Source organism: Aspergillus mulundensis (genome assembly GCF_003369625.1).
Source record: "Aspergillus mulundensis strain DSM 5745 chromosome Unknown scaffold_11, whole genome shotgun sequence".
NCBI lineage: Eukaryota > Fungi > Ascomycota > Eurotiomycetes > Eurotiales > Aspergillaceae > Aspergillus > Aspergillus mulundensis.
The window spans coordinates 1,337,728-1,472,911 of record NW_020797899.1 but is presented as its reverse complement, the minus strand read 5'-3'; the positions used below and the strand labels follow the sequence as shown (position 1 = coordinate 1,472,911).

The following is a 135,184-nucleotide window of genomic DNA, read 5'->3' as shown; positions in this document are numbered from 1 at the left end:
ATTCTAGGGGTAAGAATAAGGCCTAGTTTATATAAAAAATATTATTAACTAGTAATAATAAATTAGTATATAGTAATTTATTTAAAAATTTTAATTTTTAGTATAAGGTAAATTACCTAGTATAATAATATATTAAATTTATTAAAATATATATTTTAAATATTAATTTTTTTTAAAAAATTTAGTGCTAGTATAATACTATATATTTTAAATAGTATAGTATTAGCCTAATAGCTATAGTAAGTGTAATTAAGCCCTAAATATAAAGTTTTTAGGGTGTAGGCTAGCAGGATTATAATAGGGATTATAGTTTTAAATAATAATATTTTTTTTTTATTAAAAAATAAAATTATTATAATAACCTATATATATTAAAAGCTAATAGCACTATCTAGCTACTTAATTTAAAAAAGTTTTAGGGTTTTAAAAATTACTAGCTATATGGTGCAGCCGCGCTTTAAAGCCTAAAAAAATATTAAATAAAAATTTTAATTAAGGTAGTTAATAAGCTGGTCACGCTAGTAAGCCTATATTTTAATATTTAAAAATAAAATCTTTTATAAGTAAATATAAGAAGCGCTAGGGATTTTATTAAATTAAGCTAAAAATATATTAACTTTTAATATTATAGTTAGGGTATTATATAAAACTAAAATAAGGTTTTAAAATAAGGTAATATTATACTATCTTTACCACAGGGTTAATCCCTAAAGATAAAAATAAAGTAATAATAGGCTAAAAATAAAGGTAATTAAATATAGTTTTATAATACATAAGTTATTACAGGTCTAGTATAAAAAAGGCTAATTCTAGTATAAAAATTATTAAAAAACTTATTTATATAAGCTTAGAAAGAATTTTTAGTAAGGCTTTAAAGTATTTAAATGCCTTAGGCCTGTTATCACCACTATGGTGTTGCAACTGCGCAGTATTGCAATAACGTAATCCAGCAGCCTAAGGCCGCCTGATAAAGGAACTTTAATACTAATTTAACCACGCGCCAAGGCGGCGGTTAATTATGTAATATATAAAATATTAAGTTTAACTTAAAACTTTAACTTAAAAAATTAGTAATTAGTTCTTATTATAAATATATAATACTTTTTTATTATAATAATTTATATTTTTTTAAGCTTAGTATAGTATATAAAAGCGCCTTATAGTTTTAATTACTTTTTTTTTTAAAAAAAACTTATTTTATATAATAGCTAAGTAGTAAACTTAATCCTAGGGGCTAGTAAATAATATTTAAAAAAAATAATTATAAACCCTAACTTAATAACTAACTAACATACTTAAAAAAAAATTTATAAATTTTTAACTAAAAAAACCTAAGGGTATTACTACTAATAAAAACTAAATTATATAAAAAATATTAAAACATAAAGTACCTACTTAGGGGCATAAAAATAAAAATAATAAAAAAACTACTAAGAAACTATAGGTAATATTAAATATAATTTTAATAAAAAAAAAATTACAGGAATAAGAATATTANAAAAAAAATTAATAAATTTATGCTTAAATTAAAAAGGCACGCTAGTAAATTATAATAGCTAAAGCTAATTAATAAATATATAATACCCTTATTTAATTTATTAAGTAATTAATAATTTTTTATTAAATAAACTTTAACACCCTTGCAAACCCTAAAAAAATTATTATAAAATTAATTATAATAGTAACTACGCGCCCTAAAAAGGATTTTTTAAAAAAGTTATTATTTATAAAACTATACTAAGTAAATAATATTAAAAAATTTAATAATTAGAAATTAAATATAAAAACACATTTTAAAACCTTTTTAACCTACTATTTTAATAATAGTTATAAAATATCTTAGTTTATTAAATTTTTAGTAAAAGATTATTAACGTGAATAGTTTAATATTTGCAAGGTAAAACCTATATTTATTTAAAAGGAATTTTTTAATACCCTAGTTAAAATAATTAATAATAAAATAGTGCTTGTTAATAATTTATTTATTAAATAAGGTAATATAAAATAATAATTATAATAAATTATTAGGTAATTTGCGCAATTGCTAGATTAAATTAAAAAATACTTACTTTATAAATATAAAAATAACCAGCGCAAAAAGCACCTATATTAAAAAATCCTAAAAAATATATAAAAAAAATTTCTTATTTATAAATATTAAGAACTAAAACGCTATAAAAACTACATATTATATTTAATTAATATTAAAAATAACATACCTAGATAAAAAAAAACTATTATAAAAAAAAAAAACAGGAATTCCTAAATTAAACATATACTAGGCTATTAGTAATAAAAGTTAAAGTGCTATTTACCTTTAAAAAAGGTGTAAAAATAAATATTAGTATAAAATAACCTAGTGATTTAAGTAATAACTTATTTATAAAAAAGCTATACCTAGGTAAATACCTAAATTATAACTATACTAAATACTTTAAATAATATTACTAGTTACCGGGCGGGGATTAAAAAAAAAAAGTGCCTTTATAATAGTAACCCCTAAGTAAATTTAGTAATATAAAAAATATAAAACCTTAAAACTTTACGCGGTATAAGTTTTAAAAATTTATATAAAATAAAAAAGTGCGCCGCGGGCCTAAGTAATCTAGGTAAAAATAAAAAAAAAAAATAAAAAATAATAATATATAAGAGTTTTTATTAACTTTAAAATAAAAGTAAATTTTATAAACTAGCGCTGGGCAAAGTTTTATTTTATATAAAATAAAAAATTAGCCTATAAAATATATATAATTAATAGTTATATAGTAATATTTTATAAAAAGTATATACTTATAGTTTATGCTAGAGATTCTACGCGTAATATATAATATTATTAGTAAAATTTTAAAGCTATTAATATTAATAGTTATAACATAATTTTAGGGTTCCCGTGGCTTTTAGCTATAATACTTATTTTAAATTAATATATTAGTAATTAAATATATAGTTAAGAAGTAAAGTATAATTTTAAATATTTATAATATATAATAATAATATAAAAATGCACCATAAAAATTACTATAAAAATTAAAGTACTTTTAATATAAATTTTTAAATAAAAAAACCATATTATAATACACCTTAATAAGGTAAAAATTAAAAAAATCTTGCTACTTAAATAATACTGTAAATATATAAATATATTTTTTAAAGTAAAGGTAAATATTCTTGTGTTTTATTACTTATATAATTATATAATTAAATTATAACCTAGTGCTAAGCCTTTAARTAAGTATATTTATTTATTATTTTTAAAAAAGCTTAAGGTCCTACGCGAATATATTAAAAAGCCTTAAAAAAAAATTAAATATATTTATTAAAAAGCCCTGCGGGAGCTCTAGTATTATTTATACTAAAAAAAATAATAGCTTATATTTTTATATTAACTACTAAGGCCTAAATACTATTATAATTAAAAATACGTACCTTTTATTATTACTTAACATAATTTTTAACTATTTAAAAATAAAAAAGATTTTTATATAACTTAATTTACATGATATGTATTATAGGCTTTAAATTTATAAAAAAAATAAGTAAAAAATAGTATTTAAAACACGCTTTAGTTTTTATAAATATTAAGTTATACCTTTTAAACTAGTAAATATACTAGTAATATTTTAATCTTATATAAACCATGCCCTAGCTAGGCTAATTAATATAATTTATATTACTTACTTAAATAATATTATTATCTTTTTAAAAAATAAAAAAAAATATAAATAATATATATAAATAGTTCTTAAAAAACTGCGCAATTTTAAGCTATATATAAAAGTTAGTAAATACTTATTTTATATTAAAAAGATTAACTTCTTGGGCTTTATTATAACTATTAATAAAATTAAAATAAAATTAAAAAGGGTTTAAACTATTATAAAGTAGCTAATACTAAAAAATATAAAAAAAATAGTATTTTTCTTAAGATTTTGCGGCTTTTATTAAAAATTTATTAAAAATTATAGCTAAGTTGCGGCAGCGCTGTTTAACCTTATAAAAATTAATATAGTTATAAAATGCTTATTAAAAAAAAATATTAAAAGTATTTAATATACTATACCTAAGGTTTACTAAGTGGCCTTTATTAAAATATTTTAACTTAAAATTACGCATGTAGTTATAAACTAATGCCTTGGGGTATATTATTATTAAAGTATTATTTTAACTAGTAAAAAATATATAATAATATTTTATTACTTTTTAGTTTTATAAGTTAAAAAATATAAAAACTTATTATAAAACTTATAACTTTAAAATGCTTGTAATTATAAAATACTTTTAAGTTTAAAAATACTACCTTAAAAAAAATAAGTTCCCTATTAAAGTGCTTATAAATTATAATAATTTATAATAATTTATAATAATTAAGGACTTAATATAAAAATAAGTATAATAAGCTAAAAAACTTATAACTTTTAACTTTATTATTAAGTACTGCCTAGGGGTAAAAAACCTGGTAAATACTTTAAGTAAAAAAGTAAATTATATTCTTAAAAAAGGGGAGGAAAGAGCTGCAGGTAAAATAATTTTTTATAAATTATAAAAGTAATTAAATAATTAAATACTACTATACCCTAAATTTAAGTTATAAATTAATATGCAAGCAGCTATAGTTAATAAAAACTAATATATAAATAAATTATAATTAAATATTAAAAAATTACTATAAGTAGCCTAAGACTATAATAAAAAGTTTAAAAAAATAAAGGGTAATCTTATAAATTTAAAATATATAAAGAATTTTAAGTATTAAAAAGTGGTAAATAATAGTTTATTATATTTTAAAAATTAATTTTACATGCTAAAATTAGTAATACTATATAAAAAAATTATAAAAATAAATTATAATAAACCCCAAGGCGGATACTAAGGTATTAATATTATTATTATAAATATTTTATAAAGGTATTACTAACTAAATATAACTAAATATATTAAAAAGCATGTTAAAAAATATAATAAATACTAATAAATCACGGTTTATAAATATAAGCTATATAAATTTTTAAAATTACTAAATTTATTAAAAGCGCCTGCTAAATAAATTAATATAAATTTTATTACTAAATTACTACTTATAAAGTATAATAAGCTTGTGTATAATACTATTTTAGTAATAATTAAAATATATACTAAATTTATATAGTATATCCCTTGCTTAAAAAGTATTAATATAAAATAACTTATAAATACCCTTATAAATAATATTTTTTGCTTTATTAAAGTACTAAAAAATATAGTTAGTAATTATAAAAGTTTTTTTATTAATATATTTTAGGCCACGCTAAGCCACTACCTAGGCGTAAAATAAAAACTATTTACTATATATTACCCGTAAATAAATAGCTAGACTAAAAGGTAGAACTAAGTTTTTAAGTATTATTTTTATACTTATATTAATTAATATTAAAATAATTAGCCACGCTGGATTAAGATAGCGTAATTTATAAATAATAATATATATAAATAATTTATAAGTTATATACTTATTAAGGCCCTTATAAACTTAAAAGCTATTATATATATTAATATTAAGGGACTTAAGCACGCGTTAAATATTAAACTTTAAAAAGTTATAAAATTTAAAAAAATCCGCGCAAAGCTAAAAAAGTAATTATAAAAATTAAAAAAGGTAATAGCCGTGTAGTATAATAAAAAATATAAAAAAATAAGCTTTAAAGTTAATAATTATATAATACTTTATATAAAAAATATTAAGTCCACAAGGCTAAACCATAAATTAAGTAAGATATTTATTAGCTTATTTTTAATAATTATAAAATAAAAAAGGTAGTTATATAAGCTACTACTCTTATTAAATATACGCTAGTTATATAATATTTTTTATGTTATATTTTTAAAACCTTATTAAGGTAACCCTTTCTAAGCACTAAATATTGGTTTTATATTAGTAAATAATAAAAAAAAATATTTTATTAAAAAAATTCTTAATATTTATAAATATAAAAGTAAAGTATAATACCTTATAAAGTAATAAGGTTAAAATAATATAAAAAATAATATATAAGAGCTAAAGGCTTATGTTACTAAAATTATAGTATTTAATAAATTTAAGTAATTTTATAAGAATAAACTACAAAGGGTAAAAAAAGGTATATTTAAAAATTTACTTTTTATAAGCTATAAGTAATTATAAAAAAAAAAGTATATTTTATTTCTGCTAATTAGCGGCGCCCACAGGGCCTTTAATAAAAAAAAAAGAAAAATAAAATAAAAAAAAAATAAAATAAAAAAAAAAAAAACTTAAATAAGCGCCTAGGCAGCGCGGCGCGTAAAACCTTAAATACTTAATATAAAAATAATACCTAGCAGGGCACTAATACCAACCCTTAATATAAAAGCTAATTAAATAATAACCTTAAATAGCGCCATAGCGTAATAAACACTAAATTAAAAAAAGTATAAATTTATAATAGGGTTAGTAATATAATATAAGGTAAATTAAATATATAAATATATAGTTAGCAGCTAAAGCCGTGCTAGTATAAAGGGTAAAAATAGCTACTAAAGTAGTAATAGCAAAGGGCCTAAAGGTATAAATAAAAATTACACGTAATATTAATATAAATAATATTAGTAAAGTATAATTATAACTTATAAGTAATAATATTATTATAAACCGCACGGGCACTAGCTAAAGAAATTTTAAATTAAATATTAATATAACTAAATTAATAAAAAGGGTAACTATGCCTGTAGTTATAATAGCCTAAATAGTTATAAAAAAGGTATTATAGGCTTTTTTTAGCACTATAATATTTATATTTTTTTATAAATTATTATTATTAATATATATAATATTATATAGGCCTAGGACCTGGAGCAAGTTTAGTTAAATTATAATTATATTAAATATAATATACTTTACTAGGGTTTTATAATTATTCTTGTAGTAATTATATTTTTTACCCACGGGCTTAGTATATTTAAAATATTAAGTTATTACCTATGTATAAAAATAGTAATAAATTTTTTAGGTAGTAAATAATATATACTAAAAATAATAAGCCTGGAGTAAATTAAGGGGTAGCAAAGTAAAAAAAGCTAGAGTAATAATTAAAAAAGTAACTAAAAAAGTAGGGACCAGGGCCAGGAGTTATGCTAAAAGTATAAAAAAAATAATAATAATAAAATTAGTAATAGGGGCGGAGGCGCGAGTATAATAAAAATAAGTAATTTTAAAAAATATATTAATAATTAATATTATAAAGCATGGGCAGGGAAATATAATCCCTATATATTAAGGGTAAAATAAAAAGTAAAGGCTAAAACTAAGGCTTAACTACTATAATAAAAAAATGTAAAATAAAATACCATAATAAGCTAAATAATTATTAATAATAGTATTTAAAGCGTAATATAAAACTATATTAGGTATTAAAATAAAAAAAAATATAAAGTAAAAAGCAAGCATGGAAGACCTTAAAAAATAAAATAGGGTTAAAAACATATAATATAATAAAGGCTATAATAAAGGTAAATTATATTTAATTTAACCACTAAAAATAGTTTTAAAAATATAAAAATAAAAAGAATTAAATATAAAAAACTTATTAATTAAATTAAAAAGGTAAGTATATAGTAAGATATAAAAAAAAATAAATAAAAAATTAACATGGTAACACGTTAATAGCTAAAATAAAATAATTATATATTATAAATAATTATTAAAAGTATTAAAAAAAGCGTAAAAATAAGGAGATTTAGCTATTTAAAACTTAAAGCCTTATTATAAAAATTAAGTATAAAATAAAATAAAATATACAGGCCTAATAATATTAACACGCGGTTAATATTACTAAAATAAATAATACTATACTTAAAGAGTATAAAAAAAGGTAAATATAAGGTATTTTAACTTTAAAAATATAATTAAATAANACTTTAAAAATATAATTAAATAATTAAAAAATAATAAAAATATAATAAAAAAGATATATACTTACAGGAGCTATCTTACTTTAAATATTAAAAAGATTTAAAAAAAAAAAAAAAAATTACAAGGGTGCTTTAGTATTAAAACTAAAATACTACACCTAGCTATTATAGGTAGTAATACTATATTTAAATTTAGTAGTAAAGTAAAGTAATTAAATTAATTTTTTACCTTTAACTTTAAATATAAATTACACGCAAACTATAATACTTTATAAACCTAAAAATAACTTATTTTATAGCACTTAATAAAATTTATAATTTAAATTACTTTTTATAAAAAAAAAATATAAATTTATAAATCGCGAGAACATAATTACTTAAAAAAAAAAGTATTATTATTATTACTATAGTATTATAACTATATAATATTATAATAATATAATTTAATAGCCTAAGGCTACTTAATAAAAAAACTTTAGTACTAATTTAACCGCGCGCTAAGGTAGTGGTTAGTTATATAATATATAAAATATTAAGTTTAACTTAAAACTTTAACTTAAAAAATTAGTAATTAGTTTCTACTATAAATACACAACGCTTTCCTATTACAGTAATTCACGTTCTCCTAAGCTCAGCGCAGTATACAAAAGCGCCTCACAAGGCCCTAGTGGCTTGGTAAGGCTATTTATTATTTATTTTTTAGTAAGAATAAACTAAATATTAACCATGTTTTTAGCCTTTTTTTTTAAATAAAATAATACTAAATATTAATATATTTGCTTTAGGTATAAAACTAGAGATTACTAGCTAGTGCTATAATACCTTTATTATTCTTATAAATTATAATAATAATAAAATTTATTTTTTAGGTGTTTATAAGCTCCCCTAGTAAGTAGTAAAGCTAAATAACCTTTTTAATAACTTATATTTTCCTTATATACTTAGCTTTACAGGAAAATAAAGCCATGGTGGGCTAATGCTTAAAAAACTAGTTAATAATTATAAAACCCACGTGAAATATATATCCAAAGGTAAAATAATATATTTTTAAATTACTACTTTAATTAATATTAATATAGCTAGTTAGTGGTTAAAAATTCCTAAAAAATATTAATTTATAGTTTATAAATTTTTAAAAATAATAAAACACGCGCTTAATAGCTACCACATGTTTTTTTATAAGTTTAGTAAAAAAATAGCTTAAAATAAATATAAAATAGGTAATATTAGCTTAAGTACCTAGCATAAGGTATATTAAAAACTTAATAATATTTTAATATTACTTTAAAATATTTACTAAAGCTAAGTACTTTTTAAAAGCAGGCTTTAGCTTTAAGTAGGGATTTATTAATGTGCTGTAAATTTTAAAGTTATTTATATTAAATTAGTAAAAAATCTTATTTATATAGCTAAGCTAAAAAAGCTAAAGTATTTAATTAGCCTAATTTTAGTAAACCTTTATACTAAGATAATAGTAACACGGGCTAAAATTAAATATTTTAAAGTGCTTATTTAAGGTATTTTTAATTTTTTAAATCTAGATTTTATTTTTATTAACTAGTAAGAGATTATTTATATATATAATAATAAAAATCTTTTTATTAGTAAAAACTTTTAGGTTTAAATAAATAAAATAAAACCCTAGCGTGGCTAAAAAGTTTATAAATAATTAATACTAAATTCGCGGTACTTACTTTAAATTATAAAAAGCCTTTTAAAGCTGGCAAACGTGCTTAAAGCTATTAATAAAAAAAATAAGGCTATTTTATAAAAATTATAATATTAATATCCCTATATAAAAAAGCTATTTTTATATTTATTTATTTAATTTTAAGGTCCAGCGTGGTAATAATAATAAAAAAAAGCTTATAGCTTATTAGCTTTACCACCCTAGTAAAGGTTTTATAATAATTAAGCTTATAAACTTACTTAAAGCCCTAAATTACTTAGCAAGCTTTATAATAAAAAATCTAGCCTTTTAATTTTTTTTTTACTTTTAGGACTTATTTACTAGGAAGCAAGTGTTTTTTAAATAATAAGTTAATAAAATTTTAAGTTTTATTTTTTATTAAAAAATTATATTTTTCCTGCATACTTTTAAACTACTTATTTTATTTACCTTTAGCTTTAGCTTACTAAACTATTAGTTTATTTTTTTTAAAAATTTACTTATAAAGTATTATAGCTAGTACTAGAATGTTATTTAAGCCAGGCTTGCTAGCTAATATTTAAAGGTTATTTAAATAAGATTTATTAGCTAAGGTAATCTTATTCCGCGTGGTTTTAATAATATTTTAAAAATAAAATAAATAAGCTAGCTTATTTAAAATTTAAAAAGCCCTTTTAAAATTAATAGTGGCCTAGGCGCGTGTATAATATACTAGGCTAGTATTATAAAAGTTAAAATCTAGGTTTTTTAAAAATATATTAATTTTAATAATTAAATTAATAGCTTTTATTATTAGATTTTTAGGATTTATATACCTAAAGAAGTTTCTAGGAGCTAAGCTTTTTAAAAATTTATTTTTAAAATTTTTTTTAATATTTAGGTTAGTGTTAGCTAGTAAGTTTTTAAAAATAAAAATTCTTAAAAATACTAAAGCTTTAGGTACCTTAAAAATAAAAATTTTTAAAGGGTTTAAAGCTTTAGGCAGTGTCTTGGGAATAAAGGTCCCTAAAAAAGGTAAAGCCTTAAAAATAAAGATTTTTAAAGGGCTTAAAGTTTTAGTAACTTTTAGTAAGGCCTTAAAAATAAAAATCCCTAAAGGCGCTAAAGTAATTACTTTTAATAAAAAATCTAGCCTAATATAATAATTTTTAATAATATTAATATTATATACTAAAACTACGTGGCTATTATTTAAAAAAACTTAGTATAGCTTATTTATTTTTTTATTAAAGCTAACTAATTTTCTAGTTCTTGTTTTACTATTTTTATAAAGCTTTTTTTACTTTTTTAGTAGGTTTAAAATATAGACCTTAAACTAAAAAATATAAATATAAAAAATATTTAGTTAGTGGCTATACTAGGCCTTAAATAATATAATATTATTTAATATAAAGTATAAAGTATAGTTATATAAATAACTAGTATTTTTATAAAACTTAAACTACATGTTAACTAGGGCTTTGATATTATATAGTATAAATTATATAAGGCTAAGTAGCTTATTAATAAATACTTTAGTATAATTATTTTATTTATACTAGTTTATACTAAACATTTTTATAATAACTTTAAAGTTATAAATAAGGTATTATAAGTTATAAATATTTTCCCCCCCTTAATTATAGTGTACGCGGCGTAGTGGGAGTTTAGGCATGTTATACTAGTAAATAATAAAAAAAGCCTAAGTAATAAATTTATTCTTGCTAGCTAGTGCTATAACCTAGTAGTAATAAAATTTATTATTTATAATAAAGTTAATATATATCTTTTTATTAAATAAAAGCGGATACAGGCCAAAAATATTTATATAAAAAAATTTAAATAATTAATTAATAGGTGTTATAATACTTTTATAAGGCTTAGCTTACTAGTATATAGTAATATAAAATTTATAAATATAGCCTTTAGGCATGTGTATGCTATAAACCACCTTTTTTATTTTATTAAGTTAATTTTTAAAAGTATAGCCTATTTATTAGTGCTAAAGCTAAAAAAATTTATTTTAAAAAATAAAGGTTATTAATATTAAAATAGCTAGTATTACTAAATCCTAGTAAAGGTTAAAAAAAACACTTTATAAACTTTAATAATTATATACTAAGCTAATTTATAGTTATATAAGGTAATAATATTAGTATTTTATAACTTTTTAACTTTTATATTTTACTAGTTAAAGCTAACTAAGTAATACTTATCTAGTAGTTAAAAAATAAATATTAGTATAAAAAATATATTAAGGTAGTATAAAATATTATTTAAAGCCAGGACTTTAAGCTAGCTATTAATATAATAAAAAATCTTAATAATATTAATACCCTAGGTGCTAAAAACTTTAAGGCTAATACCCTTAATACTAAGGCTAATATAAGGTTTAAGGTCCTAAAATAAAAAATAATTATAAATAACATGTTACGCATAGCCACTATTTAAAATAATTTATTAAATAAGGCTATTTTAAATAATTTTTTATTTAAAATTAAAATTAATTTAAGTTATAAGCACTAGCTTAAGCGTAGGCTTTATATTTTTTTTAAATTTAGAGTTTTTTTAAAAATATTTAGCGCCCTTACCACCCCGGGAGTTTTTTTAAGTAATTTTAAGCTTAAAATAAAGTTAATAATAGGTTTTTTAGCTATAAAATAGCGTGTTATAATAAAAATAATAATATATAATAATATTCGCGGTATCCTTGTTTTTATATATTTAAATAATATTAAGGTAATTTTTATAATATTTAATATTAGGCTTAAATACCTTATTAAAAAAAAGTGCTAGGGTACTAGTGCCCTGGTTTTAGTTTAATTTAATAAATTTAATAATAATTATAAAGTTATTTAAGGAGGTAATTAGCGTGGTGGTATTTTTTAAAAAATATTTAATAATATAGTTATTAAAGTGCGTGGCCTTAAAATAATTAAATTAATTATTTAAGGCTTAGTAAAAAGTGGTAATAATAAGTTTAATTAAAAAAGTAATACTAACATGGGTAAATTTCTGCTAGATTTTCCTAAGTTTCTTGCTAAAATTAAAAATACTTTTATTATAAAATAGGAATATTAAATTAGCCTAGGTCTTAAAAATTATCATATTAATATTAGGTTTAAAATAGCTTTTAATCTTATTAAGTAGCTTATATATTATTTACTTATTAATAAAAAGATTTTATAAATTAAAGCCTAAATAACTAAAAATTAAAATTATAGTATAATCCTAGTTTTATTACTAGATTTTAGCCTTGTTATGGTTTACTAGTAACATGGGCTTGGTAATAGCCTTAGTAGCAGGCTAAGTAAAAGGCTATATAAAAAGTATAGTAATAATTAAAACTTTATTATTAATACTTATATTTTTAGCTTAGCTTATAATAAATTATTAGCTAGGGGTTTTAGTATCTTTACCTGCTAGTATTAATATAATAAAAAAGGGATTAATAAGGGTTTTTATAAAATGCTTTTAATTTAACTACTTTAAAAGGTAGCTATAGCTAGCCTTTTAAAGTTTTAGAAATATTTACTAGTTTTATTTAACTTACTAGTTTTTTAATATTAAAACCAGGATATTTTTTACTTTAATTAAGGTTATTTTTCTTATCTTAGCTTAGTGTAGGAAAACTAAATATAAAAAAACTAGGTATAGGAAAACTAGATAATAAAAAAATTAAAATAATTTAAAAGCTAGGGATTAAAGCACTTAAGGATTAAAAACTTAAGGTAATTAAAAATAATAAACCCTAAAAAATTATTATAATAAGGTTAAGATTAAATAGGCTAAAGCCTATACTAGAATAGTTATAAAAAAAAAAAAAACTAGTAACTAGGAACAGCTAGTTAAATATTTAAAGGTTAATTTAAATTTTTAAAAAATAATTAAAGTTAAAGTTTAAGTTAAAAAACCTAAAGGTATTATATTATCTTTAAAGGTTTTAAAATTTTTTAGCTACTAAAAAAAACTTATTTTTATTAAAAAATTAAATACATGTGGCCCTAGAAAGCGGATATTTATAAAATTAAAAGCTAATTAAAAAAGTAAAGGTAAAAAAAAAAAATAAAAAATTTAAGGTAAAATAAAATAAAGCTATAATATTTATATTTTTATAATAAAACCTTTGCCCTTAGCATAGGGCTTTTTAATTATTATAATAATTAATAAAATTATAAAAAAAATATAAAGCTAAATAGGTAAAATAAAAAAATACTATATATTTAGTTAATATAGGTTAACTTAAAAAAAAAAAACTTTTAATTAAATATATAAGTTAAGTAAACCCAGGCTTATAACTTATTAAAAAAATAAATAATTATTATATATAAAAGTTTTTTATATTACTGAATATTTTAAGCTAAATATTTTAAAAATAAATAAAGAGTTTTACAGGTAGTTATTTAGGCTAGAATAACCTTTCTCCACCGGAGCCCTAAGGCCGCCGGTGGCCTCAGGCACCCACTTCCAGCATATACATAGCTATATGTATGATGGCACGTGGTGTACACGAAACGTCATAATGTATGAATGAGTTTGAGTTAAGCGGACGATTATGTTAATACAGAAATGACTCATCATGATCCTATTATCAACCTTTGCTTTTCCGTAACACTATGGTATGGTACAATCCAAGTCTTCACCTCAACCCCGAATATTGTCATGGGACAACCACTTCGCGACCCATCATGAACCGTTCCGTTATGCATAGATCGTGAAGCAGTCTTGCCCTTATCCCCAGCCACGAGGCTCGGGTATCATAGTGTCCTCAGATGCCACAACGTTCCGAGGCCCCCAGGTAAGCCACCCATTCTGTGCCTCTGTTATGACCTACCAAGCTTACCAAGGCTCGCAGCCAATATAGGAGGAACTCTGCTTGTGCAGGATTGTCCTCATGTACGAGACATACGTGAATACCCGTTTAGACAACCTTGATAATATTTCCACTAGAATAACCACTGCTGTCTTCAACAGCGGGTGTCTTAATCCCGGACACTCACGGGACTACACCAACATCCGGCGGCAAAGATACCATATGTCTTACCTCTTTGATTCCCGCGCCATTATGGGGCGGGGCGGGGCGGGACAGGGCTAGGCGCTACTTAACCTATACATTTACCAAACTCAGCACATACGACGTCAAAACCCTCAGGCACCTGAACCTGGACCCTCACGGGCATTTGCCATTCAACTTTGTCTTTCGTGGACCTCCGGGTAGGTGAACTCCATGTCCCACTTCATTGGTTTGTTTCAAGTCTGCTGACATTCTGGTCCTACCCGACTGACGAGGGTTGGCTCACAATTTCCCGTCTTATACATCGCTCCTTCCTCACTTTTAAACTTGCCCTCGCCACGACGGGAAGGAGCGACTGAGCTGCCCGGTAGCCTAGGCTACGAACCGTGCAGGTAAATGGAAGGTACGACCCAGTCGTGCTTGCCATATGTGGAATACTTGAAGAGTTGGTCGAGAAGAAGAAATGATGTCTATATTATTAGGAACGAATATGAAACCAACGACTTTTGCGCAAACGACCATTGCCCCGGCCCTGAACTAGGTACGGCATTGGCCGCTCCGCCTACGTCGGCTGTCAGCATGTAATAATTAATGTTTTTTTATAACTTGCTACTTGCTATATATAAACGATCCAGAGGTTTACTATAAGCAACACTATTGGCTAGTCATCAGGAATCATCGTAATCAAAGTGCTTACGGCTGAAAAAATAGAACAAGGGGTTCCTGTTCATTTAATTCAGGTTGGGCCTCGTACAGAGTCAGGTGACTTGGAGCTTATAAGCATCAAGTGAGCATCAACAAGAATTATCGAGCAATTATTGAGCTATAAGAAACTCAAAATACTCCCGTAGAGCGTACGCCGAGCGCTTTGCATATCGAGTCTTTTGCGGGCTGGCGTAGTCGACCCAAGTCACCCCAAAGCGCGAAGTGTAGCCCAGCGCCCACTCCCAGTTGTCCACGAAGCTCCACGCAAAGTACGACTTGATGACCACGCCCTCCTGGCACGCCTTGGCCACCTCCGCCAGATACGCCCGGAAAAGCTCCGCTCGGAATGGGTCTTCGACAATCTCTCCTGGCGCGGCAGGAGCCGGTCCCTCGTGTTCCCCCTTTACCGTCGTCCCGTTCTCGGTGATGCAGATCGGGACCCCATACCGCGCCCAGATCCAGCGGAGCAGCTTGGCCCATCCCCACGGCGCCATCCGCAGCCAGTGTGTGTCTGTCTCGGGACCTCGAGGGTTTCCTTTGCTGTTCTCGTTCAGAAACTCGACATTCCCTCGATAATCAGAACGGTCCGAGACTCCGTCGAGGTGCCTGGCATAGAACGCAGTATACGAGTTCATCCCATATCCATCTGAACTCCCTCGCACAACCCTCTGCTCCTCCTCGGTAAAGCGAGGCAATCGATTGCCCAGCTGCGCTCTCATCGAGGCGGGATAGTCGCCCTTTCCATGCACCGGATCCGCAAACCAACCAATCTCAAACTCCTTCGCGCGCTCCGCAGCTTCAATGTCCCTCGGATCCTTCTCATCCCACGGCTCGTACCAGTTCCCGTCAAGTGTGATCATGATGCATCCTGTTTGCGTTGGTTGAAAGTCGCGCTTGTACATTTCGCAGACATATCCGTGCGAAACTAACTCTGTATGTCCGACAATCCACGGCTCCGTATCGCTCACATGGCCGGGTGCATTGCGTCCCTGTGCGTATTTAGCGCGCGTAGTAAGCCCGGGCTTATTGTATGTGATCCAGTATTTCACGCGGTCGCCGAACCGCTCGAAGCAGAGGCGTGCATAGCGCAGAAAATCAGCCGTATATCGCTGTTTGTTAAGCATGCCCCCGTACCGTTCGTACAGAGCCTGAGGTAAATCCCAGTGGTACAGTGTAACCCACGGCGTGATCCCATTGCGAATAAGCTCGTCGATGAGGGTACTGTAGAATTCGACCCCAGCTTCATTTATGGGGTCTGCTTCGCCACCGAGGGGAATGATCCGCGACCAGGAAAGCGAGAATCGATACGCGCGCGCACCGTACTCTTTCATCCGGGCGACGTCTTCTTTCCAGAGATGGTACGCGTTGCAGGCGTCGGATGGCGTGCTCCCGTCTTTGATCTTTCCGGGGAGACGGGTGAATGTGTCCCAGATCGAGGGGCCTCGCCCGTCTTCATCCCAGGCGCCTTCGATTTGCGCGGCTGCAGTGGCATATCCCCATGTAAAGTCGGGAGGAAGGGAGCCCTGGAGTTTGGTGTAGAAGGGCGGCACTTGGGGTTCAGCAGTCATATTGCTGTTGGGTCGTGGAGTTGACAAAACATCTTCGATGTCGTGCAACACTATTTATCCTTTTGCCTTGGACAGACCTTCTCGGAGGTTCCAGGCGGAGGTAAGTTGATTCCCCTCTCCTCTGGGATCAGATTGTTATTACGCTGCGTTGGCGCAATTTCTCCGTGGAAGAATCGAACATCGGAGGACTGGAGCCTGAGAGGGCCCACCAGGTCACGGAGAATTTACGATGGAGATCACCCATCGGCAGAGGGCCTCGTGAGCGACTCTGACTCGAAAGGTATACTTGGACTCCTGTCAAGGCGTAGATAAACATGGCCGCACCCGTTGAAACACTTGCATTAGGAGTTCAATCTCACATCGCTTCCTTACGCACTTGCATTAGAAGCAAGCTCAGAGATTGCCCCGGCTGATAAATATGGACTCGCAAAGTGTAGCCAACATTCTATCTCAGCTAACTTTGGCTGAGAAGGTTGCCCTACTTTCTGGTATCGGTGCCTGCCACACCAACTCCAATGAACGGCTGAAGATTCCCAGCCTGCACGTACGTTGTTCTCCTCTGCCCACAGAGCCAGGCATCTAACAAGACCAGACATCCGATGGCCCACACGGACTCCGAGGAGGTGGTGGTCGGTTCTTCAACCCGGTAAGTAAGCCATATCCCACCGAGCTGTGCGTACTGACAACGTACAAGCCGCCGGGATATCAACTCCCCAGTGCAACCGCTATGGGAGCTACATTCGACACGGACCTCCTGTACCAAGTCGGAACGCTACTCGGCAACGAAGGCCGGCGAAAGAACATCCAGGTCGCTTTGGCGCCTACAGTCTGCATCCAGCGCTCGCCGCTCATCGGCCGCGGGTTCGAAGCGTTTGGCGAGGATCCAGTCTTGAGTGGCACATTGGCCACGCAGTACATTAAAGGTCTCCAAGAACGTGGAGTCGCATCATGTATCAAACATTATGCGGCCCATGATCAATCGACCCGGTCGAAGGAAGACGATGTGCACATGACGGAACGGACGCTGCGCGAGGTGCATCTGCTCCCATTCCAGATTGCGATGCGGGCCCGGCCTTGGGGGTTCATGTCCGCGTATCAGAAGATCAACGGTCTACACGTTAGCGAAGACCCCTTACTGCTCCAGCAGATCCTACGCAAGGAGTGGGGATTCGATGGGCTGGTTATCAGCGACTGGTGGGGGACGTACAGTACTTCCGAAGCAATCAACGCAGGGATGGACCTTGAGATGCCAGGACCATCAATTTGGCGCGGTAAGCAGCTTATTGAGGCGGTCGAGTGTCGCAAGGTATCCATGGCTGCTGTCGATACATCGGTGGGCAATCTGCTGAAGCTCATTGATCGCACGAATCCTTCTCGCTCTAGGGCTGTGGACGATGAGGGAGGGGATACTCCGGAGAGTCGTGCGCTTACTCGCAAAGTGGCAGCCAACTCGATCGTCCTGTTGAAGAACGCGCGGAATGTCCTCCCACTGGCGCCGGCCAACAGCTCGACTACAACCTATGGGCTGATCGGCGAGCATGTCAAGAATCCAGCTACAGGCGGCGGTGGAAGCTCTGAAACTACTCCGTTTTATGTCAGTCGGCCTTTTGACGCGTTTGCAGAGATTTTGGGTGCTGAGAACATTCACTACGAGCCCGGATGCTATAGTAAGTAAATGTCTGAAACGACTCACAGGGAAACATGGCTAACGTTATAGCTCGTCGCTGGTCCCCGTTGATCCAGGAGCGCCTGTATCAGCCTGACTCGGAGGAGCCAGGACTGCTCTTGGAATGGTTTGGCGTGGATCCATCCATCTTCACCGAAGCGCCCTGTGTGTACTCGACAACAACAACGAATACGTGCATGTACTTCAGCCAGATTACCTTCCCCAATGTGCCGGATCTGCACTATATCCGGGTCAGAACAACCTTTGTTGCACAGACCACTTGCAAGTACCGGTTTGGACTCGGGGTTTGTGGCAAGGGCAGGCTGTTTATTGATGGTAACGAGGCAGTCGACCTGTGGACGGATCATCCAGAGAAGACGGACGACACTCCGTGTTTCAACAAACTTTCGATGGAACGATTCGCTACGCTGGATATCGTCGAGGGTCAGCGCCATGAGTTGCTCATCCTCATGACGAATGAAAAGCCAGGCGACAATGTCGGACCACCAGCTGCAGGAGGTGTCAGGCTTGGAGGGCAGATCGTCCGCGACGAAAGCAAAGCCATCGAGGACGCTGTCCAGCTTGCAAAGACCGTTGATGTTCCGATCCTAATTACTGGCCTCAGCACCGACTACGAATACGAGGCGTCCGACAGGACCAGCCTTCTGCTGCCTGATCGGGAGAATGAGATGATCCAGAGGGTTTGTGACGCGAATCCAAACACAGTCGTGATTATCCAAGCAGGAATGCCCATTGAAATGCCCTGGATCGACAGTGTCAATACGCTCATCTATGCCTGGTACGGCGGCCAAGAGACTGGCCACGCCATGACCGATGTCCTCTGGGGAGATGTCAATCCGTCAGGTCGACTTTCGCTGTCTTTTCCCCGGCGTATCCAGGATAACCCGGCCTTCTTGAATTTCGGCAAAACCGACCGTGAAATTGTTTATGGTGAAGGTGTGTTTGTGGGTTACAAATATTACGAAAAATTGGAGACACCACCGCTGTTTTACTTCGGATACGGGCTGTCTTATTCAAAGTTTGAATACTCGAATCTTGAGGTGCCAAAGGAGTTTCCGAAGCATGGGCATATGGCCATCTCAGTCGGGGTGACGAACGCTGGTGAGTATGATGGGGCTGTGGTGGTGCAGGTTTATATTTCGGATCTGGAGTGCTCGGTGCAGCGACCGCGCAAGGAGCTAAAGGCATTCAAAAAGGTGTGGGTGAGCAAGGGTGAGAACATAAAGTGTGATATCACGCTGGACAAATATGCACTCTCATTCTGGTCGGAAGAGCATTCGCAGTGGAGAGCCGAGGCTGGCGAGTTCGCAGTCATCGTGGCCGCCAGTGCCGATCCGCAGGACGAGGTGTCGCGGGCGCAGTTCCGGCTGTTGGAGACATCCATGTGGTCGGGGGTGTAGATATTCCGAGTATTCCTATATATACGAGTTTTACTAGCCCAGTTGCAGTTAGAAATATGCGCAGTTCCACATTTTCTCCACGGTCATTCTTTCTCTCTCCACCGAGGCTTGTCCCCCGCATATCACACCATGTCTTCGCTGCGCTCCTCGGTCTCCAGCAAGGCATGCGACAGCTGCCGCAAGCGAAAGGTCAAGTGTGACTCGCAAGAGCCGTGTGCCAACTGTCGCATCTCCAGAATTGATTGCTTGTACACGAGAATCGCGAAAAAGCGTGGCCCTCGACGATCGAGGGTGGAAACGGTGGACACCCCTTTGCCACACGACGATGCAACTGTGACCCCGGTCCCTGCTACGCCGCCGCTGCATTCTGGAACACCTGCAGCGGTTGGCAATACCCCTCAGCAGTCGATTGCAGCATGGCAGACCCCGAGCCCGGCGGGCTGGTCGGTGGCGCCAACTGACAACGACTCGCTCAGGGCAGCCCGAGCAATCCTGGATACACTAATCAATGCGCTCACAACAGTGCTGCCAGGGATGCGGGTCATTGACATGGTTAACAACTGCATTGACATTTACATGCAATACACCTTCCCCACCGCGCCATTTGTCCATGGAGGTCGGCTACGGCACGACGCACTCTTCTTTTTTGCGACAGCCAACTCGGTTCCCGTATTCGAAAGCGCTAATGAAGGCGAGACAATAAGGCTCATGCGCGGTTTCACCCTGCTGGCTTCCCTATGCGCATCGATGTCGTCTGTGATGCCCGACTCCCTCCTTGCATACGGCAAGCTGGCTGATCGCCTATTCCTCAAGGCTTCGAGAGACATGCTTAAGCTCTACGAGGACTTTGATCTCGAGTACCCAGACTCGACCTCACTCGCCATTCGATTTCTGCAATCGTCTGCCTTGCAACATATTACGGGCCGAAAAGGGGCAGCCTTTCACGTTTTCGGCCAGGGCACCCTCCTCGCCCAGTCGATGCACCTCTACGATGAACAGGCCATTGCCAGGGATGACCCCGTCGAGTCCAAGCTTCTCCGCCTGAGTTTCTGGGCCGCATACTCATCCGACAAGGGTGGCCAGGTCCTAGGAACGCGCCCGACCGTCTTGCACGAGCTCCTGCTTCCAACGGAAATTTCCACCTCTCCGTATGGAGACTCCTTCGTTCCGCTTCTGGATCCAAATAATCCCAGATATGCCGAGCCATTCGAGGCAAATATCCTGGTGGGCTTCCACCTGATGCCGCGTCTCTGGTCATCAGCCGCCCGGCTACTCGTGAGTCTCAAAGCGTGCGAGCCAATGACCCGCAAAGCAGATGCCTATTTCGACTTTGTCCGAATCATCGACGGGCTTCCTAGTTGGTTACAGGTCTCGAATCTCTTACCAGCCCCGGGCGATACAGAAGCAAACTCGTTTCAGAAAACCTGCTTCTGGGTTCAGCGCTGCACTCTCATGATGTCCTTTCATTGCCTACGGCTTGTCATATTACAGAGCTGTATCGAGTACAGCGCCTGCGGGATCATGGGATTGACAGACCAACCGCTGGCTGCCTCGATGAAGAAGATGGAAATTATACAAGAGTTCCTACAGACAGCGGATGATATCCCGTTCGTCTACCATCAGATCAAAGGGGAACCTAGCGTGAGTACCCTGTTATTTGCCACTTTTCTGCTCAATGATACTCTGCTGATGTCTTACCAGGTGGAACGCATTCGCCATGTCGGGACGATTCTACTGGAGATGATCCAAAATGTAGACAATGAGGCTATCAGAGCTCGGGCGAATATGTTCTTTACACGACTTTTGGATTTGCTTGCAAAGCTAGACTCAAAGGCATCCGCAGAGCTCAGTCGATGAGCAGAACCAGTAGCCGCCCCTAACGTCAAATCAACGCAAGCTGCCCCGTATGTTTTCATTTTGCTACATGGCCCGCTGTAAGTTGCAGAAACCCTACCAGCGATAGGGCTGGTGATCGGGCAGGAAATAGTTGCGGAGGCGAACAGAATGCCGCTTCGGTCCCAGAACTCCTTCACGGAATAGTTTGGGCCATGAGAGAGGGCGATAGCGATCAGGAGACAGTGTCGATTGGTCTCGCTTTGCGTATGCACAATATGCCACGAATATAGACTATTTTTGCAACTCGGTTATGATTTTCGAAACACTCCATCGCCTACAAAGCAAAGCGCATCGCCTGCTTATGTACCCGTCCAACTACTTAATTGATGACAACACAAGGGACAGTTGGCTTCTTCGAAAAGCGCGCGATAAGTACAGTGTCGAACTCGTTCCGATTGAAGTACAGAGACGAGATAGTGGTGATTGTACCAGACCCCTCTACCCGGTGCGCTACGCAAGGCTAACCGGACACAGCGGCATGGGCTGAAAGCTATACAAATTTGCTTATATTCAACCAAACTCAATATGACCGCGTCTTGGGGTTGGATTCTGACGCAACAATCCTTCAAATAGGCCGCCTTTCTGGGCTGTATGATGAAAACTCACTGAAGATTTAGCATCTTGACGATCTGTTCCTGATGCCACCGTCCCCGGTTGCGATGCCAAGAGCATATTGGCTTGATCAAGATAAACTCTTTCTAACCTCACTAGTATTACTCGTTGAGCCATCAAATGCCGAATTCGATCGTGTTGCAGCAGCAATCTCAGAGGCAGGACCAGATGATTACAACATGGATATCCTAAATAAGCTTTACATGGACTGTGCTTTGGTCTTGCCGCACCAACCAAACACACTATTAACAGGCGAGTTTCGGTCCAAGTCACACTCCCGCTATCTGGGGAGTCCGGTGGAGGATTGGGATCCGACCAAGATCCTCGCAGAGGCCAGACTTGTTCACTTTTCAGACTGGCCTGTTCCAAAAGTAGGCCTTCCCTTCCGACCAGTGTGGTGCCATATATTAACCAACCGTAGCCCTGGATTGCAGCGGACTCTGCAATGATTAGAGAGCATCAGCCAATCTGTGATTTAGACCCCACGACAGGCCAGGATGACTGTAGATCCCGTGATATCTGGTTGGAGTTTTATCCACTGGTAAACCTTCAAGGAACTATATGGTTTCCAGGCATTGAGTGTCCAACAAACGGACCAATATAACACTTTGGACATAGACTTGCTCTCAAACTAGATATCGGGCATCTCTACGTCCCATTGGCTGGAGGCTTGTACACAACACCATCAATGGTCGTGACCATCGTCCCGTTCGCCTTGAAGATATTGACCAGCGAGTCGATCTCCAGATGGAACCCTCCACGGCCGGTCCGCTTGGAACTTCTGGTCTCGCCCGTCGACCACAGATCTGAGTACCATTCCGCGCGAGAAGTGCTCAAAGACAGGCGTGTTACAGTCACATTCTCCCACCCGCGCAGTATGTTGATGCCGTCGTCTGAGAACCGATCGTAACGGACAGCGACGGTGTCGATTGTTGTTCCGTCGCCGATGATCTCCACGCGTGCGGAACCGGAGCGTTTGCCCTTGAGGGTATAGACACCTGGAGCGGGCGCGGGACGGATAGGCAGGGGGTCTCCGGGTTTGACGGGGACTCCCCAAGGGATGAACTCCGGTACGTTTGCGATGGGCTGTGGAGCGAGCGGGGTGCGACTGGTTAGAGTGGCAAGCATCAATCGATTGATGCGCCCTCCTGGGGCGGTGGATGTCGGGCATGGGAGGGGGTTTTGACCACCACAGGCTGGTGGGACGACGAGATACTGGTAGTACGTGATCTGAGTGCCATCAGGGGACCAGCGAGGGTCCGCTCGGGCGTTCCAGTTCGGGTCGTTGATGGAGCCAGGTGTACCATCCCCGGCGGCGTTGATCTGTTGCCCAAAGTAGGAACCGCGGTCGCCGTGGTAGTCGATGAGCCAGGGGACAAAGAATCTGCGCTGTCCGTTGTTTCGCGTTGCGGAGGTCAGGCTGGTCGTAATCAGATCGGTGACTGGGGGGATTCCGCGCATGCCTGATAGCCACATCTGCCGGTCAGTTCCTCGAGTATCCAAGATGACTGCCCATTGATCATCGGGTGAAATGTCGAGCGGGTCAACATACTCTGGATGCTGGGTCAAGCGGCGCACCTTGCCTGTTGTGAGGTCTGCCGCAAAGGCATCAATATTGGAGGACTAGATCGGGGCTCCAACGTAGGTTATCTCCTTGCCTGTGCCCGAGAATCCACGAAGCTCGCCAACGGCAATAGCATTAGGGTTGAGAACTAATCGCTTCCCCTCGACCTCGACAGGTTGCGGGGCGTCGGGATTGAAGAGCCGGGTCACATTCACCACTTCGTATCGAGGACTCAGGTGCTCACCAACCTTTGGAGCTGGGTTGAAGACAATCCTCCCAAAATATGCATACTGTCCAAGAGCCCCGTTCTGCTGAGTGAAAGAGCTGAAGCCCAGATGAACGTTGTCAGGATGGATGCGAAGCTCGCGAATGCTGCCGCTTTCCCACCAGATCGGGTGGATGTGGACCTTGTCCGGCGTGCATTCGGGGCTTGTAAGTTCCGCATCGCCACAGTCAACAATGTTGCTTGCAGCCATGGCCCGACGGCCATCCTTGAAGGCCTGAGGATACTCGGTCAACTCCTCGCTTCCCTCCTTGTTCTCGTCGGGAACGCCGCACGTGATGCATTTCCAGGTGTCGCCGTTGGGGAAGGTCGTGCCATTAGTCCGGACGGCTATCATCTGCATGCCCATGTATACACTTGCAGGATCAGGCGGGGCGGGAGCACCCGTGAAGTTCACAGTTGCAATGACATGGTTTCCATCTGGAAGAAAAGTCCCACCCTGGAGGCTTGGGTCGACGGCGATGCAGCCGGTCCGACGGGGGTTGATATCCAGCGTGCAGGCGCCTTCTTCACGCGTAGGGGCAACTGGAGGTAGAGGGAGTTCAATGATTTTAATAGGTTCGGGATTAGGTGGTGGCGGCAGGATATCATGGCCCGTGGAAGAGGAAGGAGCTGCAAAGGTAGAACGACTCAGCAGGCCGAGAGTGGCAACTGCCAAACAGATTCGAGCGCTCATTGTCGCTGTTCTGTGAGGATGATACTCTCCGGTAGTGATTGTGCTCTGTCTTGATACAATATCAGAACGCGAGGAGATGCCTGGTTTATATACGTTGATCCAAGACTGTATCCTCCTCTCATCCGAGGCATCATGAAGCACTATGTCTGCGCGTAAATGCCATCGGCTATTGATCGATACAAACTGGCAACACTCCCCGCATGGGGAACAACCATGTTCCTCACGTCCTGATAGTTGTGGGGTTGACAAACGTGGAGGAACTCTCGTACTCGTACAACGCCCCGAATGCGGAATCCTGAGCCTATTTCTCCGTGGATACCGTAAATGCCGAGCCTGACCCCTGGTGATTCTCCGTGGAAAAAGCAGCGAGCACTCCACCTCCGACTGCGAAGATTCTGCGGGGGGGCCGAAACCTGGGGCACACGAGCAAACTGTCCTACCTCCTAGTCAGTGTTTGACACGTACCATATCACCCCATGCTGGGAGGTATACCATAGTAGGGGGAAAGGGTATCTTGACTGCTGAGCCTATATAACGAGACCAACTCTCCCAGCCAGACTCTCATACCGCACATCATTTGAGATTGTCTGTATCTAGTATCTTTGCGGAACCATGGCAACCCAAACCAAGACACTCCCAGACTCGCACCATGTCGAGGGGGCCTCGCACACTCCTCAACCAGTGGTCGAGGAAGTCCTCGACATTGCGGATGTTGTCCAGGAAGGCAAGTACAGCCCCTGGACACCTTCTATGTTCCGTCTGTACGGATGCTTGCTGGTGGCGTTCTTTTGCGCGACCATCAATGGCTATGACGGTTCTGTCATGGGGTGAGTTGGACAGACCTTTCTGAGTCTGGAGACGATGTTCTAACACGCACGCAGCGGCCTCAATGCAATGCAGTCCTATCTGGATTACTTTGATATGTAAGGTTGATCGCCGTGAAGATACGAGCACCTGCTGATGAAAACAGGAAATCTGCCTCATCTAGCACCGGATTTGTCTTTGCAATCTACGGCATTGGTACGGAATATCTACAAGGTTGAAGGTACATTGACTAAGGAGATACCAGGGTCTATCGCCGCCGTCCCCTTCTGCGGACCACTAAATGACTGGTTTGGCCGACGCGCAGCCCTGTTTGCGGGCTCTCTGATCGTTATCCTCGGCGCCTGCGTGACTGGAGCCGCAAAGACACACGGGATGTTCCTCGCTGGACGATTCGTACTCGGGTTTGGCGTCTGCTTCTGCAACGTCACAGCGCCGGTGTATGTCGGTGAGTTGGCACATCCTGTATGGCGGGGGACTCTGATGGGGTGCTACAATTGTTTCTGGTAAGTCAGTATCCAATAGCGAAATTAATACACTAACCTCTCGCCAGGCACATTGGTTCGATTCTGGCAGCGTGGGTTATCTATGCATCCAAGGATGGTGGAGCGAATGGATGGCGTATCCCCCTTTATTGCCAGCTTATTGCATCTGGGATTGTCGTCTGCTTCATTTGGATTGTTCCCGAGTCTCCACGCTGGTTGATGGCCAACGGAAAGAATTCCAAGGCCCGCGAGATACTGGCCCAGTTGCATGGCGAGGGCTCAGCCGACCACCCTCTTGTGGTATTCCAGATGCGCGAGATGGAACACCAGATCCTGAGCACGCCCGACAACAAGAGATGGTGGGATTACAGCTCTCTCTGGAAGACTCGTGCTGCACGGCGCCGAATGATCTGCGTTGTGTCGATGAGCTTCTTTGGGCAGTGGTCTGGCAACTCGGTGACAAACTACTATCTACCAGTAATGCTGGAGAGCGCGGGGATAACCAGCGAGAGCAAGAAGCTTCTGCTAAACGGCATCTACCCCGTGCTCTGTCTCTTTGGCTCGCTCACTGGAGCACGTCTCATGGATGTGGCCGGCAGACGCCCCTTGCTTTTGATTTCCCTCATGGTCATGATTGGCGCATTCTCCATCCTAACTCCAGTCTCGAAAATGGCGGCAGAGAACACCTCAAACAGCTCTGCAGCGAACGCCACGATTGCTTTTATTTATATTTTTGGAATCACCTACGCCGTTGGCTGGACACTGATTACTCCGGTGTACATTGTCGAGATTCTAGAAACGCACCAGCGCGCCAAGGGCAAGTCATTTGCTCTGTTGCTGATTTCAGCATCAAGCACCGTGATTCAGTATGCGTCAGGACCGGCGTTTGAGCATCTCAAGTACTACTTTTACATTGTCTTCATTGGGTGGGATGTGTTTGAAGCGGTTATTATTTACCTTTACTATCCGGAAACCAAGGGACGAACACTGGAAGAGCTGAACGAGGTGTTTGAAGCGAAGAATCCGGTGAAGAAGAGCCTGGAGAAGAAGAGCATTCAGACTGTGTTGAACACGATGCATGTCGAGAAGGAAACCGAACAAGAGTAGGGGTGTTGATTGGTGTTTGGATGGAAAGGGTCTGAGGGGACGCACAGCGGTTGAGAGGCCGGGTTGTACGTAGTGTGGGGAGATCATCAACGTACTCAGGCTGGAGTAGACCTGGACTTCCGTGGAGTAACTTTGGCTTCTCCCCTGTGCGCTGTAAACTTGGAAAGCTTCATTTGACAACGCAGCACGGGACAAAGCGCCCCGATCGGTGTATCAGTCTCCGTCGCGTCTATATCAATATCTAGTCACCAGTTCCAGCTGCATCGACACTACAATCACTGTACATTATCCTGTGCAACCAATTCAATCAGCATGTCTGCTGCGCCCATCCTATCAGCCCCAACGTTCGAGCATCACCCGACGGGCGTTGGACTTGGTCATTCACGTCCCCGCCTGTCATGGCGCTTTCTCCCTAGCAGTGACGGACAATATCCCAAGGATTGGCAACAGGCTTCGTATGAGCTCGAGATAACACCCCTGGGCGGTACACCTGAGGTCTTTCCCGTCAAATGCGCCGAGTCCGTCCTGGTACCCTGGCCCGGCAAGACGCTTCAATCTCGCGAGATGGCGAGCGTCTGTGTACGGGCCTGTTCAACGACCGGAACATACACAGATTGGTCCCCGTTTAGCCAAGTGGAAGTTGGCCTGCTACAGCCCACCGATTGGACGGCGCAGTTTATCGGCGCGGCAAAGAGATTCCAGGCTACTGGCGAGCCATTGCGCCCGATTCGGCTGCAGAGGGGGTTTGATCTGGCAAAGAAACTAGGGGTTTCAGTCAAGGCAAGGCTCTACATCACTGTGCTCGGTGTCTACGAGGCACGTCTGAACGGAGTGCGTGTTGGCCAGGACGTCCTTGCGCCCGGCTGGACGAGCTACCACCATCGCCTTGTCTACCAGGCCTACGATGTCACGCAGGTTTTGCTAGTCGGCAACAATGTCCTGAGCGTTGAAGTGGCCGAGGGCTGGTACGCCGGTCGATTGGGCTTTGGCGGAGGGAGGAGGTATATCTACGGGGATGAACTCGGGCTTCTGGCCCAGCTGGAGGTGACATTCGAAGGCAACGAGACCTGGAGGCTCTCTTCGGATACCTCGTGGCTCTGTCAGACGACATCGATCGTCCAAAGTGAATTGTACGACGGTGAGACGCACGATTTTAGGACTAATGACAGGGAGTGGGCTCCGGTCAAGACACTGAATCCCAATGTGCCCCTAAACGCACTCACGGCGACCGATGCCCCGCCCATCCGCATCACGGAAGAGATGATGCCGACCCAGGTTCTTCGAAGCGCATCTGGAAAGATCATCTTGGACTTTGGCCAGAACCTGGTCGGAGGCCTGCGCATCAACACCCGGCTCCATCTCCCTGTCGGCTCGCAGCTGACCTTGATGTACGCCGAGGTTCTCGAAAACGGCGAAATGGCCACTCGCCCAATGCGACGCGCCAAGTGCACGGATAAAATCTTCTTCGGAGACAAAGCGGTTACCTCGTGGCAGACCAAGTTTACCTTTCATGGCTTTCGCTACGTGCAGGTTGATGGATGGTCTGGCATTCCTACGGTCCACGATTTCACTGCTCTGGTCATGCACACCGATATGAGGCGACGAGGCTGGTTCAGCTGCTCTGACTTACTGGTCAACAAGCTCCACGAAAGCATCGTCTGGTCCATGAGGGGCAACTTTGTTGGCATTCCTACCGACTGTCCCCAGCGCGATGAACGGTTGGGTTGGACCGGTGACATCCAGGTGTTTGCCCCCGTGGCCATGTTCCTCTACGACTCTGTGGGCATGCTTTCAGGCTGGCTCGAAGATCTCTCTGCGGACCAGCTCTCAACCAAGCACGGAATCCCGGGGCTTGTCGTGCCAGAGATGCTCTGGGACCACTGGTGCAAGCCATCCCCGCAGGCCGTGTGGCACGACGCTGCTGTGCTTACGCCATGGGATGCGTATGTTGCCTCGAGCGACGTAGAGATTCTCCGTCGACAGTACCCAAGCATGAAAGCCTGGATGACCACAGGTATCCGCCGCGGCGAAGACGGGCTGTGGGATAGCAATGTCTGGCAGCTGGGGGACTGGCTAGACCCCAATGCACCACCAGAGGATGCAGGAAACGGCCGGACAAATAGTCTTCTTGTCGCTGACGCATACCTCGTCCATGTGACCAGAACAATGGCGCAGATCTCCTCTATCCTTGGCTACCAGGAGGACGCTGCCTTCTACCAGAACGATGCGCAGATGCTTAAACGCCGTTTTCGGGACGAATATCTTACTCCAGCTGGCCTCCTAGCCAGCGATACGCAGACTGCTTATTCTCTTGCAGTCTGCCTGGACCTCATTTCCGACGATGCAAAGGATGATTCCTCGAATACGGCAGTCCAGAAGGTCGCCTCTGCTCGACTCGGAGACCTTGTTCGCACATCGAAGTTCCGCATCAGCACTGGCTTTGTTGGTACCGCGTTGATATGCCACGCGTTGACAAAGAGCAACCAGACGCAACTCGCCTACCGCATGCTACTAGAGAAGCATTGCCCTTCCTGGCTATATCCAATCACAATGGGCGCGACGACAACCTGGGAGCGCTGGGATAGCATGTTGCCAGACGGGCGAGTAAACGAAGGCGCCATGACAAGTTTCAATCACTACGCTCTCGGCGCAGTGGCCAGCTGGCTCCACGGCAGTATCGCCGGAATTAGCACGCTGGATGGCTGGAAGACGGTGCAGGTGACTCCTAACCCCGGTGGCTCACTTACGTCTGCAGAAGCAGCCTTTGAGGGTCCATATGGTCTTGTCAAGTGTGCGTGGGTACTTCGGGAGAATGAGTTCGTCCTCGATCTTACGATTCCTCCCAACTCCAAGGCTAATTTGCGTCTCCCGGACGATACAAAAATCGATCTGGGTTCTGGCAGCCATAAACTTTCCTGTCAATTCACGCCAGAAACCTGGCCACCGGACCTTGTGCAGGAGAGTTGGATTCCTCAGCGTTTGTGTGATTGCTGTACATACCCTAGATATTCTAGTAACTGTCAAGCCCCTCAAGGATCTATCTGATTCCACTCTTTACTGTGTATTCAATGGCGTAGCCTGTAGCTATAAAGAGGATTGCATCAACACCTGACGTTGGAATGTAGTGGTGGATTGCAGGGTATACTATCTTCTATCTTCCGCCTTTAGTTGAAGGAATGAGTGATCCTTGGATCTCCCCTTGCTGGAACTGGGCATTCGGTCTAGAGCTCCTAAGGCGAGGCGCAATTTCAGTATCATTATCTCAAGGTCTTTTGGTAGCTAAAAGCAAACCACCCTACCATCGGGTCTCGGGATTGCTTGAACCGCGCAAAGGGACAGTACATAGCGAAGTAACCATAAACGGCTTCTGAACTTATATCAAAACGGCTATCGACGAGGCATAGTCCGGCATCTGAAGCTCTATTCCATAGTTCATGCCGATTTTTCCGCGGAGTAACTGCCCAATGTGGCACGGTCTGGACCACCGGCGAGGAAGAAGGATCAGAAGTTCGCATGACTCTCGCATGACTCGGCCCAGCTAAACCACGAATCTCGCGTATGATTGTGCCGATCCGATATTGAAACGCGGAGACCCCGCACAGGGTCGAGCTCGGGGTGGTCCTATTTAAGCCCAGGACCCGGCCCAGGATTGAGTGCTGCTTCCCGGACCGCTATGTACTCACTTAACAAAGAATTTGATATCAGTCATATGTCATCTAAGCATGTTATCTAACTCCAAGACATTCAACCTCTGGTTCTGCTGTCTCGTGGCAGGCGGGTGCATGATCCTCAATGGATACGACTCGTCCAGCTTCAACGCCGTCCAGGGGTCCAAGGAGTTTATGGACTATTTCCATAATCCGGTATGGTGAGCAACTGTCTGCAGGCATCTCTTCATATTGACCCCAGCATAGTCACCCTCGGTCATTGGTTCTGTGAATACTGCGTACACAGTTGGTGGCATCGTGACAGGTACGCCTCCAAATAGCTTTTTGTACTTTGCTAACTACCCTTTTAACAGGATTCTTCATCTCTGCCCCCATTTCCGACTACCTCGGGCGTCGGTGGACTATGCATCTCGGCTGCGCCTTTATCGTCATCTCCAGCATCATCTCAACATTTACCCCCCGCGTGATGGGCGGATTTATTGCCGGCCGGGCGCTGACTGGTATCGGACAGGGTCTCGCCATGCCCGCGGGCCCCGTTTACATCAACGAGATGGCACCGGCCGAGAAGCGCGGCATGATTATGAGTTTTTGGCAGCTTTTCTTTGGCGTCGGATCGTTCCTTGCCTACTGGATCAACTATGGTTGCACGAAGAATGCTGAGAGCTTGGGTGACTGGAACTGGAGGGTTGTCATTCTCCTTCAGTGTCTTGCCCCGGTTGTTATCATGACTGGGCTTTTATTCTGTCCAGAGTCGCCTCGATGGTGAGTCGCCTTTTCCACCTCTTGTGGTCTTGCCTGATTTTGTGTCCTCATTCCGTCCAGGTACATCATGAAAGATAGAACGGAAGATGCAGTCAAGGCACTGACCCTCGTGCGAGACAACCCCGACCAAGTGCAGATCGAAGTACAAGAGATTAGGCAAGCAATCATGTTCGAAAAGGAGACGAATCCCGGAAGGTACGCGCCGCTGTGGAAGGACAAGGCGATCCGATACAGATTTCGTTCGTATCCCCTGTACCCCGGTCTGAAGTGAGAATCACATAGCTAACTGATCCAAGTGCTCGCCTGCGGGATCAACATCGGCCAACAGTTTACCGGCCAGGGATCGCTGACCATGTACTCGACGCTGATTTACAAGAAAGTATTTAAGAGCAACAGTGAGATCCAGCTCATCAATGCTCTGAACGGCACATTCGGCATCCTCTTCACCCTTAACGCGACCTGGATGGTGGACCGCTTCGGACGTCGTGCCCTGCTCCTGATTGGAGCTGCCGGAATGAGCATGTGCATGTTTATCGTCGCTGCAGTGGTGACCGAAACACCCGACCTCGCTGACGGGGCAAAGTCGAGGCCAGTCGGTATTGCCACCGTATTTCTGATGTTCCTCTTTGCTCTCTTCTACAAGCCATCGTGGGGCGCCACCGTGTGGATCTGGACGTCCGAGATCTTCTCCATGAACATCCGCGCCCAGGCCATTGGTATGGCAACTCAGTCACAGTCAATCTCGAACACCATCCTCCGTAAGTCCTCGTCATGCCCAAATCTACATTCTGGCTCCAAACATTCTGACCTCATCAACAGAACAAATCTTCCCTATATTCCTGGACAAGAAAGGATTGTAAGTCGCAACGCCCAGGTTGCTCTTAACTGCCCCGGTTACCTGCTGACATCGTCTCTCACGCGGAATAGCTATGCGATGTACATGTTCGGTGCCATCAACGTCGTCTTGTTTGGCTTTGTCTGGTTCCTGATCCCCGAAACCAAGGGAGTCGCGCTGGAACATATGGACACCATCTTCGGCGGCGTGGACCATGCACACGAGGGGGCTGAAATGATGGAACGCAATCCCAAGGACCAGGAGGTCATTGCTGTGGAAGTTGAGAATGCCTCGCGATCTGCCAAGGCCGGTCCGGTGTGATGGTTGTAGTTAATGTGCCTTGTTAGTTGCTGTATGTTAAGAACCTAGCAAGGCGGAGTCACAGGGTAGAAATAGCGATAGCTGTCCTGGCTAGGATAGCTAGGAAGAGAAGAATAGTAGGTTAGTTAGGACTATAGTTATAAGAGGATAATAGTCTAGAAAGGATAAAAGTCTAGGAAGGATAATAATTTATGAAGGACTATTATTAAAAAAGGACTACTATTAAAGACTTTAAGGGGAGTATTATATTATAAAATATTAGCTCTAATAAATTTTATAAAATAACTAAGTTACGAGGTTAAATAAGATCTACCAGGATGAATCTATTACTAAGCTAGCTTAAAAAAAGAGTATAGTGAATTCCTAATTATTATTTAGGACTTTAACCCCCTTAATAAATAATTTAGTACTTAAGTAAAGGGCCCTGTTCCTAGGAGGGAGCAACTTATCAAGATGCCTAAAACCCTAATTAAAACCCTATATTAAAAGGGATAGAGGATCCTTTTAGACTACTAGGTAATAAAAGGCCTGCCTTTATCAAATAAAATTATTATATATGGAGAAGGCTTAAAGAGGAGCAAGAATAATAATAAGTCTAATAAAGAATGATATCTTAATATTACTATATCTAGTGAACATGCTGGGATAAGAGTAATAAGGATTAGGCAGTATATAAATAATTTTATAATCAATACCTAAGATTCTGTAAAGCATGTAAGCAAGATAAGTAGAACTATTATAATAACCTAAGGTAAACTAGTAGAAAATATAAAACCTATTTAATTATAAGCACTACTATTATTAATAGTGCAGGTGGCGGAGTGGATCGGCCTGGCCTCTCCCTCTAACCGTATACGTACTAGGGCCCCGCCATCGCACCCGCGCACTGCTTTGAGACTAGCGCAGACCCACTCCAGGGACCGGATATTATTGATTGACTCATTGAGAGAAGTATAAAAGGGTTACTTCTGGTACCTAAGGTACCTAGGCACAGAACAAGTCCCTAGAACCCTCTCCTATCCATCCACCATGCCCAGCATCGACCTCTCCCCCATCGCCATCCCACCCCCAACAACCCTCGCGCAAATCCGCACCTCCAAGCTCCTCCCCTTCGGCCCCGTCCTCTCCGGCATAAACAAGCAACCACGCCACGGCAAACTCCACGTCTCCCCCCTCGGCCTCTCCCACGACGAACACGACCTCACCTTCCACGGCGGCCCCGACAAAGCCCTGCACCAGTACTGCTCAGCCCACTACGCCTTCTGGGCGTCGCAGTATCCCACCCCCGAGATCGCCGCACGTTTCACCCCCGGCGGTTTCGGCGAGAACCTCGTCGCCGACACCCACGACGAGACCAACATCTGCATCGGGGACATCGTGCGGATTGGCCCCGCGGGCTCGGATCTAACAGGCGGGGAGCACGGCTGCGTGTTGGAGGTGAGTCTCCCGCGGCAGCCATGCTTCAAGCTGAACCAGCGGTTCGGGGTGAAGAATTTCGCGCCGCGGACGCACGAGGCCGCGAAGACGGGGTGGTATTACCGCGTGCGTGAGGAGGGGGTGATCGAGGCCGGGATGGAGATCCGGGTTGTGGAGCGGCGATATCAGCGCTGGTCGATTGCGCGGCTGCATCACTATGTGCATCGGGATAAGGAGGATGAGAGTGTGGTGCGGGAGCTTATGGGGATTGAGGAGATGGGGGATGAGTGCAGGGATGTGTTTCGGGAGCGGTGGCGGAAGATGCAGGCTGCTAAGAACAAGCCACCGGAGACGTGGAGGGATGTCACGGTTCAGAGGAAGGTCTTTGAGACGCCGCGGATTGTCCGGCTTGAGCTTGAAGCCGTCTCCAAGTCCGCGCAGTCCAGTAAGATACTCCCTGGGAGCAACGCGCTGGTCAGGCTCCCCAACGGCCTGAAACGGGCGTACTCTATTGTCAGCGGCAACACCGATTCCCTTGTGCTGGGTGTTGCGCTCGACGACAACAGCCGCGGCGGATCGAGCTATATCCATGACCGTCTCAATCGCGGCGATACGATTTCCCTCGGTGCCATCTCGAACACCCTGCCCATGGACAAGATGGCCTCGCACCACATCTTCATTGCCGGGGGCATAGGAATCACGGCATTCCTAGCCATGATGAACCGGATCAAGGATATAAATCAGACGTTCCACCTGCATTACGCTGTCCGGACGTCCGGCGATGTCCCGTTTATGCCATTGTTGTCTGATCTTGGCCTAGGCCAACATATCACCATCTACGACAGATCCAAGGGTGAGCGCCTGGACATTGCAACAATATTGAAAGGGCGGATCTGGAACAGCCACGTGTATGTCTGTGGGCCGCAGCGTATGATCGATGACGTGGTTCAAACGGCTGCGCATATCGGCATGGATTCCGACGAGGTGCACTACGAGGTCTTTCAGGCTGAATCATCGGGGGATCCGTTCACAGTTGAGGCGATCGGTCAAGAAAGGAAGGTTGATTTGCAGGTTGGAGCCGACCAGACGCTCTTGGAGGTCCTGAAAGATGCTGGCTTTGGTGTTAGTAGTTCGTGTGAGGTGGGCAACTGTGGGACCTGTAGGGTTCCTGTTAAGTGTGGAAGGGTCGAGCATCGGGGCTCTGCTCTCACTAAAGATGAACAGAGATTCGAGATGTTGGCCTGTGTTTCGAGGGGTGTTGGGCACATTGTGGTTGAGATCGACCACTAGGGCTAAATCGTAGTGCACGATGCTCCACCCGTAAATTCTCTGCATGATATAATAAATAGAATCGAAGACAAATTTGATACTGCTTCCGCTCAATGCACTGCTCAAGTCCCATATCTGTGTAGAGAACATCCTCGGTCTTTTGGAAGAAGTTGGTATACGTCTGGATCCATCTATGGAACATTTTGCATGGTGAAAGGGGTAAGGAGGAAGAGGCCTGCCGAGGTAACTAGAGCCAGCAACAGGATGGCTATCTCAATGTATATTTTGCTGCGGCTGATAAAAAAGGCAATTTTAGAACCTCCGCGACATGCACGAGATGTGAACGAATGAGACAGGCGCAACGAAGGAACGATTTGAATTCAATCCTCTAGAGCGGCGCATCTCCATCGTCTCGGGAAGATATCTGCCGGTTGATGAGCTGGATCGGAATTCGGAGGGAGACAGTTGACTTTCGCACGCTTCGATCCCGAGCGCGGTAGGATGCATCGATCTGGACAGCGTACACGCGAGATATCAGACATGAGTGGAAAGTGGGAATGAAGGGTGTTCTGTCCGGCAAAGTAAGAGGGACCACCACGGCGGCTGAGTAGTAAGTCTCTTGACGCAATGAGGCCGGCGACTCGGGAGATGAGTGCACTGTAGAAGTGTCAGGCAAGTTGTCATCGAGTCCGGTGGTATGCCGCGTCCATTGAACAGATGATATGCAGAGTTCCTGCAGAGCAACTGTTTTCCGATTAAGGCCGATATTCGACGCCTTCCGTTTGGATTCAGGTAACATGTCTGGATATTCATCGAAGTGAGAAACGGAATAGTATGTTGCGACGCGGAGTTTGGTGGAGACACAATGGAGTGCTGGGGGCGGATTGTCACCAAGGGGATCAAACCGGAGGTACACTGTGGTCTTCGACCCCAGGCTCCCACGGGCAGGTGTGCCTAGACATATGGGTGTTGGCTGTGATGCGGCGACGACTAGACGTCCAATATCCCGGCGAGCGGCGCCTGCCTTGACGGTCTTTTCCTGGCAAATGCGATACTGCGGGTGTGGGATATTGGGCTCCAGAAGCATCGGTGGATTCTCGTTGCTATCTGGTGTGATGGTGATCCGTTTCTTAGCACGCCCCAGGGATTCCAGCAGCCCGTCTTGTCGTCTTCGCAGGATATCAACGCAAATATGGTAAGTGATGCAACATGCTTCCGATGACCTCTTGCCTAACTCATTGTGGAGGGACGGCGGGAGAAGGGTGTGGGAGCGTTCAACAGAGGGGTTCTTCTTCTCCTGGACACAGACATCGGGAAGGAGGCACGGGGGTATGGCGAACTCGAAGCGGATGTTGTAAGGGTGATCAGGCATAACGTGAGTCGAATCAGCGGACGGCTCGAATGGGTGGTGAAGCTGAAGAAATTTCTGGGAAGCTCCTCGTAGGATGAGCAGCCCGTCGCGTGCAGCCAGAACCATGCTAACACCTATGGTAGACACTTAGGTTAGAGTTTTGCTCTTCCCATGACAGGTATCCATGGTAGTATACCTACATACCCTCCAGTTTGATGTCTAGTTTGTCAAAGCTGACTGCGCTACTTCCGGATATTTTTATGGCTCCACGAACCGTGTCTCCTGTTGTATAGCGCGGCATCTTGCCCAGAATCTCATAATCGAGTTCAATATCAATGCGCGGAAATCTGCGCTTGTGGTAGGCACACCATGATCTCGCATGGACACCTACAGCAGAAACCATTGTTCTTTATGATCATTAAAGGTCAAGTTGTAAAGGATGAATGCACGCCGAAGGAGACCTTCTTTTGATATATAGGTAGTATATTAGGTGCAACACAAATTAATAGAGGCAGCGGAATGGAATGAAAAGATATAGACTCTGATACATTCACCCTGGGCCATTAATATTCCATCAAAAAGGCAGCCCTGTGGCGAGCGGGAGAGACAGCACCTCCAGGCTAGCGCACTCGCACACCCTATGTGGCTAGGCTGGATGTAGCTGTCTGCGCACTACAATGCAGGTGGCCAATGTTTTTTTACCGGGGATTCCCCACCAGCCTGGATTACGGGGTACTTACCCAGTCCAGGGCGCAAGAGCGATGGTCAAACCGTGGGTCATCATCCTGCTAGTAGCGTCACCACTAGTGGTAGCGATTGAGTGGATTAATGGACTTAGCTGCCATGGGAGTTTCATTTATTATTGGTTTTAATAGCTCTGCGGCCCCGATTTTGTGAAGGATTCGGCCCAGACCATACCTTATGTGTTTGTCCGCCCACGCCACTGAATCCATAAGAAAATAGTGATAGTACTTCCAGTTTTTACATCATGGGTGGGCCGAAGATGGAAGCTGTTGTGGATTTGACTGGCAATGTCGGTCTGTGCGAGCTCTTAGAGCCGTACACCAATAACACCGCAGAGGCCGTGTGTATGTTTGCGTTTACCCCGGATCAAGATGAGAGGCAATGCTCTTTGGGAAGGCCTTTCGGATGCATCGTTTTGGACAACAATATCCCTGAGCATTTGGGAAAAAGAAGGGGGGAACTCCTGTCCCAACTCGAACGCATACTACGGATAATCCCGGCAAAAAGCATTCGTCTTTCGGTGCAGTATAGCTTCCGTCAGCGAGGGCAGTCATCGTCGGCTTATAGTAAAGGTTAAAGAGTGCAGGCACTTGATTCAGATACAGTTCCGCCATATTACAGCCTTATATACCAACAACAACTGAGGTGATGGTCAAATGTCGAGACAAACACACTCCGCAAACGGAACTCCGGTTCGTCGAGATCTACCATGAAGAACTAGCCGGTCGATGGGCTGGCTATTAAAGGCCGTAACCTTGGGTGTCCCTCCGCCATCGTCAACAGGCTGCGTAACCCCCAGGACATCAAGCCCCGCCTGCTTCTGACGATTAATCGCCTTGATGACGCCCAGAGTCTGGTAAATCGGAAACGAACCCTCTTCTGTCGGCTGGAGATTTGCTAAATTCTGAACCCAGCTCTGTATGGCGGCGCCAAGGGCCGGACTCTGACACCGCAGAAGCGCGGCTAGTAACAAGCCCTGGAACCCGATTGTGTAGTTGTTTCTTGCGAGGGAGGTCTGTATATCCGTGCCGTTCGTTATGCGGAGGAGGAGGCGGATCCAGCTTTCCTCTTCCTCGTAGTCGTACAAACGATAAAGACTGCGATGTTGTAAACTGCGCAGCAGCCCATCGCACTGCATGACTCGAGCCAGGGCATAATACGCAAAGTTGAGTGCCGCGTCATGAGAGTGAAAGTGAACTGGTGTGGCATGGTCCTCTGGTTCCTTAGGGTCGTTGCTCAGGCAATCACCGTGGTCGGATAGGGGCCACTCTGAAGGCGGGAGGCGGGCAAGCCATTCGTCCAGTCTGCGCTTCTGTTCGTGAAGCAAGTAGAGACATTCTTCGAGCTCTCCTTTCTGTTCAAAGTGCTCGATGTCCGCCTGTGGGTCTACACCCGCGCCGCGGCCTAGACACCCTAAAACGTGACCAGAGTGCAACCGATGTGATTCACAAAGGATGCTGAGGACAAGCACCCGGCGGCTCTGGGGCGATTCGGGCCTCCCCTCGAGGAATCGGGGCAGAGGCACCGAAGGTAACCGCCGGTGGACCTCCCACGAGCTAAAATACGCGCGCGACCACCAGTTCACGAAGCGTATCTGCATCCATGCCATAACGAGCGCTGTATTCATTGGATCATTCAGCTTGTCCGCATGGCTCTGGAGCAATTGCGACATCCCGTCCACATGGCATCGGAAACCCTGGAAATTGCCAACGGACGACTCGATGTATGTGAACAGCGTCAAGACGCCGATGATGATGGTGAAGTCACGTAACACAGTCTCTGGGTCTATTCGCGTTATTTCCTTGATAGCCGACGAATAGTACAGATGGCTCCTTGTTTGGTGGCTAAGGCTGGGGCTGAAGCTCCCCATGTGCATGTGCGAAGTGCCAGCCGCCTTACGCTCCACTTGCTGGCGGCTGAAGTGGCATGAGGACAAGGCCAGGATGGAGTTGCGGAGGATTGCCTTGCCGTCCGCAACCTGAGATAAAGCAAGGAAGATTGGATGTAGGGCTGGAAGGCAGCTGTCTTCCCAGTACGTGGTATAGTAGATGTCGCGCTCTGAGTGCTGCAGGGACTTGATCAGGTCCATACACCCAATAGAGGGAATGGTGCTCGTGTGCCTTTCCTCTTCATGGTGTCCATCTGGAGGAAGCCTGGCCACGGAGGGGGAAGTCGTCGAAGACTGCGGATGCACAGGTGGAGGTATAGTTACAGTGCGGAACTCAAACGCTGGCTGAATCCTTGTGCACGGCTTTCCCAGCCTGACACATGTTCCACAGGCTGGTTTCTTCTCATCGCACTGCGGACGTCAGTCCTGCGCTCGACAGCGGTATAGGGTACTTACTTTGATCTTCCGCTCACGACAGGTCCGGCACCCGTTGCGCGAGCGCACAATGTTGGTCTTCTTGGGTCTTGGCGGAGCAGGCTTGTACATTCTGGCATCTACCTGTTGGTTTGATCTGATCCCGAAGGGATGTGGATTTGTACGTGTGAGTCATCGGACGGAGAAGGGCACGTGATAATCAAGACCCTAGACACGTCATATTGAGGTAGAACATGAAGATCTGATTCAGTAAGGAAAGTCTAATTAGCTATAATGGTAATGCTATCCTTTCACGTACGTAGGAGCCTTTTTGCGATGCAAAGAAGAAGAATTTCCTCACTGCCTCCATCAAGGGAATATACTGGATGGCCGCCTTGAGTAACAAATACATAGATCAGTCAGGGATAACCAAGCCGAGAGATTCAGCGCAATGGTAGGTAACAACATACAATCGGACCGCCTGGAACAGGCCGAATCTCGCCCCCAAGCGCCCTGCAAAAAGCCCGATGTCCCCAGCAAATCCCCAAGATCTTGGTCCAGGGATACTCGCGCACAGTATTGCGCATAAAGTCCGGAACACCCAGCACCCACGGCTCTGAGGACAAGGCGTCCACTTTGCCGCCGCTTAGGGTGATCAGGTCGTACTTAGCTGGATTAGGGAATTCCCCTTCAAAGACTGGGTCGTAGCAATGGACGTCGGCGGTTGGCACGACTGCACCAAGGGCCTTGAAATAGGAGGTCCGTATGTCGGTCCAGAATTCTTTGTTCGTGGGAGGCGTGTTGATGAGCACGGCGACCTTGAGGGTCATGATGGCAAGCCAGCTAGCGTTGAGATACAGAGGATGACAGGTTGACAGGTATTATATAGCTCTGTGTGAGAAATAACTATATCTTCAGCGGCCAATCAGCGGCCAGCGCACCCGTCGACTGCTTTGAGTAAAGCGCAGGTTTAGTGTGAGTACGGAGGCCGAAATTAACATTCACACAGAAACTCTATCTCTGGTATAATAATAAGTATTTGCTTAGACTCATGTTTCACGCCTTTAAACCCCTCTTTTCTTCATCAACTAATCCTTCTTGTACATGGCCATATTTAGGTACTAGGTAGGAACTAGTTGGACGTCGCCCCTCACAGTTATAGGGTAGCCTTACATCGTGGCATTGTGCTTTAAACTTGTGATATTTAAGGTAAATATTGACTGAGTCGGTCCTTGGATACCTTTTCTTATCTTTTTAGAGGAAACTATACTCTCGCAGAGCTTGTCTACCCATTTCTGGGTCAGCACATTTGTTGGAACTTTGAGAATTAACAACTTAGTGATTCTTGTGCAACACCATTAAACAGCCGTTGATACTTATATAATCCATGGTCTAGGACCATCTTTTTGTATGACCTCGGATGGCGTTTTTGATAAGAATTTGACAAGCCAACCAACAATATCAGATGCACCTTCGAAAATGTTGGCAAGAATAATCTGCGGCTAACGGGCCTTGCATATTGGGGGATTCAGGGAGGATGACTTCTTATTACTGCCTCCACAGCCTAGGCCTGGTCTAAGTAGAAGTTAGAACTAGAAACACATGGCGACTCATATTGCTGCTCTCTTGGTCACACAACATGCGGTAGTTAGATTAATCAAAGATATCTAAAGCAGTGAACCTCGCTGGCTAAATTGTTGCCACCCTTAGTGAGAGAGCGTTTCCTGTCCAACCCCGCAATCATAGTTTTGGTGCCAAGACCAGCTGAGTAACTTAACCAGTTCACATGCTATAAAGCAGTCGCCTGCCTGCGCAATTGCCTACTTCCTTACCTTCCCTAACTCTCGAAATTCTGCCTTGGACCCTTCTGGCTTGCTGCTTACTCCGTTTGACCTTTCCCAACATGCCCGGTAAGGCTTCAAATTGATGAAGGTCTCAACGTCCATTAACCAGTATTTAGGGAACAGTGATTCTTTCGGAGGGTACCGCTGGAATTATTTCTCTTCTCTCCAGGATGGCCATACCTTGCGCTTAAGGGCACAAAACTTCCATGACTCGGTAGACTGGAATGCGCTTCTCAGCTGTGCGGCAGCCTCGCGTTCTGGAATCAGATGCAAGCTACTCCCGGATGTCGGGCTTGGTTATAACCACATGGTACGCATTATCAAATTTGACGATTTCGTACAATGGGTGGCAAGGCTTCGAATGCCTCATCTATCGGAAGATGAAAACAATTCAGCCTCAGCGAAAATTATCATGGCGTCCGAGCATAGCACGATTCAGCTTATTCAGAAAGAAAGCAAAATTCGCACACCCAGAGTTCACATGCTGGAACTTGACGCAAATTGTCCAGTCAAGGCGCCTTTCATGCTTATGGACTGTCTTCCAGGCAATGTGGGAATGGATTTGGACATGAAGATCCCCCCGGAACGCAAATCGGCTGTGTTTGAGCAAATGGCAGAGATCCATGTAGGTTGAAATGACCGGGATGTGACCTCGAATGATGCCATTCGCTAACAGAGGCTTCATGCTTGTAGATAGAAATGTTCCACTTACGGCTCCCAAAGATCGGCATTGTCGTCGGAGTCAACAAGGATGGGTCATATCGACAAGGGCCCATACCAGGCCTAGGCGGCCCCTTCGATACAGCTGCCGACTATTTCAGGGCATGGGCAAAGAAAACTAAATTCGGGCTGTCAAAGAATCAACTCCAGGAGGCCGCCGGCTCACACGCTGATGAGATCTTGGAATCCACATCCTCTTTCTTAACGTTGATTCACAAGGCAGCTGACAGGCTTTCGCTGAACAATAATGGCCCATTTCCGCTTTGCCACGGGGACTTTGGTCATAATAACATGGTCTTTGATGACAGCTACCGCTCCCTTGGTGTGATTGACTGGGAAGCCGCTTTTGCAGCACCGTATGAGATATCCGGAGAGTTTCCGTTAAGTCTTTCGGTAGTTCCTCCTGCTATCGATGTACCGTGGGACTACGATGAAGGAGGCCGACCAAAACGCCCCGAAGACATTGAGAGATTTGCGGACAGAGATACCTACATTGCTATTGTGAAGCAAAAGGAAGAAGAGCTTGGACTGTCTGGGGAGTGTTTGCTGTCAAAGATTTTGGAGGACTCTGACAGGCAGTATCTGGCCTCGGCGTTGAGATTGTACAAGAGGGGAAAGCCCGCGTGGTACTCAAGGTTGATGGAGGGCTTTCTCAAGCACGAATATGCTTAGAGCATCCCAGCATCTCCAATATGGCCCAGTCCGACATGAATCCCGTGTCTGTGTAGTTAGTAACATCGCTGAGCGGCAACTTCAGAGGGATGCGCTTTCTGGGATGCTACCATTAGCCAACTCAAACAGCGCGACTTCCGCAGTCGCTACCCTGTATGCCCGAGATTATGAAGTGGATTAGGAAGACCGGCTGGAGGAATCAAGGCCTCTTAAGGCTGACGATGGAGCCTGCCGAGAAGGGCAGCCATGAGTGAATAGCTGGACCTTTTATCTACAACAACATGTGCTCAATCTGACAAAAGGCGGCGCACTGTGTTAATGTCCTATTTGCCATACATGCCTCAACAGATAACCCCAAATGGAGCTCACAACAGAACGGCGAGCAATTAATGAGGACATTCAAACAGAACAACATGATTAGCCTTCCCTGCTTTCTAGTTCTGCCAACCACATTTGCAGACCTCTCCGCGCTTCACTTTGTTCTGCAGCCCAATCTGCCACACTCGGTATAAAGGCTCGACGAGTCTGAGAGAGCTTGCCCCGTTAAGACAGCCATTCCAAAGGAAGCTTAGCCCTGCGAAAGGTTCAGAAGGCGGCTTATTACATCCACTGGGAAACTCACAGGCCAAAGGTAACATTGAAACACAGAAGTTGAGGGATGCGAGCCGGCTTTCGTGTAGTTGGGTTTGTGATATTTAGTGTGAGAGTATTTGCAATTTTGAGAGTTGGGTATGGGAGGATGCTGAAAACTGGCTAGTAATATATACCCGGGTATAAAGGACGCCTTGCTGGAATAGACTTTTAGGACAAAATCAAAGGGAAACCCTTGGACCCAATCAAGTACCTGGTTTCATTGACCTCTTCTTCCGCCAGATCCCAACGCTGAAGCGCCTATCATTTAGCTAAATACAGTGACTACAGACCAGGGCGGAAGACAGTCTTTTGAGATCAAGGTTGCTGATGCCTTGGTCGGATTGTCAAAGTGGTTTGGAGAGCTTCAAGACGCCTATGATAGTAAGCTTGCTCCCACTTGCTCTGGTCATTATCCAACGACGTCAGAGGATATTCCTTCAATGCACCTTAATGAGGATAGTTCTTCGCCTCACAACCGCGCGCACCGGGATCATATTGACAGGAGATTTCCGAAATCTCCTAAGCCAACACCATTTCCTTTGACAAATGCCCTCAGGCAGCCGGCAATACGAAGGCGTCTCCGCAGAAAGGTTGGAGGAACTAAGCTCGCTGGAAATCAATCAGAAAGCTAGACAGAATGGCGAAACGACCGACAGCAAGCTAGCACACATCAAGACCGAGGCTCGCTTCCCATTGGCTGGACTAAGGACCAATATTGGGCGGCATTTCAGACTAGCGTTTTGGGTCTTTGACCACTTCATGTGCTGCGATGAGAGGATGCTCTGTATGGAATACCTAAACAACACCGCTGCTAGAATCGAATTCAATCACGCCACTACACGACCCGCACAACAACACATTTAATTACCTAGTAGGATAAAGTGTAACAAATCAAAGGTGGAAGTCAGAGCAAACGAGGCTACAAGAACCTGGGGAGTAACTTTCAAGAAGAAAGCGTAGAAATATAGTCAAGCCGCATCATGCACATCCATGGGAGAATAGGAATAACAGCTTGTGAGCCTTGCCATTAACAAACCTCGGCTCTTACTGTACTGTGCATATCACGGTGACTCTAGGTATGCACAAGAAAGGATTTATGTACAGTGTCTGTCAGGTATAGATCCGATATTGTTGTCTACTCCACACGAGAGCCATTTGGTACTGTCGTTCTTCGGGTCTCCCGTTCCGGAGTTGCAAGCTTCAATCTAGAATGCATCTCACTATAGGCTACCAGCGAGATGAAGCAGGATAAAGGCCCGGTTTCAGTTCGGCATTCCGTAAGATACTTTCTTCAACAATCGTGAAATCTCCTTTAAGCTAAATAGTCTCCACCTAGTCTAGCCCCCCGCAAAGCCAAGATCTGGCAAGTCCTCCGCTGTCGTGCTTGACCGCATCGCAACACTCACGCTGCTAGCCCCGGTTCTCACAGCGTGCCTTCCGTAGGTGGCCCTTGTCACATCACCTAGGTCTGTTGGCCACAAGTCCAAGAATAAATGTTTCTGGATTGTCTCTCCCGTTTTTGTAAGCCCCTCCTGCCCAGCCTGCCAGACGGAGACCAGCCCGGCGTTGTTCTCGCGGATTCCGTTGGCTCGAATAAATATCAAATCCGCATGCGAGGTGACCGCGTATCCAAGCGGGACTGTGATGCCCCATGTAGCGAGCGGGGCGCCGTTCATGCCCCCGGGCAAGGCGCAACCATCCCGTCGGATATTCTGAAAATCACAAACTAGTGTGGTACATGCATGTTGATATAAGTGTAGACAGCTCTCTTGATAATGCTTCTTCAACTGACCAACTCCTCTTCTAGTATCTCTGCCATAGTATTATTCACATAGAGTAACCACAAAGTTGGCCGTACATTCGCCTCTAGATAGAAACGTATGGCAAGTTTTCGTACGATTGTTAGATGCCTCATGCATCCAGCGTTGAGGCACTACACCACCTACCGGTGTGATTCAGAGGTCAAGCTTAGAATAATAGTGAAAGACCACAGGAGTTGGCCATGGTCAAGTCTTTCATCCGTAACGGAAAGCCGTGACAGCACTGTGGTGAATTCCTGAAAATCGACAGTGTAGAGACCAATCCCGTCCATGGCACCTCAGGGCACATAGAGATTTCTACATCCCCATCGGTTGGCAGTGCAATGGCTTCGCGAGTAGGTAGATGTTGACTTGTATGGCCTCGTCGTGACCAGATATATCCCGGCAAGCCATGGTCCACATATTACGCAGGCAGGCAGCAGCACACTACCGCTTGTTATTCACTATATCTGATCTCTTGATGCGTCTGGATATTATTGAATGTCTGGCAATGACCACCCGAAGCCCTTGGACTGAGCGTCAAACGACTCGCAGGGCAAGGCCGTTTATCTGTATAGCTGGAAGCTTTCCGAGCCATTTCCACCAGTGATATACATCTTCCTCCAGTTCCACCGCATCCCCCCCTGGATGCTAAGCATCACTTAAGAACCGTCCGCTTATATCTACACAAGCTGTGCGGAGATACATTGCCCAAACGGACGATGATACGGTAGCTTCTTGTTTGTGCAGTTGCATGTGTGCTTGTTGATATGCCAGGTCGTCCCTTGCTTTTGATCCGGCCTCCGACACCAGGTCATTCCGCTGCTTTGCCTCTCACATGAAAAATCGCTGTCTATTCGTTCCGCTGCTGGAGGACTCCGCGCCTGAAGCATGTGGTGCGCAAACGCCAGGTGGCGGGGGTCTCTGTCAATGGTATCTGGTGAAGACGTGGGCCGCCGGTTCGAACTCCTCGTACCCAGCATATGCCGGGCGCTGGTGTTGCCCGAGGCCAACCCCTTATGAAGCATTGCATGTTCTGGGATGATTTGTTAGATTTCTGGGCAATGGGCAGGTGTACATAGTGGATGCAGGCAACAAGGTCAGTAATGTAGACCGATATCATGCCTCAGGTTATATAATATTTGTCTGTTTACACTGCAGTGATGGGGTATCCACCTCGCACGTCGTCAGGTCGGGTATCTGTAAGTACGTCACTTTGCCAGCGGATATAATAACCCTATATGGGAAACACGACGATGGCACTTCATAGTCCCTCGTTTTTATTGGTTTCGTCGGGATTGTCGATGGGCAGTTGGTTGGTTGGCCTTTGTTGAGCAGCTCGTGTGGTGGAGGACGTACCGCGCCAATATATATATATCTGCTAGGGCTTCTCGCGGTGGCATCCATAATAAGGAATATGACAATTACTGCACCAAGTATCATAATTGCTACATGCTTGATGACACATTTTGATTAAGAGCATCTTTAGGTAGGGCTGGGCTCCCATAAGCATCTGCGTGTTGGATTGAGGTAGAATTGTTCGTTAATCGATGACCTGAGCTGTGTGCACTTTGTGGATATATACTGCAAGTAAGGTGCTCTTCCTCAACGAAGTCTCCGTGGCGCAACTGGTTAGCGCGTCTGACTGTTATTCCATAATAGTCATCAGGAGGTTGACAGTTCGAGCCTGTCCGGGGACGTTCCCTTTTTGCTTTTTATTTTTCCCCACTGTTCTTCCGGGCGGACTTCATCATCGCATCCCAGGTTTGGCATTTCTGCTTGTCTTGGTAATCTTGTCGTGTTCATTCTCAAATCATCAGACGGCTAAATATGACATTACAACCTCACTACCTCGAGACCCCGAACCGCGTCAGCAAGGGGTCCCTCAGCAGCGTCTGCAAGCAAGTGCCCTCGACGCCCATGACGACCTCCATCCCCCCGTCCGGCAGCACCGGCAGCACAACCTGAGTCCCATTCAGCACTCCCACATGCGGCGATCGAACTGCCTCAATGCCTTTCCCCAGCAAACTGCCCCAGTCCAGTCCATACATCTCAAAGCCAATCCACGAGGTCTGGATGCAATTAAAGCCCGGCACGTCCAAAAACGCGGTCGGAACCAGCCGATCGACGTCTTCAAGCTTGTCCACCAGAGCAACAACATCGTCTGTGAAGCTTTCGTCTGCCCGGATGATGGCCTTGCGGATCTGGATCGCCAGATCGGCGATGTTCAGCTCGCCCAGGATCTTGCGGATCGGCAGCTTGATCGCGACGTACTCGAGGAAGCAGCCCAGTGTGTCTGGGTGGACTTTAGGGCTTGTTCGTGCCCGCCCGTCGATGGCGATGTTGAATGTCGATACGGGATCGCCCTCTAGGGTTTCCAGTGGTGACTGCACTGCCATGACGGTGCGCCAGAGGAGCGCAGACAGAGCGTCGTTGGTCGACACCCAGGACTGATCGGTCGGCTGAGTCGCATTAGCAGGCGACGCCTCTGCTTTCAACGCCGCCAGCGACTCCTTCGAGAAGTAAAACACCTGGCCCCGGTGACTCTGGGAGAGCATCTTCGGCGGCGCCCCCTGCGGCGTGAACGGGAGGAGCGTATACTCGGGATGGTCCTCGATCTTGCCTGCATTGTTCCCGGACGGCTTCATGACCTGCTTGCGATCCTTCCACACAGCCCCAGGGAACTGAACCGGCTCTGCGATCTCGATCCCCTGCGCCCGCCGACACTCCTCAGCCCACACCTTCGTCCAGAGGTAAAACGACCTGCCGTCGCCGGCCATATGGAAGATACACCATGTGAGCAGCAAGCCACCACGGATGAAATTGGCCTGCACAAGCGACACAGGCAGTCGTTCCCCAGCCCGCGGCCACACCGACCGGCGACAGAGCGTCTCAGCGTCAAACGCAGCGACCGGGAAATTCCTCGCCTTTAACTCGGCGTACGTGGACGGATATGAACTGCGGAGGTCCTTGACAACCAGCCGCGCACCCTCTTTATCCCCCGTCCCTTGCAATTTCATCACCCCCGCCTGGTGCCAGGTTTGATCAGGGACGGCCTCGGATCCGACGACGGGAATCCGGCGCGTGAGGGCTTCGTACCCGGATTGGATTACGCGCGCCACCTGCTCCAAATCGTAGTTGTCTGCGAGCTGGAAGGGGAATACATAGCGGAGGTAGCCCTTTGGCCCGATACGCTCGAGAGCCGTGAGTTTGGGAATGCCTTGATTATCCATTTTCTCTGCTTGCAGTGGACGGTTGGAGACGGGATAGAGCACCTGGGCAGAGGGGAACCGACACCTTTTGACCACGACGCACCACCACTCTATCTCCAACCGCATGGCCTCTACCTCAAACCGTTACCCAAGTCGGAAGGTCAACCTGTTACCGAGTCAAAGCCGACCCGTGCCTTGTCAACGTGCAGGGCCGGTCCGCCAGGCCCCTGTCTGGGCCCCCGCTAACGGCGCATTCCCCACAGCTCATCTATCTCCAACCAACAAGATTAACCGCAATCCCGGCCAATATCTTCCATGGCGCGTTTCCTGAGGAAACACGGCTCGGCCCCATGTAACATGCCACTTCTTGTTGTTGTCGATGAGGTCAGGACTGACCAGGTGTTCATTTAACCGCGACCCATTGCTCAACCATCCCCCTGGGTTTTGAAGATCGACATAACATCGACTCGATGTGAGCCTTCCCACAGTTACGGTTCTTCTGTGACTCTTCTCATGGCCGTGGATCCAGCCATCGAAGCCCTCTTCGGGCCTGCCCCGGACAATGTCGACCTTACCGAGGGGAGCTGGGAAGAAAATAACGGCGCCGTGATTGCGATGCTGTGTCTGGCGGTAGTGGCGATTATTCTGCGGTTCATAGCTCGCTGTATTCTGCGGAATCCGTTTCTTGCGGATGACTGGGCGATTCTGTCGGCTTTGGTGGGTTGAGGTTATCGGTCGGTTCAAGTGTACACCCTGCTAATTGATGTCTTCAGGTTGGTATAGCTGCGACGACTGGAATCAGCGTTGCGGGTAAGTGGTCACCATCTCACCATGTGGAATCCCACTGACAAGCAAGGCGGCACCGTGGGCGCTGGCAAGCATGTGTGGGCAGTCTCCCTGAACGACCTAATGTCCCTGTACAGAGTGAGTCCACCACCCCTGCTACCTACACTCGTCTAACCCCCCAGCTCCTCTTCTCCTACACCTTCATCTACGCCCTCTCGTGCACCGGCACGCGCGTCTCAATCCTCTTCTTCTACAAGCGCGTCTTCTCGCCCCTCGAGCAATCCCTCAAAATCGCCATGGCCATCTCCGGCATCATCACAGCCTCCTACCCGATCATCGTCTGGGTCACAATGAGCACCTCCTGCCGCCCCGTCAGCCACTTCTGGACGCAGTTCAGCGGCACCGCAGGCACATGCATCGACATCAACCAGTTCTTCCTCGCGGCGGGGATAATCAACATGCTAAACGACTTCATCATCCTGGCCATTCCGTTCCCCCGCATCGCGAAGCTGCAGATGACGCTGAAGAAGAAGGCCGCCGTGTGCGGGATCATGGCGGTGGGGATCTTGTAAGTGACATACCTACCCGACTTCAGTCTGAATTGCCCCGGAACGCTGGGCTCAGCTAAATGGCACTGCAGCGTCTGCGTCGCAAGCATCGTCCGAATCCACTACCTCAGCGTCTTCATGTCCGCCACCGACCTCACCTGGCTCATGGGCCCCGTCTTCATCTGGAGCACCATCGAGCCCTCCGTCGCCATCGTCTGCGCGTGCCTGCCCCATTTCGCGCCCCTCGCGCGCGTCGCGCACCGCTCCATATCAAACTCCTACAGCAAGAGCAAAAGCTACGGCAACTCGAACTCGCGGGCGGGATTGTCGAGTACGAAATCGCGCGGTCGCGGGGGCCATGGCTCGGGCGTGCAGAGTCTCAGTGCGCGCGGCGGGAGTATGAGTATGCTGGGTCGAGGCGCGGGGAATAAGGGGGTGGATGTGGATGAGGATGAGATCGGCTTGACGAACTATGTTACCAGTATGCCGCGCGGAGGGGGCTCGGATGCGGAGCTGGAGTACGGCCACGGGTCTGTGTCGCAGATCAGGGTTGAGTCAACGTTTGTGACGGCTTCGGTTAAGGGGGATTCATGAGGCACTTAGGTATTGTTATGGCGTTTTAGGATTTGGTTAGATTTGGGTTATGAGTATTTACTATGTACATATTTATTGTCGAGCACACTGCAGTTGCTTGATTCCGGTATGCATAGGACGCGTTGCCCTGCTGTACCTAGAGTGGGCGACATGGCAAGCACTGAATATGATGGTACTGTAGACTACCCATCGCACTTCTGGCCTGCATATAAGACAAATGTAGCATGTCCAATGGATCTTACAGCATCAGAGATCATTACACCATTAGAACCTTCATGTCAAGGGCCCATACCATCTGTCCCGACCGGAATCCCTTAGAATGTGTTGGAGCGGAGGTCTGGCAGGCCGGAGAAGCTGCTAGAAGCCTCTAGCCTAAATTAGCTTTATTCCCCGCGCTTATTTTAAAGAGGCTAGTATTATTATATATTACTTTTTTTATTAAAAAATTTATATATAAATTATTTTTTAGCTAAATTTACTTATTATTTTATAATATTATTATTTATTTTATAATATTTTTATTTTATTTTTATAAATAATTTTTTTAACTTATTTAATAGGTTATAAGCCCCTAATTTTTTTAATTTTTTATTTATAAATATTACTTGTTTTTATTTATTTTATATTTAAAAATTTATATATAATTAATTAAAATAGTAACGCTAAAAGCCCTAAAATTTTAATTAATTAATTTTAATTAATATTTATAAATATTTTTACTTTTAATATGTTAAAAGGCTTTATAATACCTAATATAATTTTTATATTTATTATAAAAATAATATTTACTTTTATTATTATAATAAATTAAGTAATAAATTTATTAAAAAAAGCCTTTATACTTAACATAGTAAATAAAAAACTAAAAAATAAAAAAGACTATAATATATAAACCTAGTTAATAAGCCTAAAATTAAACTTATATAATTTTAAAATACTTATTAAAAAAATATCCCATGCCTAATATTAATATTAATATTATATTAAAAATAGGTAACTATATTAAAAAAGGTTTAAATATAGTTTATAAAAAGTTTAATAAATAATATTATATAAATAATATAAGTAGATTTAAAACAGGTACTATATATAAATAAGTTTTATATTAAAATTAACTAGGTTTTTAATAAAAATAAATATATAATAGCTTATATAGTCTAAAAAAATTATTATTATTATTTAGGCTAATTATAATATAATTTAAAAGTTTATTAAAATGCGTTATAAAAAGTATAAATTTAATAATAAATTTAATATAATTATTACTTTATATTAATAGTTTTTTTTACTTTTAAAAAAACTATAGGCAAAAATACCTTTATATTATAAAGTAAAGTATATTTTAACACCCACAAGCACTATTAAAAAAATAATTATAGTATAATTTTAAAAGGTTTATTATAAAGTTTTAAATAGGGTAAAGGTCTAGACTTTTATTTATATAATAATATTAAAAAATAATAATAATAATAGTAATAAAAATAAAAATAAAAATAATAATAATAATTTTAAAAATAAAAAATAAAATGTATCTTGTTAAGGCGCTCTAAAAAAAGGGGTGTTTAATAAGTAATAGGTAAAAAAAGGTTAGCTTTAAAAAGAAAATTAATAAAAAATATATATAATTATTATAGTAAAGAATTTTATAATCCTTTAAAATATTATTATTTAGTATTAAAAAAGTATTTATTAAGCTAGTAGTTATTAAGCAAGATCTAGTGCTATAAGTTTATTAGGCTAATAAATTTAAATAATAATAATACTAAAAATAGTAATGCTAGCAAGCCCAGTACTACCACTATTTTTTAATAAACTTAAAATAAATATAATACGGACTTTAATATATATAATACTATATTTTTAATATATTAATAGTATTAAAATTTTATAATTAATAACTAGTAAATACTAGTTCTAAAATTTTTATATATAATAATAAAAATTTTATAAAATTTTTTTATATTATTTAACTCCTGCAGCACGCATTTACTATATTAAATAATAAAAAAGTAATTTTTTAAAAAAAAGGTAAAGTTAACCTATATATTTAGTTAAATAATAGCAAGGTATTAATATTATAATTTAATTACCTATAGTTTCCTAAATTACTATATAATATTTTATTAATAAAAAAAATTAAAATAAACCTAGGCCTTTGGTATAATAGTAAATTATTAAGAATTTAATAAATTAAGAATAACAAGGTTATTTTGAAAATTTATATTAATAAGAACATGCCTTAGTTAAGTAAACTAAATATTAATAAAAAAGCAAGCTTTAATATAGCTTTAGTTTTAATAAGAGTTTAGCATAAATAATTAAGCCATATATTAATATTATAATTTAATAAAAACCACGCGTAGTTAAATAATATTAATAAGAAAAAAATAAATATTAAAATAATAAAATAATTATAAATTGCAAAATTTGCAAGCTAGCAAAGTTAAAAAAAAGTTTTTAAAACTTTTTAATAATAAGCTATAAAGCCTTTATAAATAATACATGTTAATATTTAAATAGTAAAGCCTTAAAATATATAGGAATATAATTATGCTTTATTAATACTTAATAATTTTAGGAATTATTTTTACTAGTTTTTATGCTAAAAAAATAAAATATTAAACATGCTTATTTATATATATTTATAGTGGCTTAATATAAGCGGAGTATATATTATAAAAATAAGATATAATAATACTAGAAATTTTAATAATTATAAGGCCTGGTGTTACTGAAATTAAACTAGTATTAAATTTAAAAAAACTTTAAGTTATACACCTAAAAAAATAGTAAAATTAAATAGTTTAGTAAATATATTATATAAATTACTTATAATATAATAATAAATACAAAGCTACTAGAAAAGCTATAGCTACTAGTGGTTAAATTTATATTATATATTTAAAATTATTTTATTTAAAAAGGTAAAATAAAGCCACTAGTAAAAAAATTTATAAAAGGCCTGGGGATACTAGTGCTAAATAATACTTTACTAAAGTATTTATAAATTTTTAAATATAACGCCTATATTTATATCCCTACAGAAACAAGAATAAAAGCTTTAAAAATAATACTTAAAGCAAAAAAAAACTTATAAAATATAAAAAATCTTATATTTATAAGGTATACTTCCTGGAGTCTAAAAAGATTATTAAATTAAAAAATATTATATTTAAAAAAAATAATAGTAAAGTGCCTTTACTTACTTTACTATATTTACTAATTAATTTTAATAATAAAGGCCCTGGTGGTTTAGTTAGTTTTAATAAGTAATTTAAAATATAAAATTTTAATAATAATAATTTATAAGTGGCTAATAAAAGTAAAAAAAATATTATAATTAAAAGGGTTTAAACCTTATTTTTAAATCTAACGCTTCCTGCCCTAAAATTTATAAAATTTATACTAATAAAAAAAATTGCTAAGCTATAAGGCTTAGCTAACGTACTAGTTAAGGCCATGTGCTTAGGTGTTTAATTAATAAATATTAAAAAAAAGCGCTTTTAGCGGCTAAAGCAGTATTAAAAAATATAGTTATATAAAAAAAACTTGCATAAGTATTAAAAAAAATACTTTTAGTATAAATCCTATATAACTATTTAAAAAGCTAACAGTTAAAAAAATAGTTAAAAAAGTTAAGAAAGTAAAAAAAAATGTAAAAAAAAATAAAGAAAATATAAGTAAGTAAATCACTAAGTTTATTTATTTTTAATAATATACTAATATTCTTGCCGCGTAAAAAATAGGAAATATAAGTATAAAAAGTATTATAGTTAATTAAATAAAAAAAATAAAGTAGTTTAGAGTAAGAAGTTATAAAAAACTTACTATTTTTAAAAATTAATAAAAAAATATATATGGCCGTGGCTTAACACTTTAAAGCTAAAATATAATATTATAAAAGTAAAAAAAAAAACTCCTAATTTATAATAAAAAATTTAGGGCTAATTTTACCTAGTAAAAAAGCTAATAAAAAATAATTTAAATTAGTATACTTTATAAATAAGCAAGCAAAGTAATTAAAACAAGAATAAAAATACTAAAATACTAAAAAAAAGTTAAAATTACCTAATTTATTAGCCTTACCTACACTGCTAATTCCGGATAATATTTATCCTTTTAAAACCTATAAAATATTAATTTTAAATAATTATAAAAAGGTAATAAGATCTCCCTAGAAGAAGTACTAGATTAAAGTAATAAATAAATAAAATACTAAGCTTAAAAATATTCTTGCGTGGAGATTAATGCCTTAATTAATAATTATTTAAAAAAAATTATACTAGAAAAATAGGTTTTTAATATTAAAAAAAATAAAAAAATAATATTAAAAAGTTTCGCGCCCGCTGGGTTGCATGTAATAACTTTTAGGTTAAAAATAAAGGCCTAAATATATATATTTTAGTTATTATTAACATGCTAGTAAAAATTTATTTTATAGCTATTTATAAAAGGGGTTATTATTATATTTAATTTAATATAGTAATTACCTATCTTAACTTTATAATAAAGTAAGAAGAGGTTTTTATAAAGTAATTAATAAGTTTAAAAAAAAATTTATTTACTTACTTTTCCGTGCCTTGTATAAATTAAAAAAAGTGGTATATTTTTAAAATAAAATATTTATAAATATATTAAAAAGTATAAGCCTTATTTTTTTTATTACGCTTATAAGGGTAGTATTATAATTATTTATATAAATAATATCTTAGTAGCAGTGCCTATAAAAAAAATTTATAAAAAGTTTTTAAAAAAGTTAGCTAAATATTTTAAACTTAAAATTTTTAAAAAATTAAAGCAGTTTTTAAAATACAATATTAATTTTATAAAAAAAGGGATACTTATTTCTTAAAAAACCTATATTTAAAAGATTTTAAATTAATTAAACTTTAATAAATTACATAGGTAGAAAATTTTAATAAATTTAGGATAAAAATACCTAATAAAGGCGGCTATTACTATATTTAAACTATTATAAAAATATTTTAAAGTATTAACGCTTAATAAGCAAGCTAAATTAAATATTTAAAAAAATAAGGCTAAATATTAAGTGCGTTACTATAAAATTATTAAGGTATATTTTAAATTTTTAAAATGCTAACTTTACCGCGGTTAAGTATATATTTTAATAGCTTAAAAAGTACTAAAATCTTAGTATTTTTTAAATATAAATAATAAAATATTAATTAAATATAGAAATAGTTTACATGTTAATTATAAAAAAAAAATTAATAAAGATATATATATTTTATTTTTATAACATGCTTATTTTTTAAAAATTTATAAGGTAATTAATTATAACTAAAAGTTTAACTTTAGTAAAGTTTATTATATTTAATATAATAGTAAAAAAAGTTATTTAACTTAAAAAGCTATATATAATATTAAGGTTGAATATAAAAAAATTTATAATAATTTATATAAATTTAGTAAATATAATTATTAAGTTAGGGAAACCAGGGTATACTTTAAAAGTTAAATAAATAAATATTTATTACTTTTTAATAAAAAATCTTGTTACTAAAAACCTTATAAAGTTTAAAAAAATTAATAAAATTAAAAACCTAGTAAATAGCCTAATAAAAATATTAAATAAAATAAAGTTTTAAAGCTTTATTAAAATATTAAAATTAATAATAATAAATTTAATATAAAAAATTAAAATTTTAGCTACCTAACTATTATATTTTTATAATTTTTATATTTTTATAAGTTTTATATAATTTTAATATATTAATACTAGGGGGCTATATTAAAGCAAAGGTTTAATAAGTTAAAAAAGTTATTAAAAACTTTTAACTTAAATTAGCTTTATTCCCCGCGCTTATTTTAAAAAGGCTAGTATTATTATATATTACTTTTTTTATTAAAAATTTTATATATAAATTATTTTTTAGCTAGATTTACTTATTATTTTATAACATTATTATTTATTTTGTAATATTTTTATTTCATCTTCATGAGTAGCTCCTCTGGCCTATCCAACAGAATGTGGTACCAAGAAGATAACCGTCTCTTCGTAGCTCCAAACGGTGCAGGTTCTAGCTATCCAGAGTATGCAGGCACAGCAGGCAGTGTAGGTCGGGTGCTCTATCTTACAGGGGCACTGCCATCGACCCCCGGGCTCGCCCCTCGCAAACCCAACCCCAACGCCTGGCTGCATTGACAAGGCTTGGCTGTTGCGCAAGGCCTAGGTAAGGCCTAGCCCGGTCCCACCGACTGGATGACAAGATGCAGCTAGCATCGAACGGGCTAGCGCAAACGAGAGCTGGGAATACTCCGTAGCAATAATGGGGGCCGTTATGATTCGGGGACCCACTGACGACAAATTCCTTGCTATGGTGATAGTGGCTTCGCTTGCTCGAGTACGTACAACCTTTAGCGGTTTACAAAATCTGGGAGTTTGGCATTAACAGCCCGTTGAACTGGCTCCTTCATGTTCCTACGGCGTGGGCTGATGATTTATTTCTTATACTTCTTACCTAGATACTAGAACTGCAGTGCTGAATACAAACCCAGGCTTTATGGCCAACCCCTCTAACGCTGTATATCAAGTATAACAGGGGTTTATCGCCTTGACAGCTCCATGCCCGTGCATTGGTGGAGTGAACTCCAGTCAGAAAGGTATCCTTCCGAACCTAATCGCCCCGGTTGAGTCCTGTTCCTGATCCTGAGAGTGCAGCCATGGAACCCGTGAAGCCACACCTTAACATGAAGTCAGAGAAAGACACAGAGGACAGTGCATTGTGATGATATGCTCTTCGATGCGGTGGAATTGACCGTACCCTGAATCAGCAACATGTTGCGCAGTCCATAGCGCCAAAGACCATGTAGTTAGAAATGTTCTAACATAGTCACTGTCCCATCGCTGTCACCAACTTCGGGCCAACGTAAAATAAGATAGCGCGAAAAGGCCCCTTTCCTTCGGCTCGCCCGAGCAAAGTAGCAGTAGCTGTCTCGAGGTGTCTGAGAATGTCTCATAGAACCGCCCCAAAGATACTGACTGGGTCGTAGCTAACTACGGAAGTCGCCCCTTGATGAGCCTAGCCTTGCGAGAGGAAATAGGCTTGTAGTATCTCTCTTAATTTTGGGCCGGGCGTATCGCAGGGAGATATCTCAGCGCTTGAACCTTGCGCTATCTGCACATATCACAATTCCAACTCACCTTGAACCCTTCAAGCCATCTCCCCGTGTGACAGGCGGATCCAACCGACTCGGTTGAAGTTGCAATAGCAGTGGACATACCAATCCTTTTCCTTGGTGCGTCCGGGCCGTGTGTGATCACTATCCCTTGCCTCCCGAGGGCCGTAGCGAGCAGCGATACTTATTCCATAGATCCACCTGGCTTTAGCCCCATTGACAAAAGTCGCTAGTTGGAGATTTGTTCAACTCTTGCAAAAGCAACCGAGGAGGCTTAGAAGGCGTGACGCTATGCTGTTCCATAGCGCTGCTAAGCCTCCGCCTCCGCCCCATACGCTGAGCTTGAGTGTGACAACCTGCATGGTGCAGCACACCAATTGGCTGTATTACCGCCGTTGGGTTATTCTGCAGGCTGCAGGATGCAGCAATAAGCAATAAGCAGCGATATCTCGATCGCGGGCTATATGCCGAGATGCCGCATGCAGGCTGATCAGGCCAACGCCTTGTGTCATTTTGGCCCCAATCACTCGAGTCAGGCCGGCTTCCTGCCGATGCCAGATCCACCAATCACAGTTCTGCCTGCACGCTATTTTCCTGCAGAACGCTGAAGAACTTGGCGGGCGATTCAGCTGGTGCTTGTGTGTGGGTTGGGGCCGTGGAACGTGACTACGCTGGGTCTGCAGCTGCTCCCACAACGGTGCTGCAGCTGTTCCTTTGGTAAGCTTATCTTGCATTCGGCTGGTACTGTATATGACTCAAAGCTTGCATAGGGCACAGCCTGGGTGCCTTGTCTCACGTCTGCGGCCTGTTCTACCATATGGTATCCATTGACTCAAGTTCTACACCGGTTATCTGATCGGCCAGCATAGAATCCACTGCATCGACTCGATTCTGATCTCCGTTCAAACGGCCCCCACCTCTGCTATCCTGCTAGCCCATATCGTGACAGCAACATGAGTCTCCAGCATGGACCCGTCGATGTCATAGCGTCGCCACAAAAAGGCCCCCGTTGGTGACTTTATTACTGTCACATTCAGCCGCGCCCATGGCTCCTGTCAAACCCCTGTCATTGACGTACGTGGCAGTGTCTAGGCCATTATCAATATACGCTGGACAACACCGTTGTTGGAGGCCGCGGCCGTTCTGTCCAGTGCTTCAGGTAGCTTAGCTTCGTCTCATTGCTATATAATCACGCGTCTCGCCGGTGCTTTGGCCATCCAGGAACCAGCAACAACTGCAACAAGAACAGCAACGCAATGGAGCATCTCGCAACCCTCTCAACATGGTGGTCCCAAACCACAAGCACCTACACCCCCTTCCAAATCGAGTTCTTCGGCAGCGCCGCCGTCCTCTTCATCGGCTTCTGGGTGCCCTCCCTCATCTTTACCGCAATGGACATCCTAGGCCCCACGCACATCCCCTGGCGCAAGATCCAAGCGCCGACAAAACAGCCTCCGTACGCCGCAGTGAAAAAGGGCCTGCTCAACTCCCTGCAGAACCAACTCCTCACCAGCGCCCTGCACCTCGCATACCTAGGCACGAGTCACTACTTTACATCCGGCCGCAAGAACACAATCTACACCGTCCCATCAACCCTCCCCTCAACCGCCACAATGGCAAAGCACATCCTCCTCAGCATCATCCTGCAAGACATAATCTTCTACCACGCCCACCGCGCCCTCCACCACCCGCGCATCTACAAGCACATCCACAAGAAACACCACGAGTTCACGACGCCCATCGCCCTGGCCGCGCTGTACGCACACCCAGTCGAGTACTTCCTCTCCAACATCCTCCCTGTTGCCCTCCCGCCTGCGCTCCTGGGCGCGCATATCGTGACTTTCTGGTTCATGCTTACATGGGCGCTTGTGCTTGCGATCATCGCGCACTGCGGGTACGAGCTCCCGCCGATTTATGGCTGGAACATGGAGGTGCATGATATGCACCACGAACTGTTTGTGGGCAATTTCGGCACGATTGGGATTTGCGATGTGCTTTATGGGACGAGGTTGACGGATCCGAAGGCTGCGAGGGGGGTTAGGAGGGGCAAGGGTGATGAGTTGGACTTGGAGTGATTAATTATTTGGGATTGAGAGGAGTCTAAGCGGGGTTATAGATACCATAACGGGTGCTTTGCACGTGTATTTTATGCGTATATTATAGGCCATTATAGTGTGCTACTGCCTATTTGCGTCTAGAAACTTGGTCTTGGTTTAATATAGCGTTGCAGCACTTTGGATCTCCGTGTGCGCGTTGACCGGCAGGACACGCCAGCTCATGAGGTCAGTTCATATACATCGTCGCGCATAGAATTGTCCCTGGCATAGCATCAAGCAAAGAAACTGTGAGTAGGCAAGCAAGTGCCACATTTGTTCCACAAACGTCTCGTTCTGTTGCTGATCCAAGGTATCCCTCACAATTTCATAGCCGTTGGTAGTAGTAGTAGTAGTAGTGATATTTAACGCCCCGGGGATTATTAGGCGTACGCCTTACGTTCTAGACCTCCCTTAGGGTATAAGGGCGTGCCGCTGCTAGGCAAGTAGCTTATTTAAATAAGTTTATATATAAAAAGGCTTTTTATTTTAAAGGGTAACTTTTGCTAAAGCTTATAGGCTAGGCACCTATTTTTTACTTATTATTTTAATATATAGCTATTAGCAGGTATTATTTATTATATACTTAAAAAAACTAACTATAGTAGTTTATAGGGTCTAGCCCTTATATAAAAAAATTATATTAAATAAACTAGTTATATTAAAAAAAGGTGTTTAAAATAAAAAAAAAAATATAGTATAAAAAAAATTAAAATTATTTAATATTAAACTAAATAATCCTAGTATAGGGACTACTAGGGCGTGGGAAGCCCTAGTATAAGTAAATAAACTTATAAAAATTTATAATCTTAAATAAAAATATAAAGCCCTTAGGCTTTAGTTTATAAAGGTACTTTAAGGCCTTAGCCTTAATTATTAGTAATATTATAAGGCACTAGGGCTATTATTAAAATTATTACTTAAAATAATAATAAAAAATTAAATATTTAGGGCTTTTATTTCTCCTGCAGGAATAAATAAGCCTAATATTTTTATATTAAAAATATTTATAATATTACCTAAAGTTCTTGTGCAAGAACCTAAGTACTAGTTAATAATATAATATTAAGTATTTTAGTATAAGCTTAGGCCGTGATTTAACTTAATAAAACTTTAATTTAATAAATTATTACTTATACTAGGTTAATAATTTTATAAAAACATTTTTTTATTATTTAGCTTAAGTAATTTAGTATATTTATTTATATAGGCTATATATCCCGCTTGTGGTAGGCTATATTTTAAAAAAGTTAGTATTTAAAGGCCGCGCCTTTATAAAGGCTACCTTATTAATTAGCTTATTAATTAGCTTATTACCCTTAATATTTATATATTTAAAGGATTATTATAAATAAATTATATATTAATTTATAAACTAGTATAATATTTAAAAGGCCTAGTTTAAAAATAATAAAAGCTACCCGCGCGTGTATTAAATTATTAAAATATTATTAATATAAAGCTAGTAGTAAGGTGCTCCCGGAAGCTTTTTAATTATAGTTTTTAATTTTTTAAATATTTTAATAGCTTTAATATTATACACGTGGGACTAGGTACTAATTATTAATAATTTTTATACTTAAAAATATTATTTATAATATATTATAAAATTATAGCCTATATAATACACCCCTTAGTATATTTACTTAAAATTATTATTAAAAATTATTACTTTTATTATTAGTAGCACTTGCTACTATTACTTAAACTTTTTTATAACTAGCTTTTTAGCCTTGCTACTAGTAGAATTTCTTAAGTATTTTTAAAAATAATAAAGGTATATTAAAACTAGCCTAAAAGTCTTTAAAAAAAGTACTTTTATTATTTATATTTTTATTTTAGGTTTTTAGTGCAAGCTAGTGCCTTAATTATATAAAATTTTTAGTAATATTACTTATACTACTAGCAGGTTTTAATTATTAACTAGTTTTAGCCTTAAGGTAAAGTATAATCATGCTTTTTTTAATATTATTATTATAAAAAAAAGCCCAGTATTTTTAAAAAAAGTTATTATAAATATTATTTAAAAAACTAAAAGTATACCGCGAGCGGCTAGTATTAAGGTTTTTTTAATAATTTTAATATATTAGCTTAGCTAGGCACTAACTTTTAAATTTTATATATACTTTTTAAACTTAATTTTATTATTATACCATGCCTCCGTGCTATATAATAAGCTAAAAATAATATAAATAATAATTATTTTATAAAAAAAGTTTACAGGCAGGCCATGCATTATATATACTAGGTTATAAATATATTAAGCTATTACTTAAGCTTTAGCTACCTACTTAGTAATATACTAGTATTAAAAAAGTTATTTATTAAAAAAAATACCTAGCTAGCGTAGCGCGGGCTATTTTTAACCTAGTACTATAATAATAAAAGTAATTATTAGCTAGTTATTAATTACTAGTAAGGGTAATTTATTATACCACTTTTAGGTAATATATAATATTTTTAATTTTTTAAATATAAAGGCTACTTTATTTTATTCCCCCTAGGCTAGTATACTATAAATATTTTTTATTAAAAGTTTATAATTCACGTGGAGGAAGTTACTTATATAATTAAGGTAAAAGTTATTTATATAGCTAAAGTATAAAATTAAGTCCGCTAGTAATAACTTAGTAATATATAATAAAAATAATATTAAAAAAAGGGGCAAGCCTTATAATATATTATAGTATACTAGGTATATTATTATTATAATAAATTTTAGGCGTACTTTTATACTTTACTTACTAAAAAAACTTATAATTAAAACTAAAAGCACGCAAGGCTAGCCTTGCTTTACTATTTACTAAAATAAGTATTATAATAAAATAATATTAAAAATGCCTAAAATATTTATAATAATTATAATAACTTCCTGGTTTTATAAAAGTATTATTTTTATATTATAGGTAAAAAAGGCTATTAAGTTCATGGCCAAGTACTTAAGTAAAATATTATATTATTATAGGCTTAGCACCCCTTGCACTAGTATAATAAAAGTAACATAATATATTATAATTTATTTAAATTTTTTTTTAGTATTAAAAGTAGCGCTATAGGGCGCTAAAATTAAGGTAAAAACTTATTTTTTTTATTATTTTTTAAAAGTATTACTACTTCCGCGAGCTTTTATAATAAAAAAAAGTATTTTAATTATAGGTATTAATTATATAGCCTATATATAGCCTGCTTAACATACTTTTAGCAAATTTTTAAAATATAAATTATTACTTAATTTATCCTAGGAAAGGTGCTGCTTATATTAATAATATTTTTTTAACCTTTTTTAATAAAATTTTTTTTAATTAATAAAAGTACTTATTACCTTGCTAGTGCTCTAGTACTAGGGAATTAAAATTTAGGTTATTATTTATATTAAAATACTTTAGTATTATCTTTTATAAAATATTAGCCTTTTCCCGTGTGTTTTTAATTATTTTACTATTTATTAATAATAAGGGAGCTTTAAACCTAGGCTTTAGCTTATACCATGCTATTATTTAGTATAATTTTTAATTATTTTTAATATTATTAATTATTTTAGTTTAATACGCGCGCTTGGTTTTATAAACTATAGCTAAAAATTACTTTTTTTATTTTAAAATAGGGTTTATTACTTAGGCTTAGTAATTTTTTATATATTTAGTTAATTACTAAGGGGTACTATGGCTCCCTAGGTTAAAATATTTATTAACTATTTATATAACTTTTATAATAATATTATTAAGGGATTTAATATATTAATTTAGTATTTTTATATTTTTAAGTTTCCTGGGCTAAAAAAAAAATATTATTTTATTTTTTATTAACTTAGCCAGGTGCTTAAGCTTGTGGTTTAGTATATTATAATAATATTATTTTAATATTTTCTCCCCGCGCCCTAGTACTATAATAACTAAAGTTTAATAATTAAAATTATTATATAACTTGGGTATTACTAGCATGCAAGTAAAAAAAATATTTAAAAAAGTTAAATTAAAAATATAGCTAGCTTTATATATAGCCATGCCTGGCTTATTAATATAATTAATATTATTATTACTAGCTTATTTAATAATTTTACTATTATAGTATAGGTTATTTACCCCGGGCTTAAAAATATTATAAGTAATATTAAAATTTTTATTAATTATATAATTTAAGGTAGGGATTAATATAACTAGGTAATTAATTATTTTATAAGTAGTTAATTTTTAATATATATTTAAAATCTTAATATTATTTATTATAAGCTATAGCATGTCCTAGCTTTATACTAGGTAATATTATTTAGTATATAATACTTCCCCTTTATAAATATAGGTAAGTACTTTAGGGCGCTTTTTTAACTAATTTTTATAGTTATTTTAGGTATTTACTAGCGTGTAGTACTTATATATTAAGTAATTTTAGGTTTTTATACCTATAGTAGTCTAGGGCTTTTAAATATAAGTAATATTATAACCTTATTTATAAGCTAATTATAAAATTATAATATAGCTAGGTATAAACTTACTTATATTAACCTAGTAAATAATAATATTTTATTATTACTAGGTATTATTTTAATAATAATTATTATAATTTTTTTTTAGTACTTTATTATTAAAGCTTAAAAAAGAATTTAATATTAACTTTTATTACCTAGGGTAAAAAAGGCGTGCCCGCGCTGGCTAGGGTAGGTAAGATTAATTTAATAAAAAATTACTTAAGGTTTTAATTATTAATAAAGGCATTAAACTATAGGGTGTAATAATTAATAATTATTATAAAGCCTTACTTATTTATTTTTAGCTTTTTTATAACGTGCTTTTAAGGGTTTTTTTAAGGTAAAAATTACTTAATTTTAGCTTAAAACTAGGTATTAATATTAGCCTAGGCATGTATATTTTAGTATTAATAAGTATTATAATAACACATGCTATTAAGCTTTTTTTTAAATAAGTAAACTAGTTTCTTATTTTTATACCTAGGGGTTACTAGGTAATTATTATATTTTATTAACTAGGGGCCTAGGTAGTTTATATAATATATAAAATTTTTATAATTTAAATTAATAAAACCTAAATAGTTTATAATTATTATACTATACTATATATAATATACTATATAATTATATTACACTAGGTAATAGTATTTTTAGTAGCTAGGGTTATACTAGGAAACTAGCTAGTATTTTTTAATAAGTTAATAATATTTACTTTAGTTAAATAAAATAAAGGCCCTGGGCTACTTTAAAAAAAATATTATTTAAATAATATACCTAGTATTAAAATTAAGCCTATATTTTAAAAAAGTAAGTTTAACTAGCTTTAGCCTGGTTTAGGCCATAACTTTATTTTAAATTAACTTTATAATATTTATTTTATTATTATTATATACTAGGATAGTGCTAGGCACCCCTTGCATTATATAATTATATTACTTTTAAAAAATATATATATTAATAGTACCTAGGATATAATAAATTATATTAATTATTTTATTAGCTATTAAAAAATTCTTAATAAAAAAATTATTAAAAATAATAGCCTAGCCCGTGTAAGTAATATTAATTTTAAAAATAGCTATAATTATAATTAAGCCTAGTATATATTTAATAAGGGCTTGCTAAATAATATATACCTTAAGATATATTATTAATTTATTATTAAAAAAAATAATTAATACCTTATAGTTATCTTGCGTGGTTAAGGCTATAATAAAATTATTATATATTAATTAGGTTATTAAGGTATTTAATAGGGGCATCTTGCCCGGGGTAGTATTAGTTAAGATAAAAAAACTTATTTTAAAAAAGGTGGGTTAAGCCCCTAAGTTTTTAAGGGTTAAACTTATTTTTTTTTAAGTAATAATTTTATTAAAAATTATTATAATAGCAGGCTAATTATATACACGCAGGGGAATATAATTAATATTATTAATATTAATATAGCCTTTTAAAAAAATAAAGTATATAAACTTATTATAAATATTATAAGTAAAAGCTTTTTAATTTTAGGTTTTTTACCTAGTTATAAAGCTATTAATAATAATTATAAAGCCTATAAAAACTTCACGCTTAATATATACCTAATATTTTTACTTATTAAATTAATTATAAAGGGCCTTTATAACTAGGCTAGGTTAAAAAATTAGCATGCTATTATTTTTAATAATAAAAAAAAAAAGCTTACTAGGGCCCTTTTTATTTTTATTTTTTTATAATATAAAGGTTAAAGGGGGATAGGAAATCTTATAATTAAGTAAAGTTAGTTAAATTAAGGCTTATAAGCTAATTAAAAATATATATTTTAATTTTAGCTATTATACCGCGGGGAGTAATAAAAGGGGGAAAAAAGGTTAAAAATAAAATTAGAATAATAAAAATATATATTTATAATAATTTTTAAGTATCTAAAGCCCTTATTTAAAGGTACCCCTAGATTGCTAAGAGTTGTAAAGGTGTTCATAGCTGTTGGGAATGACAGGCAGGCTAATCCAGTTATTGTAGCCGGCCCCAAAGTGCACAAAGTTGTTGCGTTTGAAGACACGTTCTGGCCTGTCGAATGCTTTCTTCAGTCACTGGTCAGGCGCATTTAGGCTTGCTAATAACATACCTGTCAGTTGGGTCATTGTGCTGGAACAATCCGCTACCAGCCAGCTCGCATCCGCTGACATCCAGAGATAGCCTCTCGCCCTTCTGTACCACGACATTTGTAGGCCATAGTTCCACGTCCACGCTGTACACTTCATTGGGAGTTACGGGAAGAGTGTCCGTGGAGAGGTAGTTGCGATGAGGCAACCACGGGCGATGCCACGGGTGCTCGGGATTCGTCTTTCGCAGACTCACTCTCAGGAAGCCTTTTGTGATAGGAGCTGGCTCGCCCGTAGTGCCTGTGTCGAAGACTTCGTCGCCAGCGGCCGAGATGTGACGCAGGGAAAGGAACAGGTCCATAGCGGAAGGTGTGATTGACTGCCAGCGACGACGGCTCATGGAAACGTTGAGCCGAACGACAGCGTTCATTTCGAGAGGGATAATGGGACGGTTGGCGGGCAAGCTCCAAATCAGCATGTTTCATGCATAATGACACTTATGTAGTGCCATTCCATTATCAATGTTCATCCCTTACAAAGTCCACCTTTGATTCCTCTTCCATACTCCCCCCGTGCAAGCTCTCCTTCTCACCTGCCCACTTAGAGACACTCAGAATCAAGCTCCTTCTCCCGGCCTACCGCTCGCATGGACAGTCAATTCAGTCACCTTTTCGAATGGCCCCCTCCTCCACCTCCCACGAAGTATGGCCCCGACACCCGCCCGCCAGAGGGGCACCAACTGGCCATACCTTTCCTGTATTCGCCGCTGCCTGATGAGCTGCCGACGGGCGTCCACAAGGACCTCTTGCTCCTATACGCCGCCTATGTGGGGAATATCAATCGCTACGTCCGACTCCGGGATCCCAACCGCTTCATCAAGTATGAGTTTGACTGCGTGATCCGGGGCATCTATCATGATACCATGTTCGCAAAGTGATGGTCCCTCCAACCTAACCACCCCGACGCAGGCGGTGACATGTCGTTCATCAGACGCGCCATCCACGCCAGACTCATCATGAACAACGGCCTGTCACATATCAACCAAGAGACCGACGAGCATTGCCTCCCGTATCTGATTTGGTACCCGCACTTTGCTTCCCGCGAGACGTACGAAGAACTCGCCCGTCGAAAGCCCGCAATGAAGCTCAAGCCGCACGTGCGTGCATTGTCGCCGACTACAAGGACGCCTATAAGCGTCTCAATCCCACTCCGGACTGGTTCCTGCTCGAACAGGCTTACTATCCAGAGGACCTGCAACGACGGGCCGAGCAAATGTGCATTGATATTTCTGAGGAGTCTCACATGGACGACCGGCGGAAAGTCATCGAAGACCGGTTTCTGACGCACTGGCGGGCCTTTATACTTCCAGCGCAGGCAGTGCCAGACCACACGGTGGATGAATCTGAGTTGTCGTATAACTACAACGGTTTCGGGGTCGATTTAAGCGCTTTGGAACTATATGTCAGTTCTTCGGATGACATCAAGAAGCAAAGCCATGAAATGCGAAAGAAGGAGATGCGCTGAATCTTCAACGCATGTACAGAGAAGCGTCTGGCCCCGGGGAATCAACTTGATTTTAGAATGAGCGAATCGCCCTCCTTTTGAAAGCATTGCATCCGTACTAGGCAGACCTCAATGCGTGCAGGTATAGCATTGAAACATAAAGAAGTATATTGTACTATAGTACTGTCCAGTTCTGCGCCAACAAGCCCTTCGATTTGACCATAGGGTGGGTAGTATATGGGAAAGTGTTGTCTATGTTATTAACAAAGTTGCCTGAAAGCTACACTTTCGCGGTTAACTGTTCAGATAAAGATCAAGCGACTGGAAACGGCCCCTCGCCACCTGTTGCTGCACGGTGCCCTGGACCTAGTTTCAACATACTGGCAGCTATCTCATGATTATCAGGAGTTATTGCTGCATTGCATTCCAGGGCTTTGTAACAGATGAGGGGATCCCTGCGATATGCTCTCCCTGCCCCTTTGCCTTCCCCCGCTGCATATCTTGCTTCGTAGCTTAGTTAGCTATATTCAGATAGCTATTAGTCCATAGCTAGATATAATTTACGTTTTCTCTATCAAGAGCCTAAGAGGTTATGATTTTGTCCCAAACAGCATTTGGGGATCATTGTGGACTCTGTGATACACAGCGGACAAGTAAGAAATACTGTCTTAACAAGTGTGAAAGATTGAATAGGGCGGAGATATCCAACCTTGAGCATCCAACTAGGAAGAGATCTAGAATCATGTTATAATGTCCACTTATCGTCCTTGAAGCCATCCAACGTTGGCCAATCTGCTCGGTGTGCACCTAGCTCATACTAAATAACAACATAGTACTGTGAACAATGCCAGTCATGGAATGCATTTCCCTTTCACCTTGCTCCATCGTACCCACCCCCTGGACACAAACTAATCAACCAGAATACAAATCTTCCCAACATGCCTCCCCTCCGCAAGGGCCCGATACGCCGCCACAACATCCTCCCGACCAAACCCAAATTCCCTATCAATCTGGAACCTCAGTTTCCTCCTCGATACAAACGTCACCAAGTCCTCGAGCATACACCTCGGCCCAACCTGGATGCCGCGGAGAATCGCCTCCTTGCCCAGCGCTAGCACAGGGATATCCGGTGCGTGACCCTGGGCAGGGTCAAGCTTCGCCAGATACCCAATGATCGTGATAGTGCCACCGCGCGCAATGGCCGCGAGACTCTGCTCGATGGTCCCGATGCCTCCAATCTCGATGATATGGTCCACGCCTTTTCCGCCTGTGAGCTTGGTCGCTTCGGCGGCCCAGTCGGGCGTCGTCTTGTAGTTTATGCAGTGGTCCGGGTTGAACTTGTCCTTTACCATGCGCAGCTTTTCGTCGCTGGATGAGGTCACGATCGTGGTGGCTCCGGCTGCTTTGGCTAGGACGAGGGCTGTCATGGATGTGCCTCCGGTGCCTGGGATGGGAATAGGTTAGCTTTGTACAAGTGGGAGGTTGAAGATAAGGTGCGGTTGGGCACCTTGAACAAGGACCGTCTGGCCTGGGACCAACTGGGTGTTTCCAAAGAGGGCATTCCATGCCGTGACGCCGGTGCAGACCAGGGTGGCCAGCTCGCTGAAAGACTGGGGAGCCTCGGCTGGGACCTTGACGACGGCCGATGCCGGGCGGACGATGAACTGGGCCATCACGCCGTCAAGCCCACCGCCCGCTTGAGTAGCGACGGGGTGCTTGGACGGACCGTACAGCCTGTTCAGGTCGAAGCAGGTGAGCACTCGATCTCCCTTGCTGAAGTCGACGACCCCATCGCCGACTTGGATGATCTCGCCGGCTGCGTCGGAGGCGGGGATGAGGTTTTCTTTAATGGGGAAGGGATACTGGGAGGTTGCGATCTGGCAGTCCCGCGAGTTGAGTGAGATGGCGCGGACTTTGATCAGCACCTCATGGGCGGATGGCGTTGGGATGTCTTCTTGGTAGGAAGTGAGATCCTCGAAGGCGGTTCGGGTAGGGAAGCGGAAGACGGTGTGTTGGGGCATGGTGAGATTGCTGAGGCGTGGATAGAAGATAAGATGTTGGTCGTTCTCAACCAGACAGAAGGTAAGGTTCCCCTTTTATAGTATCTCCATGCTTACCTGGATATCCCATCCCACCGGCCAAGTTCAGGGTTATAGTACCAAAGTAAGGGCGCTGTGATTTCTCAGCGACCCGGAGTTTCCAATTGGTCAGCTTCTTCTCATCCACTGGTCCCCGTCTTCCAATTGGCCAGCTCCTCTTGCATTGTTTGCTCCCTGTTTTCCGATTGGCCAATGTCATCCTGTGAAGAAATCTGTGACTCCTCCTTGTCCAATGCATCCAATTTGTTACAACATCCACAATGGCCGACCTTACCCCAGCTCCGTCACTGTCGCGAGGAACAACTCTTGCTGCGCGCCGTCGCAGGATCGCCAACGCCTGCGACTTTTGCCGCGAGCACCGCGTCCGCTGTGAGGCCGCCACCCCGTGCCCTCCTTGCCTGGCCAACAATGTCCCTTGCCGTCGATCTCGCCCGGTGCACACTCGAAAGTCTCCCCAGAAGACAGCACAGTTAGGAAGCAAAAATGAAGTTCCTCGCCAGCACTTGGGAGACCTTACTCCAGCGAGTAACCATTCAGCGGCGGACCCTTCGGCTTCGCCATCGCCATCGACAAATCTGGCATGGACCTCACATAAAACAGATTCCATCCTGGGCTTCATTGCCCGCCTCAACTCGTTTTGCTCTGGAGTGTCCCAGCTGTTTCCGGACGGTCCAGCGAGCAGTGCAGACAATCTTCCTCTAGACCAGATTTCGCCCTTTCCCTCTCGTGTCCCAGAGGGAACGCGCAACGCGCAATGTGACTTATCCCCATCTCAGATGCAGCATCTAATGAGAATCTTCTGGCATCGCCTTCGACCACTCATGCCGATAGTGGAATGGAAAGATCTGGACATCGCTAGTCAGCACACCCCTTTACAAGATGCCATTACAGCAGTCACTCTGCAATACATCCATTGCTCCGGTCTTCACTCCAAGCTCGTTGGTCTCAACTGGCCACAGTTCCAGATCAGGCAATCACCCGTGGACATGCCGTACTTCCAGCGCTCCCTGTCCGCCGTGACCCAGCTTGCGACATTCGCCGGGCCCTCCCTGTCCGCCATCCAATGCTACTGCTACTTGACTGTGTACCTCCTCGATTTGGGACACCACCAGGCGGCGTATAACATGGTAGGCCTAGCTCTGCGCATCGCCCAGTCCCTCAACTACATGGACGGACGGCATCGCGGACAACAGGTCTGCCAGCTGTTCCGGCGTCTCTGGTGGACGCTGATCCACCTTGACTATCGCTGCTCACGATACGTCGGCAAGCCGGTTACCACTAATATAGATGATCTGCTGTATCTGATGCCCAGCAGAGAGCCGCAGGATGTTCATCTGTCAAATGGCCTGCTGTATCATACCGAGTCGATCCGCCTGACGGCCGCAGCTCTCGTCGTGAACGAGGCCATAGGCCACCGTTCGTTTCTGGACGGGGCAGTCGACCCTACACAACTAGAAGAACGAGCAGAGACCTTGTCAAACCATCTCCACTATATCGAGGAGTGGCGCAAGGACTTACCTAGAGATCCATCCTTCGCAAATATTACAACTATCCACATCAACACACTGGTGAACTCTCCAGACCCCGAGTCCTCCAGCTTCAATAACGACCTCACAACCCAACCACCACCACTCACCATCCTAACCACCCTCCTCCACCTCCAATACCACAACACCCTCATGACCCTCCACCGCGTCTTCATCCAATTCCCCACTTCCCCATCCCCACTAGAACCACACCCCAAAGCCAACGCCCACGCCGCAACATCCCTACACCACGCAATGAGCATGATCAAAACCACGCACGACCGGATGACCATAACCGACTCCCTGCACGGCCTCTCCGAGCTCTACCAGTACCAATGGAACGCAGCCATCACGATCATCGGGTTCCTGCTCGCATACCCGTTCTGCCCCCGCTGCACAGCCGCACGAGAGCACCTGCTCCTCGCGCTGGAGATCTTCGATGCAGCCGGTGCCGAGAATTCGACTGCGCGCCGGGCTGCCGCGTTGACAAGGGCTCTGTGCGGGAAGGTCGATGCGCTGGTTCAGATACTCCGTGGCAGTGGCCGTCAGCCCATGGCTCCATCTGTCCCCGGCTCAACGGGTTTGATGGATACGGATAGCTCGCCGTCGCGATCGCAGGATCAGAGGGCCGACCTGAGTTCCCGCTCCAGGTGCCCTGCTATTGCTGCCCATACGGCTGGTGAAGGGACACCGGGACGAGATGCACTTCCAGACGCCGGCGAGGAACTCTGGCCTTGGGCGGACTTGATAAATCTGGATTCCTGGCCTGACTACTGCGATGGGGTTAGTGAGGTGTTTCTGGATCCCGCTGCCTTTATGGATGGTGCGGCGTTTGGAACCTTGTAATGTGAATATTTCTTCTAGTGGCTACCTGTTGTAGTCTGTATTGAGTTGGATATATTAAATATAGGAGGTGTTTGATAACACGCAAAACATCTTTTGCTAAAGAGGCTGTTTTTGGTTATACGATCCCGTTGTGAAGAGCATTTCCTATCCCTTTTGGTAACATAGCTTGTATATTAGTTTATAAAGTGATGTTCAAGTCTATTGGCATTCTTTATTTCCACCCATTTCACCTCCCTCCATTTAATATGGAACATAACAGAATCCTCGCGCCGTCCAACCTGGGGCCGAAAGTCAAGTCTTAAACCGGTCTTTGCCAGGCCTCGGATGATACGACAGCACCACACGCTGATTCTCCCACACGCATTGAGCCTTCTGGTCCCAGGACGCGATCAGCTCTTCGACCAGTCGTAGTTTAACGCCTCATTCCATGATGACATCCCACATGGCCATGTATGTCGTGCTACGATGCTGTTTGTGCTGGCTTTGTTCCCAGTATTTTCCGTGGCATTCAATCAGGCTAGCTATGGTAGCTCCAGTGGTTGCACTCAAGCACCCGTGCTGGACAGCCGCTCCACTTAGGTAGGAAGTACACTCAAACTGAGCTTTTCCAAACGGATAAAAGACGCAGTACAGATCGCAGTTCTCGCGTTTTCTTCTGCAACATCCCCACGGAATCATCCATTCTCTTAATCACAGCTCCAAACTCGAACGCCTGCAACCGCAAACTGGGCCATCCTAGACGCCCATCTGCACCATCTTGCCTGTTCAAGAATAGCTCTGGCCGGAGGGGATCGACCAGGCCACATTGGGGGCGGCGCTGGCAGGCCCCCACCCCCTAGCCCAGGACCTCCCCACCCGCCCCAGCTCATCTCGCTGCTGGATAAACGAACCCGCGATCTCTGGGCCAAGGCCGCGGCGTATGCACCGTGGCACTAGATCGGGGCCCTCTTACCCATTCTGACTTGGATCGCTGCGATGAATGGCATTGTTGGGCAGCCCCTGCCGGGATTCCGCGCGGCTCGGCTCAACTCCGGCAGGTATAAAGGCGAAAGAATGCACTGTCCTGAGCGATGAGCTGTGTGGCGTTCTCTTGCAATTCCCGAGCTTGCATCTTCAGTTGAGATGAGGTTCACACCAGCTGCGGCGGCGACGCTGCTCGCCCTCGCGCCCGAGTACACCCTCGCAGAGACCTCCGCTTCATCCTCTGCCGACCAATGCGTAAGTTCGACACAATTTACCCGCGTGGACCGAAAACCAATTAATTCCCTCTCTTTCGCAGTGTGCCGCCCTCTCCAGCAGCGCAATCGGCGACAAAGTCATCTACCCCGGCGACGCGGCCTACCACACCTCCGTCACCTCGTACTGGGCCGTGAACGTGCAGCTCGAGCCAAATTGCATCGTGCAGCCTCACTCTGCTGACGATGTCTCGGCCGCCGTCCAGACTCTTACGACTGCTGGTGGTGAGAACCCATGCAAGTTCGCTGTCCGCAGCGGAGGCCATATGACCTGGGCGGGTGCGAACAACATCGAGACGGGCGTGACAATCGACCTGTCGCTCATGAACAGCACGATCTACGACAAGGAGGCGAAGGTTGTGTCTATGTTGCCTGGCTCGCGATGGGAGGCTGTCTACAAGACGCTGGAGGAGTATGATGTTGTTGTTCCCGGTGGCAGGACTGGACCTGTTGGTGTGGGCGGTTTCTTGCTTGGAGGTATCCTCATTCTTTTCAATTGCCAACTTCTTTTCAATCCTAAACTAACATGGTAATCCAGGCGGAAACTCCTTCCACGCCGCCCGCGTCGGCCTGGCCTGCGACAACATCGTCAACTACGAAGTCGTGCTGGCCAGCGGGCGCATCGTCAACGCCAACAACGCCACAAACGTCGAGCTCTTCAAGGCCCTCAAGGGCGGCTCCAACAACTTCGGCATCGTAACCAAGTACGACCTCAAGGCGATCGACAACGCCCACCTCTGGGGCGGCATCAACGTCTTCGACAACTCCACCACCACCCAGCAGATCGACGCGCTGGTCAACTTCATCGACAACATCGAGAACGACCCGTACGCTTCGTGGATCGGCCTGTGGCAGTACAACTCGACCACGGGCAAAACCCTCATCAGCAGTCCGTGGGACTACACGAAGCCCGTCGCGCACCCAGCAGCGTTCGACGAGTTCGCGGAAATCCCACGCATTTCAACAACCAACCGCTTTGCGACGCTGTACAATCTTACCAGTGAACTGCAGCAGGCTGCTGGATACCGGTTCGTTCCCCAAGATGACACGCTGTACCTCCCTAGCTAATCCAATGCAGCGACGTCTTCCTAACAAGCACATACCTCAACAGCGCGCTAGTCCTCCACAAAACCATCGAAATCCTCAACCAGAAAATCTCCGCCGCGATCCCCCTCGCCCGCGGCAAAGACTGGTCCATCATGGTCATCATCCAGCCCTGGCCAAAGATCTACTGGCAGCGGAACCAGAACAACGGGGTTGGGAACGTGCTAGGCCTGGACCGGTTCGACGAGAACATGCTGCGTATGCACCTGCACCCCTCCCCAACCCATCATTGCCACAGTACTAACACTTGGGCGTAGAGGTCCTGTACGACTACTCCTGGGACAACGCCGCAGACGATGCCCTCTTCCAGCGCCTGTGCGAAGAAGCCATGGCCGAGCTGGACGCGTACGCGCAGTCCATCGGCAAGTACAACGAGTACATCTACCTGAACTATGCGGATGTGACGCAGAACCCGCTGCGTGGGTACGGGGACGAGAACGTCGAGTTTATCCGGCAGGTTGCGGCGCGGTATGATCCGGAGGCTGTGTTTCAGAGGCAGGTGCCGGGTGGGTTTAAGGTTAGCGAGGCGTGACTGCCTGCATTATGGAACGATATGGTATATGTATCATAGAGTCTGTTTGGTAGAGGGGAAGACCGTGTCATAGAGGGTTGAGTAATATCTATAAAATATCAAAGCTTTGACTGACCCCGTCCTTGCCACTCTCCTGGGCGGACTGGCACAACATTGAATTCCAGTGATGGGAACGGGATTCTCCTGCTCGCCTCTAGCTAGATCATCGACCGAGTCCGTGACTGAGTACGATATCCCGCCCTGTGGGGAGCGCATGCAGCTAGGGCCGGGGAAGGCGCGAGGGATCTAGTGGCCCACTTGGTCTTGCTCTGGCCCCGTATCAAGATGATCCAATAAATTAGATGCACAGAGTGTGTATACATGATAAAGGTAGCTACAATCACGCATGGAGTATTCTTTCCCCGAGTTCCATGATCAGAGAGACAATGACCATTTTCCTCCTTGAACTATCATAGATATGCCCTAGGGAAGCTAACGAAGGTACGGAGCGCCCCCGGTGGGCCTGCCAACACTGACACCAGTCCATGTCACCAGTGGATCTTTCCCTAGCTAGCCCTGTCTGCTAGTGAGGACCAGCGCACGATCTAATCCTTTTGCGAGATTGGGATGCCGATCGATTGGCGAGAGCCTCGATGAACTTGCCATCTCTGTTCTGGCTTGGGGGCCGACTCTCTCTTGCGAATGAAAGTCAAATACATTCCCCAGTGCATCCACCACGGGCCTCTCCCGTCCCGGTGTGTCGCCGAGGTAGAGCCCACCCCTGGGGGACATCCCCATCGCAGTTTGGGACACCAGGGTATGAAAGACGAGGATCCCTTGATGGCGAGTAGACGGGAGTGTCTCAAGACCATCTTTGTTTACTACACAAAGTCGAAGATGTCGAGCTCAGCGCATCCCATGATTCAGGACGAGTCCAAAGACCCAAGCTCCTGAATGCATGACAAACAGTTTCCACATCGGCGGGTCTGAAACAGAAGTGACAGGGGTCCAAATCCTGTCAAAGCTTCTAGATGCCCCGGTCGAACCTTGATTATTGGGGCGTCTCCACGCATGGCAGTCTTCCTAAAAATGAATGCTGTGCACTATGTCCGGCTCCGATGCTATTACTTCCTAGCAGTGTGGAAGGGCAAATATTAAACTAAGGATTCAGTTGTTCTGTGGACTCCATTCTGCGCTACTAAACAGATTCCCCGGTCATACTCCTTTGGGATGGCCGAGCAGCGATCTCAAATACTCGCAATTCCATTGATATTGCAATGTCTTTCCCAGAGCCCTGGGCCTCCCTGCCGAGAAACGAGTTCGTATAGTCGGCGGGTTGAGGGACTATTTATGCAAGGCCCCTGTCCAGCCATCTTGACCTTGCGTCTCCCTCTCGAGCCTGATTGTTTGTTTTATCTCCCACTATGGCCGGGACTCAGGGAGCAGATTTTCCAGGCGCAGTTCCTGTCCCCGAAGGAGAGACATATAATCCTGACTTCTCACACCCGTGGCTATACGAAGAAAGTCGGGCGATTGTTATTGCCGGATTGATATTCTCTACGCTTTCACTGGCGCTGCGGGTGTATACTAAGGCTACACTGCTTCATAAGTTTGGATGGGATGATGGTGAGGAATCTCTCAGACTCTGCCCACAAGCGGCATGCTGACAGGCGCAGTGTCGATGATTGGGGCTTGGGTACGTCGCCTACCATACTTGTCTCACGGCATAGTTAGGGCATAAACTCACAGACAGCAGCTCTTCGCCATTGCAACACAAGCCCTCTGTCTATGTAAGTACCCCATGGTACACAACCATAGCACCCGAGCTCCAGAGAACAGACGCCTTGAACTGATATCCTATTTCCAGACGGCTACGCCCACGGCGGAATCGGCCTGCACATCTGGAACATCACACCGCAAATGTTCCTCGACTTTCAAAAGGTATACCCACCTCGCCTCTCTCATATTGCCCTACCACCTGCCATATCTAATCCAGCATCTCGGCCCAGGGCATCTTCGCCGCAGGCATCGTCTACGTCCCCTCCCTCGCCCTCGCCAAAGCCTCCCTAATAATCCTCTACTACCGAATCGTCGGCCAACAGCGACTCTACCGGTACGCCCTGTACTTTATCGCAGCGGTCGTGATCGGTTACAGCATCGCCATAACATTCGCGCTGATCTTCGCGTGCCGGCCGATCGCGAAGGCATGGAACGGGGCACTGCACGGGACATGCGTCGATCAGAACGGGCTGTATGCCGCGACCGCGGTCACGAATACCGTTACGGATGTGGCGCTTATAGTTGTGGCGATTCCTGTCGTTTGGAGCCTGCATATGCCGACGATTCAGAAGATCGGGCTGTTTTTTATGTTTGTTGTTGGTTGCGCGTGAGTCTGACACCTACCATGTCATGCCAGTGTAAGCCCTGTGGTTGAGGGCAAAGCTGATGAGACGGTTATAGGACTGTGATTACGAGTATCATCCGCCTGGTAACACTCTTCCCATTCCTCAAGAGCAACGACAAGACATACCGCGTCGCCTGGACAGATCTGTGGATGTACGTCTTCCGTACCCGTGCTGAGCCCTACGTTACCATTGCCATAACTGACCTTGAACAGCAACGTCGAAGCAAACTTCATCATCATCTGCGCCTGCCTCCCGTTCCTCCGGCACTTCCTGCGCCGGTACGCACCGAAGCTAATTGGCGAGGGGTCCTCAGCGGGTCGGTACTTCAAGAGCTACAATGCCGGCGGCGTGAGCACGACGCGATCGTGGCGGCGGCGGCCCGAGCATACAGTGCTGCAGGATGAAATCGAACTTGCGGAGGGTGGCGGTTCTGCGACTGGGTCTGCGGTTAGGATTATGAAGGAGGTGCAGTGGGATGTTACGGAGGAGAGGCGCGAGGGGCCACAGAGGGAGTTGGGGGAGTTGGGGGAGGAGAGGAGGCAGGCGGTGCCGGGGATGCATGTGTGAGGCATTCCGTGTCTTTTCAATTAATCTAATGATATTGTGGAGGTGCATCGTTGGTTGTTGTCCACTTGGTTGTAGTTGAAGGTATTGTCGCTTCTACAGCGATGATGCTGCATTGCATCCATGGTATCATACCCTAGGTACCATCACGCCGTTGCGGGGAGGTATTGCGTGCAGCGGCAACCCGGCCGAGAAACATTGCAGACTTGGAGACAACGGACTCAAAGTGTGACTTCTTCGGCTGCCGATTCATCAGAAGACCATCGGCCATTGAGGAGTCCCTGTCAGAGCATATGGCGTGCTACCCGGGGCTGATGGCGCAGCAGACAACCACCACCATAAAAGAGCTACCCCTCCGTCCTCCATCCAGAACCCCTCACGCTCTCTCCCACCTGCATCTATCAAGAGAATCAGACACAAAATGGCAGTAAAGAAACAAATCATCCTCAACGCCTTCGTCATGAACACACCCGCCCACATGGCCCCCGGCCAATGGCGCCACCCACGCAACAAGACCGCAAACTACACGAAGCTCTCCTTCTGGACAGACCTCGCGCGCCTCCTCGACACCGCCGGCTTCCACGCCATGTTCATAGCCGACACCCTAGGCCCCTACGACGTCTACAAGGGCCCCGGCAACGTCGTGCCCTCCCTATCCTCAGGCGCCCAATACCCCGTCAACGACCCGCTGTACCTCGTCCCATCAATGGCGTCCGCAACAAAGAACCTCATCTTCGGGGTAACCGCAAGCCTAACCTACGAAGCGCCGTACTCGCTCGCGCGCCGGCTCAGCACCCTCGACCATCTGAGCAACGGGCGCGTGGCATGGAACATCGTGACCTCGTACCTCGACTCCGCAGCGCGGAACCACGGGCTGACCGAGCAGATCCCACACGATGAGCGGTACGCCCGCGCGCACGAGTACATGGAGGTGCTGTATAAGCTGTGGGAGGGGAGTTTCCGGGACGACGCGGTGGTGCAGGACGTCGAGAGCGGGGTGTACATTTCGCCCGACGGGGTGCGGGCGATCCAGCATGCGGGTAGGTACTTCCGCGTTCCAGGCCCGCACTTCTGCGAGCCGAGTCCGCAGCGCACGCCGTTCCTGTTCCAGGCTGGGGTGAGCGAGGCGGGGAATGGGTTTGGCGGGAAGCATGGGGAGGCGATTTTCGTTGCGGGGCAGACGCCTGAGGGGGTTAGGGGTACTGTCGAGAATATACGGCGGGTTGCGGCGGCTGAGGGGCGGGATCCAGCGCATATCAAGGTGATTGTGGGGATTACGCTGATTGTTGCTGCCACGGATGAGGAGGCGTATGCGAAGCGCGAGGAGTATCTCCGGTACGCGGATGCCGAGGGTGTGCTTGCGCTGTTTGGCGGGTGGACGGGGATTGATCTGAGCAAGTACGATGACGACGCGGACTTCCGGTTTGCGGACGAGACGAAGGTGGCGAGTATTGTGAAGCGGTGGGCGTCGAGTGTGCCAGGCACGGCGAACCTGCCGTGGACGAAGCGGCGGATCGTGGAGTTCCTGAGTGTGGGCGGGATCCAGACGAAGATTATCGGGAGTGGGAAGACGGTTGCGGATGAGCTGCAGCGGTGGGTGGAGGTTTCTGGTGTGGATGGGTTTAACATTGCGCATATTACCAACCCGGGAAGCTTTGAGGATGTGATTGAGTTTTTGCTGCCGGAGTTGAGGGCGCGAGGGCTGTTCAGGGACAAGGTTGAGAAGGAGGGCGTGACGGCAAGAGAGGCGTATCTGGGGGTTGGGCAGGTCAGGCTGCCCGAGGATCATCCAGGGAGTTATTACAAGTGGAGGGCTGGGGAGGCGGTTCCCAAGTATCAGGAGGAGGCTGGGTCTGCATAGTTGTTTTAAATGGGATGGGATATTGGTGGGTATTACGACCAGTATCTAGCATAGGCAATTGCAAGCCCACCTATTGTTGTTATGAATCCCCTCAAGGAAATCCCCTGGAGGCGCAACGCTAAGTGCAGAATATCCTTTGCCCAGGGTGGCATGTAAAGAGGAGCTCGGAAGACAGACAAGTTCTTGATGACTTGACTCATATTCCACAGATTGACGGCAACTGCACAGATTAAGTTATAGGCAAAGTATGGTATGTACAGTTTAGTGCGATTTCAGGACAATAACACCTAACTCTCAAAGCATAAAAAACAACCGTGTTTAAATAATCATAGACATGAAACATAAGATAGCTAAGTCCAGCCCTAGCCCAACCCTGAGAGAATCAGTTATTGGTGGTTAATCAAAACGATAAGCGCCTTTTTCTTGCAATTGCTATTATCACATGGGAGAGAACATTGAGAATCTCACAGAGATCTTTGCCGACTCAGCGCAGAGGCCATGGCCTGGATTCGGTGTAAGCGTCAAAGGCTCTTCAAAGCGCCTCCACAATGCACCTTTAACCAAGAGGAAAATGCCTCTGAGTGCAACGTAATGGGCCCTGTCTGAAAGGACTTCTCGGAATTTGATAGGTCAGGTCTGGCAGACAATGAACCTGGCAAAGGACTGATACCTTGTCACATGGGCTCATACTTTGTCAAGAGATGAGGTTGTGGTAAACAACAATACCCTATCTAATCCATGCTGGATATTGAAGCCAGAAAAATGTGTCCGCCTGAAAGACCTCGAGGACATCCGCATAAAAGGCCGGCTTGGAGTCCGCTTGGACGAATAAATAAAACAAAGCGTAGACAGGTAACAAGGCTTTATGGGGTCTTTCGCATGCCTTTGACCTTTCTCCTAGTAACCTTTCTGCGTAAGAACATCTTTATTCCCAAAAACAAAGAGGAGGGAGGCAAGAAGATATAAATAGGTAAGTACTATAAGTAAGGCCACCGTCCTGTGTGGACTAGGAGTTCCCATCCTAACCAGACGCCTTGAGTACCACCAAATACCCAGACACCTGGACTCACCACCCCAAACACCCAACCACCCTTCAACGCACCAAGAACCAAAGCAAGAAGAAAATGTCCCCCTCCGCAAACCCCCAGCAAAAGAACACAATGGCCACGTCACCACCCCAAGACCCCTCCCTCGAGCGGGCCCTCGAAGAATGGAACACCAAATCCATGGCCCGGTGGGCCTACAACGCCCCAAACGACTACGAGCTCTGGCTCGTCCCCGGGAAAGCGCAAATGGACACATACGCCGTGTTCGTGCACAAGTACGACCGCTCCGACGGCCACTGGTTCCACTGCGTCTTCACGCGGACGTACACCGTGAACCCCGAGACCGGGACGCGCAGCGGCGCCGACAGCTGGGTGTGTACGCGGGAGTCGATACCGTCTGGTCCAGACGCCGCAGACATCGAGCTGGACGGCGTCCAGGGGAAGTGGCCGATGTGCACGTTCCCTGAGGCGCGCTTTGCGGAGATGGTTCAGGTCTTTGAGAGCCATAAGGCGAGGGCTCCCGGGGGCTCGGACTTCGGGGCCTGGGATTGGCTTTATGAGTGTGTTGAGAGGGGTGTCTTTCCGATTGGCAGGGAGGAGTTTGAGTTCCATTATCCGGAGACGCGGCGCTTTCGACCTCCGCATTGATTTCGCCGATGTTAGTCTATCTGCGGGTTTAGGACGAGAGGTTTGGTATTTGGTATTTTGTGCTTGTTCAGTTAGCGTTTGTCGCTCGTTTTTATTAGTTGCCAACATATGAAATGTATATCCTCGATCGCAGATTCTGTCATAGGTTTCTTTATTTACAAACGTAGTATCGTATGAACTTCTGGGTGCCACATAGGCAGATAAGTAAAAGTATTTCATTATCTCAAAGCCGGCGGCACGGCAAATGTTATGTTGGTCCAAGGCTTCTGGACATTGCGAGACTAGATTCAAATAAGCCCCGAGTTTCAATTCCAGTAGTTCGAGGAAAGGATCATGTCAAAATGTTAGAGAAGCTAAGCATGAAAATGGGTAAATAATATGATGTGAAGCTGCCAAGAGGAATACATGGGCTGGCAAGCAGAGGTAGAGACAAGATCTATCCAAATCATGGGACAGTACTACCATACTTGGTGCGGCCACAATGGTATTGTATGCACTATCAAAACATCCCCATCACGTCCCATCACCTTATAACCAACAATATCGATCAAAGCCACCTAATGCTTCAAACCGCCTAGTACCTCCTCCTCGACCTCGCAATCACAATACCGAGTCCCATCCCACAAAGAATAGCAGAGATAATACCCAGCGTAACCATAGCACAGATGAACCGCTCATTGCGCATCCGCTGCTGGCGTGTCAAGAACCCATCGCAGACCTCGCAGTGCGTGTGCGGCTGGAACGTGCTAGGCGGAGGGAGCGTGTCGATGCGGCAGCCAGCTCGGCCTGGGGGACCGGGAGAGCGCGGATGGGAATGCAGATAGCCGTGCTGGAGTGGGTGTTGTTCGTCAGCGCGGACGGGATCAGGGTCTGTGGAGGAGATGGTCGAGTACTACGATAGAGTTATTAGCGATGGGTTCTGATGGAAGGTCTTAGACATACGCCATTAGGGTTGTTTGGCTCTCTGGGCTGGGCCTCGATGGCGTCGAGCGCCTCGTAGGGAGGGGCGCTCTCGGGGGTCTTGGATGGGAGTCCGAGCATTTTGCGATGGGGTTTTCGGATGTCTATTGCCTGGGAATTGTTTGCAGTCTGGGTCTCTTATGGCCTGATGTATGTGGTGTTTATTTATGGTGTCAGAATCATGGTTGCCTGTTGCGATGCAGGTGCGGCGGCTCAGCCACGAAGGATGAGGGTGAGGGGCACTCGCAAGTTCTAACAGCCAATCCTTCGATGGTCTTGTTTCCAGCTCTAGGTGGATGTCGCGACTGTTCGTCAAGAGTTTGGCTACTATGGTATCTGTTGGGTTCGTTGGGGCTGCAGGGCATGACCACCTGGATGCATTATCGGCGGTTATCCATCTTTACCTGCAAAAAGCCCAATGCGCTGTTAAAACAGCAGTATCCTATTCCGATAAATCGACAAAAATACCTAAGCGCCTACAACTTTGCACCCCCCTTAACCCGAATCAAAGCTCGCCCATTGCTAAGCACCACGGCGCCCGTCTGATTCTTGGTAACAAAGCGAATCTCCTCAAACCCATCAACCACCTCGCCAGTGCGCCACAACTCCGTAACAAGCCTATCGCCCGGTTTAACCGGCGACGCAAAGCGCGCCTGGAACTCGCGGAAATTGGCGGGGTCGCTGTTCCCGAAAGCTTCGAGGACGATGTGCGCGGCGGAGTTCCAGCTGAACAGGCCGTGGATGATGATGCCGCCGAAGCCCATCTTTCGGCCGGGCTCGGGGGTTGCGTGGAGGGGGTTGTAGTCGCCGTTTAGACTGGAATGGGTTAGTTGATGAGCTTGAAGAGGTGTGGTGTCTTACCGGTACAGCTGTGCCGTCTCGGTGGTTGTCTGGACCTCGCGGACGGCATCGGGCTTGCGGTCTTTAGGAGGGGGATAGTTGGGCGTTGCAGGTCCTACAGATACCACATTAGCCCACTGCATACAGCCCTCCAGTATGGTAGAAACACTCACCCTTCGGCCCACCCCACCCCCCCTGCCCAACATAAAACGCGCTGCCAACGACACTACAGTAGACCTCGCCGCTCTCCTTATCAACGACCGTCTGCTCCGTCTCCACAACCGACGCCTTGCCCTTGTCATACACACCAACGACCTTATTGCGCAGCTCGAATTTGCGACCGGCGCTGGTGGTGGGGAGCTGTTTGAAGACGGTGATCTTGCGCTGGCCGTCGACGACGCGCTTGGGGTCGAAGGCCGGCACGCCGGGGATGGGCGAGGCCTTGGAGCGGGCGTAGAAGTCTGTTACCTCTTGGTCGGTGAGTTTGAATGCTGTTGTCGGCATTAGTCGAGATGCTGCCTATGGGGGGGGTGAGTAAGGACTTACGGAGGATGATTGGGTAGGTTGGGAAGACGGCAAAGTTGGGATGTAGTTCCTTTCACATTCCGTCAGACTTGCGACCATATTTTGTATTGATTTTGAGCTTACGAAGAGAAAATGCAGCTCCTTGGAGGTGGCGCCGATGCTGTTTGCGAAGAGGAGGACGTCGCGCTTCAGCCAGGAGACCTCCTTGGCGGGGAACTCGTGGGCTGCGCCTGGACCGGACATGATGGGCTTTGATATGTGGAAGAGTGAGATAATGGAAGGTGAGTAACTGTAGGTAGATCAGTGGAATGACAGCTGGGGAAGTTGTTAAGTTGTTATATGCGGGGACCAACAGCCTCGGCTCAGCGGTGGAGTCGGCCGAGTGCCGAACATCAATCCCTGCCTGCGGAGCACGTCTTTGACAGCCACTGGGTGTCTCATATATCATGATGGTAACCGGCATGAATCTATATAGCCAACTGACCGGCGTCACAATGCCATGGGTTGTGCCAGAGTGCTTGCCAGGGCGGTTCTCCCAGTGTGCATAAACTGATGCTGACTAAGATGCATAAGTGTTGCTGCAGACTGCTATACTTTGTGTTTGGAAGGATAACATTCTCGGCTGGTGGCCATCTGGGCACCTAAGAACAATTGCAGCTTTCGTAAAGTTAATTAAGTCTGTGTCTTTGTTTCTGGTGTGTCCCCCAAGTCCTCCAATATCTGCTTCGTCGAAGATATATATTTTCACAGCCGCGTAAGGAATCGGGATATTTGTATCGCCTCGGGATTTAAAACAGCAAGTACCATATGAACACCTGCAAGTTATGAACAAAGCTATATATGTCTTAATATAACAACAGCATAATCTTATGCTGCTCTTCGACGCGCACTGCACCTGTACTTTGAGATAGGGTGTAGTACCATACTAAGTTGTCCTACGCACCCACCAGAGACAACATCTCGATAACTGGGAAACATGACTAACACTCTGGTACTAAATTCTCTTTGTGCACTGGCCCACTGTCATTGGTATAATAATAGAAAAGTCTAGCATAGTTGGTTGAGCTCTTGCAAACGCAGCCAAATTGGATGATCAGTTGCCCGGGCCCTGGCAGAGCAGTAGCAACTGCTCTAAGAAGCAAAGAGATAAGCAAGTTTTATATCTGGCATGAACTCACATACAAAAAGGAGGTTGTTTGCGCAAGTTACTAGATATGCTAGACGACACGAGGGAAAAATGAGCGTCTCTAGAGAACTAGTTGACTCAAGCCGAACAGACCTGAAGAAGAGGGTCATGCAAGTATACAGACAGGAAATCATAAACTAACAATAGAAGCCAATGTGACAGCGTTTAGGCACGCATCTCGCAGGGTCTCATCGCAATGCTCGACTACCCAGTACATACCTACTCGTATCCTACACAGTGGACCATTTGCCTTGCAGTAGCTGAGTGGACGTAGGTTATACGCCGAATCCGGGATAAGTGACGCCAACGGGCACTGGCCACTGAGCAGTCGTTGTATAATAATTTCGACCCGGGAATTGAAGTACTTCGAGACACAAGTGCAGATCGCCGGCTGGCTGGCGCCGCGCGTTCTCCTGGACCGCCACGGGTACGGGTTGATTCCGACGGGATCGACCGATTCTACGGAGTGAGGGGCCATGAATCTGATAGAGATGGGTCAAGCCGGTGGGTACGTCCTCTGGGATGAGCAAGTGCCAGGAGGCTACCTCTGAAGCTCGAGTCCGATAGCACGCCCGATTGATCGTAAGGAAAGGGCCGGCTGTTGTGGGTCGCACTGTTCGAAGCCCGGGGAGGGGTAGGGATTTGGTTGGAGGTTTCCTGTATCTACAAGCGTTGAAACAGAGTAAGACCCCGTGAATCGGGTGTGACAAAGGAAAGATCTTTCGAATCAAGGAGCGTGGAAGATAGACGTTGTGGAAGGTTTGCCTGTTTTCCGCCTAATGAACCGGATGACTTTCTTAGCGCGACCAAGTAAACAAGATAACTTTCTAATAGAGCCCTGTTTTAGCCCTGTTACATAACTTACCTAGTAATTTACTAGTAAAATTATTTTTTAAGGCTTAACCTTGGCTAAATAAAATAGTACCCTTATTTAATAAAATTAATTTTTTATAATCCTAACTAAACTAAGTATTTTAAAGCTATTTTAAATATTTAAAAGTTATATTTATATTAATAAAATGCAGGAATCTTATTAGTTAATTTAAAAAAAGGTAATTATTTAAAATAAATAACTTTACATGCGTGCCGCGTGTTTATAAAGGCTTTATATACTTATTAGTTTTTTTTTAACACGGCTAAATTAAAGCTATTTAAAGTATAAATTATAATAATTATAATAAAAGCTATAGTAAAGGCCTTATATATTTACTAGTTTTTTTTTAACATGGTTAAATTAAGGCTATTTAAAGCTAATATTATAATAAAGGTAACTAAAATAATAATAATTTATAAACTTCTTAATATTTATTTCTTAATCCCAGGGATTCTTATAAATATTAAGTAAGTAATAATATTAATATATAAACTTAATATTAAAGGCTGTTATAGCATTTTTATTATATAATATATTTTAATATAATTTTATAAAGCTTTAATACTTTAGCCTAAATATTTTTTTTATATAAAACTTTTATAAAATAAAAATAACTTTTTATACCTAGTAATATCTCTCCCAAGAATCTTTTAGTAATTTTTTAATATTTAGTTTTAATATTATTAGCTAAGTAGCCTTTAATTTCTTATATTATTTTTTTTTTATATTTTTTTTTATTATTTTTTTTAGTTTTTTATTAGTAAGTAGTGGGAGATTTAACTTTATAAATTTAAAAGGGACTTAAAAAGGTTTTAATTTATATAAAAAACTTAAAAAAAAACTTGGTGTTAACTCCGGAGGCGGAAAAGGCGTAGGTATAAAAATTTAAGGCGGAGAAGTAGGAATTTAAGGTAAAAAAGGCGTAAAAATAAAAATTTAAGGTAAAAAAGGTGTAAAAGTAGGAGTTTATGGTAAAGGGGTAATATATTAAGAATTATAAAAAGTTTTTATATACCCACTAGCCTTTAAAATAATAACATGTTAGTTAAATTTAAATAAAAAATAATTTTAATTACACCGCGTATAGCTAAGTTTATAATATTTATTATAATAAATACTTCTTATTATCCCGCGCTAGGCGGCGGTAAATTAATTTTTTTAATACTTTTAATAACTTTAATATTTTTAAATTTATTTTATTTTAGGCTGCCTGTAGTGTATTAAACATAAAGGTACTTTATACTTAAAATTTTTAGTTATATAGCTATTAAAAATAAGCTTTAAAATATTAGTATAGGTATTTTTATAGTTTTAAATATAATAATAATTAAAAATAAAGTTATTTTAATTTTTTTTATTTTATATATAGCGGCCAGCGCGTGGTTATAAAAAATTAAGTATTTTATTATTTTATATAGTTATAAATTCGCGTAGTAAAATTAATTAAATATTTATATTTATTATATTTAACCTTTATAAGGGTATTACTTAATATAATAATAAATAATCTTTTTACCTACTTATTTATTTTTTTAAAAAGGCCTATAATAAAATTAATAAGCATAGTTAATTTAAACTTAGCCCCGCGGCGCTAATAAAAAATTAATATAAATTTTTTTTATATAAGTTATATAGCCTTAAACACAGGTAGCTTGTAATAATAAATTTATAAAAAGTTTAAAAATTTTATAATATTTAAAGTTATATAATTATATTTTAATATAGGGATAGCGTAGTAAACCCAGCGCTTAATAAATAAATTATTATAAATATATTAATATGTTTTATTATTTTATATTTTAATAAAATTTTTTAAAATTTTAAACTTATTTTTAGAGCAAGCCTTTATATATTAAAAAAAAAATACCTTATTATTTTATTTAAGCGCTTGTTATAGTATTACCTTATATTTTTATAAAAATATTATATATATTAAAGGCATGTTATATTTATTAATTTACCTTTTAGCACTTTTTAAAGGCCTTTTATATAGTTAAAAATAACTATAGTTAAAGGTGTATTTAAGTTGTTTTTATATAGCCTTTTTAAATAATAAATAAAGTATTTTTAGTAGTCCTTTAACTTACTAAAAATAACTATAATTATTATAAAAAAAATATAATTTTTTTTATTAAGTAAGCTAGCTACAAGCAACCATATATTTTATAAAGCCTTTTAAAAAGTTATATTTAATACTATAAATTTTTAATAATATTTAAATTTTTATATAAAGGCGCTTAGTGTAATAAAGTAATAAGTAAATATATTAAAATATATTTTATAATATTATTATTTATTAAAATCCTTATTTATTAAGCGGGATAGCTAAATAGGGATTTATTTAAATAAAATAACTTTATTATTATTAATTATATTATTAATTTTATTTTAAACCTTATAACTATAGTATACTATAAGCTTATAATTATAAATTAATTTTTTTACTTTTTAAAGTGCCTCCGCGGAGGTTATTACGCTATTTATTACTTATTTAATTTATAAAGGAATTAATTATTTTATTAAAATAGTACTTTTTTAAGATTTTTTATAAGGGTTATATAAATAATTTAAATATTACTAAATAAAAAAAAGCTTTTTTTTAACGGCCCTTTTATTATAATTTATTAAATTTAAACCTAGTATTTATACTTTTTTACTTTATAATAATAATATTTAATATCCTAAATATTCTTACTTATCTTAAAAATATTAAAAAAATACTTGCGGTTTTAAGCATGTTATTATAAGGTAATTTAAATAATATTTATATTAAAAATAATTATTTCTAAATGCCAGGTATTAAAAAAGTATATTATAATAAAATTAAAATAATATATATAAAATTAATAAAAGAGTTTAAAAGCAAAGTTTTTTATTTTACTAACTTTATAAATATTAAAAGATTTTAGGGGTAAAGGCCTTGGTAATAAAAAAGGTAATATTAGCCATGGCGGTATTTTATTAGCTAATAAGCTTTTTTATAAGTTTATAATTACTAGCTAAAACACGGCGCTAAACTTCTTTAGGCCATTTTTATTAAAAAGTCATCTCGTTCACTTGGTCGCGCTAAGAAAGTCATCCGGTTCATTAGGCGGCCTGTTTTCTAAAGCCGAACTCAAAAGTATACAATGTACACTGTATGAGAGCATAAAGGATCCAAGCTTTGTCCATGCGGCATATATGACAAATGCAGCCTGCCAACTGTAGAAAGACAATTTGAAATCAGGGTCTGAAACAGCAATCTCAAATACCGTCAAGAAGAACATAGCGGTGTGAACGCTGGACCGTGCAAGCGGAAATACACCTGGAGGCAAATGAAAAGCATGCAACGAGTCCGTGACAAACCCACCAGATAAGATCACCACACGCAGGCAAGAACTAAGAAAAGCAAGATGGCCCAAGCACCTGGACCGGGCAATTTCACCATGTGGACCCTTGACAAATTCCCCTTGCGCAGGCTCTGGTCCCCTGTCGATCATATACACTGCCCCCAGCCAATCAGACGAATTCGACGGATATCAAATCCAATAGTTCCAACCTTAGCACTCCCGCGTTAGGCAAGTGCGTAATGTTGCCGTTGCGATTGGTGAACCGCTATGGGGCTGCTCTGTGATATTCAGGTTCACTGTTGTGTGTCTGATGGTGGAGAGAGCGATATAAGGGCCTGCTTCCCAGGTACCGCAGGTTGGATTCCCAAGCTTCATACTATCTAAGTGTACACTCTTTACCAACCTTCCTGCTTAGATCCACGCTCTTTACACACAACCAAAAACCACACAATGAAGCTCACCACATCCCTCGTCCTCGCGACCGCGAGCCTAACCTCCGCCCTAACCATCGACCTGAACCTCGCCGGCCTCGCGCGCCCCCTCCTCCACACCACCAGCGCCTCACACTCAACCTCCAAGACCCAAAACCCACACGCCTGGATCGCCGCCAGCCCAGCCGACGCCCGCAGCCCATGCCCCATGATGAACACGCTCGCGAACCACGGGTACATCCACCGCGACGGGCGGAACATCACGCGCGAGGGCCTAGCGGAGGGTCTAGTGCAGAGCATCAATTTCAGCCCGGAGCTGGCGGCCAGCATGTTCGATCTGATCTTGTCGATGGATCCGAGCGCGACGGACTTCGATCTGGATATGTTGAATGCGCATAATGTGGGCGAGCATGATGCGTCGCTTAGGTATGCCCCCTACAAACCCATGTTGCTGTAAAAGGGGATCTAGGTTGTTAATAAGTGCACGCACAGCCGGCTCGACGCCTACTTCGGCAACAACCACGCCTTCAACCCCACGATCTTCGCGCAGACAACATCCTACTGGACATCGGACCCCGTTACCGCGCAGATGCTCGCGAACAGCAAGGTCGCGCGCCAGATCCATTCCAAGGCGTTTAACCCGACGTACACGTACCCCGCGTCCACGGAGCAGACGTCGCACACGGAGACCGGGTTCCCGATCCTTGCGTTCGGGGATATCCAGAACGGCACGGTGGCCAGGGCGGCTGTTGAGTATTGGTTTGCGAATGAGAGGTTGCCGAGTGAGGTTGGCTGGAAGGTTAGGCAGGAGCCCGTTACGGCAGAGCAGATGGGGGCTGTTACGAAGATGATTGCGGATGCGGTTGGGCTTGTTACGGGGAAGAAGGAGTGAGTGGACTGTAGTCTGTACCTATCTAAGTTGGGTATGGGTGGTGGACGGACGGTGATGGGCGAAGAGAGGCGAGGTGTGGTTCTGCGGCCGGGGGTTTCTTGTAAAGTAGCTTGCGTTTAATATATGACATGTCTTTATTTTCTTCGAGATCGAGGTAATGGTTGTAGCTGGGTATGCCATGTAGCACTCAAGAGCGGCAGTAGGTTCTTTGAGCTATTGTATAAGATCGTCACTTAAACCGCGAAGCTAAGCTGACGGGGTGCGCGGCCACTGATGACGGGTCTCCCCGACTAGCAACAGTTGAACTTGGACGTGAGCCGGAGAGTTCATAGCCGGATCGTCCTATGGGGCTGTGCTGGGTTGGGGATTGTCCAGCGAGGCTGAATTGAATTGACCGTACTTCAGCCTTGTGCAGGTGTGCCTAAGTGCAGGCCACCTTGAGCCGCGAGTGTTAATAAACCAGTTTACAATATACGATAGGTTGGAAAAGGGCTATGCTACTTGATGCATGCACTAGACCTCCTGCCATAATCACAAATGATAATCTAATAACATTCTATAGAAGCTAATGTATGCGACAGGCTTTGCTTAGGTAGACTACGGTACATGGACAAACGAGATGAACGCAACAACAGCTACCAGTACACTCTATGATCAGACCGAAACAACAAACAGTGATACATAGGACCATAAACCAAAAGGAAAAAGCCGAAAGGTTGCGAAGTCATACGAAGTTGTGAGGTAGCAGCGCTGCGCCTCAAGAGTGCGGGCAGAGCAATACAACAGGCCGTGGGCAAGGAGCATCCACTAATGACGGCGGTTGACGTGCTGATCCAGGTGGTCTCTCCGGCCGAAGCGTTGATCGCATTGAGGGCACGGGAACGCATTTGGCAGGATGTGGATGGTCTTCAGATGGCGCATCAAGTCAGCCGCGCGGCGGAAGTTGGTCTGACTCTGGCAGCCTTGCCATTGGCACTGGAACACGGGGGTCACGCTAGACCGGGCGAGTTAGATCTGCTTATTCTGCAGCACGATGCGTACATCACTGGAGAGAGCAAGGCATACTTAAGAGGTTCGTTGCTGACTCTCGTCGTGCTTTGGCGAGTAGGGACTCCCCCCCTCCCATTCGACGGGGTCGCCAGGTCCCCTCGCTCTTGGAACTGTTCGACCGAAATCGAGCGGTTGCACCAAGCGGACGGCTCGATGCGATCCCTGGCATAATCGCCAGGATTGGACGCTGCGTCAAAGGGTGGCGCAGCTCTAGTAGGTAGCAAGTGCGTACCATGAGAGTAGCCATGAATCCGGTTGTTGGTGGTCTCTGTCGGCACAGTGTTGTTCACACCATCAAACGCAAAGGGAAACGTGGAATAAAACCCGTCGGGCACAAGAGGAAAATCAAAGGTAAACGCAGGGTTAGGATCGTCCGAGTTGCTTCGGGAGGTCGGCTCGAGGCCCATCTCGAATCGGAGGGTGTTGGGAGAGTATACCGTCAGACAAAGTAAAGTATGACGAGGACAAAGACAACAAAGTACTGAGAACTGTAGGACAGTGATGATAGTACCCGTGGACTGACCTGTCAGGGGTGGCATCGAACGGGATATATAGTCCGGGTACATGCAGTGAAGTACCATGGATGCCAATGCGTGGAGTCGGTATCCCCTGTGCTAGAAGGGCTCTAAAAGGCCAAGATGTCCCATAATTGCCCGTCATATGTTCGAGGGCAGGTCAAAGATCTGACGCCTGACATCTAGACGTCGCCGGTCCCGGCGCCAGCGAAGGAACCTCTAGGTAGGGCGTGAGAGAGCCCAGGCACCAAGCTTCGCTGCTCATTCCTGGCCAAACAGAACCATTCTGAGTTCAGAGCTGCATGAACAACGAGTGAGGAGTCAAGGACATAATATCAGACCGATACATCAAGGTATGGGCACCAGAGCCTTGAGAGCCTTGTTCTCAAGGTGGTACAGTGCAGCCTTGCTTCGCAAAAGGCATTCAGACCATCTATCATTGGACATCACCTGCACAGCCACGGGTCAAAAGCAGACCTGGCCGTGGAGAGTGTCCGGGATGACATTCTGTCGCGGTGAATGGACCACACGAAAGCCACGTACAGCTTCGAGGGCGTGAGGAAATACCACAAGAGGCGCTGATCGATGGACCTCGATATCAATGAATAGAGAGGCGCAGTCAGAGCGAGGCTCAGCACCTAAGTCTCCAGAAGACCGCGTTGAACGTCGGGGCGGAGTCACAGCGAGGGCTTTTATGGCTGCAAAGGACAAGACGTTACAGACACAATGGGTACATTCACAGCGTCTAGATCGCAGGTTCACGAGGTCTAGAACGCGGCCCGCAGAAAAGACGCCTCGCAGGTAGTGCGAGAGGTCTCTGGGCGCTTGAAGTCGAGACATTTAGGTTAATAGGTACGTAAGCTTCAGGGAGGAGGAGATAGGTCGAGGAAGTAGCTGCAGATGAGGTGTTCACGGGCCGACTTGATATTCAGGAAGGAGCCACCCTGGACATTGGGAACCAATTGAACGTTACGGTAGATATCTGTGGCGGTGTCTAGGTAGTGGGTGCTTAGATTGAGTATTCTGGCTTGAAAGGTAGGTGGGCAGTGGGAGAACCATTCGGCCTCCAGCTCTATATTTGATCCATGGATACATCAATTTGGTCCAAGCAGACGCCTTTTTTCTAGATTTCCAGCTTCTCCAAGGAACTCATAGTCGATTCCTCGCCTCCTCAGCCATCTCAGACTGTGCATTCCTATTCTCCCCTTGTCCATCCCCTTGTCCTCTCCCTCCAGCTCCTGCATTCGATTCCTCAAGCACCCTCCTCACCCGCACACCCCCCCTCCACCCAACCCACCCCTTCTCCCTTGGTCCCCTAGCAAGCCCAATCCCCAACGCCGCCGCCGAAAACACCAAATTGACCGTCTGCGCAAGAACCCATCCCCGACTCGCATAGACGCGATTCCCCACCGCCGTGCCCACAAGCTGTCCCACAAACGCACCAACCATATACCCCGTATTGACGCGGTTCCGCGCCTTCGGCGCAACGGCGTATATAGCAGCTTTGTTCGCAATCACCGTCGCCTGGTTCCCGAAGTCGAGGAGGGCGGCGTGCAGGATTGGTCCGGCGACGGTGAATGTCCCTGTGTATGCGCCGATCGCGATGCCCGTTATTGAGGTGAGGAGGGAGATTGTGACGGAGAGCTGGGTGATGTATTTGTCGATCACGAGGCGGGAGTAGACCGGGGTGAAGAGCATGGGGGTTAAGCCTGCGATCGAGAAGAGGCCGATTGTGAGTGTGTCGTAGTTATAGGGGTTTCCTGAGAGGAGGAATGTTAGTGTCGTCCAGAAGCCCGTGAATGTTGCGCTTGTGAGGAACCCCATGAGCGTTGCCTGGACGAGGACGGGGTGTTTTGTGAAGAGGACGGCGATGGAGCCGAGGATTCGGAAGTAGGAGATGTCGGTGTTTGTGGAGGGGTAGTCCGGCATGAAGAGCCAGAGTAAAGCGAAGATTAGGTATTGTAGGGCTAGCGAGAGCCAGTAAACGTTTCGCCAGGAGGAGCTCTCGGCGATGATGCCTGAGAGCAGGCGGGCGAAGAGGAGGCCGAGCACGAGTCCTGAGGAGACGATGGAGAGCGCTGTTGCGCGGCGGGTGGGGGGCGCGAGGTCGCCGACTAGGGGGAGCATGATTTGCTTTTCATCTCATCAGCATGCATCATACAAAGCAGGAACATTAGGAGAGGAACATACGGGCGTAACAGTCGTAACTCCACAAAGAAAATTCAGTGCCAGGAAAATACTGAAGGTCTCCGTGACACACAATCCAATCCACATGGTCGCCGTGATGAGCGTCAAAAGCAAGACAAACGGTCTTCTGCGGACCATATCACCCGCCGGACAGATGAAGACCAAACCAGCTGCATATCCCGCCTGAGAACAGGTTGGAATTAGCGAAGCGCGCTCCTGCGTGACGCCGAAGTAGTCTGCCAACATGTCGAGCAGCGGCTGCGCGTAGTAGAGGTTTGCAACGGTGAAGGTGCCGGCAAAGGCGAAGAGGACGTTGAGCCAGATGCTGAATCTGGGCGGGTTGTCTGGCGTGTAGCGACATGCTGGGGGTGTGTAGAGGAGGGCGCGGAGGAGAACGTGCTGCTTGTGTTCTGGTGCTGGCGATGGTGAGGGTGCGAGTGACGGTGCGATAGTCGGACTTGGAGAATGCTCGCCATTCTGAACATTATTAGTGTGAGAATATAGATGAATTTGTCTTGCGCACCTCTGGTCTGGGCGAATTGGGCGCTCGCGGCTCGGCCTTTTCTTCCATTGCGCCTGTTGATACCCGGGGGAGGACGGCGGATGGCTGAATTCCTCGAGGCACCACGAATGGACCAATTCCAGGCCGAGAGAAGAAAATTAACAGAAGAGATAGAAGGAGGAATCCCCAGATTCAGGAAGCAAGCACCCCACATAACGAGACGAAAGAGGGGAAGCAAGCAATCCAAGCCGGTTGACTCCAAGTCTCAGCATTTGTCGCCGATCTGCAGGGATCGGAGAGCGAATCGTTCGCCGACAGCATCGTCGCCGGTGTTTTTTAACATTTCGCTTCCTCGAGGCCGGGATGGCCGGTCTGCCTCCGACGTTGCATTCCTGAGTCTTCCCAGCCTGAAAACGGCGATTCCAGATCTCGGAATCTTTTCCGCCCTACCGTGTCCTAGAAAATGATGTCGAGACAGTTTGGCGGTCTTATTGATTCGATAAGGAGTCTAGATACTCCGTAGATGTAGGTGAAAGCAAACTCTCTATAGATACCAGTGGAGTATGCAGGTGGCAAGGGTATCTCGTACAAGTTATGCAGCGGATAGGATTGACCGTAACAAGCTCAGCAAGATAAGAGATAATGCAATAGAGGGTATAAGAAATGAAAAGAAATCTACCCCATCCGAATACTAAACCGCGAACTGCTCGCACTGGAGCTATCACCCCCCCAAGCCCCCGTAACATTCACACCACCGATACTCCGAATGCCCATTGCCCCCAGGACACTCTGCCCACGCCTCGGCAAATCATTCCCATTCTCACCTAGCTGCTCCCTCCGCTCAATGCCCTTCCTCCGTAACTCCTCGATCTCCGCCTCGCCGAGAATACACCCATCAACGCGCCCCTGCCACGCCGCCTCGCGCACAACAGGCGCCCACATCTCCGCGGCTCTGGCCTCGTCCATTCCTGGACCAGCGGCGTAGCACTTTCTGACTCCACCAGGGGCGGACGCATCACAGACTGTCTTGGAGGAGAACCACTTCGAATGCACGACCTCGTAGCGGCGCTCCATGAAACAGATTAATGGCCAAGTAAGGATCCACAGCTGCAGGATGATGCAGATCCAGTAGACGTAGGCGTTGTTGCGCAGGGTGTTGATCCAGTGCGGCGAGTAGACGGTGACGAAGCCGTTCGCGACGACCGGGTTGATGACGATGTGGCCCGCGTAGCCGGTGGAGCGGATGTGCGAGGTTAGAGAGTCGCGCATGGGCCTGGCGTCGAAGCCGTGCAGGGAGCGGCGGTATGTGAATCTACAGTCAAAAATTAGTATTCTTGGGCGAGTGCAAGAGAAGGTAAGGGCGGATCGCACGACTTCACCGGCGCAGGGTCATTGCAGAACCGCTCGCACCAGCCCTTGACGCCCGGGTAATCCTCCTGGTTCTCGAGATCCATCAATCTCTCGCCCTCGTCTCCCTCGCCGAGCGCAATCCGCCCGGTTTTCTTGCCCGACCGCGCCTTGATCCTCCCGCCCCGGTATGCCTTTTGCCCATCGGTGTCGCTCACAACAGTCGTATACGACCAGCGCTCGCTCGGCCCACTGAGTTCGTTCCGGCCCCAGCGGAGAATGGTGCGGGTAAGGTCAATGCGGAAGTCAAAGTCCGTGACGTTCTCGGTCTTGGTCTCGTTCCCGCTGCGTCTGCTCTCCTTGTGGGTGCCGTGGACGGAAAGGCACGGGCGCGGCGGGAGACGCGTCTGGGCCTCGATGAAGCGCTCGAGGGTTTCTGCGTGCCTGGAGTAGTCGGGGTCGAGGGTCACGGAGCCGGAGAAGCGCTGGGCGGGTCGGATGCTGTTGTAGCGTTGCTGGCCGGGGATGTGGTAGGCGTTTGGGGGTGGGGAGAGGTGGTTTTCCTGCTCGGCGTCGCGGTAGGGTTCGATGGGTTGGGTGACTTCGTCGTAGGAGGGGAGTTCGTCGGGGAGCGAGGAGGCGGAGGAGGGGTTCGTGGCCGTGGCCTGGGGCGATGGGGGGAGTTGGATCTTGCCCATGGTGGTGTTTGTCGGTTGAAGTTGGAGTCCGTGAGGACAGAAGATGGCGAGAAAAACTCACATTTTTATGGGAGAGGATGGCGCTGGCAGCCTTGTGCCTGGCCCCTTGAGGATTTCAAGCCCGGACCCTCGAGTGTTGGAGCGCGAACTCGTGGCACGTGATTGGCCAGGTTTCGGACTTGCGAGTGCGCTAACTCCGATCTGGAGTAGTCCGACTCCGGGAGCGTATCTCCGAGTCTCCGAGTCTCCGAGTCTCCGAGTCTCGACGCTCTTCAACCTCATCCTTTCTCTCTTCGTCCTCACTCTGTGTTTGCTCCAAAGCTGCCATGTACCAGCTTACCCCAGACAATCTCGACACCACTCCTGAGGATGATACACCCCTCATCCGAGCCGCAACCAATGCCAACATAGCCGTCCTCGAAACCTGCCTGACTCTGTACGAAAGGCTCGAGAAGGCAAGACAAGGCCGGCCCCTGGACTCCCTGCGGTATGGCCACATCATACGTGGACTTAACCCCAATACAACCGTGGAGATTCTCGGGAGAATCGGATCCCCCCTCAACGCTGCTGTGGCCGCAAATCTCCCAGACCATGTGCGTCTTCTGTTAGCGAAGGGCGCGAACCCGAATGGCATTGAACGGAATACTCTAGTGATCCATTCAGTTTGCTGGATTAGGGGCCGCCATTTTAAAGAACCCCGCGGACCCAACCCCCGCGCCCGTGTTTTGGCAAATGCGCGGAACAGAAGGGGAATTGCGCACCCTGTTTGTCCGCTGACTTACCTAGAGATCGCGGAGCGTCGAGCTGGCTTTGCGCAGTTCTGGACGGAGCCCGACTTTCGGTGCGACCGGCGGAGAGCCGGCGTCCGCAACGGGCTTTGACTTCTCTGGAGGTGGCGGCAGGGGATGGAAACGTAGAGATTCTTGATATTCTGCGGGCTGGAGGGGCGGATGAGTCTGCTTGGGTGCAGCCAGAACGGAATACAGGTACAGGTACAGGTACAGGCGATGTGAGTGCAACAGACCAAGAGAAGAGCTCATTTGATATCCGACACGGTACGGACGTGCCAGTTTCCGCCTTGTCCGCTACCTCCCCAGTCCATGAAGCCATCGCCGCCGGGCGTGTGCGGATGTTGTGGCATCTGCTCTCAACCTGCGGGTATTCCCCCAACTATCGTCCCCGCGCCGCGCCCACACTCGCTCTCCCGCCCCTGTCGTACGCGCTCGCTCGGTGCGATCTCAGTGACCCAGGTGTCCAAAGGTGCCTAGTTGATCTCCTCTCCCACCCCCAGCTGGACGCTAACCTCCGCACCCCCATCTTCAACATCCACCCTCTCCATTTCGCCACGGCGCATCACAACCCCGACCTTCTCATTTGGCTTGCCGGGTTCATTCCAAGCGGATTCGCCGCGGCGAAACAAACGGCTTTGGGCCATACGCTCCTACACGTGGTCTGCCTCCCGCTGCATGCAGGGAATATAGACGCCGCCCATGCAAATATAGCGACAAGCATCCACTGCGTCCGCACACTGGCCTCCCGCTGGGCGCCCTACAAAATCCCCAACCAACTCTTCCTGGAAAAGTTTAAAACACCAGCGGAGGTAGCCTTGGCCGAGCGCAATCAGGAGCCGCTGACGGAGGAGCAGCAGCGGGCTCAACGGGCAACCATACGGTTATTGCTGCAACAAGGTGAGTGTGATGTTCGTGCTCAGGACGTCGATGGTAATACGGCGCTGCATTACCTCGCCGGGACCAGGGGTATTGATCGGGACACGGTAAGGGTGGTTCTCGGGATGGACGGGGCGGAGGAGGTGTGGCGGTCGGCGAGGAATTGCTGGGGTTTGACGCCGAGGGATTTATGGCCTTTGCCAATCCAGCCGTAATTGTTACAGGGAGTGCAATGTTGTTAGCTGCTGGTCTTGTACGGTAAGGCACTGTAGGATGCAGGTGTTAGTTAGTCTGTTACAAGACAACAGCTAGCCGATGACAGGTTTGTATATGGTATGGTATCTCTTCGTCTGCAATGTCCCATATAGCTTCAACTTACGAAACGCGAACTAGATTTCTGTAACACAAGTCCCGCAGTTTTCTTCTTGACGCAGGTGAAGATGGACCCTGAATAGCATTGCTTGGAGCTAATCCCCTTGGATTTTCTCCTGCTGGGATAATGATATAGTATACCCGGCGAAATCCTCAAGCTAACGGATAGGCATGCCGTTGCGCTGCTCAACAATTCTGAAATATATCCCTTGCCCGTCACGACGCATTCATCATTCTGGCGCTTTGATTTGCTTTGTAAAAACCCTGGAGATCTTCCTTAATATGGCGTCCCCCGTCGACGATACAGAAGCTCCCCCATGCTTCTTCGGACGCTGTGCAGTCCAAGGAAGTCGACAATTTCTCCCCCTGTCCATAACACCGCGAACAAGACCCACAACAACCCTATCAACATCATCACCACTCTCGCCGGATATCTCATGAACCGCACACCCGAACCGCTCGCTAAGTGCGCGTCGTTCAGCAGCAGGAATGACCTCCACACCTTCCGAGCCGGCTAAAAGCGTATCGCCAGCTACACAGAGCAGCGGGCAAGACAGGAGACGGTCTGGTGTCTCAATGGCTGGTTGTCTCTGGGAACTGCCATCTCTCTCAATCTTGGAAGCGGTCCGTGGAGGGATATCCAACGGCGGCAGACGAGGCCCCCATTCCACAGATACAATCTTCTCAAGTGCCGTCAACACACATTGGAATGAGTGTGACGAAGTTCCATCGTAGACCAGGACAATGCCGTCAGGCGGACTGCCGTGCTCGAAGCAATGTAGCTCGTCAAGTTCACCAAGGCATTTTTCTTTCGTCACGACGAATATCTCTTCCTCGTCCACCGTACATACTCTGGTTTGCTCGCCCGCTGTACTGGCTATGGCATGGGCCGCTTCAGCGTGGGCGAGGCGTTCGCGGTGGAACTGCTTTCTGTTAGCGGGGTGGGGAGGATTGACAGGGTGCACGTACGGTGGCAACTAGGCCAGTTGATAACTCGCCGAGGATGGCGATTCTGATCTCATTCATGATGTGGTAGGGTACGGATCGTGCATGTGCTTGATACGAGTGCGGATGAATGGGGAGAAAGGTGGACTTGCGGAGCGTCCAGGCGCTACGGTAAGCAACCATTCCTTAAGCTCAGTCTAGCCATATTAGGTTTAGTAGGCAGGTATAATACGAGGCGGCTGCTTCTCGACTTACGCAGATGGCTCAAGCGAGGGCGATGGTGAGCTTGGAAGCATCTGCTGGTGTCTTTTAGAAAGGGGGGTAGGTTTTGTTGTATTATCAGTGCAGCCGAGGTCTTGTGAGATATGCGAGTGGCAATTTGGCCTGGTGTAGGTAATGCTAACAACCGTAGAGTCCAATGGCTTTGTGAAACTTAATTGTTGAAGAGCTATTGTCTTAAGGGCATGAGACGGGGACCTGTGGTGCTAGTTTGCTGAAAGGAAAGAGGAACATGCAGCTCAATATCAACAACATCTCCGACAAGGCGAGCGAGTCATTTCCTATCCATGAGCTTCTCAATGCTAGGTTAACGGTTCAAGCACACCTCAATATAACAACAAACCCATAAACAAGCACATGCGCCCGGCTTTAACTATTTGCCCAGACCGGCTTCCCAAGCTTCGTAAACGGCCCAGACCGAATCCAAAAGGCCGTTCGAGGGAGTGATGTCAGCCTAAAAGGACAGGCGTCTTGGCTAATTTGCAAGGAGCAAGTCCTGCAATGCTTGCTGAAATGCATGAGTCGTCCTGATTTCATTTTGAAATGTTTTATGATGAAGGTGCTCATAACCAGTGTGGGCGAGCTGAGAAGCCTTGCAAGGAATACGACCATGGCACGAAGCTGGAGTCGTCCCAGCAAGAACAAATACGTATTCGTTGTGAAACACCTGCATGATGGCAGAACCTGACACTAGGGCTTGTGTCCAGCCCGGACCTCCGCATCTAAAGGTAAATTTTGAATACAGCAGTATTTTATATAGGGCCCAGCGCATCTGGGTTCAGGGCCGCAGGGAATGATACGGCCCATCAGGCGTTGGTTAGGATACTTCATTTGTTTCCAAGCCACGATTCTGATAGGGTCAACAATGTCCGAGGAAGTGGCAGCGTATTTATGCTCATAGCCCAGTAGCCCAGCATGCTTCCTGATACTTAGCCCAGTAGCCCAGCATGCTTCCTGATAGTGGCATCACCCATCACATCATAAATGCGCCTGGCGACCACAGCTCGTTTTGCCATCTGAGGCTACGTCGATCGTTCTGGCGGACGACCAAAGTTCTTCCTGGAACTCAGTTGTAGGGCCAGCGGGGACGGTCAAGCTTGGTGAATGCCCACCCAGGCTGCCGCTGATCCGGTAATTCTCGACGCATCTCATGCCAATCCCGCCACATGTCTTTCAGGGAGAACTCATGCAAAGACACAAATCTGTAGAACTTGTCGTAAGCAATGCCCCACGCCACAGGGACTCGTCCATCATAGCCGTCTTCGTCTGCCCCGTCAAGGGTCCAGTCGGGATCAACTGCCCAGCACCAGGGGAAGGCCCGGCGGTCTTGCCACGAATCTCGACATTCCGTGCTAACGTAGAGGAATACATCTCGCATGAGTCCATGTCGTAGTTCTCCGGCGTCTCGCATGGACCGGAAACGCCTAGATCAAGCTGTTAGCGGATATTGCCCAAAAGCAGGTATGGTAAAACATCAATTGCAGTGGCTTACGCGCGCAGCAGACCAATATCGCCCTCCGGCCCATCGAAATTAGTCAAATCAACAATTTTTGTAGACTGCAGCTTGTCGCCCCCGGGCCTTGCAGCTGGAAGCCAATCGACCCGCTCATGAAATTCTTCATGGAATTTCTGCCACGCCTCCGACCCGCTCAGTGAATAACAAAAGATCACATATCCCCAGCTCATATCCCCTCCTTGGTCAAGTATACGCTGTATCCAACGCGGCGGCTTCGTTGGATTCCACGGGGTAGGCTCGTAGTCAGGATGCTGCTCTTGCTGCTTCCTAAGCTCCGCCATCTTCTTCAAGCACAACTGCGTGTCCTGCGAGGCCTGATGCGCCCGGAACTCAAGCGGCGTTAGAACAGACTTCAGAGCCCGCTGCCATTTGTCCGAAAGGTCCTCCTGCTTCCACATCCGACTGCCCATCACGCTAAAACGTTCCCCTGAGAGCAATAATTTCATTATGTAGAAGCCGTCACATAGCAGTCGCCATTCTGGGTAGGTGAGCGAGTCTGGATCATTAGCCGCTGTTTGTATCAGATCTTGCAATGAGCGACCAAGGTATTTCTGGCACCGCTCCTCCATGTCCTCGCGAGGGGCCCATTGTGCGATCTGGTGCTTTTCCTCTGGCGTAATCTCTGAAGGCGAATTGATGGCTTTGTCGAAGAGCGGTTCGATTGTTGTCCAGTCGGATAGTCCCAGGCGATTGAGGTCGAACATGGTGTGCTGCTTGGTTGGCAATGATGGAGAGGGCTGAAACAAGGAAGATGAGGAGGAAGAGAAAGAAGAAGGGGAGAAGGGGGAGGGGTAAAGGCGCCTAGCCACTAGCTGTGTGACTGTGACAGGAATGCAGTGGTGCTCCTGTTGGATTCAAGCACCCTGTCCTTGCCTAAGGTTGGGTTGCGTTGTCCAATTGAACTGGATCATTTAGAAGGCCCCGACCCTGACACCGCCGCCCAAGCAGCCCCCATAGCAAGGTTTGCTCCATCGTCGCTTGGTTTAACAAGCCTAAGCCCGGGAGCTGCCATCCCAGCCTCTACTTTACCAGAGTAGTAGGGACATTTGTTGAAACCACCGATCAGCAGGCAGTCCTACTTCACATATTAGCAGCACGTCCAACTCATTCCCTCTGAGCTCTTACGTTGACCTGTTCACCAAGGACCTCCACAGCCCCAATCTGGTCTCGAACAAGGCCCATGGTCCGCTCAACAATAGTATTAAAAGGAGCACAAATCTTCTCTCTTGAAAAGCTAATATACCCTTCCACCATATCCGCCTCCGGACAACTCAGCTCAACTCCAAGATCAGCCACCCAGAAAGTGTCTGCCTTCCCATCCGCATGGATTTCGGGCGGAATATCGAAATGGAAGCCAACGGCATTGAACTTGTCATTGAACAAGACCTCTCTGCCAAACGCCCTCTTTGCCCTCACCCGCATCACCCGAAATGCCCGTCCCGTACTGGGGACTCTCACCTTATCGATCTTGGCCTTAGCAATGTCCATGAAGAGCCTTGTAACCTCCGCTGAGCCGCAAGATGCCACTGAGACTGGTGTCCGGCGCTCCACCATCAACGGCGAGCTAGATTCGACCGTGTAGACCGCGGCTTCGACGGTATGGCCACCGCAATCCAAGACAAGGATATTATCGGGCGAGCTGGGCACACCAGCATGCAGGTAGACAGACTGAGAGAGTGCGGCCTCAAGCCCTGAAATAAATGACAGCGTCTGGCCGGCAGATTCAGCTCTGACGAAGCCAGCCGTGGTCGCAAGTTGCCTAAACCGGTTTCTCGTCACTGTGTCCCAAAAGGCCGGCACAGTAATCACAAAGTGTAGCCTAGCCACTTCCCCCGAATAGCCTTCATCCACGATCTGCTGGAGAATATTCAGACGGAGGTGACGCAGGTAATCCAACGTCACATCTTCAGGTGTCTTAGTACCAGGTAGCAGCGCGCTCTTCCACTCATCAGGATAATCGCCCGGCGGGGATAGTCTTGATATGAAGTTTGTAGCCGCGAATAAACCGGGTTTCAACGTATCCCGCTCGGTGACGACTTCAAAGCGATCCTTAGTCCAGCCGAAACTTCTGGTAGCATGGGGATCATAATAGACGATGGTTGCAATCTCCGGACCGCGAGGAACCTGGTCATAGGACCATTTCATGGCGGCCGGCCAATTGTTCAGGATTTGGACTTCGCTTTCATCTCCACCGTTAACATCAAAAGCGATGGATGTCGAGGTGCTGCCGAGGTCGATGCCGATGGTTACCTGGTTGATCTCGTCCATGATGCTCAATGGAACAGCGACCAGAGTTTTGGGACTTGATTCTAGAGTTGGGGAAGGTGATGAGAGAGGATAATTGAAAATTCTGGCAATGCCTTACGCTGCATGGTAATATATAGGAGAAAAGCAGCATAGCCCCAACCACCTGCGGCATAGCCACATCGCACAAACCTACCTTATCAACTTTAGCTGGCCCTATAGTGTTGAAACATGAAATCTGACGAGAGAACGCAAGGATAATACTGTCAGTAACTACGCAGTTGGAGCTGCTTTTAGTGACCGACAAACTGGATTGATGACATTCGTACGGAGTATTACAAGACAAACATGGAAGTTAGTACTCGCACAATCAAGGAAGAACACGACGGACGCATATTATCAACGCAAACACATATCACCAGCTTTGTTCAACCAAGCGGTTAGGAGCTGACACCACAACATTGGAAGAGAAATACAAGCAGCAACCTCGCGAACATTAGAAGAGGAACAAGAACGCGCACCCCCACAGACAGTATACCTCGCGATAATTCTACTTGGACTCTCTGTAGGAACTCGCGACATTCTCAGTGACATGCTTGCGCCGCTCAGACGAAACATTGGCTGCTTTGGTGAGCTGCGACTCTTCCTGCGTTGTAGGCATTTTGTAGGGGTCGTTGTTGTAGGTCTTGCCGCGTCGTTCGCCGGACGAGAGGCCTTGCTTCTGCAGCGCGTTGGCCGTGGGTGAGGCGAGACCAAGGCGGTACTCCGTCTCCTTGCGGTCGTTGGTCTGGTTGTTGGATGGCATTGTTACCGGGGATGGTGTGAGAGCTTTGGCTGCATGGGATTAGATTGGGTCCATAGCTTGACCGGTTGAGGGAAGCTTGACGAACCTGCAGGTGATGCTGAACAAGGGAGAAGAGAACGAATTCCAGGGTTGATCGTCTTCACTAAGGGTGTGGTATTCTAGGGCTTTGATGATGGTCAATGGGTCTGCCGGCCAGGTACGTCCTCTATTTATGTCCATGTCTTGCCGCCGATGACAAAATGCCTGGTTCATGCGGCACAGCGGGTGTGCAGAGACAAAAGAGCCTGGAGAGCCTCATCACGCCGCCAGAGCCAATGGAGGGGCAAGCGCTGTTGGACGTGGAACGCAATGACCCCCGGCCGTAGTGAGAGGTCTCGCCTGTTGTATTAGTGGTTGGTTCTGGGTGTCTGATGTATACTCATAGCTGCTCAGCCTCGCTGCGGCACAGTAAGTTGTGACCGATCGATGGCTGGGGGGAGTCATTTGAGCCTCTACCCGACCTGACCATTGGTGTCAAAATCAGGGAAAGTGTGACTGGTCGGAAATAGCTAACAAGGCAATCACCCTGCTACCTCCCCAACTAGCCAGCCCTGGAGTACATGTACGGGGCCGCACTTGCCTATACTAAGGCTACGGGTCAGGCAAGCCCGCTTGGCTCGCACCTGCTCTGGTCTGAGCCCAAGGTACTTCTTACTGAACCTCGTCGTTTGCGATTCGAGTTCGGCATGAATTTATCCCTCTCCTATGGCCGAGATGGAAGGATGACGAGTACTCTGCTGCGGCGCTGTGCCTACCACATCTTCCAGTGCTGGGCATGGCGGTACCGGTACACGAGAGAGTGTGATTGGCCCATCTTTGATCAAGCAACAACTGGAAGCTTCCCTGTGATTGGTGATGCAAGGAATTTAAGCGCCGCATTGACTCAAGCCCCCACTATGCGGTGAGCCTCCACCTCAGACCTATCGAGGGGCCTTCTTCTTTGCCAACAAGACTCGAATCAGGGCTACTGGTTCTCACCAAAGACAAAGAGATCAAAGACTCAAACAAGGCTCTCACTTCAGGTTTTGGGGGAATAGCATATCTCACAATGCGGCCACGTATGCCGTTTGACGACGTGGCCTGGGAAAGAAGTGAATCAATCGAAGATGCTTGGGTCAGTTACATCCTCAAACACGACAATCTACGCAAGGTGGGCGATTTCATCGTCAAGCACCACAAGCGCACCCCTACCGAACTATGTAGCCCCCAAGGCGGGGCCTTCAATGTCTCCTTTCGCATGAAGTTCCAGATCGGGAGCTCGGTTATGATTCGACTTACGAAGCCGGGGTCGACGATGTTCCCTGAGGAAAAGACACGGTATGAGGTTGCGGCCATGAGATATGTCCAGGATCAAACCTCGATCCCGGTGCCCTTGGTCCTGCACTTTGGCAGTAAGGATCAGGGCCCGCCTGTCCAAGGATCAGGAGCGTTCATGTTGATGGAGTATGTCGAGCATGCGCTCACCATGAATGAAGCGCTCATCACGCCATCGTTGAAGATAGAAGATCGACCAATCCTGGACCCGTCCATCGATGAAGACAAGCTGGAGAGGCTCTATGGCGAGATGGCCGACGTCCTCCTACAGCTCTCGAGAGTGACGTTGCCCCAGATCGGGAGCCTGACGCAGGTGGATGACTTCACATGGGATTCCAGCTCACGACCTCTCACATTCGCCATGAATCAGCTTGTCAGCCTCGGGACTCTGCCACGGTCCAAACTACCAAGGAGACATTTTGGTTCAGCCCAAGCTTACTTTGAATCCCTGGCGGACCTTCACATGGACCATCTGGTTCACCAACGAAACGACGCCGTCGACTCAGAGGATGATTGCCGCCGCAAATACGTCGCCAGATTCCTGTTCCGCAGACTCGGGCGAGAAGGCCAGTTGACTTCACCCGAAACCGACCACGGTCCATTCCCTCTATGGTGCGACGATTTCCGACCTGCAAACGTTCTTCTGAATGACAAATTGCAGAGTGTCGGCGTAGTCGACTGGGAGTTCTCATATGCCGCGCCGGTAGAGTTCACCCGTGCGCCGCCATGGTGGCTTCTCCTCGAGCAGCCGGAGTACTGGCCCGAAGGGCTTGATGCGTGGAGCGATACATACGAACTACGTCTAGAGACCTTCCTCAGAGCGCTAGAGAAGTGCGAGGACACCGCTATTGAACGCGGGAGATTGTCCGAGGACCAGAGGCTTTCAGGACATATGCGACGGAGCTGGGAAACGGGCGAGTTCTGGGTTGTGTATGCTGCCCGGAAGCCTTTTGCGTTTGACGCGATCTTCTGGAAGAAACTGGACACGCGGTTCTTTGGGCCGTGCACTCTTTCTAATGAGGATCGGTGGAAGGAGAGACTGGAATTACTTGATGAGAAGGGGAAGGAGGACATGGAAGCTCTGGTCAAGCGGAAGATGGAAGAGGCGAAGGAGCGCCTTCTCGCGTGGGAACCGGATGAGGCCACACGGGAATTTGCTCGGGTTTGTGATGGGGATCAGGCGAATTCTCCTCCTGCGTGACTTTCAAAGATCGGTTGATATTATGAATTCTCTGCCTTTATGCCTAGATAACATCGGGACAGCTTCAAATGCCTACAAGAGATGGCGGTGCACCGTGTTTTATATAACATCAGAATTATTAGATGTGTACCAGTCTATGCGTCTCCATTTACCAACTTCTCCAATTGAGCCAGGCAATCCAGCTCTTCGTTTTCACGTCGAATCTCGACACAGCGCTTCTTGAAGGCACTGTCCGAAAGAGCCTTGTCGATGCCCTCTCGTAGAGCCTCAACCGTAGGTGTGCTTGTCCGCAGATTGACAGCAATACCAGCCCATTCACCGCGCATAGATACCTCAGCTTTGTCCTCTGCACATGCAATGGTCAGTACGCACTCTCAAGATTGCCGGGAAACTACCTCATCCGCTCTTCATGTATACAGAAAAAAGGGAGGGAAACTTACGTCCAGTCCCAGCCAGCACCATGGGAACCCCATTCATAACACTGTGCATGAGCCCTCCATAGCCAGCATTCGACACAAAAACATCCGCATGCTCAAGGATAGCATCATACAGCAAGAAGTCCACGACCTTTGCGTTACCCGGAACCTCCACGCCCTCTTCAAGCTTGGAACCCCTGGTCCCCAACGCACCAATAACCATGCAATCCTCCCTATCACTCAAAGCCCGCAGCGTCGGAAGAAGCAGCTCGTTATGGTCAAGCCTAAACGTCCCCTGGCTAACAAAGACAATCTTCTTGCCTGCCCGCTTAGCATCCAGCACCTCACCCCACCACCCAGGGAGATCAGCAGGACCAATCTCCTTCCGCGGCAAGCCCCCAATATACCGAATCTTCGGCGAGAGGTCACTCCGCTCATACTCGAGACTGGCACTGCACGGCTGCACGACGACATCACCCGCAAGGCCCCAAAAGTCCATCGGCGAGACACCCCCAGGGATCGGGCCCGCCCCAAGCCTCACGTAAATCTCATTCGCATACCGCGCAATCTCGTCCCCAAACCCCTTCGTCGCCTCATACATCCCCCGATTCCTTTCCCGCCCTTCCACCGAAGAATCAGGCGGCAGGCCCGGCCCAAACGGCGCCGTGTCAACGCTCGAGACGGGCAGCGGCACCGTCGCAAAGATAACCACCTTCGGGAACCCCGCGTACCCCCTCGGCAGCGGCGCACCCAGGAGAAACGGCCACACGCCGAGCGCCGCGTACTCCTGCACAATAACGACCTCCTGCGCGGGCCCGTGCTCGTCTCGGATGGTCTCAAGGACGCCCGCGATAGTCCGCATGCACGGCTCCGTCAGGTCAATGAAGTTATGCTTCAGGCCGTACATGAAGCGGCTCGGCTCATCGGGGAAGCTGTGCATGATGTCGAACATCTCGGGTTTCCAGACGCTGTGCAGGGCGTGGAAGGTTGCGCCGGCTTTCTCGATTGCGGGTTGCGAGGGGGGGCCTGCGATGAAGTGTACGGTGTGCCCCTGGGAGACGAGGTGCGTTGCGTGCGGGAGGAGGGGGTTCGTGTGCCCGGTTTCGGGCGGGCAGACGAAGAGCACGATGGGCTTTGGTGGGGCGGGCATTTTGATGGCTGGGTGTGGTGTTTTCTTTCGAGGCTTGGAGGAAAGAGTTAGGTACCGACCTAGGTAGGAAGACGGCGGATGTTATATAGGGACCTGGGTATGGTACTCGTCGCTTAGGGCAAGTGGATCGTGCTCAGCCGCACCCTAGGCATCGATTCAGCTGGCATCGTGGCTTCCGCCGATAGCTCCGCCGAACCCAACGCCTATAGTTCCTAACAGGATCTTATCTTAGTTTATATAGTAATATATATCTGCGCCTCGGTTGGTTACTCCGTCTAGCGAGCGAATGGTGGATCTGCTGGGATCTTCAGCCGCAAACGCGGCAGTTCCATGATCAGGCTACCGTATTATCACAAGCCTGGATCTTTCAACAGCGTGTTGATTCTGGCCGAGTAATTAGATGGAACGCAGATGTCTCCGTAACTGTCTTTGCAAGATGGGTTTGTTCTACTGCTACTCTGATCCCAACCTCGACGTTGTTGCAGGGCGTTAAACAGTACCAACCTTGGAATGAACCATAAGGGTCATCTAGGTACCATGCAAAGGAAGTAAAAGAGCACTACAATATGTGGCAGGTACCTACATGTACCTCGCGTAATGAACACTATCATTTACTATATTACTATCTGATACTCGTCTTCATTCGATCGGCCTACCCTCAAGCCCAGAGACAATAACCTCCAACGCTATGGTGATCAGAGGTAAGTAGCCCTTATCATCAACCTACCCAGCCTAGGCTGAACAAAGATAACAATGCACCGAGTCCGTTTTCCCATTCGGTTGGACAACTTTATCTAAAGAGAAAAGAAAGAGTGCGAGGTCGTCTTCGCCAACCACTCCCTAACCGGCTATGCTTGGCTCTATATCACTAAATCTTGACGAATCCTCCGCCCCTCACCCCAGAGCCACCGACATAACCGACCAAGTAGATTAGATACCATTACTCCCCCCTCGGCACAACCGGGCCCGGATGCGGCGGCGCATCGATATGCGCCGCCACCTGCGTCAACCAGACATCCGCAGCGGTACTCCGCGTCGTCGAGTAATCGCGGAAGATGAAGTTCATGGGGAACCCGACGTCGAAGGACGACGCGGCGTCGATGTCATCGAGCTCGGAGGCCGACAGACGCACGCTCAGGGCTTCGACATTGGCGCGGAGGTGCTCGATCTTGCGCTGCCCGATGATCGGGAAGACGTGTGGTGATTTGTGCAGGATGTAAGCGAGGGCCTGGTATTGCAGTTGGTTAGCCGTTTTGTCAACATGGGTGTATAAATGGACCAGGGGTGGGGGTTTATAACAGGTTATGCTGGTTGAGTGATGGTGTTGGGCACAGGAACCACGTACAATCGCATGCAAGCTCACGCCCTTCCCCTGCGCAATCTTCTCAAGCGCATCCGACACCCTGACCTCCTCCTCGCTCATCTTCGACGCCCGCGCACTCCCATCACCGGCATCGCGCGCCTTCGCAGCCTTAAACCTCCCCTGTCCCAGCGGCGCCCACGGCGCAATCGCCATTCCCTGGTCGCGACACATAGGGAGGATCTCGCGCTCGATGTCGCGGAACCCAGCGTTCCATTTGCCCTGGTAGACGCTGAACGGACGTAATCCATGGGCGCGGGCGTAGTCGTTCGCCTTGACGACTATCCAGGCGGGTGTGTCTGAGACGCCGAGGTAGAGGACCCTCCCCGAGGTGACTAGGGCGTTGAGGCCGTGCATGACCTCCTCCACGGAGGTGGTGAAGTCCCACCAGTGCACGTAGAGAATGTCGATATAGTCGGTCTGCAGCTTTTCAAGGCTGGCGGTCACGGAGAGCCGGAGGGACTTTAGGGAGTTGCCGACGTAGTTGGATTGGAGGGGCTGCGTGGCTCGGTGGGAGGTGCGGTAGCCGGTTGTGTATTTTGTTGCGATGCTGGGGAACAAGAACACCTTGTTAGCTGGGTCTTCTAGCTGGTCATGTATGAATTCTATCCGCGTCGGGTATAATATGACAGACTATGTAGTCCAGGGGTACATGGCAGGTCGATGGGAGGCCGGTACGTACACCATCTGATCGCGATTCCCGCGCGCCTTCATCCACTCTCCGATCCAGGTTTCCGACTCTTCTTGTTGGTAGTTGTTGGCTCTGATGGGCAGCATGATCAGTCAACCATCATGGTACTGGCAGAAAGCATGCACATACGTATCCAAGAAGTTCCCGCCCAGCCTGAAGAACTCATCCAGTAGCGCAAACGACTGCTCCTTGTCGCACTCGCCCATAAAGTCCTTCCAGGTCGTGCCGAAGTTCATGGTGCCCAGGCATAGCGGCGAGACCTTGACGCCGGCGGTGCTGGAGAGGACGCGGTGGTAGCCGAGGAGACTGGGGGGCTTGGGGGCCAGGGCGAAGACGGACATGATGAGTTGAGTGATTGGTGAGGTGTAGGTAACACGACAGATTGATTGTTTCGAATTTAGAACTCGTCTAGGCAGGGGTTGTCTTGATATATGCCAAGGGCTTTAAGACGCCGGCAATAGAGGGTTCTTCATCTCCGGTATGTCCGCTTGGACTTTGTTCCTGTTCGGTTACTTGGTAGAGCAGGATGGATGTTTTATTGATGACAAGTTCAACGTTATTCGTGAATCCCAGCCCTGGAGGCTTGATAGTGAGGCTAAAACTGGTCAAGCTCAGTGGAGTCTGCATGTTGATGACAAGTCTCGTCTGATTGGTTGATCTTTAATCTGAGTGTGCGGGTCTAATCCACTCCTGCCTGCAGGCGGATGACAAGTCTCGCCTGATTCGCTGAGCCAAAAAGCAGATATGGATCAGTCCGAAGATAGACCGAGACGAAGGCCAGGGGTCAACATAACATCTCCTTCCCCAGCATCGACGTCACTAACGCTATAGAAACCTGACAGTACACACGTAGATTATCATGAAGAATAAAGCCACAATCTAAGCACAAGCCTAAAACAACGCCCTCTCGCACCGCCTCGCCCTCCAAGCATTCGTCGACGCCATCAAGTCCCAACACCCACGGACCACCCACCCCCACGACCGCGCAAACCCCTCGGTGACCTCCCACCCGGACGCATCCCACGGATCCTTCCACACGATGATCCCCGAGTGCCCCGCATACGCGCCACCCCTGCGCCCACCTGCACTAGCACCAGCACACCCATGCCCCTTCATATCACGGCACAGCGTCTCCTCGTCATACGACTCCCCGGCCAGGATCAGGTTATCGCGCATCTGCGGGATCGGCAGGAGGTCGAGCCAGGGGTGGTGCGGGACCGCGCGCTGGATGGGCGTCGCGCGGAGACTGGGCGGGAGGTTGCTCCAGCTGTCCCCGGCCATGTTGCTGGCGGCGTGCCAGGGGCCAAGTGTGTTGAATGGCGAGATGGCCTCGTCGTGCAGATGCTCGTCGCTCAGGCCCAGCACGGCCATGTTTGCTAGCAGCGCCTTGATGAAGTTGAACTTGATCAGGTGCAGGAGCATGTCGGCGCGCGGGGAGCTCTGTGTGTATTGGGCGCGGGCGAGGGCTTCAAAGTGCGCCAGGATGGCTTTTGCTTGGGGGGTGTTGGCGGCGAGGATGCGCACTTGGTCGAGGTTGAGGTCTAGGTCCAGATCCAGCGGTGCTGCTGTAGCCATGGCTTGAGCGCCTTGCGCCTGTGCATCGCGGCGGTTTGGGACTGTGGCGTCTGGCGAGGTCTTGGACTCCAGCTTCTTGCGCAGGCCTGGATGCCTTGTTAGTCCGTTACCTGGCTGCGTGAGGAGTACGTACGTAACGCCCGCTGGTTGCAGCGGTTTTGCAGCCTCCTGCGCACCTTGCGGTCGGCGATGCCAGACCAGTCCTCGTCTGGGTCGGAGATGCGCGAGGAAAAGCGCTGCAGGCGGATCCTCTGCTCGGCTGTTCCAGGCCCCGCTTGGGGAACGATGGGCATGCCTGGGTAAACCATGGAGATGGGGTGTGTGGGAATTGAATCTGCGGTTGGATGACAGATCAGAGTTGGATGGAGGACGTTGCGAGCAATTCCTGCAGGAGGATGACAACGAAGAGATAACAGGGTTGCGGTGGCGAGTGCAGGCCCACCGTCCTCCTCGGCCAGCGGTCCACTTGTCATCCCCCCGCCGGGGCAAGTCTGGGCACTGCGATTAATTTGTGGATGCAGAGTATAAAAGGATTGTATATCGTAGCTTGTGTATTGGCCAACCCGAAATCATCACGATGCGACCAGCCACCTGCTTGCCCTACCTCGCCGGATGGAGCGCCGTGGCGCATGGATCCTCCCTGACAGCGAGTAACAACACCGTCTCCCCAAACTGCCAACAAGCCGTACGTCCCATTTCACACAAGACAAAGCCCTTCTGACCAGCCAGTGCACCGAGCTGTCCACCCTCTTCGGTCCCGCCCTCCACTACCCGGTAACGGACAACTTCACCATCTGGGACGCAAAGCAGCAAGAGGTCACCCCAGCCTGCCGCGTCGAGCCATCCACCGCATCCGACGTCTCCCAGATCCTCCACGTCCTCGTCGACACCTGGTGCCATTTCGCCGTCAAGGGCGGCGGCCACTCTCGCCACGCCGGGGACTCCAACTCCATCGGCGGCGTGACAATCGACCTCGACCGGATATCAACCGTTGAGGTCCTGGACAACGGCACAAAGGCACGCGTCGGCGGCGGCGCAAATACAAACCAAGTCTACTCCGCCCTAGACGCGCACAACCTGTCGTTCGTTGGCGGGCGCGTCGGCACCGTCGGCATTGGGGGCTTCACGCTCGGCGGAGGGACATCCCCCTTCAGCAACAAGTACGGCTGGGCGCTGGACAATGTCTTCGAGTACGAGATTGTCCTTGCCAACGGGACAATTGCCACGGTGAATCAGTCCAGCAGTCCAGATCTGTACTGGGCGCTGCGAGGCGGCGGCAACAACTTCGGCATCGTGACGGCGTTTACGGTCCGCACGTTCGAGCAGGGCCCTGTGTCCACCACCCGCACCACATACGCCCCCAACCAGACGGAACAAGTCCTCGACCGCGTCTACGACCTCTTCACGGACCCCGTGCTTACCAGCGACGTCGACATGGGCTATGACCTGTACTACACGTACACGGCGTCAAGCGGCTTCACCCTGTCGGGGACACAGCGCTACGCAAAGCCGCTCGCCAACCCGCCCGTCTTCGACGCCATTAACCAGATCCCAGCGTTGTCAAGGAGTCCCTCAATCTCGACGCTCAGCGCCCAGACAGCTGGCTCCGAGACGGCGGGGATAACCAGGTCCGTTCGCTCCCTTTCGCGGCCCAAACATACTGTCCCCTTGCTACAAGAATTCACATGTTAACCTCTACATACAACAGACACCTCTTCGCAACCCTAACGATCACCCCCTCGCGCCCGCTCCTCACCACCGCCCTCCAAATCTTCTCAGAAGAAGTCCTGCCCATAACCTCCGTTCCAGGCCTGATCCCAAACCTCGTCACCTACGCGCTCCCGCGCAACGCCCTCGCCGCCATGAAGGCGCGCGGCGGAAACGCCCTGGGGATCGAGAGCGATGAGCCCTTATTCCGTATGCTGATGCTGCCCCCTCCGTCCCGTTCTCCTCTCCGTGCTAACAGTTGATGCCAACGGTAGTAATCCTCATCTCAACGGCATGGACACACGCCGCGGACGATCACGCCGTGGAAACCATGACGCACAACACCGTTGCGCGGATCAGGGAGGTTGCGGAGGGGCTGGGCGTTGCGAACAGATACATGTATATCAATTATGCGTCGGCGGCGCAGGCGGCGGATGTGTTTGACGGGTACGGAGAGGAGAATGTGCGAAGGTTACAGGGGGTCCAGCGCGCTGTTGATCCGCGTGGGGTTTATACGTCGACGGGGCTGTGGCGCGGGTTTGTGAAGTTGTTGTGATTGTACTGTATGGAATCTTTTTGTGGACCCGAATGCGTTACATGTAGGCTGCGGTGCCGCGTTGATCGAGCCGTTCTTAGGGCTTTGTTGATGTAGCCATCCACCAAACCACGCATAGCGGGCAAATATTGTACAATCCCACGTCATTACGGCAAATGCAGTTGGAGTCGATCAGATAGGCCAGAGCATATGTACTCGAACAGCCTCGCAGCGAGATGAATTGAAAAATACACCGCAGCAGTGTCACCATCCCGCTCCGCAATGTCGTGATGTCAACCCCCATCCCAGGCCATGTGCACGGCAGACCCGAGTCATGCCGCGACATTATTCAACAAGGCAGCACTATCACACCATGGGCTTACCCGCCTTGATTCACCATCTGCTGCTGATAAATAGGGAAGACCCGACGAAACAGGAACACCAAACTCACGACGAACATGGCAGTAAAAGCACCGGTCGTCACGCACACCGAGCTGCAGCTTCCGATCCACGGACCCGAGCACAGCGCACCTCCAGTCCCAGCAGTATCGGCCGAGCCCGAGGCGAACAACCAAAGTGAAAGCAGACCAGCTTTTCAGATCGAAGAACACCCCATCGACGACGTCCGACCGATCAAGGTGGGCGTAATCGGCGCCGGGCTGTCGGGCATCACAGCGGGCATTTTACTCCCCGCGAAGCTGCCGGGGTTAGATTTACGGATTTACGATAAAAACGCGGACCTTGTACCTCTTCCACTCTTTTTTCCTAGCAAGCTCGGCTAACAAGGGTTAGGGCGGGACGTGGTTTGAAAACACATACCCCGGCGTACGCTGCGATATCCCCGCGCACGTGTACCAGTCGAACTTCGAGCCGAACACGAAGTGGACGGAGGAGTTTGCGCAGGGCCACGAGATAAGAGAGTACTGGCAGGGCGTTGCGCGCAAGTACGATGTCTACCAGTACGTTCGGGCGCAGCATAAAGTCGAGCGGGCGGAGTGGGTTGGTGAGAGGGGGAAGTGGAGGGTGACGGTGCGGGAGTTGAGAGAGGATAAGGTACGCCCCAGTCCATTTAATGGGTGAGGATAGGGTGTTGACGACGGCAGCTCTACGAGGAAGAACTGGACATCCTGCTCAACGCAATCGGGCACTTCAACGTCTGGAAACTGCCGGACTACCCGGGCATCGACACCTTCAAAGGCCCGCTCTTCCACTCCTCCAACTGGAACCACGACGTTGATCTGACCGGCAAGCGCGTGGCACTGATTGGAAACGGCGCATCGGGTCTACAGGTCCTCCCATCCATCCAGCCCATCGCCAGCCACGTCGACCACTACGCCCGCAACCGCACCTGGATCGCCGACTCATTTGGCAGCGTAGGCGTGCGGCGCCTAGAACCCAACATCATCCCCCAGGAGCAAATCGACTCCTTCAACGACCCAGACACGTACCTCGCCTACCGCAAGTCCGTGGAACAGGGCTACTTCTCGCGCTTCGGGGCTATCTTCCGCAACTCACCACTGAACGCGAACCTCCGCGAAACATGGAGCAGGCTCATGCTGTCCCGAATCAAAGAGAAGCCCGACCTCGCAGACAAGATCATCCCGGAGTTCCCGCCGAACTGTCGTCGCCCGACACCGGGCCCGGGATACCTCGAGGCCCTGACAAAGCCAAACGTCGAGTACATCCAGACGCACATCAGCCACTTCACGGAGACCTCGATCGTCACGAAAGACGGCACAGCCCGACCCGTCGACATCGTGATCTGCTCCACCGGCGCAAACGTCGACCACAGCCCGCCCTTCCCCATCATCGCCAACGGGCTCGATCTTCGCACCGCCTGGAAACACGACGGCCACTTCGGGTTTCCCTACAACTACCTGGGCGTCGCAACGCCGGGGTTCCCAAACCTCCTCTGGATCGGCGGCCCCAACGCCACCGGCCACGGCGGGAGCGTGCCCAACAGCATCGAGAACCAAATCGTGTACATCGCGAAGATGATCCGCAAGTTCAGGGCGCAGGGGATCAAAGCCTTCGCGCCGTCCAAGGCCGCAACGGACGACTTCCTCGCGTACAGCGACGCGTTCTTCCCGCGCACCGTGTGGACGGAGAACTGCTCGTCGTGGTATAACGGGGGTCGGCCGGGGGCTCGGATCCACGGGCTGTTTCCTGCCAGCGCGGCGAGTCTGAATTACATCCGCCGCGATCCGAGATGGGAGGACTTTGAGTATGAGTATGTCAGTCCCAGCGGGAATCGGTTTGCGTGGGTGGGGAATGGGTGGACGAGGAGGGAGGTGCAGGAGGCGGAGGATCTGACGCCGCATTTGAAGAAGCCGCAGGATATTGATCTGCGGACGTATCTGGAGACGTGGGTTGATGTTTGAGACGGCGTTGATGTAAATATGTATAGCCGTTTAGACGATATCATGCAAGATATACAGTCACCTACCGTATACTCTACGCTGTCAATATCTGTAGATGAACTTCAGGCCAAAGGAGGCATTCCTCGATTACGGTATGCTTGACCTTCATAGAAAGAGGACCTCATAACTAACTCAGAGACCAAAGTGCCAGGGCCTCGGAATCTGGTCTTTGATAGATAACCCCCAAGCTCCAGTTGAGCACTGACCATCCACAAAATGCCTTCAGTCTTCGCGATATCCAATAAAGCTATCCGATCTCGCAGTCCAGAGCTTAGGCCCTGGTCCGTGTACTGGCTGCTAAAGCCCCTCGGCGATCCTCCAGCTGTCGTATGTATGGCCAATAACGACTCCAAATGGCATCACGGTCAGCCACCCATACTTGATCCCGAGGCACGCCGAGGTATTTATATCTCCAATACGGCACGCACATACGCAAATACCCCTCATATCCTTGGAATTGTAGATGAGGGGCAATTGATGCCGACATTCTTGCATTGATTGCGTCAGGGCGGTTTGCTTAGCCGGGGCATGTGCCGAATTTTTGGCACAGACCCGTCGCAATCCTGACGCTGCACGGTAGGATATGGCTGATGGATAATAAGCTCCTGCTAAATCTTATCATGGATTTTCTCCATGCTCGTCGTCACTCTGTTCGCTCGTTGAATGTATAGTAAGTTGTGGTTGTGACTTCAATAACCCGATATAGTCAAGATTATCAGACATTCTACCTAACGCCTCTCTACCGTAACCAGTTCAAAATATGCATAATCATAATCCATGACCAACCCATATAACCATCTATTCTAATCCAAACTCACAACAATCCTCTTCCCACTCGCATCCCCCCTTTTCAACATCCCAAGCGCCTCATTCACCCCCTCCAACCCGCCCTCAGCCCTCACAATCTCCGGCAGCTCCAGCGTCCCCGACTCAATCAGCCCCTCCAGCCAAACAACCATCGCCTCACCGACTTCCGGGCACGAATGAAAAACCTTGATCGGGACAGTATGATACACGATCCGTTCATCGCGGTCCTTTGCAGCCGGTAGACCCGTCAGACCCAGTAAATGCGCATGGAGACCGTTCTCGGAAATTGTTGTGTCGAGCGTTGACTGGAGCAGCGTTGCTGTCTCTTGCCCGACGATGTCGATGGCGTAGCGCAGCTTTCCGCCTGTTACGCCGCGGATTATCTCGACTGCGCGCTGCGTGTCGTGTCTGTCGATGAGGATATCTGCTCCCGCGGCGTGGAGTTTGGCTCCGTGCCGTGCGATGTCGGCGACGGCAATGGTTTTGAGGCCTGCTAGTCGTGCGAGTTGGATTGTCAGGAGACCTGTTGTTGTCGACGCTGTCGATACTGTCAGTTCCAATGGATGAAGAATGGATGCCAGGGGTCAGGCTGGGGACGTAGTGCGTACCACCCCAAACAGCAATCCAGTCTGCAGCCTGCGGCCTCTCAACAACGTCCCCAGACGCAAAGCACTCATCGCGCACATCACGCGGTATCATGTACTTGTCAATCTGGCCCAACACACCCCGTAAATCCGGGCCCGGGCACTGGTTGATGCCCCGAAAGTCCACGCCCAGCGACACACCGAGCGCCAGCACCGACGCAACGAATGCAACGCCCACCGAGGCCGCAGCGTACGTGTGTGCGGGCGACGGGATCCTCGCCGCATTGTAGTGCGTTGCAACGGCGTACTCCTGGAACGCGGCCTTGCGGATATCGCGGTAGTCGGTTGAAGGGACGAGGACGAGGTCGCCCTTTCGGAGGCGTTGTGGCGCAGCGGAGGGCGAGATGTTGACTATGATGCCCGCGAGATCGCGCCCGTTTACCCAAGGTAGAGACGGGAGGCCGAAGTTGTAGGCCCTGTCGCGGGTGTTAGCTATCATGACTGGAGGGGTTGTGTTGGGAGGATGTGGGTGGGTGCATGTACGGGCCCTTCCAGTCGACGGGGTTCAGACCGATGGCGAGTGTCTTGATCAGGATCTCGTCTTGGTGTAGGATGGAGGGGATGGCGTGGTTTGTTACCAGGGTGTAGGGCTGCTGGGGGGCGTGGACGAGGAGGGCTCGTTGCGTTAAGCTTGGTGGTTGGGGTTGGACTCGGACTTGGGTGTGTGTTTGTGCTTGCTGGGTTGGCGTTCGACTTGATACATCCTCTCGCTGCTCGATTATGACCTTCTCGTATTCGTAGACAGTTGGGTGTATTCTGTCGAGTGTTGTGAGGGTTGTTATCGTCGTCATTTTGGTGTATAACTGCCGGTGCAAGGGGGAGGAAGAAAACAAATAAGCCGACGATATTTACACAAACAAACGGAACTACAGGAAGAGCAGAAAGAGTCAAGCAGCGAGCGCTAGGTCCAAACCTGCTGGATCTAATCTTGCGTGCTTGTGCTCATCTAATCTTCACCATCCCGTCGGAGATATCGAGGCCGTTTTCTCGCACGAGACGTATTGATCAATAGGGACGTGCAAATTTGGGTTGTAATTTGCAATGCCATGAGGTCCGTAATCCGGAAACGCAGCAGGATAAGCAGAAGACATCGCCATTGTGGTGTGCGAGCACGAAAGCCCATTGCCAATTGCGGGGTTTGATTGCGTGATGAAGGACAATCCATCCCCGGTTTGGGGACTCGGGATAGCTCAGAACGGGGAGCTGGCTGGGTGGATATGATGTAGGCCTTGTTTGCATAGTGCATTGGAAGTCATAAGCTTGTCTATGGATAAATGGTCTTTGATGCTCTGGTGGCCGGTGGGAGTGTACAACCTCGGCGACATTAGACCTCGTACCAGTGCCTACCCCTGATCTGAGTTGGCAGTCACCTATCATATCTGACAGCTCATGCGCAGCTGAGTGCAAGTGCGACAAGAATGACGTGCCTGATGTTATCAACAGCAGCATTTCTAAGCACCATCCCTTGCTGGCCCATGTAACCACCGGAATGCTGCCCTGAGCCTACGTTAAGGTCCAACCTTAGGTTTATCACGACAACACCAGAGCACCATGGAAGCCGAAACCCAACCGCTGCTACAAGCACCCTACGAATGCCGCGAAGATAGCGATCTCGCCAGAACCCACGGCCGCGATGACCTCCCAACCGCCATCCCAGCCAAATCCCTCAGCTGGACAAGCGCCTACATCCTCGTCGTCTCGCGCGTCATCGGAAGCGGCATCTTCGCAACCCCAGGCTCGATCGTGAAATCATCCGGCAGCATCGGTCTCTCTCTGCTCCTCTGGATCGGGGGAACAATCCTCGCAGCATGCGGGATGGCCATATCCATGGAATACGGGTGCATGCTGCCACGCTCAGGCGGCGACAAGGTGTACCTCGAATACACGTACCCGAAGCCACGCTATCTAGCATCAACGCTGGTCGCCGTGCAAGCTGTCCTCCTCGGCTTCACGGCTAGCAACTGCATCATCTTCGCGAAATACACGGTCTTCGCGTTTGGCGGGGAGCCGTCCGAGCTGACGCACAAGCTGTTTGCGGCGGGCTTGCTGACCCTGATTACGATCTTGCATGGGTGTTTTCGGCAGACGGGGATCTGGATTCAGAATGTGCTGGGGTGGTTGAAGATTTTTCTGATCGGGTCGATTTCGCTCACGGGGATTTGGGTTATCCTTCTACGGCCTGGTGGGATTGAGATGGGAAGCGGTGGTGCTGCTGCTGCGGCTGCTGTGAAAAAGGGAGACTTTGTGGCGTGGGATACGCTCTTCGAGGGCTCGAACTGGAGCTGGAATCTCCTTTCGACGTCGCTGTTCAAGGTGATGTATTCGTATGCCGGGCTGAATAATGTCAACAACGTCCTCAGCGAAGTGCGCGATCCGATTCGGACGATCAAGACGGTTTGTCCGGCGGCTCTACTTACATCTGGGCTGCTATATCTGCTCGCGAACGCGTCATACTTCCTTGTTGTTCCGCTCGACGAGATCAAGCAGAGCGGAGAGCTCGTTGCAGCGCTGCTCTTCGATCGCCTATTTGGGCCGCGAGTGGGCGGGACCCTATTCCCACTTGCCATTGCCATCTCTGCAGCGGGAAATGTGATGGTGGTGACATTTGCGCTGGTATGTCTCTTCCTTACCTCTAGCTAAGTGCAGCCCTAACCGGCGGACAGGCCCGCGTCAACCAGGAAATCGCCCGCCAGGGCTTCCTCCCCTGGGGCGACCTGCTCTCATCCTCAAGGCCCTTCGGTACACCTCTGTGGGGTCTAATCGTGCACTACTTCCCTTCACTGCTGGTAATCACGCTCCCACCGCAAGGCGACGTCTACAACTTTATCCTCGACGTTGAGGGATACCCGGGCACAATCTTTGGGCTCGCAATCACAGTCGGCCTCCTGATACTGCGGTATCGAGAGCCGTATCTCCCTCGCCCATTCAAGGCGTGGTTACCCGCCGTTTGGCTGCGGATTGCGGTGTCGTTCGCGCTTCTCGTTGCGCCGTTTATCCCGCCACCAGGACGGAAGGGCGATGTCGAGTTCTTTTATGCGACGTATGCTGTTGTTGGGACGGGAGTGTACGTTGACCAGCATTCTTGGTCTGGATGGAGCTGATTGATAATATAGGATTGTGTTTGGAGTGCTTTATTGGTATGTTTGGACGGTTCTGCTGCCGAGATGGGGTGGATATAGTCTTGAGGAAGAGGAGAAGGTGCTGGATGATGGGACGGCGGTTAAAAGACTGGTCAGGGTTTGAGCATAGAGTTTATAGATTTGTTTTGGTTCTGTTTATACCGGCGTAGATTATATCAGGGCTTGCTTCTAGCTGCGGCATTACTATTCAACATGTATTCTGCACATCTCAATATCTCAAGAGTAACATCGTATGCACCATACAGTGTTTCAATCTCGCGCGTTCTATGAGTTTTCATCTTACAACATTATTAATGGTTCCTGGTATTCGTACCTTTGCTTACTGAAGCTTCACTGGTCCTCGGACACATGGCTTAGAAATCAACTCCTCACCCATATATGCGCAGAGTATACTTGGATAGCTTGATTTCCGATCAACGCATCGTAAGATGCCATCTATCCAATGATGCAGCACTCGATTTATCAGCACAACTGCAGGGCGTCACATTGACGATGGCGTGCTGACCTGACAAATTGGCAAGGGCAACCCCTCACTCACTCCAGCTACATATAGCCCTCCTCGGCAGCATCAGTCCCCGGATTCCAGTTTTGCATATAACTCTTCATCCACATTTAGCTCTGTCACATGCACTCCATTGCATACACCTAACATCATACAAGCCCTCAATTTAAATATGGCCTCCGCAACCGTCCTCCCCAGCCAAGCCCACGACCCAGCCCCGGTCACCACGCCCTCCCTCCAAACCACAAACAAACCGCACCACGTCAACACAACCCTCAACTTCTTCAAAGACCACGAAGACGGCTCCGCCCCAACACCGAACTACGTCCGCGACACCGAGAGCTACCGCAAGCAGCCCATCGAGACGGTCCCCGTCACAATCACCGACGTCAGCGGGCACGAGCTCGACTACACGCTGGACGGGAACGGCTTCCAGTATTACTACCATGAGAGCGCGGAGAAGAAATTCGCGGACGACGAGCAGATCAAGCGGGTGTATTATCCCGAGACGGAGAAGTTGTTGAAGGATGCGTGAGTTGCCCTAGCCGACTTACCTCGCTACCATGGGCGTCCGAGGAAGCAGCGCTGGTGGGGTTGATAACCCTAACTAACATACATGCAGAACCGGCGCATCCAAAGTCTTCATCTTCGACCACACCATCCGCCGACAAGCAAACGACAGCCGCACGGGCGTGCAACTCCGCGGCCCCGTGCAGCGCGTCCACATCGACCAGTCCTACACCGCGTCGAAGAACCGAGTGACACACCACCTGCCCGCCGACGCCGAACACCTCCTAGAAGGGCGGTACCAAATAATCAACGTCTGGCGGCCAATTAAAACAATCCTGAAGGACCCTCTCGCTGTGGCGGATGGGAACACCGTGCCGGACTCGGACCTCGTCCCTATCAAGCTGATCTACCCGGACCGCGAGGGCGAGACGTATGGGGTGCGTGCGAATCCGGATGTCAGGTGGTATTATCGGTATGGGCAGACGCCGGATCTGGTGACGCTGATTAAGTGCTTTGATTCGAAGGTTGATGGGCGTGTGAGGAGGGTGCCGCATAGTGCGTTTGTTAATCCGGAGACGGTGGATGAGGCGGCGAGGGAGAGTATTGAGGTGCGGGCGTTGGTGTTTCATGAGGATGATACTGCCGAGTAGATTGCTTTCTAGAACCTGCGAAGGCTGTATATTGTTGGGTTATTGTTTTGTTGTTGTAGCTACAGACTGCTATGGGTGAATTATGCACTCCACACTCAATTGACTGACTAAATTAAAGGACAAGCAGAAGTGTAGAGCAGTGTATTTTTCACTTGATTGTAAAATTATTCCTGCTCGTCCAAGACGCCTCCAACTCGTAAACTGGACTAGCTGCAATGCCGTGCGAGCACGCCACCATAGACCGGAATGCAACATCACCAACCACCAAGAATGAGCGCCAGCTGGATAACGAACACCGGGTTCAAAGCTCATCCTTGGGATCTGAACTGTTTGGCAGCGCCCTTGACGGGGATCGCCGATGGTCATACATGACAGATGGGTCCAGCACACGCGGGATATTTTTATATCTTGATGGCCTCGCCCATGCTTGAGCTCGGAGCCTATGCGCCTTGAGGACTTATCACTGCATCTTTTACTGATAGGGTCAAGCTGCTTCAGATGAGAGTCAAAATGGCAGCCGACAAAGACTTCACCACCGACGAAGAAGTCGCAACCTCGGACTCGATCACCTCACCACAAAAACACCAAGGTACCTTTCCGCTCCCTTCCCACTTCCCCTACCACCATCCCATCTAACAAGCCCAGTAAAATGGCACCGCTCAACCTACTACAACGCCCTAATCCTCGGCCTGTGCAACTTCCTCGCGCCCGGGATCTGGGGCGCCATGAACAGTCTCGGCGGTGGTGGCGCCTCAAAGCCCTACCTCGTCAACACCGCCAACGCCCTCACCTTCTGCCTGATGGTCCTATCATGCTTCTTCGGCAGCGTCGTCGTCAAGTTCATCGGGATCAAGTGGACACTCATCGTCGGGACAATGGGGTACGCGCCCTATGCGGCCGGTATATACACACAGGTCCGATATGACAGCGACTGGCTTACACTCTTTGGGGCTGCGCTGTGCGGGATCTCAGCGGGACTCTTCTGGATGGCGGAGAGCGCAATCGCACTGAGTTATCCGGAGCCCCAGAACCAGGGCCGGTTCCTGGGCTTTTGGCTTTCTTTCCGCGTGCTCGGGCAGATTGTCGGCGGGGCGATCAATATCGGTGTTAATGTCCACCGCGATACGGCGGGGAGTGTGAGCTATGTTGTGTACTACGTGTTCATTGCGCTGCAGGCACTTGGGCCCTTCGCTGGTCTGCTATTGACGAGTCCCACGAAGGTCCAGCGGACAGACGGGGTCCCTGTTAAGCTCCGCATCGCAAACGACGTGTGGTTCGAGATCAAGGCTATGACGAAGCTCCTACTCAGCAAGCGCTTCGTCCTGATCATCCCGCTTATCTGGCAGGCGACGTTTAGTGAGGCCGTCATGTTCACGTATAACTCGCTGTGGTTCTCCGTGCGGGCGCGCGCACTCGGTTCATTCGTATCCGGTATCATGGCAATTATAGCGGGGAATTTGCTGGGTGCGTTCCTGGACAGCAAGGTGTCGTTTAAGCTGCGCAGCCGGGTGGGATTCATTGTTGTCCTGGGCCTCCAGGGGGCGTGGTGGCTTTGGGGGACGGTGGTAGTCACGGACTTCCATAAGACGAATCCCGTTTTCGATTGGAGTGATCGTGGCTTTGGGAGGGGGTTCCCGCTGTACTTGTTCTGGGTTGTTGGGTTCCAGCTGAACTATATGTTTTTGTGTGTCCCTTTCTCTTTACTCTGTTTCGACTTGGGGTATGGCCGCGTGGGATGTGCTGCTGACGAGGATGCAGGTACTTCGTCGTCGGCAACCTGGCAAAGGACGAAGAGGAGGTTGTCCGTATTGCTAGTCTGCTGAGAGGGATGGAGTCTGCATCCCAGGCTGTTTCGGTACGTCGCCTAAGCATTCACCAGCTGTTATTTCCGGGCTAACGTGAAACATGTGCAGTACGGCGTGAGCAGTATCTCGATCATGGCGTCTGTTGGCAGTATCTACCTCAACTTTGGGCTTTGGGCAGTTGCTCTATTCCCTGCTTGGCTGGTAATCAGAGAGATCGGAGTCTCGCTGGGGGATAAGAAGGTCGAGAGGGAGACGAGGACGGCGAGGGAGGTGAATGGGGCTATTGCGCCATGATTCGGGAGATATGTATGTATGCTGGCAAAGGCGATCTAGTTATTATTGTCACCTTTAATAGACATCCCGATCTAGAGGTAATTGATCCCGATTGTACCTCCTCATGACCTCGAAGAGCATATTCCCATTCATCCAAGTACGACGTCTAGATTCTGGGCTATAAGCCGTGACAGTAGCAGAAAGCAAGTTCAGTAGGACGCCCCAGAGAATGCATTCTAAACCAACGGGCAAAACAAGAAATGACATGGAATAAAGATGCACCAGGCCATGCCCCATCCAGTTCATATCCTCGAGTCCAATCTTGGAATATCGCCATACTGGACAACCTCTAGATGGTCATTGTCCTCCTCCGGTGCACACTCGGCGCAGCACTGCTCGATGATGCAGCATCTCTCCCAGCACACATACCAGCCGCCGAACCGACTCAGCGGACATGAACACACTTCACAAACCCGATCATATCTGTATTTGTCGCACTGCGCAAAGGCAGTCTTCACGACATCATTGTCCAGCATCGCCGTGTCAGGGTCGCAGAGCAACTGGTAGATCTCCTCCATGGTATTATCATTCTGCTCGAATGCTGCGGCCCTCGTTCTATTAGCAGCTTCAATGGCCGTGAGGTCGCAGATGGTCCTCGCACTCGCGGCATTACTACCACACGCAAGGAGCATGCGGACAATATCCACGAAGCCGTTGACGGTGGCGTGGTACAATGGTGTCCGGCCCTTCTCGTCAGCCAAGTCAATGCGGTCGACCTGGGAAGGCCAGTGTCCCCTTTCCCCCATACCCCTGTCTAGGACCGGTCCCGGCACGAGCTTTCCATCCCGTGTCCAAGTCTCCATGGCCGTGCGATCCGATAGCAACTCAGCAGCAACGCCCGGACGCCCATGGATCGCCGCCAGACACAGCGGCGTCTGGCCATGCCTCGTTCCCACACACGGGTCCGCGCCCCAGTGCAGCAGCATCCGCATAACATACGCATCTCCGGATTCCGCGACACGGCGCAACAGGCGTCCAGACTCGATCTCGGAGGGAGTTGGCGCGCGCGCCCCATTATCCAGCAAGGTCGTGATAACGTCTGGATTCCCGTAGAACAAAGACGAGTACAGCGGCGTCTCGCTGAGTGCGGGTGACCCTTCAATATCCGCCCCTGCCTCAATGAGTATCTTGAGTATCTCAGTCTGTCCTCGGACCACCGCCGCCGTGAGCCCCTTACAGACGGCCGGGGGTTTAACAGGCAGCCCGGCGTCGAGCATGCGCCGGACGATTTCGGGAGAGCCGCCGATGACAGCCAATGTCAACACGTCGTACCCTCGCCTACCGGTATTCCTCGCAGGTGGATCCGTCAACGACAAGCCATGCGCCACCAGCAAATCCAGGATATCCGGATCGCCCCGCTCAAGTGCAGCAGTCAGCACGGTGCCCCAGTATTCATCCTGACAGTCCAGCGAAGCCCCGTGCTTAAGCAGCAGCCGTATAGCGCGGATATCACACGCTCCAGCTACAGGTACAAACGGAGGAGACACAAGAGAAACAGCACCCAGCAAGGGCGCCCGAGGACCCCTATTCACAAAACCACGCATATCGAACCCCTCCCGACGCTCCAAGATCCTTAGAATCCACAGCACAACCTCCGTATTCCCATCCCAAGCAGCCATCGCCAACGCACTCTGCCCCTTGCGACTCTCCATCGCCGGATCCGCCCCGGCATTCAGCAGCATCGCGACAACCCCATTCGATCCCCGCCCAGCGCCAACAGCCTTAACCAGGATCCTCTCGCGCTTGTATTCCTCCGCCCACCGCGAATCATCGACATCCGGGCGCGTGAAGCCATTGGGGTCTGCGCCCGCATCTAACATCATCCCTACCATTCCCTGCATCCCGCGCAACACCGCAGTCCCGAAACAGCTATACCCGTTTACAGCGTCCATCGCATTGACGTCAATTCCATATCGGTCCTTTCCCTCAAGTAGCAGACGCACCATATGCTCCGAGCCATTCCGCACCGCATCACCAAGGATCTCGCAGACCGTGTGTGGCGCGTTGGAACTCGAGCTCTGGACGGTTGTGCAAGCGGGCGCGCCGGCATCAAGGAATCGGCGCAGGGCGGAGCAGTTGTCCTTTTCCGCGATAGAATTCAGCGTCTTGAGGATGTCTGGTTGAGTGCTGGACGCAAGGAACTCTCTGTATAGCCGGCGGGCGAGCAGGGTGTAGAGGGTCCGGCAGGTTCGCAGGAGGCGGGTTTTGGAACGCAGAGTTGGGAGGAAGGAATTGATTATCGTGTATATTTCGAGGGGGAGTGTGCGGGGCATGATTGGCGACCGACGTAGGTATTGTGCTGTCGGGCTTGTGTTGGGATTGTGGTATTGACGTGAGGTCGCTTTGCAGGAGACTTGATACGCTCAAGCTAACCAGTATAAGTAAGAATAGAACGATATGTAGGTGGGGTGATAACACCTCTGATACAAGACGTTATCTTGGTAAGACCTGCACGGAAAGATGATGGAAATTCTCTGAGCTCTGCCAGGCAAATTTCCTCTTGCTGCCTACATTTGTACCCGCCCGTGGCAAGGCTTCTCCATGACTCACATGTTGCCTTTGCACGCGCCAGTGTTCATCAATACAGTGGAAGTGTGGTGCGGAAGAATACACCGGTCGTGGCGGATTAGGGTTCCGAGCACTGGGCCGGCTGTAGCCACGAGATTACGATGCAGCTCTCCCAAATGGTGAATGTAGCTTAATGTCCAGGTCGTGCCATCTCAAGTCCGTCAGCAACCACGGCAGAGCCCTGGCATTACCATCACAGATAACGTGGCAGGCTATGGCAGCAGTTGATGGTAAGGAGGTATAGGTACCATAGCCACAGCCGCACTGTGCTAGCGAGATCAGCTACTAGTAGGGTAGTGATGAATCGACACTGGCTGCTCATGCCCGATTCGACGGCTTGAAGGATGAGCCTGATTAAGACAGGTTTTAGGACACCGCAACAAGCAGCCTATCGTCTACTGGAGATTAAAACCATGCATTGGAACTTCAAATGCAAATTGGATCGCTGGTATCACAGGGATCAGGACCGCTGCTCTCCTCTTCCTCTTCTTCCTCCTTCTTGTTGCCTTCCTCTCCCCCTTCTTCTTTGACATCTCCCTCTTCCTCTCCCTCGTCTCCATCCCCATCCTCCTACTCCTCCTCCTCCTCCTCAGACGCAGACGGAGACGTATAGCTCGGATGAAGATCAGCATACGTAACCTCCTCACCGTCAGACCCAACACTAAACTGGCACTCAGAACACCGATACCCAGTCCGTCCAGACCCCGGGTTTATATACCACCCGCCAAACCCACTCAGCACGCAGTCGCACTCGTAACATTGATCCCACCGTCTATACCGCCTGCACCGCCCCGCCGCATTCCGCAGCACATCCGCATCAATCGTCGCTGTGCCAGGATCACAAAGGAACTCGTAGATCTCCTGCATCGTGCCATCGTCGTTGTCCAGCGCGGCATAGCGGACTCCGTCGCAGAAACCTTTCGGCGTCGTACCGGAACAGGAAGCCCTGTCCATCGCGTCGCTCCCACGGACAAGGAGGATACGAACAATATCAACGAAGCCGTGCATGGCAGCATGGTGCAGCGGCGTGCGGCCGCTGCTATCCGGCTGGTCAAGGTACGTCGCATACGCGCCTTGCAGTCCTCGGCCCCCGCGTCTCCATGTCTCAGGGGCTGTCCCATCGCTTAGCATCTCCAGCACGACCTCCGGACGCCCGCACATAGCAGCCACGCAGAGCGGTGTCTCGCCGTGCTTGCCTTTGCAGTCCCGCTCCACGCCCAGCGCAAGCAGTTTCCGCACAACGGCGGTAGCCCCGCCAGCCGCGGCGCAGAGCAAAGGCGCGAGGTCTATCAGCGGGTCGGGGGTGCGCGGGCACGCCCCGGCATCGAGGAGCATGGTGATGATGCTTGTGCGCTTGCTGCGTCGAGGGATCTGGAACGCCCTGTGTAGCGGCGTTTCGCCTTCCTTGTCTGGGATATTGACTTCCGCGCCTGCGTCAAGTAGTACGCGGACTACCTCCTCGGTTCCCTTGCGGACGGCATGCCAGAGAGCCGTGCGTCCGTACTCGTCTTGTCCGTTTAGCCCGGCGTTGGCGTTGAGAATAGCTCGCACCATATCAGGTGAGCGACTCCGGACGGCGATAGTAAGCAGGTCGCTGCGCCGGTCGTTGTGTCTGAATTGTGCTGCCACTGTCTCCAATGTAAGCGGGAGATAAGCCGTCACGAAAAACAGCATGGCCAGATCTCCCAGCGCGACAGCAGACGTTAGCACCGTATCGCCGCTCTCCAGCGCTTGTGTCTCCATCTCCGAGCCATCTGCATGCTCATGCCCAAGCAGCACGCGCACCGCATCGACACTCCCAGACTTCACAGCCCACACCAGCGGCGCCCCGGCGCTGATATCAAACCCCTTCTTCCGACTCACAAGACCCAAGATCCGTTGCACAATCCCTGCATCACCCCCCCTAGCCGCCCAACACAACGCACTCAGCCCATCCCTCCCCACACACGCAGGATCAGCCCCCCTATCAAGCAGCGCACCGACAATCTCCCTAGCCGTAGTCATAGCCGTAGCCATATCCGCCTTCCCCCGGGGCCGTACCCGAGCAAGCGCCCGAATAAGCACGCGTTCCTTTTCCCTGTCCTCGCCAACGGGGTCGATCCCCTCGGCATCCTCGGCGCGCGTGAACCCATCCGCGTGCGCCCCAGCATCAAGAAGCAAGCGCACTTTCGCGAGATCCTGTTTCTGGACGGCGCGCCCTAGCACCGCGCAGCCACAGTAGTCCGCTGCGTTGGGGTCAACGTTGTGCTCCAGTAAGAGGCGCACCATATCGGGTGAGCCTTTCCGCACCGCGCCGTCGAGAACAGCGCAGGATACGTACGTCCCGGTTGTGCGGGACTCGTGCACTGTTGAGACTGGCGCGCCGGCGTTCAGGAAGCGCGTCATTGCAGCGAGGTTATTGCCCTGCGCTAGCGCCTCGAGTCTCCAGGATGTTAGGGAGCGGTGTTGGGACCAGGATGCTAGGGCTTCTTTGTAGAGGCGGGGTATTAGGAGGGTGTAGAGGGGGCGATTTGTGCGGGCGAGATTGGCTTTGTCGGAGCGGGTTGGGAGGGAGTCCCAGATGAGGAGGTGGAGTTCTGGGGGGAGGGTTGGGAGGGATGTCGACATGGTTGGAGGGGGTTATGCCGTAGCTGTAGAACAGAGAATCTGGATACGAGCGGAGTAGGAAGGATGTGCTAAATTAGTGATACCCCGTTCAAAGCTGCTCTCTTGATATGAATCGAGGCCGTGAAGAAAAACCTGGATGCAGAGCAGGAGTGGGTTGATAGTCATAAAGAACATCAGGCCTTCCCCATCAATGCCAGGCGAATTCGATTCTGCTGCCTACATACTGATTAAACCATGGTGCTTATTCTTTATGACTCAGATGTTCCACGCGTCAGGGAAGTCATTCGCAGTAGAGATGTGGAGGGGAATACCTGTCCGAATGAGGGTTTGGTGGAGGTCCATTCCAACCAACAGCAACAGATAATAGAAGATAAAAGATGAAAGGGATGCGTAATGCATTAACTCATCGACATCAGAGATAAGAGAACATAACGTACAGTTCATACCTGGGCATGTGAGCAAGATGAAACCGTGTTGGAAACGAAAAACCATAAAGCATCCTAACATAACCATAACAACAAAAGCATAACCTTGGTATAGAGTATAATCCTCACAACAGCTTAACAATATTGGGTCTAATCAAACCAAGCCTTACTAACCCTCCTCCCCTGACCCGTCGCCCGACTCTCAGAGCGCCCCTGACTCATCCCCCTAGCCCTGGAGCGACTCCGACTCTCACTCCGCGTGCGCGTCCGCGTCCTACTCTCCGCACGACTCGCCCCCCGACTATCAACATACCCATCCACCCGACTCTGGCTCCGCGTCTCCTCCAGCGCAATAAACTCGCCCCCCTTCGCAGTCTCAGCATCAACATCAAACGTGCCAGCGCGGACAGCAGAGGGCGGGGGGATGAGGCTCGTGGTCGTAGCCGCCGCACCGCTTGCGCCCGAGGGGCCGGTGTACTTGTAGTCGTATTTATAGGAGGAGGGTTTACCGTTTACGGCGGTGTGGATGTAGGCGAGCAAGGCGCGGACGCCGGGGAGGGAGGCGACGATGATGGAGAGGTAGACTTCCAGGAGGGAGTAGATTGAGACGGGGACGACGGTTTCTTATGGGCTTGTTAGTTTGGGCGATGGGGTTGAGTGGATGGGAGAAGAGGGGGGGCGGGCTTACTGGTGAAGTTATCCAGGAAATCGAAGGTGAGCGAGTGGATGAAGCGGAGGATGGAGATGACCGTCACCCTGTAGTGAATTGTCAGTATAGGTTGGCTGCAAGAATTGGGTAGAGACGTACACAATACCAGCAGAAAACATAAACACCAGCCAAGCCTTCCTCTTCCAGGACATATTCAGCTTAAAGAGCGCGGGCATCGGGAGTCCGACAATAACCACGTCAAGGACAATATTAATAATCGCATGCGCCCAGAGCAGCTGCTGGGCATCCAGGCACTTCCCCTTATGCTCGCCGTCCCACATGTTCCAGAAGTAGGAGATGGGCTGGCAGGCAAAGATGTTGGCGAACAGGATGGCAATGCCCCAGGCTGTTGTGAAGGCCAGGATGAGCTTCAGGATCAGGCGGAGGCGCTTGTCTGGGAAGAGACGGAGGTAGAGGAGGAGCATTGACATCTTTGACAGCGCGATGGAGGCGACGTAGAGGGCTTCGATTGTGTAGTAGAGCTGGTTTCGTTAGATGGGTATCAAGGGAGAAGTGGGGTGGCGTACGTGGAGGATTGTGGTGATGTCGTTGAAGGGAATGAACCAGAGGTCTTTTCCTAGGCCGTAGTGTGCATCTGGAGAGTTAGTGGAATACTTCATGCGGAGTAGGCCAGGACTTACTCAACAAGCCTACGACCGTCACCGCAATGACGGTGCCCTGCTTCATTAGCAAGCCATCGCAAGTTAGGGTATTGTCGACTCACCATCGAGAGTAAAGAAACCGCATCATCCCAGCCAAAGCTCGACGCGATAAGTCGACCAGCGACTCGAAGAGAAACCACAATGGCCGAGATGACAATGCCGACATACATGAGCACCGGAAAGACCTTGTTGTCGACGGTGACGGGGTAGTCGCATATTTCATACAACGCCCGCTCGGACCCTGGTTTCTTAGCCTTTGCAACAAATGTACGTGCAGAGAAGACATACTCAGGTTATCCTTGATACTGCAACTCTGCAGCCCGCATACTTGAACCTGCGCGCTGAGCTGCTGGTCCAGACAGATACAGGCGATGTCGGTCAACGAGCAGTTGGACGAAGGAATGGCTTGCACCAGGCAAGACACCTGCATGGATCAGTTCGGCATGTCAAGATGAGGTATAGACATTAGGACATACCGCACAAGTAGGAAGCCCGTCCATGGTTCACTCGGGCCTGCAGCAGCAAAATACCACGTCAATGGAACGCAACAGGTGGAGGACCTGTTAAGTACTCCGCCGCATAGCTGCAGCCGTTACGGCGTGCGTACTCCGTAGTCGTAGTGATTGACAAGTGCCCGTCGATCGACGTTATTGCAGGGGACCGTGCAAGTGGGCCAGCACGGGCCCAAGTTGCTATCTTCATCTTAAATGCCCAGCGTAGACCAAGCGGATGCATACCGAGCGCACGATGGACGCTCGGTTCCGACTGCCGTTCTTAGCTTGGGGACTTGGGGTTAAAAGCTTACAGGCCGCAGCTCACTTGCTGTGACTGTCAGGGCCGTCGCTTAGAGCCGCTGGGCCAGTGGGATAGCTTCGTTTATACTCGGCCCCGTTGCGGAGGCAAGCTACATGCGACATTGAGCGCGGCAATGTCTGATAAGCGCTTATTGAAGCCCTTTGGGACAATGCAGGTACGGGGATCGGATGATCACGAGTCATGCTGGGAAAGGGGCTCTTCGCTTGCCACTCAGGTACAGGAGATCCTGATTAACGTTGGCCCCTCGTTCTCGCTCCCGTATTTCGGATCGGCGAGGAGTCTCAGGACTGAATCAGTTGGAGCAGGTGCCCTTGATCTCAAGTGCTGGAATAGGGGAAGAAAGGTTGTGGCTGCTTCATTCCCCTGAACCATGGGTTCTCCGATGCTTGTCCACAGTCCATCTGATGAGATCTTGATGTTCCATGATCAGGAACGCAGTGGTAGAGAGAATCCGCGAGGTTATAGTTGGGGTTGACTGGAGCCCGCGGGTTAGGTATCCGCCAAGGCACGCTAGTTTTAATATGGTAGGCAGGCTAAGATTTAGCCTGGATATATAAGCTAGTTATTTTATTTTTTTTTATATTTTATTAACTTTACTAAATACTAAGTTATAACTAGTTAGCTTTACTAGCTAATTTTATAATAATATAAAAAAATTAATTACTAACTAAGTATATTAACTTTTTTTTTTAAATTTTTTTTTTACTTTTACTTTTTATTTACCTTAAACCTAACTAGTTAAGGCTAACTAGTTAAAAGTAACTAGTTATTATTTATTATTAATTATTTTTATTAATTAATTTTTAATTAGTTACTACTTAGTGCCTAATTAATTATTTTTTAGTAATTATTTTTTATAAGTTTATTTTTATTAATATTTTTAACTAGTTACTGCTTAGTTCCTACCTAGTTATTTAATATAATAATAAAAAACTAGGTACTTAAAACCCTTTTAAAATACTAGTAATATATAAAATTATATATTACTAATATTTTTAAGCTTTTTAAATTTAAAGTTATAAGTTAATTAAACTTTAACTAGTTATTAATAAGTTATTAATTAATTTAATTTAATATTAACCTTGCTAATAATAAGCCTAAAACTTTTAAAATTTATATTAAAAAGTATTAGTACTAGTGCCCTAAGTATATTTTATTAATAAATTAATTAATACTTAACTAGTACCTAATTAGTAATTAACCTTTTATTTAAAAAATTATAATATAAAGTCTAACCTTACTAGGTATATTAAAAAAATATATATTAAAAAGAAAAAAAATCCTTTTTATATTTTTAACTTTTACTTAATTAATTATAATAAAAAAACCTTAAATAATAATAAGGTTAGTAATATAATTAATAAGTAAATAGGCTATTTTTAATTAATTATTAATTAATTATTAATAAGTAATAAAATAGTGTAAGGCGCTTATTAAAAATTATATTAATTATTAAAAG

General features: G+C 46.2%; 46 protein-coding genes across 46 annotated transcripts; 23 read left to right on the top strand and 23 right to left on the bottom strand.

Annotated features, from left to right (window-relative positions):
• Nucleotides 1-15,376: 15,376 nt before the first annotated feature.
• On the bottom strand, nt 15,377-16,834 carry DSM5745_09328 (glycoside hydrolase family 1 protein; the record flags this gene model as incomplete). Its single annotated transcript, XM_026751344.1, has 1 exon — nt 15,377-16,834. The coding sequence occupies one exon, from the start codon at nt 16,832-16,834 to the stop codon at nt 15,377-15,379; it is 1,458 nt and encodes a 485-aa protein (XP_026600430.1).
• Nucleotides 16,835-17,252: 418 nt separating this feature from the next.
• On the top strand, nt 17,253-19,921 carry DSM5745_09327 (glycoside hydrolase family 3 protein; the record flags this gene model as incomplete). The annotated part of the gene is made up of 4 exons (XM_026751343.1): nt 17,253-17,378; nt 17,427-17,480; nt 17,529-18,501; nt 18,552-19,921. The coding sequence occupies 4 exons, from the start codon at nt 17,253-17,255 to the stop codon at nt 19,919-19,921; spliced, it is 2,523 nt and encodes an 840-aa protein (XP_026600429.1).
• Nucleotides 19,922-20,050: 129 nt separating this feature from the next.
• On the top strand, nt 20,051-21,778 carry DSM5745_09326 (transcription factor domain-containing protein; the record flags this gene model as incomplete). Its single annotated transcript, XM_026751342.1, has 2 exons — nt 20,051-21,562; nt 21,623-21,778. 2 exons carry the CDS (start codon nt 20,051-20,053, stop codon nt 21,776-21,778), a joined length of 1,668 nt encoding a protein of 555 aa, XP_026600428.1.
• Nucleotides 21,779-23,077: 1,299 nt separating this feature from the next.
• On the bottom strand, nt 23,078-24,952 carry DSM5745_09325 (uncharacterized protein; the record flags this gene model as incomplete). The annotated part of the gene is made up of 2 exons (XM_026751341.1): nt 23,078-24,024; nt 24,106-24,952. 2 exons carry the CDS (start codon nt 24,950-24,952, stop codon nt 23,078-23,080), a joined length of 1,794 nt encoding a protein of 597 aa, XP_026600427.1.
• Nucleotides 24,953-25,564: 612 nt separating this feature from the next.
• DSM5745_09324 (sugar porter family MFS transporter) lies at nt 25,565-27,366 on the top strand (the record flags this gene model as incomplete). The annotated part of the gene is made up of 5 exons (XM_026751340.1): nt 25,565-25,779; nt 25,834-25,875; nt 25,923-25,972; nt 26,022-26,280; nt 26,328-27,366. The coding sequence occupies 5 exons, from the start codon at nt 25,565-25,567 to the stop codon at nt 27,364-27,366; spliced, it is 1,605 nt and encodes a 534-aa protein (XP_026600426.1).
• Nucleotides 27,367-27,678: 312 nt separating this feature from the next.
• On the top strand, nt 27,679-30,894 carry DSM5745_09323 (uncharacterized protein; the record flags this gene model as incomplete). The annotated part of the gene is made up of 3 exons (XM_026751339.1): nt 27,679-30,343; nt 30,535-30,633; nt 30,785-30,894. 3 exons carry the CDS (start codon nt 27,679-27,681, stop codon nt 30,892-30,894), a joined length of 2,874 nt encoding a protein of 957 aa, XP_026600425.1.
• Nucleotides 30,895-31,088: 194 nt separating this feature from the next.
• On the top strand, nt 31,089-32,952 carry DSM5745_09322 (sugar porter family MFS transporter; the record flags this gene model as incomplete). The annotated part of the gene is made up of 7 exons (XM_026751338.1): nt 31,089-31,229; nt 31,281-31,338; nt 31,388-31,796; nt 31,857-32,035; nt 32,093-32,554; nt 32,616-32,652; nt 32,724-32,952. 7 exons carry the CDS (start codon nt 31,089-31,091, stop codon nt 32,950-32,952), a joined length of 1,515 nt encoding a protein of 504 aa, XP_026600424.1.
• A 1,029-nt stretch (nt 32,953-33,981) lies between these two features.
• DSM5745_09321 (uncharacterized protein) lies at nt 33,982-35,658 on the top strand (the record flags this gene model as incomplete). Its single annotated transcript, XM_026751337.1, has 1 exon — nt 33,982-35,658. One exon carries the CDS (start codon nt 33,982-33,984, stop codon nt 35,656-35,658), a length of 1,677 nt encoding a protein of 558 aa, XP_026600423.1.
• Nucleotides 35,659-36,025: 367 nt separating this feature from the next.
• Nucleotides 36,026-37,391, bottom strand: DSM5745_09320 (uncharacterized protein; the record flags this gene model as incomplete). The annotated part of the gene is made up of 2 exons (XM_026751336.1): nt 36,026-37,122; nt 37,193-37,391. The coding sequence occupies 2 exons, from the start codon at nt 37,389-37,391 to the stop codon at nt 36,026-36,028; spliced, it is 1,296 nt and encodes a 431-aa protein (XP_026600422.1).
• A 993-nt stretch (nt 37,392-38,384) lies between these two features.
• Nucleotides 38,385-40,166, bottom strand: DSM5745_09319 (Zn(II)2Cys6 transcription factor domain-containing protein; the record flags this gene model as incomplete). Its single annotated transcript, XM_026751335.1, has 2 exons — nt 38,385-40,031; nt 40,077-40,166. 2 exons carry the CDS (start codon nt 40,164-40,166, stop codon nt 38,385-38,387), a joined length of 1,737 nt encoding a protein of 578 aa, XP_026600421.1.
• An 88-nt stretch (nt 40,167-40,254) lies between these two features.
• Nucleotides 40,255-40,864, bottom strand: DSM5745_09318 (uncharacterized protein; the record flags this gene model as incomplete). The annotated part of the gene is made up of 3 exons (XM_026751334.1): nt 40,255-40,296; nt 40,354-40,428; nt 40,505-40,864. The coding sequence occupies 3 exons, from the start codon at nt 40,862-40,864 to the stop codon at nt 40,255-40,257; spliced, it is 477 nt and encodes a 158-aa protein (XP_026600420.1).
• A 1,426-nt stretch (nt 40,865-42,290) lies between these two features.
• Nucleotides 42,291-43,270, top strand: DSM5745_09317 (uncharacterized protein; the record flags this gene model as incomplete). The annotated part of the gene is made up of 2 exons (XM_026751333.1): nt 42,291-42,503; nt 42,572-43,270. The coding sequence occupies 2 exons, from the start codon at nt 42,291-42,293 to the stop codon at nt 43,268-43,270; spliced, it is 912 nt and encodes a 303-aa protein (XP_026600419.1).
• Nucleotides 43,271-47,549: 4,279 nt separating this feature from the next.
• On the bottom strand, nt 47,550-48,935 carry DSM5745_09316 (uncharacterized protein; the record flags this gene model as incomplete). Its single annotated transcript, XM_026751332.1, has 1 exon — nt 47,550-48,935. One exon carries the CDS (start codon nt 48,933-48,935, stop codon nt 47,550-47,552), a length of 1,386 nt encoding a protein of 461 aa, XP_026600418.1.
• Nucleotides 48,936-49,427: 492 nt separating this feature from the next.
• Nucleotides 49,428-50,842, top strand: DSM5745_09315 (uncharacterized protein; the record flags this gene model as incomplete). Its single annotated transcript, XM_026751331.1, has 4 exons — nt 49,428-49,631; nt 49,688-49,724; nt 49,767-50,268; nt 50,341-50,842. The coding sequence occupies 4 exons, from the start codon at nt 49,428-49,430 to the stop codon at nt 50,840-50,842; spliced, it is 1,245 nt and encodes a 414-aa protein (XP_026600417.1).
• Nucleotides 50,843-59,238: 8,396 nt separating this feature from the next.
• On the top strand, nt 59,239-60,057 carry DSM5745_09314 (sterol desaturase family protein; the record flags this gene model as incomplete). Its single annotated transcript, XM_026751330.1, has 1 exon — nt 59,239-60,057. One exon carries the CDS (start codon nt 59,239-59,241, stop codon nt 60,055-60,057), a length of 819 nt encoding a protein of 272 aa, XP_026600416.1.
• Nucleotides 60,058-66,480: 6,423 nt separating this feature from the next.
• On the bottom strand, nt 66,481-67,057 carry DSM5745_09313 (uncharacterized protein; the record flags this gene model as incomplete). Its single annotated transcript, XM_026751329.1, has 2 exons — nt 66,481-66,592; nt 66,651-67,057. 2 exons carry the CDS (start codon nt 67,055-67,057, stop codon nt 66,481-66,483), a joined length of 519 nt encoding a protein of 172 aa, XP_026600415.1.
• A 216-nt stretch (nt 67,058-67,273) lies between these two features.
• Nucleotides 67,274-68,151, top strand: DSM5745_09312 (uncharacterized protein; the record flags this gene model as incomplete). The annotated part of the gene is made up of 2 exons (XM_026751328.1): nt 67,274-67,560; nt 67,674-68,151. 2 exons carry the CDS (start codon nt 67,274-67,276, stop codon nt 68,149-68,151), a joined length of 765 nt encoding a protein of 254 aa, XP_026600414.1.
• Nucleotides 68,152-69,038: 887 nt separating this feature from the next.
• Nucleotides 69,039-70,151, bottom strand: DSM5745_09311 (zinc-dependent alcohol dehydrogenase family protein; the record flags this gene model as incomplete). Its single annotated transcript, XM_026751327.1, has 2 exons — nt 69,039-69,574; nt 69,638-70,151. The coding sequence occupies 2 exons, from the start codon at nt 70,149-70,151 to the stop codon at nt 69,039-69,041; spliced, it is 1,050 nt and encodes a 349-aa protein (XP_026600413.1).
• Nucleotides 70,152-70,489: 338 nt separating this feature from the next.
• DSM5745_09310 (putative transcription factor) lies at nt 70,490-72,601 on the top strand (the record flags this gene model as incomplete). The annotated part of the gene is made up of 1 exon (XM_026751326.1): nt 70,490-72,601. The coding sequence occupies one exon, from the start codon at nt 70,490-70,492 to the stop codon at nt 72,599-72,601; it is 2,112 nt and encodes a 703-aa protein (XP_026600412.1).
• A 1,122-nt stretch (nt 72,602-73,723) lies between these two features.
• Nucleotides 73,724-75,472, top strand: DSM5745_09309 (FAD-binding oxidoreductase; the record flags this gene model as incomplete). The annotated part of the gene is made up of 5 exons (XM_026751325.1): nt 73,724-73,819; nt 73,881-74,313; nt 74,375-74,864; nt 74,915-75,138; nt 75,198-75,472. The coding sequence occupies 5 exons, from the start codon at nt 73,724-73,726 to the stop codon at nt 75,470-75,472; spliced, it is 1,518 nt and encodes a 505-aa protein (XP_026600411.1).
• Nucleotides 75,473-76,875: 1,403 nt separating this feature from the next.
• Nucleotides 76,876-78,423, top strand: DSM5745_09308 (uncharacterized protein; the record flags this gene model as incomplete). Its single annotated transcript, XM_026751324.1, has 7 exons — nt 76,876-77,077; nt 77,128-77,147; nt 77,208-77,241; nt 77,319-77,392; nt 77,461-77,837; nt 77,912-78,007; nt 78,069-78,423. The coding sequence occupies 7 exons, from the start codon at nt 76,876-76,878 to the stop codon at nt 78,421-78,423; spliced, it is 1,158 nt and encodes a 385-aa protein (XP_026600410.1).
• Nucleotides 78,424-78,841: 418 nt separating this feature from the next.
• Nucleotides 78,842-80,281, top strand: DSM5745_09307 (LLM class flavin-dependent oxidoreductase; the record flags this gene model as incomplete). Its single annotated transcript, XM_026751323.1, has 1 exon — nt 78,842-80,281. The coding sequence occupies one exon, from the start codon at nt 78,842-78,844 to the stop codon at nt 80,279-80,281; it is 1,440 nt and encodes a 479-aa protein (XP_026600409.1).
• A 1,124-nt stretch (nt 80,282-81,405) lies between these two features.
• DSM5745_09306 (uncharacterized protein) lies at nt 81,406-81,975 on the top strand (the record flags this gene model as incomplete). Its single annotated transcript, XM_026751322.1, has 1 exon — nt 81,406-81,975. One exon carries the CDS (start codon nt 81,406-81,408, stop codon nt 81,973-81,975), a length of 570 nt encoding a protein of 189 aa, XP_026600408.1.
• Nucleotides 81,976-82,549: 574 nt separating this feature from the next.
• DSM5745_09305 (uncharacterized protein) lies at nt 82,550-83,016 on the bottom strand (the record flags this gene model as incomplete). The annotated part of the gene is made up of 2 exons (XM_026751321.1): nt 82,550-82,867; nt 82,918-83,016. 2 exons carry the CDS (start codon nt 83,014-83,016, stop codon nt 82,550-82,552), a joined length of 417 nt encoding a protein of 138 aa, XP_026600407.1.
• Nucleotides 83,017-83,411: 395 nt separating this feature from the next.
• DSM5745_09304 (putative peroxisomal dehydratase) lies at nt 83,412-84,543 on the bottom strand (the record flags this gene model as incomplete). The annotated part of the gene is made up of 5 exons (XM_026751320.1): nt 83,412-83,751; nt 83,797-83,890; nt 83,949-84,266; nt 84,322-84,370; nt 84,424-84,543. The coding sequence occupies 5 exons, from the start codon at nt 84,541-84,543 to the stop codon at nt 83,412-83,414; spliced, it is 921 nt and encodes a 306-aa protein (XP_026600406.1).
• A 5,596-nt stretch (nt 84,544-90,139) lies between these two features.
• Nucleotides 90,140-91,012, top strand: DSM5745_09303 (peroxidase family protein; the record flags this gene model as incomplete). Its single annotated transcript, XM_026751319.1, has 2 exons — nt 90,140-90,546; nt 90,613-91,012. The coding sequence occupies 2 exons, from the start codon at nt 90,140-90,142 to the stop codon at nt 91,010-91,012; spliced, it is 807 nt and encodes a 268-aa protein (XP_026600405.1).
• A 2,714-nt stretch (nt 91,013-93,726) lies between these two features.
• Nucleotides 93,727-95,335, bottom strand: DSM5745_09302 (MFS transporter; the record flags this gene model as incomplete). The annotated part of the gene is made up of 3 exons (XM_026751318.1): nt 93,727-94,710; nt 94,768-95,241; nt 95,288-95,335. 3 exons carry the CDS (start codon nt 95,333-95,335, stop codon nt 93,727-93,729), a joined length of 1,506 nt encoding a protein of 501 aa, XP_026600404.1.
• A 606-nt stretch (nt 95,336-95,941) lies between these two features.
• DSM5745_09301 (uncharacterized protein) lies at nt 95,942-97,311 on the bottom strand (the record flags this gene model as incomplete). The annotated part of the gene is made up of 2 exons (XM_026751317.1): nt 95,942-96,578; nt 96,638-97,311. 2 exons carry the CDS (start codon nt 97,309-97,311, stop codon nt 95,942-95,944), a joined length of 1,311 nt encoding a protein of 436 aa, XP_026600403.1.
• Nucleotides 97,312-97,637: 326 nt separating this feature from the next.
• On the top strand, nt 97,638-98,792 carry DSM5745_09300 (uncharacterized protein; the record flags this gene model as incomplete). Its single annotated transcript, XM_026751316.1, has 3 exons — nt 97,638-97,904; nt 98,057-98,571; nt 98,603-98,792. 3 exons carry the CDS (start codon nt 97,638-97,640, stop codon nt 98,790-98,792), a joined length of 972 nt encoding a protein of 323 aa, XP_026600402.1.
• Nucleotides 98,793-99,580: 788 nt separating this feature from the next.
• Nucleotides 99,581-100,376, bottom strand: DSM5745_09299 (uncharacterized protein; the record flags this gene model as incomplete). Its single annotated transcript, XM_026751315.1, has 2 exons — nt 99,581-100,273; nt 100,320-100,376. 2 exons carry the CDS (start codon nt 100,374-100,376, stop codon nt 99,581-99,583), a joined length of 750 nt encoding a protein of 249 aa, XP_026600401.1.
• Nucleotides 100,377-101,640: 1,264 nt separating this feature from the next.
• Nucleotides 101,641-102,794, bottom strand: DSM5745_09298 (uncharacterized protein; the record flags this gene model as incomplete). The annotated part of the gene is made up of 2 exons (XM_026751314.1): nt 101,641-101,998; nt 102,067-102,794. The coding sequence occupies 2 exons, from the start codon at nt 102,792-102,794 to the stop codon at nt 101,641-101,643; spliced, it is 1,086 nt and encodes a 361-aa protein (XP_026600400.1).
• A 203-nt stretch (nt 102,795-102,997) lies between these two features.
• DSM5745_09297 (Hsp70 family protein) lies at nt 102,998-104,358 on the bottom strand (the record flags this gene model as incomplete). The annotated part of the gene is made up of 2 exons (XM_026751313.1): nt 102,998-103,165; nt 103,216-104,358. 2 exons carry the CDS (start codon nt 104,356-104,358, stop codon nt 102,998-103,000), a joined length of 1,311 nt encoding a protein of 436 aa, XP_026600399.1.
• Nucleotides 104,359-104,884: 526 nt separating this feature from the next.
• On the bottom strand, nt 104,885-105,358 carry DSM5745_09296 (uncharacterized protein; the record flags this gene model as incomplete). The annotated part of the gene is made up of 2 exons (XM_026751312.1): nt 104,885-105,168; nt 105,202-105,358. The coding sequence occupies 2 exons, from the start codon at nt 105,356-105,358 to the stop codon at nt 104,885-104,887; spliced, it is 441 nt and encodes a 146-aa protein (XP_026600398.1).
• An 868-nt stretch (nt 105,359-106,226) lies between these two features.
• On the top strand, nt 106,227-107,693 carry DSM5745_09295 (uncharacterized protein; the record flags this gene model as incomplete). The annotated part of the gene is made up of 1 exon (XM_026751311.1): nt 106,227-107,693. The coding sequence occupies one exon, from the start codon at nt 106,227-106,229 to the stop codon at nt 107,691-107,693; it is 1,467 nt and encodes a 488-aa protein (XP_026600397.1).
• A 134-nt stretch (nt 107,694-107,827) lies between these two features.
• Nucleotides 107,828-109,259, bottom strand: DSM5745_09294 (glycosyltransferase; the record flags this gene model as incomplete). Its single annotated transcript, XM_026751310.1, has 2 exons — nt 107,828-108,039; nt 108,134-109,259. 2 exons carry the CDS (start codon nt 109,257-109,259, stop codon nt 107,828-107,830), a joined length of 1,338 nt encoding a protein of 445 aa, XP_026600396.1.
• Nucleotides 109,260-110,199: 940 nt separating this feature from the next.
• DSM5745_09293 (Sterigmatocystin biosynthesis dehydrogenase stcV) lies at nt 110,200-111,651 on the bottom strand (the record flags this gene model as incomplete). The annotated part of the gene is made up of 4 exons (XM_026751309.1): nt 110,200-110,487; nt 110,605-111,169; nt 111,302-111,382; nt 111,440-111,651. 4 exons carry the CDS (start codon nt 111,649-111,651, stop codon nt 110,200-110,202), a joined length of 1,146 nt encoding a protein of 381 aa, XP_026600395.1.
• A 550-nt stretch (nt 111,652-112,201) lies between these two features.
• Nucleotides 112,202-113,193, bottom strand: DSM5745_09292 (uncharacterized protein; the record flags this gene model as incomplete). Its single annotated transcript, XM_026751308.1, has 2 exons — nt 112,202-112,971; nt 113,019-113,193. 2 exons carry the CDS (start codon nt 113,191-113,193, stop codon nt 112,202-112,204), a joined length of 945 nt encoding a protein of 314 aa, XP_026600394.1.
• A 269-nt stretch (nt 113,194-113,462) lies between these two features.
• On the top strand, nt 113,463-115,148 carry DSM5745_09291 (FAD-binding oxidoreductase; the record flags this gene model as incomplete). The annotated part of the gene is made up of 4 exons (XM_026751307.1): nt 113,463-113,570; nt 113,615-114,513; nt 114,594-114,802; nt 114,868-115,148. The coding sequence occupies 4 exons, from the start codon at nt 113,463-113,465 to the stop codon at nt 115,146-115,148; spliced, it is 1,497 nt and encodes a 498-aa protein (XP_026600393.1).
• Nucleotides 115,149-115,585: 437 nt separating this feature from the next.
• DSM5745_09290 (flavin-containing monooxygenase) lies at nt 115,586-117,649 on the top strand (the record flags this gene model as incomplete). Its single annotated transcript, XM_026751306.1, has 4 exons — nt 115,586-115,870; nt 115,920-116,180; nt 116,231-117,492; nt 117,535-117,649. The coding sequence occupies 4 exons, from the start codon at nt 115,586-115,588 to the stop codon at nt 117,647-117,649; spliced, it is 1,923 nt and encodes a 640-aa protein (XP_026600392.1).
• A 701-nt stretch (nt 117,650-118,350) lies between these two features.
• On the bottom strand, nt 118,351-119,789 carry DSM5745_09289 (zinc-binding alcohol dehydrogenase family protein; the record flags this gene model as incomplete). Its single annotated transcript, XM_026751305.1, has 3 exons — nt 118,351-118,892; nt 118,963-119,414; nt 119,482-119,789. The coding sequence occupies 3 exons, from the start codon at nt 119,787-119,789 to the stop codon at nt 118,351-118,353; spliced, it is 1,302 nt and encodes a 433-aa protein (XP_026600391.1).
• Nucleotides 119,790-120,549: 760 nt separating this feature from the next.
• DSM5745_09288 (putative methionine permease) lies at nt 120,550-122,241 on the top strand (the record flags this gene model as incomplete). Its single annotated transcript, XM_026751304.1, has 3 exons — nt 120,550-121,611; nt 121,662-122,062; nt 122,112-122,241. 3 exons carry the CDS (start codon nt 120,550-120,552, stop codon nt 122,239-122,241), a joined length of 1,593 nt encoding a protein of 530 aa, XP_026600390.1.
• A 571-nt stretch (nt 122,242-122,812) lies between these two features.
• Nucleotides 122,813-123,800, top strand: DSM5745_09287 (uncharacterized protein; the record flags this gene model as incomplete). The annotated part of the gene is made up of 2 exons (XM_026751303.1): nt 122,813-123,171; nt 123,263-123,800. 2 exons carry the CDS (start codon nt 122,813-122,815, stop codon nt 123,798-123,800), a joined length of 897 nt encoding a protein of 298 aa, XP_026600389.1.
• Nucleotides 123,801-124,310: 510 nt separating this feature from the next.
• Nucleotides 124,311-125,899, top strand: DSM5745_09286 (DUF895 domain membrane protein; the record flags this gene model as incomplete). Its single annotated transcript, XM_026751302.1, has 4 exons — nt 124,311-124,389; nt 124,446-125,484; nt 125,559-125,655; nt 125,714-125,899. The coding sequence occupies 4 exons, from the start codon at nt 124,311-124,313 to the stop codon at nt 125,897-125,899; spliced, it is 1,401 nt and encodes a 466-aa protein (XP_026600388.1).
• Nucleotides 125,900-126,180: 281 nt separating this feature from the next.
• Nucleotides 126,181-128,211, bottom strand: DSM5745_09285 (ankyrin repeat domain-containing protein; the record flags this gene model as incomplete). Its single annotated transcript, XM_026751301.1, has 1 exon — nt 126,181-128,211. One exon carries the CDS (start codon nt 128,209-128,211, stop codon nt 126,181-126,183), a length of 2,031 nt encoding a protein of 676 aa, XP_026600387.1.
• Nucleotides 128,212-129,076: 865 nt separating this feature from the next.
• On the bottom strand, nt 129,077-131,113 carry DSM5745_09284 (ankyrin repeat domain-containing protein; the record flags this gene model as incomplete). Its single annotated transcript, XM_026751300.1, has 1 exon — nt 129,077-131,113. The coding sequence occupies one exon, from the start codon at nt 131,111-131,113 to the stop codon at nt 129,077-129,079; it is 2,037 nt and encodes a 678-aa protein (XP_026600386.1).
• Nucleotides 131,114-131,688: 575 nt separating this feature from the next.
• DSM5745_09283 (CFEM domain-containing protein) lies at nt 131,689-133,409 on the bottom strand (the record flags this gene model as incomplete). Its single annotated transcript, XM_026751299.1, has 8 exons — nt 131,689-132,161; nt 132,227-132,294; nt 132,347-132,729; nt 132,775-132,842; nt 132,889-132,925; nt 132,972-133,150; nt 133,198-133,333; nt 133,386-133,409. The coding sequence occupies 8 exons, from the start codon at nt 133,407-133,409 to the stop codon at nt 131,689-131,691; spliced, it is 1,368 nt and encodes a 455-aa protein (XP_026600385.1).
• Nucleotides 133,410-135,184: the final 1,775 nt, after the last annotated feature.